Below are 144,179 nucleotides of genomic sequence, written 5' to 3' on the forward strand. Positions count from 1 at the left end.
GGGTCTCCTCTCTGCTGGGGTCTGCACAGACATCAAGGTCACCTGTCTGTGGAGGGAGCTACCCACTTCAGGTCTCCTGAGAGCTGTTCCGTCACTCAGTGAAGCTCCTCTCTGCCTTGCTCACCATCCAGTTGTCCATGTACCTCATTCTTCCTGGATACGGGACAAGAACTTGGGACCTGCTGAATGGTGGGACTGAAAGAGCTGTAACACAAACAGGGCTGAAACCCTCAGCCACCACCCTCAGCTTGCCATGTTGCAGGTGATGAGAAGGAGAGAAGAGGTGTGGCTCTTCTGGGAGCCCATACTTAGGGGCTCCTGGAGCCAGAGCTGTGACACCCTCTTTGGGGCTCTGTGGTTCCTGGTGTCTCCAAGCTTCTGGATGCCACCACATACCCTTAAGCCAGATGCATGTTCCTGTAGTGGAAGTTCTGTGCAGTACATCTGGTCCAGCCATAGCCTCTTACAGAGCCAACACCTGTGCCAGAGCTTGGAGCTGCCTGCCCTCCCGCAGCAATCGGCATGCCTGGCTGTGTGCAGTGGCCAGACCCAGAGTTCACTTGCCCACACATCCCTTGCCATTCTGTGGCTGACTCACCCTTGGCAGGTGTGGGATCCAGGCTGGTAGTGTGAGCCGAGCACAACCTGCCAGGCTGAGTGGGCAGAACGAGCCCAGCAGGTGCAGGCAGTACTCAGACAGAAGGCGCTGCCAGCCACAGAGGTTTTTGGCTGGTGAAGTGACACCCCAAGGATTCTATGACAGAAAGAGGAATGTGCAGAAACTGGAATGAACACAGAGCAGTAGCAGCTATCAACTGTGTACTCTTCCACTCTGTGAGGTTATAACTCAGACCATATATTTGTAGGTAATGCTTTACCTTTAATCAAGAAACAAAGCGTTCTTTTTAGTGGGTAACAACATTAGGTAGATGAATAATGTTGTAATTATTTAAAAACAATGGTATTGTTTCACCATTCAAAGAAATGTTAAAGGAGCTAGGTTTGAAAGTTAGTGAAACTCTGTTTTGCAGTACTATAAAATTGCAAGCCAAATTTGTGGCTTTTTAAAAATAAAGTAGACCAGGAACGTTGGCTTACGCCTGTAATCCCAGCACTTTGGGAGGCTGAGACGGGCGGATCACAAGGTCAAGAGATCAAGACCATCCTGGCCAACATGGTGAAACCCCGTCTCTACTAAAAATACAAAAAAATTAGCTTGGCGTGGTGGCATGTGCCTGTAGTCCCAGCTACTTGGGAGGCTGAGGCAGGAGAATTGCTTGAACCCGGGAGGTGGGATTGCAGTGAGCCAAGATTGTGCCACTGCACTCCAGCCTGGTGACAGAGCGAGACTCCGTCTAAAAAAAAAAAAAAAAAAGAAGTAAATCCCCAGTGCTTGGAGGCAGACCCCAAACATCTCCACTGGACATTTCACATGAGGTTAAATTTCAGATGAGTAAAACCAAAAAGCAGTGCCACATGCCCAAAGAAACAGGGGAAAGAACACAAGCCCTCCAGAGCTCTGGGGGCCTTTCCAATGAGACTGTGCTGAAGAAACATCGCTCTGACAAAGGTGAACTGTCATCCCCAGTAGAAAAAAACTAAGACATTCTAGAGACATTTTGTTCTCTCATAAAAATCATTTATTGGCACACCAGAAATGACAATTTTTTCTAGTATAGTAGTTGTATGCATCTGTAATTGCAATTCAGTGTAAACTACATGTTACAAGTCACTAGAAATCTAATTAGCAGGATGAATTTAATAAAGAACAAGAGGAACTATGAGTCTACCACGGCCCAGCCATCGAGTCTCATTGGAGAGTACATCAAATATCAAACTAGTGTTGTCCTGCAACAGTTTTTCTGTAGCCACAAGAAAAACCAAGACGCACATAAACAGGATAGCACCCATTCCATAAATTAGGTACACTTAACTAGAAAAAGATTGTAACTGATAGAAATAATCTAAATAAAGTAAGCACAAAAGTAAATAATTAGCTATTTACATATATTCCTTTTTGCCAAAATTTTGTTAGCTTTCCCATCCTATCTCTTCCCTTCTATTTGTTATTCTTGTTTTGTCATGGTGAATTTCTTGGCTCACTGAAAAATATTTAGACAACTAATGAGAACTTCTTTCTGGGTCCTACCTTTCCTAAAACTTCACGTCAAACTAACGAATTTCAAGGGTAACCTATGTAAGTTTATCTCTATATAGAAGTAAGATGCATTATTTTTCTGCTATCAGTCATAGTAATGACATACAACCCCACGTTTTTCCAAACATTATTTGGACTACTCCAGAAAATTAGGCTGTGAATGGCAGCAGAGTGGATGGATTTTTCATTCAGAACAGGCACAGATAGTCTAATGGAGACAAGCATGTTTATCCTGAGAATGTGAATGCTGTGGACTGCAACTCAAGATCCCCCATTACTGAGAATGGGTCCTTTGCCCTCTGGTCACTCTTTATTTTTTCAGCTCTCAATTTTTAAGGCGTGGTATCATAGCAGCATCAGCAAATAAGAATGCTGACATCATTTCTACCAAGAAGGGCTCTGCGATGAGTGGCAGCAGGTACCATAATTAAATAGCGCAGCTGAAAGGGCATTGAGTTGGTACATTTCTGGTGCTATGCCCAGAATGTGTGGATTTTTAGCATCATTCTAGGAAGCCTGAAAGATCTTGCCCATGAGCCTCTTTGACCCTTGCCCATTTCCCTTCTAGTACATATGACAATTTGTAATTATTTTATTTTTGCTTTTTCTCCTACTGGAATATAAGCTCTGAAGGGCAGAGACTATGCCTGTCTGTTCACCACTGTGTCCCCACAGTGTCTAGAACATAATGTTCTAGTGTCTTGAACAGTGCCTGGTCAATAGTAGGTTCTCAATTAAAAGCTTGTATTAAATAAACGAACCAAATCATTGAGTCCCCTGGTTTGCCTGTGTCTTAGAGACTTTCCAGTTTTATACAATGGCCAGGGTTTCTGGCCTATCCTAATTATAGGGCCATCCTAATGATCCTACCCTGATGTGAACCTGTGTAGCAGATATTTTTGTGCTTCAATGAGTAGTAAAACTTCTCAGTGATAGATTCACTCTCCCAAAGCTGAGCTCTGCAGAGCTAACACTACAGGAGAGGTAACAGGGCAAGAACATTTTAGGAGATAAGCTGTATGCTACAAATTCAGCTCATTCTTCCCTACCTCCCCCTATAACCTCATTGTTTGATAGAAAGCTTAAGAGAAAAAGTTAGCAGGAGAATTTTCTCCTGGCAGTGCATGTCCAGTAAGTCACCAAAAACCTGATCAGAAAAGAAAGAAAATATAACTCACCTACATAAAAAATTAAGTTAAATAAAAGCAAAATCTGGGAGTGGGAACCAAGTGACGTGGTGGACTGTCTAGGTCTTTTGTTGGTTAGAATTGTTGGACATGGAAGCAGAAGCAGGCATGACAGCAGAGGAGAGGTTGAAAGGGAAAAAGGCAGAGCTGTGGGTGTGAAGACTGTAGAGGACCAGCTTTTCTCTCCTCCTTCTCCCGCTCCTGCCAACTCTGCACCCCACCATGACTGGCTGAGCTCCTTGCTGTGGTTCTCGCAGGCGGAGGTAAGAACAGGCAGCTGGCGCCTCCACGGCACATCCTTAGGCTATTGATGCTCTGCTGGAGTAGAAGTCGGGGACTGGGAGCCCGGTGTGCAGCGTGACCTGGGGAATGAGACTGTGAGTCCTGAGACACATCATGCAACCCCTTGTCCCTTTACACAGTGCACCGTGGGTGTGTCCCTAACTCAAAAAGTGTTCTGTTTGCTTCTCTTTAAACATCTAGGCTACTGGGCATTAAAGGGAATTCAAGAAGAATCCTGCCTATGGTAAGAGGCTGCTCACCATGGCGGGCTCTCAAATCCTGGTGACATTTGATTATATGGTTCTCAGTCACCTGCCTCTTTTAAAGGATTCCGGGGAGATTGTGTTCCTTACAACTGAAGACATAGGCTTGGTTTTCAGGTAGTGGAGCCTGCTGGCCACACAACAGTGACCACTGCCAAATCCATGGATAGAGGACCGATTCGCAGACCCGTGCCTTATTACTTGTCCACTAGTTATTCCAATTAGGGCCAACATTTCTTTCTGGGGTTGCACAGATGATTGCCAGTTGTGAAAAAACATGACATTATACTATTTCACCAATTTCTGTATATCCCCAAACCTCAGTGGATAGCTATGGATAAAACTAGAACCATTTCATGCAGTTCTTGTCCCTGTCTTCTCCAGCCCAAGAGTCTTTATCAATAGATAATCAAAAGGTCCTGAAAACCCCTGAAGAGTATCTAGTATAAAATTCTTTGAAAGGGAAATGGCTAATGTGAAAATCCCTGAATGAGGTCTTTCTGAGACTCGCTGCTAGGATAATTTATGGTTTTTCTTAAAGTGTAGAGGCTGAACTCTGAAAGATTAGATTCCGGCCTTCCAGAAAACCCCATCTCCTTGCAGGAAGAGAGAAGGGCAGGGGCTGCTAGTTTGCAATCAGTGTTACTGCACATACTGAAACACAACAACGAATTTTTATAAATAGTTTCCAAGGCTGGTACTGGGTAGGGCAAAAGTCATCTGTAGTGTTGTAATTCTCAAGCCCTATCTTAAGACAATCATTTGTGGAATGAGGCTCATAGTTGCTGATTAGAGGCCCAGCTCAGGAGGGAAGTGAAACCCTAAGCCCTGACAGCCGCTGGCAGGGCACAGCTCTTCCTCCATGCATGGCTCCGGTCCCCCTCTGGCCCCAGGCCAAGGGTCTCTCCACCATTCCTTGCCCAGGCAAGGACCCTCATGCCTTAGAAACTGTGCACAGGCTATTCCCTCAGTCTGGAAGGCTCCATGCAACTCACTCCCTCACTCCTTTAAGGCTCAGCTCACCGGTAACTGCAATAAGCCCTGCCTACACTGACCATCCTATTTAAGACTGCGGCTGCCCGCCCCAACCCCAGCACTCATGAACCCTTTACCCTACCATTGGTCTTTTCTCCACTGCACTAATCACCTTCCGACACACCATCTGATTAACATTGTGATTATGCTGACTTTTTATTGTCTATCTCCTATCACTAGGATGTAAGTTCTATGAAGGCAAGAGTTTTATCTTTTTTTTTTTTTTTTCTTTTCACTGATGTATCCCAAACACTTATAACTGTGCCTGGCACATTAAAGGCATTCTATAGATATTTCCTGAATGAATAAGAAGCTGTTGTTTTATTCTATAATAAATAATAATTAACTAACTTGTAGGTAGGGACTACGTTTTCTACCCCTTAGGACCTAACAGAGCCAAACAAGAGTGCAGAGAAGATGCTCAGATTTTCTGATAAGGATACTAAAGTGTCAGTCTTACAACCTCACCTCTTCCCAGGCACTCCTGGAGCTTTAAGTCATTCCATTTGTTTTCATGCCAGTTGGTTAAAGGCTTTCATTTCTACTTAGAGGTGAAAGTAGAGCTACAGGGATGATCATTAGCCAACCATGAAGAGAATCCAGTTTCCTATGTGCTATTAACCACTCTGTGTCCAAGTATAAAGATGATTATGTTTGGCGTGGAATAATAGCAGTTGTCAAGGCTGATCCCTTTCTCTCCTCCTCTCCTTCATGTCTTGGTCTGGGCCTTACGCTGTCAGCTTCGCTCTCTCCGGTTAGACTGTACGGCCCTGGGCGGCCTTTGAACTAGCAGCCAGCAACAGCTGTTTAACCTCAGGGGCAGGGTGCTTACCTGCACGTTCCTGTTCAGGCTGACCGCAGGGAAGAACAGGCCCTCCACGTTATCAAATGCTATGGGACCTTGTTGTTCATCGTTGATAAAAAATGTCAGGTTTTTTCTATTTAAGTCGAGGAGGACCCCAATTGTGGCCCCTTTTGCGATCCCTCCCTCAGTTCTGTAGGAAAAGAAAAAAATGGGGGTTCACTTGCTTGTGGTCACTCTAGAAGCTCCCCGCTTTTGTGTGGTGAAACCAGTGTCTTGCAACCTGTTTATAATCATCACTACCCCAAAACCTTTTCCTTAATCATCCCTCGCACATAAATTTTAATACCGCAGATATACTGTATACCTGTTGGTACTGTACTGTGTGTATATCTGTGCTTTATATATAAAAAGAGTATGATTTTTTGCTCCCTCCCGCCACCATCAATTTTCACTTCCTAGGGGGAGATATCCGCCCTTGTGAGTTGCTCTGCTGTTGCTGAGCGTGAACTCATTCATTAGGGTCTTTACTACTGAGTCACAGCAGTAGAAAACCAAACATTAAAGACCAGGAAAAAGTCGTCTTTGGGCTATCAGAGCTCTGACTCTAGGAATGTTGCACACTTTGTATAAATGGTGTAAATTAAATATCATTCAATACAAAGTGACTTAATTTGAAAGTCAAAATAAAGAAGCACTTTGGTTGCACCTAAACCACATGCATGAGAAATTGGATTTGGGGCCTTATGTTATCCATTAAACAGAAAAACTCATTCCAGAAGAATAGTAATTTTTTCGCTTGTTGCATTTGAATTAAGAACTCAGAGGCTGTCTGTGAAATGACAGCGCTGAAGAAGAGGCTTCTTCTCTGTACAGTGAAATAATTATACTCTGAGATGTGGTGATTTTAAGGAACCTGCATACAAATGCCATTTTACAAAGAATTGTGTCTTATGCTTCAATTGATGGTTTCACAAAATGCCATTAAACATGGATGATCAGATTTGTCTTTCCTGTTTTTTTGAGATCTAGCAATATTGAACTTCATTCTCATCTCAGCAGAGCACAGGAATTTGTGTCATTCATTTCCTCTTGCATGCAGGATACAGACTGTACATAGTCATTAAAAGACAGGTTACAAATTGCCTCTTGTTAATTCACAGGTTTAACAATGAAAGCACAAGTGACAAGCAGTTTGCATGCAAGCAGATGTGTTTAGCATTAAGAATGTTTTTCTCTGCACAGTGTGATGGTTATGTCATTATTCACTCCTGCACTTTAAAAAGATGCTAAAAGGGAAAAAGTAAGTGTGGCATTTGGGTGATAGCACTGGGAATCTATTGACAGAGAGTTCCCCAAAATGCCAATCACTGAAGATAACCACTTATCTACATCCAGTAGGATTTGCTTTCATGGTGAAATGGTGTGTGTGTTCACTTCAAGTGACAGCGAATAATACACACTTGAGCTATAGAAACTATCCAAGGGAAAAGGAGGCTTTAGGAGTCTACAGGCTGGAGAAGGGTCAGTGATGAGCATACAGAAAAAGATAAAACAGTGGAGTCCAATTATCCTAACACTGTCTGACTTGCTTTCCCTTTGATCTGGTTGAACACTACTGTATTTTTTTTTTTTTCAGAGACACTAATGAGAATGTATCCTGGGGAAATCTTGGAGCATAAGGTGGACCAGGGTCCACATTAGAAATTTCTCTGCCTAGGAAATTTGTGAAAAATACATTTGAAGAACACAATCAAATGAGAAAGGAAATCCATTATAGTATGTGTTCAATTATAATTATCTATATTTTGGTTGTAGAAGAAAACTTCAAGGAGATTACTATATTTCCTTTCCTTAGCAAACTGGGTGCTCTGAATTAATACAGTAATAAGAGAGTTCTCTTTAAGTAAAAAGTCATTCAAATTGGCACCCATAAGCTTTAGTTTAATGAATCGTCATAAGAACAATGGCTACTATTTTCAGGTGCTTCCAATGTAAGGCATTTTCACATATTTCATTTAGTCTTCAGAAGATTCCCACATGGAAAAATTTTATTATACGAATTTGATGGATTTGGAAACTGAGGTTCAAAAAACCGAAGTAATTTGTCCAAAAGTGCTTTTCTGATAAGTTGTAGGTCTGCCTGTTTCAGCATCCTGGATTGTTTTCTTATAATGGATATCTATCGGGATTCTTAGTTTCCAGCCATGGGTGAAATACAGCAATGAAGGGATTAGGAAAGTACTCAAGTCTCTATCATCATACAAAAAGTAAACCACCAGCATGGACTCAGCTGAGGCTCATAGACTGCCTGTGCTACTTAATGTAGACCACCTGCTTGATTTCCTTAATATGGTCTATGTAATAGGTTTTTGAACTGGGGCTCTCACTCCTGATCAGAAGCCAACGTGAAGAAGGCTTGGTTTGGGGGCTGCAGGGTACCTGTTGGTGTGCGAGTTGTTGTGCATGAACCAGCTCCGGTTATTGTCCACATACATTGCCCAAGCTTTGTCGTCCTTTCCTAACATCACATCCTTCATCACGTCCATGCGAGCCACGCCAAAGGCAGGATCAGGGTGGTTGTCATAGCGATCCACCGTGAGCTCCCAGTAGTGAACGCCCTTGGAGAAGCCAGTCTTCCCTAGCACCACCCGGTCATCATAGCTACTGCAGGTCACTGTCAGGTTGTCATTGGAGAGGATGATGTCCGAGTGCGCCGAGCCAGGGTCGAAAGCAAACCAGGCCACTGGGAACAACAGAAGGGAATCAGGTTATTAAGACAGACCCAACAAGCTCAGCACCAAAACATACTCCTGGGCGGGTGAGGAGCGTTGTGTAGCGTTTTCATGCTGCCATGCAGGAAGGAGGCGTCCAGGGCCAGGGCAGACAGGGGCACGTCCTGGGAGTTGGTACTCTCTGCACCAGAAGCAGACGGAGGACACACGACCGATTCAGCAGGGGTTACCTGGCTCAGACTGCACTCCCAACCAGGTGATCCGGGAGTGAAGTGGCATCGATTTTGGAAGGTGCAAGTCCCTTCACCTGGTGACTGGCAGAACAGTGCACCAGAGACATAAAGGGAGAGGGGATGCGCTAAGATGCCTGTGTAACCCCTGAGGCGGGGAGGCTAGGAGCTAGAGTCCTAGATGGAGGAGGGATAAAACACATGGAGTGAAATCAGGAAATATCCCTTCGGCAGAAGTGCTAACATCTAGTTGCTTTGAAGTTTTCCTTGGCTCTAGTGAAAGCTCATAAGCTGCGAAGCTATAAGCAACATAAATTAATTTTCATGAGTGATTGTGACTCTATGTAGGACAGGTTGCTGTCTGCATAACTTAAAAAACACAGTTTGCGTGCTACTCCTGAAACTAATACACGTCAGAAATTTTGCTGGAGCAGTAGGTACTTTGGACATTAGGTGCAGATAGAATGATGTCTTTGTACACATTGTTACGCCCCAAGTTCTAAATGCCACCTATACATATCACACTTGAGAGATGTAATTGCTGATTTATTGAATCTGTGAGACACCTCACATGCACTTTGATCTTTGCTATTGGGTAACAGAATAAGGTTATTGCATACCTGCCAACAGCTTTTTAATGTCAACTGTTGTCATTCCAAGTGAAAGGCATGGGGGAGAGAGATAGGAAGCAAAATTGACATGGATAAGAAAACGTGTCTCTCCTGACAGACTAGTACCCCAAAAGGACTCAATTTAAAACATCACATATACTAAACAGGTGCTCTCTGACTTGTACCTTTACCCACATTTAGTGCTCATAAAGAGTGCTGTGCATTGATGTATAAGAAAACCGGGGAAAAAGTAAGCTTTGAGGCATCACATTAAAAACTACAGGCATCTTTTCCATTTTTTAAGAGTTTGAGAAACTGCTATAATAGGGTTAGAATGACAACTAGACAATTTTATTGATATAAGACAAGCTGCCGCTATTTATTTTGTGAAGGAAATTGAGCACATCAATCACGTAAGTAAAAGATAACAATTACAATAGGTATACTTGCCTAATTGAGAGTAAGGTGCAGATTGTGTCTCAAAATTGCATCCTACAAAGAGATACTACACATCAACGCTATGAAACAACAACCAGGTTGATAAAAATTACTTGTATACACTTAAAAAGCACCAGTTGAATATAGATACCAGAGGCCTGATCCATGAAAAAACAAAGCCCTTTTTATATTAGTTTACTTTGTTGGGTAAAAAACTGCCTCTCTGCATTTCTAAAATGAAAAGCACATCTTTTTACCATTTAATAAATCCTCCTCCAGTTGATCCTGAACTCTGTAGCTGAATTTTTCATCTTTCCAAGTTCAATCTTTTCCTCTAAAGTTCCCACAGTAAGAAGGCTAGCTGTTTTAAAAATGAGGAAAATGTGCTTAATTGAAATGGAGAAATCACTGGATTTTGATAAAACTCTGCTCTCACTATTCTAGGCACTTCTGACTCTGGTTATGCCAAAAGGTCTTCATTGTGACTTGAGCCCAAATTAAATATAACTAAATGTGTAATGTAATCCATTTGTTAATATATACATCTTATTATTAATAATTATTAATAATGATATGACAAATGTGTTAAAACTACCTCCTCTCCTTCTTAGGAGAGAAGATCCTTCTCACCTGAGGGAGGGGAGGTGGGATGGTAGAAGTGGGTGTGGTCTCAGAGATATATTAGAATCCCCTGTGGAACCTTTTCAACCATCTCCCTTCCCTAAGATTTGGATACCTGTACCCCATGAGAAACTACATTGGGTGGAGGAAGACTGCCTAGTCTTAAAATGTTCAAAGCTGTGTGATCTACAATTTCTAGTGGTGTCGAGGACTGATCTAGAAAATGTGGCTTTGATGAACACTGGGGGATAAAGAAAGGATCATTTAATTTATTTTTCTATTTAGTAAGGCCTTTATATGCTAATTCCTAAAACATTTGCAGGATAACGTGCTGACTTAAAAGAATTTTACAAGAATTAAAAAAGCAACTTACTATAAAAAAGGACTAATGGTTGAGTTAAAAACAAAATACAAAAATTATGATCTTATTTTTGGTTAGTTTGCTTTTCTCTGGGATGAATTCACATGGAAGAGAATCATTTCCTCCCATCTCATGGCTGATTTTTATGTTTCGTTTCTATCAATTATCACTTCAATTCCTATTCATGTGTTAGAGCATAATGAGTATGGAACACCTGGAGTTTTAAAACTGACTCTCATATTCAACTTTGGAAATAAGTTTGTAGAATCTGAATTAGGGCTTTAAAAACTTTTAAATGAATCATGCCTTGTGCAACTCTTTTTTTCAAAACAAATATTCTGAAATATTTTTACACTATTTTAAACACATTATCACACATTTAAGATTCAACAATACAACTAGAATAATGCTCTTAAATACACCCATCAAATATCCCAAAACTCACATTTCATTTTATTCTTGAGACAATATACATTACAAAGACTGTAACAATATTTCAGTACATTAGACACAAGGGAAAAGAGTTTCATAACAAAGCATGTTGGGAAGCCATAGTGCACAGAAAAACAATAAGAAACATAAAAGCACAAAGAAAAATATCATTTTAAAGAGAGCTTGAAGTCCCTGCATCCTTTTTGCACTGTCATGCTGTGGCCTTCTTCATTCCAGAATGTGGGATGAGCAAAAAGAATAAAATAAAAAACAAAAGAAACCTTTGGAAATGTGAAATGTGCATCATGTGTATCCATGATTACAATATAGTCCTGAAGAGATCAAATAGGTCTGCATCTTAGATATTTTAAGATTCTATTTGCTAGGCAGTGTTCGCTACAAAGGAACACAAGTCTAGCTTTGCTGCAATCAGCCTTAGGCTCTGTCACAACCGGCTTGGCTGTGGGAAACTTCCAGGAGGCCAGACTTTTTGATTACTCAGATCTTTGGTCATTAGGCATTAGGAGTTAAGGGTTTCTAATCCAGCCAGCAGTGATCCCACCCCGTTGCTAGGAAAACACTCAGCCAGGAGCCCCACTGTCCTAGCAGTGAGCACAGGCTTTTGCAGAAAATGCTTTCACTTTCTGCTCTTTGGATTGCCTGCTTTATAGGATGCTTTCTGCTGTTGGTGTGTTTTTACTTTTATTTTACTTTGTCAGTAAAGATCTCTTGAGTCTATGTTTAATCAGACCACTCCAGGCTGGATGCACTGATCCAGTCTCCCAGACACCGCTGGTTTCCTGGATACAGAAGGGCTGCAAACATTACTGCCACGGCCTCCACCCAGCCAGCACCTGTGCCGTGCTATGCCACTGCATGTGATGACAGAGCGGGTTATCCATGGTGGTACCAGCTTGTGCAAAAAGAGTAACTTCACTCATCACTTTCTGATGCCGTTATACATAGACCACAGCTCCATGGTTGCTCCTTGCACCACACAAACAAGAACACCACAAAGCTCCACCATCCCGATGCTCCTCATACCGGAAGCAGGCCACAGACACAGAAACTAGCTCATCCGCCTCACCACACACATGAATGGCAAGAACAAAACACGCATTTCAGAGATGCCTTCAAGGCACAGAGATCAAGGGGAAAGGTCTGAGGAGCTCAGCTCACCCGGTGCATTGAGAGACTGTAAAGAGGAATGCAAGCTCAGCTGGTGGGGTGAGGATCGGAAATCAAAGTAGGATCTCCCAGGGAAGCTGGGTTGTAGATTAAGGGTGGAGGAGAAAGGACTCATTCTACGGAGCGGCAATCTTTCCGAAGGCACTGGAAAAGGGAGGGTCTGTTCTTCTGAATCTGTGTCTAAATGTAAGATCAATGCAAACTAGAGATCAGAAGTCTGCTATGTCCCCGTGCATGGTTCCCCAAGACCTGCCTTAACAATGCATTCATACAAAGCCTCATCTTTCCCACAGGGTGCCACACTCAGGCATTTACAAAGCCAATGTGCCTGGGGGCAGGGAGGGAATTTTCGGCAGATCAGGACCCAAGACCAGAGGACACCTCCAACATCATAGGTGATTGTTGTCATTTTCTCCCAATTTTTAGTGGTAGAAAATTGGAAGGTTTCCTTTTAATTAAACAAAATATTTTTAGTGAATGTACAAAATGTAAAGGCAAATTTTACCTATTGATGACCAAGGGGATATTATTTTACCTTCAGTTGTCCTGGGAGTTACTACCTACTCAACAATGGTCTCTTAAAAGGTTTCTATTTAAGAGATGGGGATTTTTTACAAACTGTTTCCTATTCCATATTTTCCCCTTTCTCTCCTAATGTGTATTTTTCTGTTAGATGGATGAGCTGATTTTTCTACACTAGCACACTCCAGACTCTGTCTTTGAATAGGGGAGGAAATGTGGGGTGGTCTAAGGAAGACAGGGCTGGACAAGTAAGCAGGGAAGGAGCCTTACCTTTGTTTCTGAATTAGGATCAGACTCTAGGGATGTCACTTGACCATCTTTGTTTCTCTAATGATAAACAGACTGTAGGCAGTGGTGAGGTGCATTGGTGGCAAAATGTCTGTTTCTGTTCAGATGGTCAGGTTTGGCCTGAAGATCATTATTATATCAGACTAAAGACAACAATTATTTGATCCGGTTTTAGAAGGGCATGAGTTAGTTTCTCTAAATTACTAAAATTGCTCCTTTCTATTTTGTCAAACAGTAGCTGGTTCTATGCATGGTGTGGTCTAGTCAGAGATGGATCTTTCACCAATTGAAGCCTTCTTAATATTCAGTCTAATAGCAATAATTTAGGAAATACAGATGGTAGGAAGGTAATATTCTATGTCCACAATCACAAAGGAACTTTCTTCTCATTGAAATAATAATTTCGTTTTTGTGACCAGAGGGTATTTCTGTGAATGTTTTTCTGGTTTGAATCAGTTACCAGCAATTCTTTGCTGGACTTACACTTCTATCAAAATGCTACTCTGCATGTTCAAGCAAAAATAACCGGAGTGTGTATGTGTGTAGAACATGATCCTATGTGAAGAACTCAGAACGAGGGCGTTGGCAAGTTTTAATTTAATACCTCCAAGAGTCAGCCTCTGTACTCACGACACTAAAGTTAGCTTTTCAGGCTTTAGACTTATCTGTGGGGGGATGACTTTTAAAAAATAAAAGTATAAACCAGATCTCCCAGAAAAGGAATTGCTATTTATGGAGTTAAGACTTTGTGTTCCCACTAAGAATACATTTAAGTTTTCTTCTACCTACACTTCATACGGTTTGAATGACTTAATATCATGTATTATCATTTCTTTCTTCAGATATGATAAATCAAAAATTATTTGTTGTGATCATCTTAAGGGGAAATTAGCCTTTGCGTGTAATAGAAAAATTCAAAATACAACACCCAAGCGCCACAAACCAGCATGGGCTTCTTTTAAGGAGCTAAGGCATTTACAACCATATTTATGTCAATACAAGATTTTATTTATTTATTTATTTATTATGCATTATTTATTATTTTTTGAGACAGGGTCTCACTCTGTTGTCCAGGTGGGAATGCAATGCCACGATCTCAGCTCATTGCAACCTCTGCTTCCTGGATCAAGTGATTCTTCAACCTCAGCCTCCAGAGTAGCAGAGACTACAGGCGTGAGCCATCATGCCCAGCTAATTTTTCTAGTTTTTGTAGAAATGGGGTTTTGCCATGTTGTCCAGGCTGGTCTTGAACTCCTGAGTTCAAAGCGATCTGCCTGCCTCGGCCTCCCAAAGTGCTGAGATTATGGGTGTGAGCTACTGCACCCGGCCTAAAAAATTTTTTTATTAACAAGAATTTGCTTGGAAATGTATTTTTCACTAGGTGTGACAGTCAATTCATTATATTGAAAATATTTGTTGCTTTACAATTTAATGGAAAGGACATATAAAATAAGATGAATTTCAGAGTGTATTGAATTCCCAAGCAGTTATCTGAAAACCAGTGAAGAGATGTTTACTGAACGCAGACCTTGGGGAGTGTATCCAAACCCATCATAAATTGTACTCACCTTTTCTATTCTCAGCACCAAGAAGAACTTAGAGTAGGTGATGGCACCCCTTTGTAGGGTGGGGAGTGAGGGTAGCTATGGTTGTTCACAGGATTAGTAACTTGACACTAAGATAGTTATGGCTCTTCCTATCCTTCCATTTGGATCCACTGTTTACTGATGACCCAATTTTCCTTGACTCCTCTCACTCTTGAATTATGCCCTCTAATCAGGCAAGTTTATTTAACATCCATATTGTACAACCATTTCATTTTTGTTTTTGAGTTTTTTCCCCATCTATGACCTCCCATTCCCTACCAGCTGGGCTTTTACCGTATTTTCTCTAAGTAGCTCTTAACAACAACAAAAAATCCTACCTTGCAATGAGAACTTTCCAAATGAATTACAAGAGAGATACATTTTCCAACGGATCCCAGCTTGATTAAACAAGCAATTCTCCCCTCATACCCTTCCCCATGGGCGTGTAGTGCACACGCTGGGTCAGCTGCCTATAAGTCATCTATACCACTCCACATTACCTTAGATTTCAGAAGTCTTAGAGAGAAGACACTTAATATCAGAGGAGCTGCCATCAAGCTTCCCTTTGAAGTTCCCTGGGATGAGGAACTCATTGCTTCAAGCCAGCTCCCTCTAGTTGGCAGTTATTGCTTATATTGATCTAGACATACCTCTTTGGGAGCTCCACTCTCCAATTGTAGCGTTACTATCTGGGGCCACATGGAACAGATCACTAGTTCTTCAAGTATTTGAGGCCAGTCACCAATCCTCTTTAAATCTTCCCTTTTCTGGGCTAAATAGAGTCAATGTCCAACCATTTCACTATGTATGGATTCCAAATCCTTTACTCTCCTGGTCATGCCCTCTGGACATGTTCAAAGGCATGAATCAAAGACAATATGACAACATTGAGAAGAGTATTGCCACTCCCTGGTTTAGCCAAATCACACTTAACTCACATTGAATGTGCACACACCTACTTAAGTGTGTATTCTGCGTTATGCCCATGGGATGCAGGAAGAATGCACACACTACTTCCTCACCTCCCCTTCAAAACACAACTATCACAATATGGAGAAGGCTTCTCAGCCATTCATATTCTATTAGTAAAGACAAAGAGGAATGAGGTTGTCATTTTTTTTCACAATACATGATACAAAGCTGTGTTTCAGGTCACAGCTAATATGCAGGATAGTAATTATTATTAATTTTTAACTTTATAGTTCACTAGAGAAAAATGAGGCGCTCCTGAAGAGACTTTTAACATCACATCATGTTTCATCACATGCAGGGATCCCGTGTGGTTGCCGAGCTTTGCTGAGTGAAAGCAGTTCAGCAGGAAAGAGCAATGGAAAACAGTATGTCAGTGGCTGAATGTGGTGACTCTAGGCATAACTATAACTCTAGGATGGGACTGTGTTCATAATGAATACGTATCAAGACATGCTTTCCATCAACTCTGTCAATGACCATCGTTTTCCTCTTGCTCTTTCCTGGACTTCTTTCCCTTCCCCGCTAGGACTGGCTGGAGTCTGGAGTTAAGGTCTACATAAGGGCAGAGACCTCTGCTTAAAAAAAGCAATCAAGAATCAACAAAGCAGATTGGCTGGAGACCACTTGTATTATTGACTGAGAATATCTAGGTGATGTACTCCTGTTTGGCCACCATATATTTCTTTTGTGTCTTTATTTCTTTTTTAGAGACAGGGTCTCATTTGGTCACCCAGGCTAGAGCGTACTGTGTAGTGGTGATCACAGCCCACTGCAGCCTTGAACTCCTGGACCCAAGGGATCCTCCTCCCTCAGACTCCTGAGTAGCTGGAACTACAGGTGCATGCCACTACACCTGGACAATTTTAAAATTTTTTTGTAGAGACAAAGTCTTTTTATGTTGCCCAGGCTGGTCTCAAACCACTGGCCTCAGGCAGTCCTCCCACCTCAGCCTCCCTAACGTGTTGAGATTACAGGCGTGAGCCATGGCACCCAGCCCGTATATTTCTTTCATTTGTTCATTAGCCAACGCTATTGAACACCTATCATGTGCCAGACAGTGTAGTAGAATTGAGCAGTTGGGAAACATAAAGTTGGCAGGAGACTCAACCATAAGAAAAATAATAATTTAGAGAAAATCAGTGTTATATATTATTGATTGGTTTTTACACTTCTGGGGGTGGAATTTCTTGACTGACTCCAAGTACAGAGTACTAAAGATTTTTGCAGATGTTGTAGAAGATTTGAAAAGGTAGTCTTTGGGGTGTTATTTTTGGAATCTAAAGAGGAAAAGCAAATAGGTTGTGGTTGCTTATGATAGTGTATACTAATCCAGCATCCTTTGTGTCTGGGAGAAGTCTGGGTTGTCCTCTTGTCTGTAGTGAACAACTTTGTAATTTAAGCAGTCCTTGAACCCAGGTCCAATAAGATGGTTGTATTTTGGAGCACGGTAAGGCAAGACATGTCACTAAGAATTGTACAGTGTTAAAAGATGAGTTTCAACTCAATTATAAACCAGCTGTAAAGTAATTTGCTTTTGTTGGGAAGATTTTAAAAGAGACAAAGAAATGAATGAAGAATGAGGCTGTTTTTGTAAATGGTCTTATAAGCAGCCAAAGTCACAATTATGTCCAACTGGTACATAATTTATAATAAAAGGTGGTATTTTAAGCTTTCTTAAGTGTGGCATTAATTGCAATTGAGAAGTGAGAAACAAATCTGTTTTGAAAACTGTCTTTTAGAAGAATGAAACAGCCTTTGCCACCTCAAGGACAGCGGCATACTTCATCACCAGGTTCTCCATTCCAATTTAGAATACAATGGCATTATTTATAAGGAACTATCATCAGGAGAACTGAAAATTCCTGTATTTCAATTAGATACAGAGGATTCCAAAGGATTAAACTGCTTTCCAGAGTATCAGTTGCAAAGCACACTTCCCAGAACCAAAAATGGGGTTCTGAATCTAATTCAGTCCTATGGAAAAATGCAAGAAATTCCCTGGGATATCATGCATGTGTCAAAATTTAAAAGAACAAAGTATCTCTCTTTTCTGGGCTCTGAAACCTATCATTATGCCTCTCACCTTGGATTTTGTAAAATTTACCCAAATATGGTCAGGTATGATTACCTACCTTGAGAACTTTGTCCTGGAAATGCATATTCTTCTAACTATTTTTGGAGAGGCCCAGATGCTCTGGGTCAGGAAAAGCAGAGACAGAAAAACCATCTTTCAGTAGACCAGATACATTTCCTTATGTGATCCTTTATGAACCATTTTCTATTAGTGTTGAATTTTCAGTATCACAGGCATAACTTTAAGACTCATCATGACCCTTGGAGGAGGCAGGAGGTATCTAATGCTGCTTCATAGCATTTTCTGAAACAACTTTCAACAGTAATTTAGAGAGAGAAGCCACAGAGGTACTAATTGTAAAGACTTAGAGGTCCTCAGCTCTAAGTCCGTGGTTTTAGAGATGACAAAACTGAAGTTCAGAGAGGCTAAGGGACATATCCAAGTTACACCACGGCTGTGGAGAGATACAATAGAGACTCAGGTAGGATCAATTCCTGGCGGATAAAATTTTGGGGTGATGAGACTATTGCTGCTCCTTTGTAACCCAGAAATATACAAAAGGTAAAGTTTATGCCACTGGCCCCAGAGCACATTCCAGTGGTCTCAGTGGGGACCAAGGTTTGTGTAGAGGACCTAATAAACCTCAACTGTGTTAAGGATAAATCTTTTCTTCCCTAAATAGAGTGGTTAGTTTATGTAGTGGTTAGGGATTGGAAAGGCACACACATCACTGTCCTCCTTGGAACTTTGGCCAGAGGGATTAGATGGGCTGAGGTGTTGCCTGTAGTTGTTCTTCTGACAGGTTCTTTGTTGCTCACAAGGTCACAGCATTTCTGGAGGTCTCAGCACATCAGGGTGCAGTACTTATGCTGGATCAAAATCACTATTAAATATGGGCAAAGGAGCTGGGCACAGTGGCTCATGCCTGTAATCACAGCACTTTGGGAGGCCAAGGCATGAGGATCACTTGAGGCCAGGAGTTTGAGACCAGGCTGGGCAACATCGTGAGACCCTGTCTCTATGGGGAAAAAAAAAAAAAAGCCAGGTGTGGTGGTGTGCCTATAGAGCCAGTTACTTGGGAGGCTGAGGCAGGAGGATCACTTGAGCCCAGGAGGTCAAGGTTACAGTGAGCTACGATCGTGTCACTGTACTTCAGCTGGGTGACAGAGTGAGACTGTCTCTGGAAAGATAAATGAATGAATGAATAAATAAATAAATAAGTAATTGCAAAAAGATTCTGGACAGATGCATCTGAGGCCAATTTGCATTCAGACAAATGGAAGCATAATTCTTTTTTTTTTTTTTTTTTTGAGACGGAGTCTCACTCTATCCCCCTGGCTGGAGTGCAGTGGCGCGATCTCAGCTCACTGCAAGCTCCGCCTCCTGGGATCATGCCATTCTCCTGCCTCATCCTCCTGAATAGCTGGGACTACAGGCGCCCGCCACCTCGCCCGGCTAATTTTTTGTATTTTTAGTAGAGACGAGTTTTCACCGTGGTCTCAATCTCCCGACCTTGTGATCCGCCCGCCTCGGCCTCCCAAAGTGCTGGGATTACAGGCTGGAAGCATAATTCTATATTCTGTCTGCACCATTAAATCTTTTCTGGGTAGTTTCCTTTGATGCACAGAAGAAGGAGCCACCACACTGAAAGGGGCAGTGTGATGCTGAGAGTCTAATCAGGGAGAAAGACATTTTAATCTTTATGAGTAACATTGTCTAGGCCCACTTTTTAGAAAGCAATTTTTAACATGTAGTTTCAAGAATCCCAACCTATTTGTCATTAGATAAAACAATCCTGAAAAATGCTGGGTAGATGGCTTGAGAGCCAGCCTTCTTTTCTTGAATTATTGCTGACTACCTTCTCTCCACTTTCCCTCCCAGTTAGGACAGGCAGGGCTGGAAAGCTTCTGTGAATAAACGGCTCTGTCATGTCAACCCAAGCAGGGCTCTGAGTGCCAGACCTCATTTGGTAGTAACTTTCAAAGGCCTCAGAGATGTAGCTCTGATATTCCTTTTCCTTCCTGGGCAAATCTTGTCACTGCCAGCCAAGAGCATCCACTGGTACCAGTGGGCAAAGGGCCTCTCTAGGTGACCTGCTCACCTGGGATGGGAGGGAGCTGGAGGAAATTTCTGCAAAGACATGAAAATAGGCACAGGACCTGATAAAGAGCTTGGATATGATGCTAGAAATGACGGCCACTCCCACATCTTCTTAAAGCTGGAATGCTACTGTTTTCAAAAAAACTTTTTTTTTTTGAGATGGAGTTTCACTGGAGTTTCACTTTTGTTGCTCAGGCTGGAGTGGAATGGTGCGATCTTGGCTCACTGCAACTTCTGCCTCCCAGATTCAAGCGATTCTCCTGCCTCAGCCTCCCAAGTAGCTGGGATTATAGGCGCCCACCACCACAACCAGCTAATTTTGTATTTTTAGTAGAGATGGGGTTTCTCCATGTTGGTCAGGCTGGTCTCGAACTCCTCACCTCAGTAGATCCGCCCAACATGTTGCAAGTACTAAAGTCCTACTTCTAGCTGGGATTTCTGGATGAGCACTTGAGGCAGCTACCCAGTGCTGCTTCATTTTGACAAGGTGTTTTCAGTCACCTTGCAGACAGACTTTGGATAGTTTTCCCTCTCTTTCCATTTGGTTGAGTGCAAATAGCACTTTTCTAATGTTAGCATCACAGCGGACTGTGCTGAGCACTGGGGGCTTAAAGTCCTGGATCTAACATATTATTATACTTAATCTCTCAGCAGCTCAGTTTCCCATAAGTAGAGAAAGATGACGATAATAATACCTTCCTCATAAAGTATAGTACTAAGAATAATGGGCCATCTAAAAATATTCACATCTGAATCCCCAGAACCTGTGAATACGTTATTATCCATGGCAAAGGGGACACTGCAGAGGTGATTACACTAAGGATTTTGAGATGGGGGAATTATACTGGATTATCCAGGTGGGCCCAAGGTAATCACAAGGGTCCTTATCAAAGGCAGCCGGCTCATGCCTGTCATCCCAGTACTTGGGGAGGCCAACGGAGGAGGATCACTTGAGGCTAGGAGTTTGAGACCAACCTGGGCAACACAGCAAGACCCCACATCTACAAAAAATTTTAAAAATTAGCCAGACTTGGTGGCACATGCCTGTAGTCCTAACTACTCAGGAGGCTGAGATGGGAAGATCCCTTGAGCCCAGGTGTAGGAGGCTGCAGTGAGCTATGATTGTGCCACTGCACTGCAGCCTGGGTGACAGAGTGTGACCTTGTCTCAAAAAAAAAGGAAGGTAGAAAGGTCAGAAAGAGATTGGAAGATGCTACATGTCTGGCTTTATAGCCACAAAGTCTATTTAAATAGACTAAATAGATAGAATTTGTCCTACAAAGTCAGATGTCTAGCCCCTACCTAAATAGACTTTGTAGGCAGAATCTATTTAGGTAGGAAGAGGGAAACTAGAGAAAAATAAACAGAAAATGTCTCATCCTGTTCTCAACCCTGTATGATTTTTTTAAACAGGAGTACAGCTTGTCTCACACATAGCATAAACCTCAGACCTCTGAGTATTAAGATGGTCTTGTTGTATAACGTTTTCAACAGATACTCTTTTGCAGATGGTTTCGAAGACTGTGGCACAGCCATGATGGCTATTAGATGAATTAATTTAAAGATATACATGGCCAAGTTTTGGGGCTTGAGGGCCTTATTTTAAAATTTCATTAAAATTCTTAATTGCTTACAGTTATATTTCATCTTAAGTCAGTATAATTTAGTTTAGATATGCAACTGGCATTTTTTCCATGGGTGTCTTTGATACATCTCCAGGAACTTTGCTTTCAGAGAACTAACCACAGTTGAACTCATATAATAATGCATTCTCCTTTCCTTTTCTCTCTCTCTCTCTTTTTTTTTAAGATGCAGTCTCACTATGTTGCCCAGGCTAGATTCAAACTCCTGGGCTCACAGGATCCTCCCGTCTCAACCTCCCAAGTATCTGGGATTACAGGCATGAGCTATGGCACCTGACTCCTTTCCTTTTCTCTTAATAGTACGTTCTTTATAATTTCCATTGAATTTAATTTGTACTGTTTTCCTAATTCTCCTATAAAAGTTTTATCTTCCTGCTAATCCTTTTTCCCTTTTTTTTTTTCAGTGTTTATCACAATGTGTAAGAATGGAACTCTTTATATGTTTATTTCTCTAAGGCTTGTCTCTTTTTCTAGCTTGTAAACTCCAGGGCAGCAGGGATAACATCTGTTCAACACTATACCCACAGCCTGGCGCACAGTGGTCACTTATCAAGCACTGCCCAATAAATAGACAGATAAATTTGCTTTTGAAGAAAAATACCAATCAGAATTTATAGTAATGTAGACATTTGACCTCCCCTGCATAATGTTGCCTTTAGATCCATAGGTTTTGTGAAAGCTCACAGAATACAGAGTATAAATGATGAGCAATTTAAACCTCAGACTAAATCCATGTCATTACAAGTTAGACTTGTTACTGCATATGAAATTTTACCCTTCTGTGATACAGAATTTTTGTTTTGAAGTTTGAAAAGGGATTAACTCTTGCTAAGAAGAAGGTGACAGATTTTGTTACACTAGAAAGCCAGAATGCACCACCCCACCACCCCCAATACCAGCAAAGAAAAAAAAAATCTCTAAAGCAAACCTTTCTGGAAACTGTAGGAAATAAGATTAATAAAGTATAAGTGCAGTGAATGTACCAAAACTCTGTTAATAGCATTTTTCTCACTGATTTCTAAAAAGCAAACGAAAAAGAGATAATTATTTAATCCTATAGGCTTTCTCTATTGTTACAGATCGATCAAATCTTTTTTTTTTAAAATAAGCTATTCACTACATCTTTTCTTGCTTTCTAAATCTTGTCTCACTGGATGTATTAGAATGAGGGAGAAACAAATAGAACAAACCAAAGTTATGGAGAAAGTATGTGTGTGAACTTTATTTCATTATGAGAAAATTACTTCTGTGCAGTAACAGAGAATACTGATATCTATATGATGATAGGCTTTTCTTTGTATTCAGATACATACCTTATATTTGTACACAATATATAAAATTCATGGAGGAAATTAATTTCTACAGTACAGTTTCTTTGTTGGAAGAGAACTTGTTCCGTTTGTTTCATCTAGAAAATGACCCCCAGTTCTGTGACTGTGGTACCAAGGATCGCAGTTCCAATCCTGTAATTTATTAAATTAGACACCATAATCTTATGAACATTAAGATAAACTGAGGCGCTACATCCTCCTGCAGGATGAAACGAGAGACATAAGTGCTCAGGCTGTTATGCTAATAACTGACTTTTAGCAGAATAGTATGATTCCCATGATGTATTATGAATAGAAATAGTTTTCCCGTAGATCTGATAACACATATTAGCAACATTGCTACAAATTTCTCTCTGCTCTGCAGGCATGCACTTCACTCTTCAATCAAACCACCTTGTACACACATGGGAAATGAGGCCATCACCAGCAAGGGCCTTCTGCATTGCATCTAGGAAAGACTCTTGGAGGGCTTTAGCAGTTAGCATGGTATTTTGAGAAAAGAGGCAACTGCTCTCAAACTGATAGGTCCTCCCTGAGAGAAGCTGCTAAAATGATAATTCTGGGGGAAGCTGTAGCTGCCACATCACTGTACTCCAAACAGGAACAGGTCATGTGGCATTTTCCCTCAGCATATTCTTCTCTTGGAATAGCATCATTTAGACTGACAACTGCTCCCCAAAGCACTGTTTTCATGGCTAGGGGCCTTTCATCCTTGCTGTGGGATTCGAAATTGTGCTTGTTTTTAACCATGTGAAGCATTTTAGGGTGACTGGCACATGTTGAGGTTTGTGGGAAGTGGGAAAAAACACCACCATGGTTCTTTTAGCTAACATCTTGAACTTGAACAAAATCAACATAATTCGTTCTGCAGAGGGAAGTTATGGAGAATCCTGGTGAAGTGGCGGGTGACTTCTTTGATTTAAATGACACCCCAAAGTGTCAGAATGCTTTGGCACCAGCCACAAATACCTCTTTGTAGGTTTAATTTCATGTGTCTTGCTTACTCTTAACATGAAAATGTTAAAAGCCTCAGAGGTTGTATCTGGTCATCAAATTCAAGCTTCTTATCTGAGACACATTACATGTCTCTGATGACCAAAATATTTAAAGTATAGCTAAGAAGCAAAAATTCTCTAGAGATGAACTTTGTACGGTGGCTCTAGGAAGCCTAGCCAAGATTGGAGGGCCTGGCAAAGATGAAAATGGCGGGTAATGCGAAGTTGCTGGTCTCTTCCTGTTTGGTGCCACAGGAAGTCTCAATCCTGGTGCTAACGGCCTCAGTTTTGGGTATGAAACGGAGGCGGTCTAAGTGGGTAAGCCAGGAGCGGCCAACAGACTCTCTCTGAACAGCTCTAGCACCCCACACCCATTTGAAACACATTCAGTCATACAAATCCATAGCTGGAAAGAACCTAGGTCCCACCCTCAGAACAAGCGAGTACTACAGAGTAACTTAGAATAATCTGGGCAAAACTGGCACATGATGTGTATCGGTGGAGAATGGGAGCCTGCTCTAGAGCCTAGATACATTCGTCTTACACACCGGGGGCACATTCAGGCCTTCATTTTTCAGCTTCTTCAACTGCAGCTTAGTTAGAGTGTTATCAAAGGAAGCCGCCGGCCCAAGCCATTTGAACTGCCGATGTGGAATCTTTGGTTTGATCACATCCACATACCATAGGCTCTCTAAAGGCAGGAGAGGAACAGCGGCTCTGTGCAGAATGCAGAGCGAGTCATGGAAACACTGCAGGAATGTGGGCAGTGGTGGGGTTACCTCCGGGCTTGCCAGCCACTTTAGATGCCACGCAGTTCTCGCTCTGAGGGATACTGCTGAAGGGCCTTACCCTCAGACGTTTGGAGGACCAGGGTCTTGCTGTACGGGCTGACTCCTGTTTTGTTGAAGGCCTTGACCCGAGCGTTGTATGTGCTGTTGAAGTGAAGACCATCCACAGTGCACATCGTCTCCTTCCCCACATACACCTCCTGAGAGTCAGCAAAGAACAGGACAGCACTTAGCCTGCAACCTTTTGAGGGGCAAAGAAGGCAGTGTCGCTCAGTGGTTAGGAGCAAGAGCCCTGGTGTCATTCTAATCTGGATTTGAATCCTGTGAGATATTGGGCCACTTAATTTACCTTTTTAGCCTCAGTCTCCTAATCTGTAAAATGAGATAACAATATCCACCTTATGAGGTTGGTGTGAGGATTACTTAATGTTGTATATGCAGATTAGCATCATGCCTTGTATTTAGCATGGGTCAGGCAGCTAATGAGTGGTCGTTATTAGCAGCTAGGGCTTAAAAAAAATAAAACTGAGAGCTTATAGTTCAGATTACACTTATTAACTTGGCATTGATACAGTATATGACCCCTACTGAGCTCCTTATCCATAGTATGGTTTGTAAAAAACATGTTTGAAACCATGAAAACAGGAAGGTGGTCTCTGTCCTATGTTTAGAATTCCTCTGATGACTTCAGAACTGTCACAAAGATTACACTCCAAGCCACAGGGGGATAGATTTTCATCACAGTACAGAGGGAAGGCGGAGGAAACAGGGAAAGGAGGAAGAATGACATTTCAAAGGCTTAAAATAAATCCTAGCATAATGTGTCTTTAGCATAGGTTAGGCATTTGCCTCCCTCTTCAGCTGTACACACTGCAAAATTATGCTGATGTAATGAATAAAAATAATTTGCATTCAAAGCACAGCCTTAAAATGACAACTCTCTGGTAGGATACTAAGAAGACTGGGGTCTTGGATCGCCCATCAATTCATTACTCCTGCTGGAATAACAAAAATCAGAATATTATGCCCTCTTATTCAGTGCATCTCAAACTTTACGTGCATATGAATCACCTGAGGATCTTGTAAAAATGCAGTTGCTGATCCAGTAGGTGTCTGGGGTGGGGTCTGGGATTTTGCATTTTTAACAAGTTCCCAGGTGAAACCAATGCTGCTGGGGGAGAACCGCACTTTGAGTAGAGGAAAAAGTCAAGACAAAATAAGAGAATTAATTTATTTAAAGAATTGGGAAAACCAGGAGAGTTACTTTCCCAGGAGAAAAAAAAAAGATAATAAATGGCAAAGAAACGCCCTGAAAATGACACAGGAACTGAAAAGGCAAAGTCAGGAATGAGAAACTGACAAACAGACAGGATTTTACACACATACAACACGCGCTGCAAAAGACATGAAATGGAACCTGAGGCCCTTATCTTGGAGAGAAAGAAATTAGATTTTATCATGCCAATAAATCAACATATATGTAAATAAGGCTTCTCTATCAAAAGAGAGAACCTTTGTCCTTGAGAACTGTAGAAGACACAGTCCCTGCTCTCAAGTACTTAAACCTAGTGGGGATCAAAAACACATTCAGGAAAAGGGGGCCTTGAGAGGCTTTGCTCTTGAAAGCTAGTGGCCCAGGTTTGGCCATTGGTGACCAGAAGAAAGCCTCATCCTCATGGGCCTGAGGTTTTTTTAGATAGGGGTCTCCTCTTCTTCAGTGCAGGAACTGGCCTCAGTCTCCAGAAGGGCTGCTCCCTTGGGAAGCTCCAAGCATCAGAACTTCCAGGCAAGACTAGGGTGGAGAGGATGGAAAGTAAGGTGGCAGGGAAAGGATGCATGAGAATGAAACTCTGTATGAGAGAGAAGCAGACACATGCCGACAGGTGGTGGCACATGAATCATCAACCTGGAGGTACCACAGCCGTGTCTTACCAGGAGGCCATTCTGTCCTGCCTTCAGAGGGCAGCATGAGCTTCTCAATGGGGATGGGGCTCCCTTGCCTTGGGAAGGTAGCAATCTTCTGGTACCAGTTCTATCTGGTGAAAGGCCCAGAATAAAACTATAGAACTGGGGAAACCTTTGCTAGAAAGGCTTCTTAGAATAGGGAAGCTGTAACAGGAGATCATGTCAATTAAGAGGAATGCCAATCAAAGACATTAGAAGCTGTGGATTGTAGAAATAAATCTTGGACAACGGTTAATTATATTATTAGCAATAAGCAATGATGGTAATAATAATAGCTAATAATGCACGCTTGCCATGTTCTAGGCAGCACACTAAGAATTTTGTATGAATTATCTAATGGACCCTTAGCAACAAGGCATGAGATTCACGCTATTGTTATCATCCCTCTCGTTAATAAATAAGGACCTGAAGACTCAAAGGGGTGATAATTAGGCATTGTCCACATAGCTAGGGTGGAGGAGACCAACTTGAATGCAGGCAGTGTGACCCCAGTACTGCATGTCCTGTCTCTTAAGAAGGGTAGGGCAGTTTCAGAGACTGCTCCATCCACCTTCATGGTAGAGGGAGAAAGCAGGCTTCAGGTATGGCCTGTCCCCGGGAGAGACGGGGAAGCCTGAGACTCCCTGGCAGGTCCTCTGACAGATCACTGGTTTGGGTTAACAAGTACGTAGTGGGCTCTCTACTGACCCGGAACTGACCACCGTTGCCATCATCCAGCTCCAGAATGTATCCATCGGCGGGCACCGTGGACAGAGGTGGCTGTTTCCAGGACAACGTAGCGCTGTTGTTGTGGGTACAACATTCCTCCAGCTGTAGGATAGGGGTTGCTGGGACTGGAGAGGAAGCTAAACAGAAATTAGTGTAACTGGCTTCTGTTAAGCTGCAGATATTCCAGTATCTTAGAATGACAAACATCCCCCTGATAAACACGTGGTTAGAAGTAGCCAGCCTGGGGTGCACAAGGGAACTGAACAGAATCCTTCACAGAGTCCCCAGGAGTCAGACTGGCTCCTGATTTGTGGTTAGGCCATTTCCTAAGCACACAGTGGCCCTTCCCACCTTCATTGTGGCTGTTGGAGGGGAGACAGGCTGATTCACAGAACTGCTCTGTTCTCATCTCCTTGAGCACTGAAGACATTATCCCTAAAGGAAATGTTTACATGGAGGCTGGGTTTCCAGTCCAACTCACTAAAGCCCATTTAACTCATAATGTGCCTGAAGCTGTGCTAATTATTTTATCATAAAACTTATTCTGAGATTTAAACCCAAGTTAATAAACCAGAGACTGCCTATTCTGAGAAATAGCTCTGAAACCACTACATTTCCAATATTCTATCATTTTTTTTAAAACCAGTGATTCTACTCCAGGTCTTGTGCACATAAGTAGCTACAACAGTGGATTTTTGAAAATTTGGTTCCCAGTGACATCACAGTGATCTTTCCATTTCAAAACTTCCGAGGAACCTGACGTCATTATCTCAAGGTAGCTATACCTCAAAAACAGCAGTAGGTCAAGTCGACTCATTTTCAGGTATAGCACACCCACTGTGAGCCCGGCATGTGGACTAGGGGCCTGGAGCATGACGAGGAGGCTCAAGATGTCTTTGCAGCCGCGTGAGAGTCTGTCATGCTGTTACGAGTCATAACAGCCCCCTCCACATTTTATACTGTGACTCTTTTCTAGTACTTAAAACTGCAAATTAGTTGAGCCTTCAGACACACATAGAAATATTAGTTACTGAGGCCGGGCGCGGTGGCTCAAGCCTGTAATCCCAGCACTTTGGGAGGCCGAGACGGGCGGATCACGAGGTCGGGAGATCGAGACCATCCTGGCTAACACGGTGAAACCCCGTCTCTACTAAAAAAATACAAAAAACTAGCCAGGCGAGGTGGCGGGCGCCTGTAGTCCCAGCTACTCGGGAGGCTGAGGCAGGAGAATGGCGTGAACCCGGGAGGCGGAGCTTGCAGTGAGCTGAGATCAGGCCACTGCACCCCAGCCTGGGGGAAAAAACGGGACCCCGCCTCAACAAAAAAAAAAAAAAAAAAAGAAATATTAGTTACTGAATAATCCCAGTTCTTCATATATAAACTTAATATATGCACTTGGGAACCATGGTTTATTTTTATTTTATTTATTTTATTTATTTATTTATTTTGAGACAGAGTCTTGCTCTGTTGCCCAGGCTGGAGGGCAGTGGCGAGATCTCAGCTCACTGTAAGCTCTGCCTCCCGGGTTCACACCATTCTTCTGTCTCAGCCTTCTGAGTAGCTGGGACTACAGGCGCCCGCCACCATGCCTGGCTAATGTTTGTGTGTGTGTGTGTGTGTGTGTGTGTGTGTATGTGTGTGTGTGTTTTTAGTAGAGATGGGGTTTCACCGTGTTAGCCAGGATGGTCTCAATCTCCTGACCTCGTGATCCACCCACCTCAGCCTCCCAAAGTGCTGGGATTACAGGTGTGAGCCACCGCGCCTGGCCGGGAGCCATGTTTTTACTAACTGTTTAAAAAATTTTTTTCAGCACCAAAACATTGATTTATTATTGTTATTATGTTAGCACTTTAATAACAGGAGAGAACAGCTTGGACCATATCCAGGGACATTTAGATGAACAAATGTTCATCATGGAACACCTGGTATGCTGTACCAAAATTGGACTCTGTGTCTTGTGCACTGAATTAAATCTATGCCTTGTCAGTCATCCCAACCAAAACAGTGTTTAATTTTACAGCAGTTTAGAAAACAGGTTCTATGGTAGATAATCTAGAAAACAAAAGCAGCGACTGTAACATATGAAATGCAAAGGTGAAGCTGATCAATTGTCTTATACTTAAGAAAAGACTGTAGACATTACAATAAAATCATGTCTGAGCTACTAAATCAAACACAGCTAAATCAAAATTCATGCCTGTTAAAACTGCAGGCAATCGGTTTAGGAGAAGAAATCATGTTTCAAGTTTCAATGGCACAGGATTTGGGTGAAATCTCATCAAAGAGCTACAGCTACTGCAGGCTCAGAAGCCCCAGAAATCCGTATTTGGAGGAAAGGAAATAAACTCATTGTCTTGCTCACTAAATAAACTACAGGACTGGTTGGAAAGAGATGGACACAGAAGACATAACTCCTTTCAATGAGAGTATCTAAATATAAATAGGCATCACCCAGGAGTTGTAACTACAGGATTAATTTTAGGTCATTTTAATTACTAGGGACTTTCCTTTTTATTTAAAATTTGTTTCCTTTATTAAAATGCATTTTTAACATATTTACTATGGAAGAAAAATATAACAGGTTTAGGGAAACCATTCTTTAAAGGGCTTGTGGAGACATGAATGATTCCCCCCAGGGGGTATTTATTCTTAACTCTCCTTATTAGTTAGTGCCCACCATGAAACGATTCCTTATGCTCTTATTTCATTAGCTCCATATTAGTCTTTCTTTTTCCCTTTGTTCATGTTTCAGGCAAGTCTGCATTTCATCAATTACAAAAATCAAAGAATAAGATCACAGATGGTTTCAACTTAAATCATGCAAATGCTTACAACGTCTCTGATAAGAAACTCAAATGTACCTGTGTAGCCATAGGTATAATTAAAAGAATAACTGAAATACATGATATCATGTGTAATTAAAACATCAGAACTTAATTTATAAGTCCTTGGTGGATACAGTTTAAAAGACCAAAAGGATATAAAAAAGGCTAGACTCAATAATCTTCAGATCTTGATATTGTCCCAGATTTAGACAAATTAGCAAATGGACAAAAAGGCAAAGGGAGTGGAGAGGAAAAAAAACACAGAACTAACCCAGAGATATTTGCATCTGTCTAAATTTATTCCTCCATGTGCTGAGAATTAGTTTTCCCTTTTCCTTATTTACCCCCAGTGATGCTGCACATAAAAGATAAATGTGCCAAAATTACAGCCTCATTAGCAGAGACTCAGGCTGACATTCTAGAAAAATATATTTTATAGTGGGTATTATGTTATCCTATTTAACTTCATTAGGCACAAAATCAATGGTCTACTAGAAATCCAAAGTACTTTCCAATTAATCTATCTTTTATGATTCAGAAAAGGATAGCATTACAGTTTCTGCACTAAAATCTAAGGAAGAGCATTGTATTTTACTGAAACTCCTGTTATTGGGGCTTTCCTAGCTATCTTGATTTTTACACTTTCATGATCATTCTGGGGCAGCTGTTGTTCTCTCCTTAAGAATGAATTTCTCCTGACCTGATCAGGGTTCTAGCATTCATCCTTCTTTTAGCCTGTAAAATCAAGCTTTAGGCTAAAAATTCTCCTCTTAAAATACAAGGGGGCAGCTATTCTTACTAACTTCCTTGAAGAGGTCTGGCAGAAATGCGGTTCAAAATTAAATTTTCCAGCATCATCTTCTTATATCAATGTTTTCAAATGTCTTCCCTTTTTATTTCAAATTCTATCTCACATTTTGTTTATTTATTTATTTATTTTTCACGAATCCTTCAGATTGTGAACACTCACAACCATCCAGAATTCCTCTGTGAAAGTACACAGGAGTGTGGCGGGGAGAAGTGAGAAGAGAAGCTGGGCTCCCGACCTCAACAGGGAACACTAATCATCAGGGATGCTTTCAAGCACTTTACTGAATGCTAGAGAATGTGGTGAGAGGTTTACAGGTATTCACTCATTTAATTTTCACAACAATCCTAGAAAGAAGATATTGCTACTATCTTTATTGTGCAGCTGAGGAAATGGAAGCACAGTAAGGTTTTATAGCTAGTAAGTGGCAGGACTGGCATCTGAAACCAAGGAGCCTGGCTCTGGAGGCTGTATGCTTAGCATTGCATCATACTGCCCCTCTCCAGTCCAGTGTCTAGAAATAGTGTACTGGAGGAAAGCCTCCATGTCTAATTCCCAAAGTTTCTTTCTGTTTCCTATAATGTGAACAATAAAGATTCCCCAAATAAAGATTCTACCTTCACAACTATGGTGGTTGGGAATGCAATTTTACTGTGTTATCTTCTCTGAAGGCTCATTTGTAGACTGATATTCCTCTTTACGTGGCTGAACAATACAAATGGCATCTGAGAAAAGTTTAGACTTTAGAAGAACTACAAGCTGTTTCTGGAAAGCTATTATCGGTACACTGTTAAAGATAACCCTGAACGCATGTTTTGAGTCCATGCATTTCAGGCTATCAGCACGAACAGATTACCTGCAAGCGTGTGTGCTCATTCCTTCCCCGCTAACCCTCTGGCAGCTTTCCCCCTATGATTTATAGGAGACTCTATTCAGATCACACTGTCCTTGCCCATGACCTTGGTGCATACTCAGGGCTTATATTCAACTTGTGTCAATAAAAATAAATACACCCTTACGTGAGTAGAGACACTTAAAGGGATTAACAGCCAGTGGTCTATGTGCTAAAAAGGCTTGGTGAACTGTTAGGTCATTGTTTCATCCTGGTTCAGAATGAACAAACTGGCATTTCATTTCAGTACCATGACTCATGAATTTTGGGATTCTTTGTGTACTTAACCAATTTTGGGTTAATATTTATTGGGGGAGGAAGTAGGTATCTGAAATCTATTCTCAACCAAACAGTAAAGCCCTTGGCTGACTAAGAAGAGACTTAAAATTTCCTTCCTATAACCTGGAAAAGAGCTGATTATACAACCTTAGAATTAAGTGGAAAATGTTTTTAAAATTACTCTCTAATAAAAATAAAAGACAAAGCTTAATATGTTGTTTTCTATAAAAGAAAAGTCTAAAAGATCAAACGCCACTTCCAGTATTCTGGAAAGAGGGTAAGATGATTTTCTAATCAAAATAAAACCAGAAAATGTGCCATTACAATTTAGGGATATTTGAAAAAAGGTACCAAATAGATCTCCATTGCTTGAGGGTGGTGTGGAATCAGAATGGGCCAGTTAAATCCTTAGCTAACAAGAGAGTAAAACTTTAGATAGTGCATTCTTGCTGAATAGCAGCTGGTCTGAGTGTAAATATGTAAAAGCCAACTGTAAACCTACTTTCTTCGGTATCAACAACAACAATGGCAACAACAATGGCATCTATGATGAGCTTTTGAAACCAGAGATGTTTGATAAAATTCTGAGTCAAGAAGTAAACAGATATTTTAGTTATCATTTTGAGTCAGATCTTTAAATGCATACTTTAAGTGAATTTGAAAATATTTTAACTTCCTCCTGTAATCAACTTAGCACAATTGGAAAATATATATTGAATTACACATATTGTTAGTTTCACAAAGGACAGATTACTTTAACACCACTCCAAATGCTACGGTCTTTGAGGTGCAGTTTCTTGACATATTTTTTACTGACAAGTTGTGAAAGTGCAGTTTATTAAACTGACTAAGAATATCTTTAAAAAAATGAAAAGATTAACACCACAACAGGAAGAGTTGTATATATATTAACAGATATTACAGAGGCCAATAGAAGTCTGAACTCCAGCCAATCAAGTTCTATTGTGTCATGACCTTTGGCTTTTTCTTTCCATCACAAGCATCTGACAGATGAAAATTATTCAGATTCTAAAGAAGACTAGGCTCTCACTGAATTAATTAAACTCAGTGAGCACAAAGCAAAGCATATAAATTAACCAGGCAGAGTGATAATAATCAGAAGTAAATTAAATTAGACAAAGTGTTAAAAAGAAAATGAAAATGGAAGACTATAATCCAGTATTATACCAAATGGCCTGTTAGGTTAACTTCGTGAATCATTGTTCTGGTTGTTGTGTGGTTTCAGATGGATTTGTGCTGGGAGAGTGTTCTGCGTTTTGGCCCTGAGAGTACTTGGTATTCTCCGCTGTGTGTGCAGACTTGAACAGACTGGACAAACAGCCTTGTCCCTCTTACTTTTGTGTGCAGTCCTAAGTGGCCAAGTGACAGTGCTTTAGAAATGTGTTCTGTGATGCAGAGAGCATGAACTCGCAGTTCCCATACCCAGTGAAGGGCCTGTTCACTCCAGCTCAATCTTTACCATCCTGCCAACTGGCCTGGACTCCACCGTGGGCAGATGGACATGACTCAGGAGGGCAATGAATGGGGGAGGAGAGGGTTTTGACAGCTGATTAAAGCATTTCAAAGCCCTGAGGCTTTTACCCTCTAACTGCCCCCTCCTCCTGCCCCTCACCAAGGCTAATTGGGTTAGCTCATTTTTTCCTCTACCACCAAAAGTCTTTCTATTGCTCTTTTGTGACATATTTTTTCCTCCAAGTTACTTGTGACATACCTTTCAGTGATTTTTATCTCACTGAAAGAATTGAGAACAGAGAGAGGCTGATCCAGGGGGATTTATCTGGGGCTCTATATTTTATTAAGGATGGGTTTGTTTTACAGGCTACCACATTGGTATTAAAAATATTTTTTTAAACAGCAAGAAAGAATTGCTGCAACAAAAATGTAGATTTGTTAATATTAAGAGATGAATTCACTTATTCTTTGAAGAAGCTGCTCAGTGTGGCACCAGCTTTACAGCACAAACTAGAAGTTGTAGGAGCTGATTCTCTACCCATGCTCCCTGACTTTGAATCCTGGCCTTGCCACTCACTAGCTGTGTGAGCTCAGACAAGTAACCAGTCTTCCTGTGCCCCAGTTTCTTCAACTGTCTACTAGGGTTACGAGAATAAAATGAGCTATATGTAAAATACTTCGGAGAATGTCTGGTTTGGTTAGCACTCAATAAATGTTAAACATTTTTCTTACTGTAACAAAGCATACTTATTTCCAATCTATGCACTACTTCAAAAATTTATGAAGGCATCTTCCCAAGGCAACACATATTAAACCCCAAAAAAGGAGAAAGTTCAAAATAAAAGAGAGCAAAAATCCATTAAAAGGCTGAGAGACGTATACATACCAAGTACAGGAACACATTTAACTGCCTGATGTGGACCCTAAGCAGACAGCCCTAAAACTTACTGATTTATATAATCTCTCTTTGATAAAAGGATGCAGGTATATTTTTCTTAAGAAACAAAACTTTTAAAGCACTGAATGCTAAGAGTCATTTACTACGTGGATGCTTAAATCAGGAGTTGCAAAGAGCAAATCAATTTCAATTTAAAAAATCAGCAAATGACAAAACTATAGAGATGGAGAAAAGATTAGGGGTTTCCAGAGATTAGAGGTGGTGGAGGGGAGGGGTATGACTTTAGAGGTGTGACAGGAGGGAGATCTTCGTGGTGATGAAACAGTTCTGTATCCTGATGCAGTGGTGATTATATGAATCTGTACATAGGATAAGATGGTATAGAACTATACACACACACTTTTCAGTGTCAACTTCCTGGCTTCGATATTATATTATAGCTACAAGATGTAACCATCAACGGAAGCTGGGTAGAGGGTGAATAAAACTTCTTACTATTTTCGTAACTTCTTGTGTATTTCAAAACAAAAAGTTAAAAGGAAATATTTTTCAAATGGGTATTACTTACACTGCCATAAAAATGCTGTTGCATGGTTGGCTTGATTTGTTATTTTTCTTTGAAAGAGTTGTTTTCCTTAAAATATTTTCAGCCCCCACCCAAAATCTCAAAGAGATCTTGCCATATCCCTTAATCATATAATCTAATTTTAAAGTTTATATCAAATTTCCATTTTCCTTCCAGGCTTGCGTTTTTCTGCCAGTATTGGCAGGCCAACTGTGATCCTCTCAAATTCCCACTGATCCATGCTCAACCATTTGCTTACTATCTCTATCCATGTGGAAGCAGTCATTTCAATTCTGGACTCCTCTGATTTATATCAATATTTCTGGATTCCTTTCTGTACCAAGATTTTATTTATGTGTAGTGATGATCTCTTTCTCTCTCTGCCTTCCTCTTTTCATGTCAGCTGTTCTCTGGTGCTGAACACTTGAAATCTCTTAAGACTCTCAAAGAGGCAAGCATTGAGTTGATCTGAATTTATCCAGCTTGCTGAAAGGTAGGTCACACATTTATAAAGAGACATTTTCATTACATAAGTTAGGAGCCACTCCAGATTCTTGTAACATTAGCCAAAGGGGTACTGATCCTGGTTCAAGCACCAGCATCCACTAAGGATGTTGCTTTCTGACTTGGGGGATGCAAGGACATACCTTTCACCTGCACGAAGTCGAGCTGGTGGATGGATTGCAGCAGAGGGCTGTTGTCCAGACTCAAGTCAAAGTCCGTGGTCATCCTTGGAGTGAGTGTGCCTTTACCCCACTGATCCTCAGTCAGGTGCACTCTCCTTATGAGGGCGTCAGAAATCTAATCAGATAAAAAAGACCACAGCCTAAGAAATACACCACCACAGTCAAAACACAACACTGCCCCTTGGCTCTCCAGGAGCGTTACTCCCAAAATGCCTTGAGAACTCATACCCTGACTGCTTCAGTGCAGTTGGTGAGGAACACCCCATTAGGACTAGGGTGACTCATAATTTATCAAGCAAATCTGAACACTTTTGTGAGTCGGGGAGCACTATAAGAAATTAGAAGGTGTTAACTGATTTAATAGACAAATCTGAATATATGATCATGCTATTTATGATAGATTTACTAAATGCCAACAACTTTAAAGGATGATATGTTGGAAACTAGTTAATTTCTATTAGAATCAGTAGCTCAACCCTTCTAATTTAAAGTGTGGGTATCCTATCAAGACTTGGAAATGAGTTTCATAAAATAGTTTAGTGAGGGTGCAGATGGAATTTCTCACAATTTAAGCACATCATCTTCATGTGATTATCACTGTATTCTTTGGTAGAAAGCTCTTTCATTTCTTATATTCAATCTCTCTCTGTCACTCTTGGCCAGTTTAGTAGAGTGTGACTTGGAAGAGATCTACATGTTCCTTAACAAAACGTTCCTTATAATTGGGATCAAAGCTTAAGTAAAATCCAGCTTACACCATAGCATCTCACTAAAACAATTAACACTGAAGAATAAGAAATCTCTGCATTTGAGAAATCACTGACTTTCTGGCCAGTAGAAGGTGTCAAGAAGGTAGACATCTTACAAACTTAGACACTTAGACATCTGACAAAACTGTCCAAGATATATTAATGAATAAGGACCGAATTCTTGGGCAAGGCAGTAACTCCACTTCGAAAGAACTTACAGATAATTATGTTTTCATGATTAAACACAAGAATAAAAAGAAGCAAAAAAGAAAAAAAAGGCCATGCACCTCTCAAACTTGTAGTACATGGTAGCAGTGACTTCCGGGAAGTCAGTGGAGTTTATTTAGCAGGCACTTCCGTGTACACTGCAGTGTGAAGGTAGGTTCTGTTACTGAGGGACCCAGGCCCAGCCAGGGCTGTTGGAAGTCTGACTTAAGCATCCTAGACTATGTCCTATGGGACATTTAGAATCTGAAGTAGAAACTAGTTAACTCTTACCTGCAAAAAGCCACTAGGATCATTTTCCTTAATCACCTCCAAGCAGTACTCCATGAGACCTGTGGTCTGGCGCAATTTCACTGTGCAGTGAGAGATCTGATCTCGAACCACCTAGGATTAAAAAGACAATAGAGCGGTCCAAGATGGCAGAGGGTAGAAGAGAAGCAAACTGGACCATTGGAAAGCTTCTTCAAACCAGAATCCATTCCATCCTGGAATGGAACTAAATTTATGAGAATATTTTCTGGGAATGTCTGCTGTGGATAAGGACTCTGGAAGACAGATGTGATAAGATTCTCAAAGGAAATTGGTAACAGGATCCATCAGAAGGGAAGGCAGGTAGATTTTAGAACCCTAGATCTGGTGACCTTGGTGCATCAACGAACACCTTCCAAAGGTCCCCCTGCCCTGCGCTTTTCTGTGAAGCTAACTCTCCTGTGCGGTTTGCCGGGGGTCTGTGGAGGAGCTATAGCTCCCCAAGATGTGGCTGCAGCTGTGCTTGGTGACACTGTCCACCTTCAGTGCCCTCTACGTTACTTTTAAAGAGCAGACATCACCATCTGAACCCAATTCCTTTCCCTTCCTGCCCCTCCATGCAGCCAATTGTTCTGCATCTTTTTCCCTGCGTGGTTGGTGGGGGGACCTGGAGGGCCAAGGTGGAGCTTGGGAGAGAGAATGAGCTAATGACAAGCTGGAGAAAGAAGACGGATGCATAATTAAGTTTTAAGAATAACCCACTGAAACCACTGCCTCTTTCGGAGAGCAATTGTAAAGGCTGCTCATTTGCCAAGCTGAGTCTGCTTTAACCTAAATAGGCATCTCTCTGAGCAAGCGGTTTTTGCTTCTAAGAAGCTGTCTGTGCTTAGTGATGAATGCATGACATTCCTTGAAAAGTTTTCTTCTTCAGAGGCATTTGTCATATGTGTCCGCTGCTCAGTAACCCAAATCTTGAATGCCTATATGGTTTTTTTTTATTTCCAAAGATGGGGTCCTGCCATGTCGCTCAAGCTGGTCTTGAATTCCTGGGCTCAAGCAATCCTCCTACCTTAGCCTCCAAGTAGCTGGGACTACACTGCACCTATCTTTGAATGGTTTTCGAAGTGTAAAATTGAAGAAGGGTTTTCCAGGAGCCATAATTACTCACATCCTCAATATTTATACTACTTTGCAAAAGCCTAAAAATATCTAGTATTTTGGATTGTATGGATAATAGCCAAAAGAGAATCTAATAATAATTATTTAAAAATGTTTTGTTCCTTCTTTTCATTTTTGGTTATAAATTTATTTTCCATTAAAGATTATTTCATCCACTTTCCAAAACAAACAGGAAATAGATGAGAAAAAGCAAATACTCTTATCATTCTAATGTAAAATTTTAAAGTACTTTGACATTTCTTTTTAGTTTTTCTCTGGAACCAGACTTATCGTTGCAGTCATTGTATATGACAATTTTACCTTCCCTTTCCCCCAATTTAATACTGTATCACAGGCATTTTTCATGTTGCCACCATCAATGGTTACCAAAATATCCCATTGAATGGGTAATCTTAATTTGCTTAATCATTCCTGTTCTCTTATTATTGGACATTTAATTTCTATCTAATATTTTGACAACTCATTCATTCATTATTTCTGATTTTTTTTGTTCCTAATGTTTTACTGTGGCAAAATATACACAGCATGACATTTTCCATTGTAACCATTTTCAAGTATGTAATTCTGTGGCATTAAGTACTTTCACGCTATTGTGGAACTATCACCACCATCCATCTCCAGAACTTTTTCATCTTCCCAAATTGAAACTCTGAACCCGTTAAACAACATCCCCATTTCCCCTTCCTCCCAGCCCCTGGCAACCACCATTCTACTTCCTTTCTCTATGAATTTCACTATGCTAAGAACCCCTTACATAAGTGCAATCATATAATATTTGTCCTTTTGTGACTGGCTTATTTCACTTAGCATAATGTCTTTGAGATTCAACCATGTTGTAGCATGTGTCAAAATTTTCATCTTAAGAGCAAATAACACTTCGATGTATGTATACCATATTTTCTTTATCCATTCACCCATTGATGAATACTTTTGGCTACTGTGAATAAAGTTATTATAAACACGAGTGTACAAATATCTTTTTAAATCTCTGCTTTCACTTCTTTGCGGTATTATACCCCGAGGTGGAGTTGCTGGATTGTGTGGTAATGCTACGTTTAAGTTTTTGAAGAATCACCGTACCATTTTCCATGGCAGCTGTACCATTTTAGATTCTCACAGCAATGCACAAGGATTTCAATTTCTCCACATCCTCACCCACACTTATTATTTTCTGATTTTTAAAAAATACAAGCCATCGTGAATGTGTAAAGTGGTATCTCATTGTGGTTTCAATTTGCATTTCCCTAATGACTGGTGATGCTGAGCATCTTTTCATATATTTATTGCCCATTTGTGTAGCCTCACTGCTAATCAGGTCTTTGTACATTTTTAAAATTGGGTGTTGTTGTTGTTGAGTTGTAGGAGTTCTTTATATATTCTGGATATCAATCTCTTATCAGATATATGATTTTCAAATATTTCTTACTGTTGCGTGGGTTGCCTTTTCACTGCTTGTGTCCTATGAGACATAAATATTTCCAACTTACTTATATTTTGTTTCCTTTGCTTTTGGTGTCATATCTGAGAAATCATTGCCAATTCCAGTGTCCCAAAGGTTTCCCCCTGTGTTTTCTCCCAAGAGTTTATAGTTTTAGGTTTTGTATTTAGTTCTTTGATCTATTATGAGGTAATTTTTGGATATGGAGTTAAGTGTCTAACTTCATTTTTTTTTTTTTTTTTGGCATGTGGATATCCAATTTTCCCCACACCACTGATTAAAAACACTGCCTTTTTCCCATTGGCACCCTAGTGAAAAATTATCTGAGCCAGTATGTAAGAGTTTATTTCTGGATTCTATTCTATTACAGTGGGTCTATATATGTGTCTTTAGCCAGCATCCACTATTTTGATCATTGCAGCTTTATAATAAGTTTTGAAGTTAGGAAATGTAAGAACTTCAAATTTGTCCTTCTTTTTCAAGATTGTTTTGGCTATTTACATTGCCCAATTTTCTGATAGATGATTTATTACTGCTTTTTAACTTTTAATAATAATTAAAAAGGAAAATAAAATGTAGGATTTAAAAATCTCTTTATTGCCACTGGTGAAAGGAATCGACTTTGATGGAAAGATTATTTTTGTGAGTTTTGGGGGGATCAAATTTAAAATTCACTAGTTGATTTATTTTCTTCTGACATCCAGTATGCCTGACAACCACCACCACCATGGTCTGGGCTCAATAAATACAAATTATTTTATTTTTTTATTCAGAAAATAACAGGAAGATTAAGCTTCCATTTCTTGGGGAGGAAAACCCCACAAGTAAAACACTTAAAAATTAAAGAGAGGTGACCTACAGCTAATATGCTATTCCCCTCTGCCATATGAGGCTGAACTAACTTGTTTCCAGGATGACATTTTTATATTTTGGTAGCCAGTGTATTGGTGCTACTAGGTAGCAGACACCTCCACAGCCATCATTTCATTATCCAAATGATATCTGCCCTTGACTACTGCCCTGGAAGTCTGAATAACAAGGACAGATCGAATCTGAGCACTATAACCCAGAGTCAGTCTGCTTTTGAGATAAAATAGACTGAATGGTGGTGTTTCCTTTCCAGAGAATTCAGTTCAATGATGTATCAATGTACTGAAATAAATACATTACTCAGTCCTTATAAAATTCCATGTTTGCTTCTATAAATTTCCTTATCAAGTATGGTTTATTGAGTGCTGAAGGAGCTATCTGAGTGTTGGGGCTCTCTGCTGACTCTTAAGAAGCTTAATTGTTGCACTGCCAAAGAGCCGGGTTTCAGCAGGGGTTTGCCCTTGGCTCCGGCATTCTATGACTCAAGCTCCTTGGAAGGACTCAATATTCTTGAGTTCCTGGCTCTCAACCCCTCACTCTTGCTACAGTTGATTTTGGTCCACCTTTTTACATTTTAATCAACCATTCACAATGATCACAATAGCCTGTGATAAAATCACTGCTAAAAATTGAACTATGGGGTTCCCAAAGAAGCATTTTGGGTGCCCTGTAATTAACTTAGAGTTCCTGAATTAATTTAGCAAGATTTCCCACATTATAGAAATCAGCCGGATTATCTTAAATCAGATCTTTTAAGAGTATAAATACTTTCTCTCTAGCTGTCTTTATCAACTCTCTTACTTGCTACCTTCTTCAACCTGCGTTATTCATGCCACATTTTGTGATCATTTATTTCTACACTGAGTTTTTCATAGAAAATGATTCCTGGAAGCCAGGCCACCTCACTGTTGTCTTTGAATGACACATTTCTGTGCTTTGACTCTGACGTGCCAGCGAACCCCTTGGCATCATGTGTGCAACGGGCTGGATTCAAGAGGTCCTTTTCGCAGGGACAGAGCAAGTTGCAGAAATGACACAAATAGGGCCTGGGAGAACAGTTTTCCTGTTTTCATCTGCACTAAAGCCTAAACCAGCTCCCACAGGACAGTGAATTAATCTGTAGTCCACAGTTTCAGAGAAGGCTTTTAAAATTTTATCAGCAGAGCCACCATCTGTTCTAGATGGCAAATGCCTATTGATCATTTGAACAGTTTTATTTTGTTAAGTGGCAAATTTATAAGGTCATTTCTTGGGTCAGGATATGACACTGATACTTATTTGTTAAAGGAGAGTCTGAAGGACAGTTGTGTCCCTTTGAATTCTTGACATTGTCAGTAGCACAGAGCAACCCAGGAGAGAGTATACAACAAGTTTTGTCCTGCCTGTCCACAATTACATTTCCATCACTAACAGACCAATCTCCTTCCTCCAGGCAGTTCATACGACACAACCAGAAGCAAGACCTGAGGTTAATTAAGGGGAATTTCATTCTTAACCCAACCATGACCTTCCTCCACCTCCATTTACCTCTCCATTTTACATGTGGTTCTTTTAACATTTTTCTTTATTTATCCTTTTTAAATAAATGCTTTTTTCTTTCTTTTCTTTTCTTTCTTTTTTTCTTTTCTTTCTTTCTTTCTTTTTTTTTTTTTTTTTTTTGAGATAGGGTCTCACTCTGTCACCCAGGCTGGAGTGCAGTGGCACACTCACAGTTTACCACAGCCTCAACCTCCTGGGCTCAAGTGATCCTCCCACCTCAGTCTCCCTAGTAGCTGGGACTACAGGCACATGCCATCACACCTGGCTAATGTGTATATTTTTGGTAGATATGGGGTTTTGCCATGTCATCCAGGCTGCTCTTGGGCTCAAGTGATCCTCTTGCCTTGGCCCCCCAAAGTGTTGGGATTACAGGCGTGAGCCACCGCACCTGGCCAATGCTTTTTCCTATAGTACTCTCTCTCATCATAGGCTTTGTTGGGATATCACTAATGAACTACAGCCTAAGTAAACACTAACATTCTTTCTCTATTTCAAAAAGTTCTTTCTTAAATATAAGCTGTGCCTTCCCATTATAGTTTAAAACAATTTCCCCTAAGCATAAGGTAATCTTTTAATCCTTTTCGTTTAAGGTCCAGTACAGTTGTGTTCTCAGTATCTGTGGGGGATTGATTCCACGATTCCCTGAGGATGCCAAAATCCACAGATGCTCAAGTCCCTGATATAAAATGGCATAGTATGGGCACATAACCTATGCACATCCTTCTATACACTTTAAATCATCTCTAGATTATTTGTAATACCTAATACAATGTAAATAGGTATTATGTTGTATTGTTTAGGGCAGGGGTCCCCAACCCCCGGGCCATGGACTGGCACTGGTCTGTGGCCTGTTAGGAACTGGGCTGCACAGCAGAAGGTGAGTGGCAGGCCACCTCCTTTCAAATCAGCAGCGGCATTAGATTCTCATAGGAGCAGGAACCCTACTGTGAACTGTGCATGCAAGGGATCTAGGTTGCCCGCTCCTTATGAGAATCTAATGCCTGATGATCTGAGGTGAAACAGTTTCATCCCCAAACCATTCCCCCCACCCCCCACCCCCCTGCAGCTCTCTCTCTATTAATAATAACATCATATTATTAATAACATTAATTATGTTAATTAACACAATATTAATTGTATTATTACTAATAACATAACATTAATGATACTATGACATTTTATATCAGGGACTTGAGTATCTGTGGATTTTGGCATCTGCAGGGAATTGTGGAATCAATCCCCCACAGATACTAAGGAGACAATTGTACTCCATGGAAGACAATTGTCTTCCATGAAACTGGTCCCTAGTGCTGAAGAGGTTGGGAACCACTGGTTTAAGGAATAATAAGGAAAAGTCTGTACATGTTCAAGAGAAACTTTTGTTGTCAAATATTTTCAATCCATTGTTGGTTGAATTCATGGATGCAAAACTCATGGATATGGAGGGCTGACTGTACTTTTAAGATGCAAGCTTGAAGAGTTTGTTCTCCATGGGTCCTTTTGATCAGGAGGGAGTTTCTATGCGTCCTGTCGTGTCCTAAAGCATGATGACCAACTGATGCTTTGAATTAACTGTGTGAATTAAAGGTGAAGTGCTTTGGCTGTTAGATCTTTCCGGTAAAATAAAGAATTCTCCTGTTTTTTTCCCAAGAGTAGAACATTATCTACCATATCATTGTCACATTCACTAAAACTTACAGCATTTAACTTAAGAAAGAGCATCTTAAATTTCTCACATGCCACCACTCTCCCCCATAGTTTAAGGCAAATATTTTCCCCATTCTCTGGATACCACCTTCTATACTAATGTTATTAATTTACCCACACTGGCAACTCATCATTTCAAAGGCAAGTCTGAGGCTTTGAGTTTTTAATCAAGAAAAGGATCATTTAGGCCTTTAAATAAAACACACACCTGTTTTTAGGAAGTCTTGAGGTTTTTAACAGTAAAGCTGTGAAATTTCTGTTCTAGAAGTGTGAATATCACCAATGCTTTATCAATAAACATGGAGTGAAATATGCAAAGCATGCTCTTAATGTATAGAATACTGTATCCCCGTACAGAGAAGTTAACGAAAGAAGAAATGCAAGACATTGGGAGAGAGAAGCATATTGGGCAGTCCCAACCACACAGGAGAACATTTACCACTGAAGGCGGGTTGCAATAAGAGTGAAGCAGTATGATGTGTTGTAGGATGTGAAGTGTAGCAAAGTATAGTGGATTACTCCATCCTCCTCAAAGTATGAGTTAGGTGCCTTCTGGAGGTAAGAGGTGTCACCCGTATCTGGGTTGAGGCAAAGAGTACTAAGGAAGTTCTGAGACTGACTTTGATTGGCATTGCCAAAGTGAGTAGGGAGCTGTTCAGGGGTGTGACCCCTAACTAAGAGGAACTCCAGCTGTGTGTGGAGCTTCCTCGTGATTCCATGGGTAGCCTGGGAACCCTATCCCATACAGTCTCTCTTGTGATTTTTGCTCCTACATGGTGGGAAGCAGAAGACTGCAAAATAATGCCAAATGAAACTCTGAAAGGAATTCATCATTCATGATGGGCTTGTAATCAATCATAATCGTGGTTAAATAATTAGAATTGGTTTCTACAGACTTCTGCTGAGGGCAACAGAAGGCTTCAAGTTGTTCCAGTGTGCCTAATTTTTCCAAATGTCTTCATTGTAATGGAATAACTGAGTTATTTGCCATTAGTTTTACAGGGATTGAGGTGGTTCTTGGCTTGAATTAGTTGCTTTTTCTTTCTAGTAATGACTGTAGCCAGTCAAATGGTATATATTTTTAATTTTTTTGTGAGCTGGAATTGTCTTCCTTCCTTCCTTTCTTTCTCCCTCTCTCTTTCCCTCCCTCCCTTTTTTCTTTCCCTCTTTCTTTCCTTCCTCCCTCCCCCTTTCCTTGCTTTCCTTTCCTTTCTTTTCCTTTCTTTTCCTTTCCCTTCCCTCCCTCCCTCCCTCCCTTCCTTCCTCTCTCTCTCTTTCTTTCTTTTCTTTCTTTCTTTCCTCTCTCTCATCTGAATCAAAGGATGATTTGCCTGTTATAAAACAATGACAAAATAGCTGCAGTAAGCAGTTCATATGCCAATAATATCCATAATGTAAATTTGTGTTCTTAATATGCAATATAATTAATTTTTGGCAAACATAATGGGATCATAACAGGCAATACATGATAAATAATAACAAAGATAAAGGTGAAAATAATGATAATTATTCTAACAAAATGCAAAGGTTACACTAGGCCTCAAAATCAAGCATTCTACAGGTAACTACAATTGGCATACGGAGGTCCTCAGTAAATATTAATATGAAGACTGTGTAACACGGTAAGCTTTATCATCAGCCCTCAGCATCCTTGCTGAATAATTTTGTTGGTATGTTAAATTTACCAACCACACATGGTAACTGAAAACTAGAATTTTTCCCCAGAATCATTTGGAATAACTGTAACATTTTTTTTTAAGATCTTTCAGGATCTTAGTGTTCAAAGGTAATCAAGAAAATACATATCGCCTCTTACTATTCAATGTGTGAATTCATTCTAAAATATTAGAGAGCACACATTTAAGACAATTTCAGAGTTACGTCAAATTGTGAATGTTACATAAACAAAAATAATTTCTAGATATGTCTTTGGGCTTATCAAGAGAAAGTGGCATATGTAAAGTTTCTGAAGAAAGCATAGATCTCATTAATGGCACAATTTAGTTTAAGTGTTGTCATAAATCCCCTGGGAGGAGCACAGATAGGAAATTTAAGGCTTTCTTCAGCTACAGCAGACCTGGGAAGGATGTTAACACAATGGACAGACCAAGACAAAACACCCGGGGGTCCAGTGTGCTCTGCTGACTGTTGGAATATTGCCCAAGTAGCTCCAAATAAGAGTTAGTAATATTTTTCTTGGAAGCTCAAAAACACTTCTTCCCTCAGTAGCTTTCTGACATTCACATTAGTTCACTACATTTGGAAAACAGATATTTGGTTCCCAGCATTTTATCAAACCACAGAGTAGGATTAACTATAATTTACATTTCAAACTGTTTTCCTCAAACATGTCCACATCTGCATATGTCTCAGAAGCTGTTTTGTTTTTGTTAGCTCACCAAACCTTGTGAACTATTTTATACAATGATCAATTACGAATTCATGCCACTAAAGAATCTCCCAGGTTCATGGATAATAACACCAGTGTATGGGCTAATTCTAGACTATGGACTATGGTATCATAGAAAACAAGCCCCTGGAAACTTTTCTTCAGTGTGTTGAACGAAACCATATTTCCAGTCATTCTCTCTCGATCACAACATAATAGTTAATGCACATTAAAAATCGTGCTAAGTGCTTTGCAATACCCTGTGAGGTACCACTTCTAGCCTTATTTTACAGACAGATGAAATAAATTTTTGAGTCAAAGACTTGCTCAAGGTGAGAAACCTAGTAAGTGAGAAAGTGTGTCCTCTCACCCCAGCCTCTATGACACAGAACATGGGCTCTTTACCACTCAGTTCCATCTTACTTCAGAACCAGAACTATTAAATCTGTTCAAGCAATCAGTGCTTTCAGAGAGGGACATGAGTAGATTATAAAGACTGTGTAAATACACACTCACTTTCCAGCATCCTTAGTTTTTTGGATTGCTCTAGGAGAGAGATGCCAGAAAAATACACACACAATTCCTCTCTTTGTCAGCAAAAAGCAGGCCCTCAGAGAACTCAGCCAAAGGGAAGCGGAAGAACATAAGATTACCCCTGCAGGACAGTGAGTGATGGGTTAGCCAACAAAGATAGAAAGAAGTACTGTGCTTGGCAAGTGATGTCTATAAAAGGCCAGTCTTTTCTCACAAACCTGAGTAGCAACAGAAGTGACAAGAAAGGGAAAAGGCAGGGGGAGAGAAGGAGAGCGAGCAAGCCGTGGAGGCCTGTATCAGTGGTCATGACGGTGTGAGTGGCACTGGTGGCTGTTTTTGGAAGCAATGACAGATATAATCAGCTGAAAACAGCAGAGAAACAAATCACTCGTGACAGAAGACAGAACAGCTTTGCTGCTGTGGGGGATAGCCAGCCACCTGTCTCTGGTTTCTGCAGTCCTTTGAGGTCTGGGCAGGAAACTCCAGCCTGGGCAGGGTGGAATGAGGGCAGGCAGCTGCCTCTGCTCAGCAGCCCCCAAATGCATCCGCATGCCCTGCCGGGGCAGCCCAGCCAGTACAGATGGACCATCAGAGGAGGGAAGAGGACATAGTCACGCGATGTGGCATCCCAGGGATGCGTGAAAGCCATTCCTGGGCAATGACATCTGCAGCTACAGCACAGTCCTTAACTGATTTTCTCACAGTCCTGTTCTGCAGAGGCAGCATGGAGCAGGAGGGCAAAGGGGGCTTCTCATGCCTTCTGCCATTCTTTGATAGGGATAAATGATGCATTCTCAATCGTCAAAAAATTCCCCCTTCCCTCCAGATTGCTGCCTTTATGTCTCTCCCATATAGAAAAACTGGAGTTGCCCTACCATCACCATGGGACTGTCGCAAACTGTTCACCATATTCTTTTAAAAAGTGCCGGGAAGTGTTTTCAATGTTTCAAAAAAGACATTTCCATTAAGAAAAAAGTTAAAATGTTACGGCTAGGTACTTAAATAGTTGGTCCACTATTTAGTGGGGCAAACTGTTCAGTTTCATTTCCCAAAGACATTTGTGGTTTTATTTTATACAGTTCTATGTGATTCAAATGATATTTTGAGGGCTGCTATAACAATAAAAGTTCGGGTTTCTGAAGGGTGCTCAAATTGAAGGGCTACAGTGACAGTTTTTTAGCCATGTTAGGCCAGGTGCTGGATACAGAAAACATCCATTGGTCCTCAGGCCTAACCGGATGGACCAAGACCACAGTGCACATGTGCTAATCACCCTCTTCTTCCCTGACAGCTTTGCCGATTCCTGCAGGTAGGAATGTAAGTGGTCATTCACACACACTTCCTATAATTTGGACTGCTCAGGTGCCAGCTCTTGTCACTCTGTGACCATTTTAGCTGCAAGTAATTTTGCCCTGTCACAACTTCTGTGACATTGGGCACCTCTCTGTGACCATTTTAGCTGCAAGTAATTTTGCCCTGTCACAACTTCTGTGACATTGGGCACCTCTCTCCTGGAAGCCCACTCTCTACCTGTGTTGGGGTCAGCTGTGTGTATAACTTATCTCTTCCATTGAACTGTAAACTCCATAAGGGCAGGACTCCTTCTGAGCCACCTTCATTTCCCTCCCTCCTCCTGCTCCCCTGCCCAGCACTATGAGCATATGGTCAGACCTCATTTCCTCCTTCATCCTAAGCCATGCCAACACTGCACACTACATACCCACCACCCGCCAGTAGCCACTCTGAGGCCTGCTGGCCACATGTGTGGGCCTCAGCTGATTGTCTACTGCTGGACCCCTTCTGGTTTGCTCTTCTCATCCACTCATCCTTCCTCCCACATCTTGTTGCCCTGCACCAATGGGGTGATAGATGGAATATCAGATGTCTCCTAGAGGACCAGTCCTGCCAATAGGGTCCCATTCTTATAGCCAATTGATTCTACCGTGTCATGACAAAATTCTGTGCGGCTTCCAACTGTAAAGTTCACTTGAGAAGTTAAGACAAATCATGTTGATTTTCTAGAAAGTACAGATTCTATTTCTCAATTCAAAAGTACATTTTTGCCTCTGTACGGTCACTCTATCTAAAATTTCCACCCCCATCCCCAGTACTCACTATCCTCTTATTCTACTTTTAAAATTTTTCTTAGCACTTTTTTACTAATGTACTCCACATTTTACTTACTTATTGCTATGGTTTGAATATATCCTCCAAAACCCATGTTGAAATTTAATTGCCATTATAAAAGTATTAAGAGGTAGAGCCTTTAAGGAGTGATTAGGACATGAGGCCCCTGCCTTCATGAATGGATGAATGCTATTATCTTGGGGGAGGGTTAATTATCATGGGAGTGGGCTCCCACTTAAAGGCTGAAGTTTGGCCCTTATTCTCTTGTTTCCCATGCTCACCTGTCCTTCTGCCTTATGCCATGGGATGATGCAGCATGAAGGTCCTCACCAGAAGCCAACACCATGCTTTTGGACTTCCCAGCCTCCAGAACCAAGAGCTAAATATAATTCAATTATTTATAATCACCCAGTCTGTGGGATTCTGTTATACCAACATAAAATGGAGGAAGACACTTATTTATTATTTATCCCTCCTGATAGAATGTAAGTTGCATAGAGGCAAGAATTTTGATTTATTATTCCTATGTCCACAGCAGTTCCTGGCTGAGAAAAGTCACTCAACAAACATTATTTGGGTAAATGAAGGAGTAGGTAGTGAATGAAGGGATGTGTCTGCTCCTTTCTGGCCAGACCACTGGCTACCCAAGGCTGTGGGCATCCTCTTCTCCTGTCCATGGGAAGGAATTCTCCCAGCCTGTCCATCATGCCTCCCGGGAGCCTGGCTTGTTGGCTTTATGCTCTTCCCATGATGCAGTACTCACCTTCAGCTTGTGCTCATGCTCCTTGTTGACGCGGGCCAGCAGCTGGGCTTTTCTTCTGTTGAGGGCATCGATGAGGGCATCGCATTGGGCCACCAGACAGGCTTCAAACTCCACACTGTTCTCCTGTGTAATAGAGCACATTTCTCAACTGCAAGGTGCTGGGTGCCTCAGGCTGCCAGAGAAAACAGAGCTCCCCCATCCTGCTGAAGGGAATGAAAAGGAACTCTGTCCACAATGCACATTTGGTAATTTTTAAAAAAATAACTGGATAAACTTTATTCTACACTGGTCATGTTTTGCTTTAAATTTAGATTAAAAGGATAAATATTTATTGCTTAAATTTATCAAAAGGAAATCATCTCCACAATTTGAATTATATTAAGTAAAACAAAGCTTTAGTTTACAGAGTTGTGTATGAATGCTTTTGAAGGCCACATATGTCCAGCTACGTATGGTGGAAGCTGGCATTCAAAAAGGCAATGAGGAGGGAGTGGGGCATTGCTGAGGTATGAGAAATCATTAAATTCAAAGGAATAAAGAAGAAAAAGGATGGCACTGGTCTTCAATGTTAACAATAATCCAATGAGAACAGAAGTTTATAAGATACAAGAATAATGGATACAAGTACTTGCCCCTTTCATTAAGGAAAGCAAATAGTAGGCAGACAAAAACAATCAATGTGTGTAACAGGGATCACCCTGCCATAAAAATCAGATATGACCCAACACCTTGCAGGGGAAAGGCAACTTCATGCTAAATGAATTATAGCTTCCCTTTGATGTTTAAATTAAATGCTGGATATAACATTTTTATTTGATTTAAATCTGTACATGCCATAAACATTTATTTTAAGCAATTCTTTCAATGAGTTATACTCTGTTATTAAGGATAAGCCTTTCAATGAGTAACATATGCAATTGTGATTCTTAAACCATAATCTGAAAAAAAAGTAATTTACAGTAAATGAAAGCTAAATACTCACATATACATTAGTAGTACTTAAAAAGCACCACCCAGTTGAGGAAACTGTAAACTTTTGGGGGCTGGCAAGGAAGGCACAATTTTAATTTATTTAAGGCACAAATTTTAATTTATTACCAAAGTCATAAAGAACTGTGTCTCTTTATGTAATAATCAACTGGTAGGCATTTAGTAATTGTTTTCAAATGCAAGGTCTTTGTATAAGGAATGTGTTAGTAATTGCTTGAGCAATGCTAAATTTTGGCTTTCAAGGCAATTGCTTTTGAACTCTCAGAGAAGGCCCTTGGAAAACATCATTTAAGAGCTCTCTGTGCCACATGAAGGGTAATATTGTAGGGTGGGGTGAGGGCAAACCTTCCCCTTGTAAGCTCTGTCACTGATTTAGAGCAGAAAGAAAGCTTTGCTCTGATGAAGAGGCCCGGGCAGAAGCAAGCCTGGGGCTGCACATTTTATGCCAGCAGAGTAAAGAAAGAACTGATTGATAAACTCTATTGCTTTGGAAAACAGAAGGAAGTATACAAAACTGCTAGGCTGTTAGGGAATCAAAAGTTTAACATGGGCATGTGTGCCAAAAAAAAGGCAAAGAAATTAGTGTGTAACTCTTTGAAAGGGTGGCTTACATTTAAAAATCCATTTCTGCCTTGACATGGTTAAATATGAGCTTAGTCAACTTACTGGAGGCCAAGTTATTTCTGTGAGACAAACCTCAAAACATAAAAATGCTAAACAGTACACAGGGTCATTATTTTAGTGTTTCATACAGTCTATGGTTTTTCTCCTTCAGCTATAGTGGAGAATTTATGAGCTCTTAAATGCTGGTTGAACTGCTGGTCATTGTGTCTAGATAAAGCAATCTGAAATTGGAGTTGCCAGGGGATCGTGGTTGAAAAATATTTAAATGTCTAAGCAGAGGAGAAGCATTATTGTGTGTCAGGGAAGAAGAAAAGAAGAAAGAAAGGCAGAAAGGAAGGAAGAAAAAAAGAGGAAGAAGGAACAAGGGAGGAATGAAAAAGAAAACAAAGGAAGGCAGGAAGGAAATAAAGGAAGGAAGAAAAAAAGAGAAAACCGTGACCTGTTACCATTAAATGATACAATTATTACAAGGTGTTTTGGAAACCTACAGGGCTTTACCAACTCAGCAATAAGGATCCTGAATTTACAAAGAAACAGGCCTCTTTCTGAATATTCAGTAGTAGAGAATTAGGACCTCAGTGTGGAAGACAGGAACCAGTTGGAAAATCAGGCTGTGTTTCCGGCTTGTTGGCAAAAAGCAACTACCTTAAGAAGGGGTATCTTTGAAGCTGATCTCTGTGTGTGTTTGTATGTAAAGAACAACAACAACAACAAAGTAGGAATTTTCCCACAACACATAAAAGTCAAAGAGGAGAAGGAAACTCTCCCGCCACACTGTTACGTATTAACCCACGGGTTTCCTTGTGTCCCAGGTAACACCCGTACCTGGATCTGCTGGACCATGTTGCGGAGTTGTACCAGAAACTCCTTGGCTTCTTTGGCCCTGTCTGACAGTCCGTTCAGCGCCTGGGAGAGCTGGCTCTGCAAAGACAAAGAAGGAAGCCATGAAGCTATAATCACAGGAAGCAGCAACAAGGCCACACAGGTGTTTTCAGTGAGACTCAAAACTGGAGAGTCATCAACCTCCTCAGATTCCTCTTGTCTGAGGTTAGACCTTTTTGCTGGCATTTGTACGGGTAGATTCTGGTGTCCAAACTCGCTGGGCTCCTGAGTAGTTTCTCCTTGGAAGCAGTGAACACTTCTGGCCACAGCAGTCAAAGGCCCTCACCAGCCAATATCAACCTAGAATTTCTTCATCTCCTTCACTGATTAACTAAGCAATCATTTATTGAATACATATTATTTGCTAAGGACTAAAAAAGCAAAACAAAATAGTGAGTCAGATGATCTAATTCTTATCAACGTTACTTAGCACCAAGGGCTGTTGGTCTGGGATTAAGGCAGAAAGAATGAAGAGAGTCAATAACAGGATGAAGGAAGGGGTAGGTATTGGTGTGATCCTCTGTGACCACTTAAATATAATCACAAATTCAAAGGGCAGGACGACATTCCACTCCCGCCTCATCTATGTCCTCTTCCTTCTCCCAAGTACAGCCCTGCTGCCCTAGCACATTTGTGTCCTTTCCACACTAGCCTCCTACACCAAGGCTTACTCTCTTTCTTTCTTCCCACACCACCCCATCCATATGAGGAGGCAGTTCTGCTGGGTTGGCAAGGTGTCCAGGTAGGTACTTGCTCTTCCAGCCTCCTCGTCTGCTGGGGTGGCCGTGGTACACAATCCTGATGGACGAGACCTCAGTGGAAGTCTACTGGGGACTGAAGGGGTCTGGGAAAGCTTTTGTGTTTCTGCTGATACGGAACCACTGTGATTGATGCAGCCTCTCCCCTGTGGTTCCTGACTTTAGGATGGATGTGATGTCTTCTGGCTCACATGAGGAGAAGGCCAATAGGGTATGGGTGGAGGGATGGGAGGGGAAGGAGCCGGGTTCTGACAGCATCTTTGAGCAGCTGAGCCAGCACCTGAAACCTTCACCACTAGCTTTCTTGTTATGCGAGAACAATTAACTCCTATTTAAGTCACTGTTCTGGAGTTTTCTATTGCTAGCAGGAATTTATATCAAGTATCACTGTACTTGATACAAATTTCTTCCCCTCCTAGCAGTCTGGGTCTACCCTTCCGTACCTCAGGTACAGAGACAGACTCCCTTTCCTGCACTGCCTTCTTTGCAAACTAAAGCCTATTCTCCTTGCCAACACAATGATTCATCTACCCTTTCGTTTCTGTAAAAGGACAGAACCTTAAAATTATATCTCTTGGTGCTGTGAATGCTTTTCTCTTATATTTGTCTTTTAAATACAAAGTTGGACACTGACTGTCTAAAAATATGCACACCAAATGCTTGGTTGAGGCAATGTAGGATGGTAGAAAGAACATAGGCTTTGAAAGGTTGCAGATTCTTGCTCTATCCCCTACTAAGTGTGACCTTGAGAAAGTTACCTTTGTCTGAATTACTCCAATGGAAAAGATGGAAAGAATAGTAATACTTTGTAGTTGGGTTATGGTAAGGGTTGAATGCATTAATCAATGTGAAAGCTCCTGCTAGTTAAAGGGATAATTCTGAATTCAGAAATGCCGCCAGTTACTGGCTGTTCAACCCTTTATACATAGTTTTACCTCATCCATAAAATGAGAGGAAGAGTACTATTCTTGGGTTTTGTGGGCATTGCATAAGATACTATATCTAAAGCCCAGAACCCTACTACCCTACTGGTGCACAGTGCATGATGCTTGCTGATTGTTAACTCTTTTTTTTTTTTTTTTTTTTTTTTGAGACAGAGTCTCACTCTCTCACCCAGGCTGAAGTGCAATTGTGCGATCTTGGCTCACTGCAATCTCTGCCTCCCGGGTTCAAGCAATTCTCCTGCCTCAGCCTCCTGAATAGCTGGGATTACAGCAGTGCACCACCACACCGAGTGAATTTTTGTATTTTTAGTAGAGATGGAGTTTCTCCATGTCGGCCAGGCTGGTCTCGAACTCCTGACCTCAAGTGATCCGCCTATCTCGACCTCCCAAAGTGCTGGGATTACAGGTGTGAACCACCGCGCCTGACCAGCTGTTAACTCTTATTTGCTTTCTTCATTCTTGCTCACACAAACACCTGCTGACTGGGGGGATTCGCAGGACAGATTCCTGGAACATGGTCTGTTGGAGAACATTTTTGATCACCTGTACTTGGCTCTGTGTATTCAGGCTCCAAGAGGCAAGACCAACACAACTAAGATAAAGCTCAAAGTGAGCCTACAGCTGCAAAATTCTTTATGATTGGGTCTCAGCTACAACACTATTTGGAGTAAAAGTATCTCCTCAATAACTATTAATATTTCCAGGAGCCCAAGGGCTAAAAGAGGGAAAATGGGTCTCATTTGGAAGAGCAGGCAATAACATGAGATACATATTTTAAAGAAAGAAATTTTTTTCATTGTTACTTTAGAACTCATATCTTTTTTTTTCCTGAATGAGTAAAAGTTTGCTGGACTACCATAGTTTTCTTCCTCTTTTTATTATAACCTATGTTTAGTAACCACACTTAGATGTTTCAGTACAGAAGCAAAATTGACTTGGTTACACAGAAGCAAGGCTGCCTGGCATCTTGTATTCCAACCTTGCAATTAATTGTGTCTGTATAAGTCAGACTTGATACCCATAAAGATTTTTTGACCAGGTGCTGCTGTATACTTAGAAATACAATTATTCCTAGTAGTAGACAAAGAGTTCTGGTCCCATTTAGTCCCAGGATTTTATATGACAAAGCAATAAGTGAACTGCAAAAATCAATTTATTTCCAATTTCCTCTTTGTGTTTATGTTCAGTCCCAAGAATGCCTTCTACCTGGCTGTTGATTATTCTGGTATTTGATAAACAATTGCATTATAAGATAAAGATCTAGAAATCATTCTCTTAAGCTTTGTCCACTTGTAGAAACTGAGGAGACAACGAAAAATCCTGGAAGACTATCAGTAGAAAGTACTCTTATTGCAAGGATTTATATGCACATTGTTTTTATAGGATGGTGTTTTGATCACATTTATAAGCTCCATCTGATGTAGAAGAACATTATTATTGACTGATTTTGTCTCCCAGATGCATTTAAATTCCTACTCTGTGCTAACAAAGATGTTCTGTATTCAGGACCACAGAGCAGCGCTGGAAATTTATGACCAGAACAATGAAGATGCAAATATGTAGTACGTGTTTTCATCACGGCATCTTTGGCGGTACAAGCAGTCATTTAAGGGAGAAAGGTACAGTTCTAAAGCTGTTTATAATGCCTAAGCAGTGACATTCAGATGTCTTGGATATTCATTTTCTAGGTACTGAAAAGGTGTCACGATCTGCAGGTGAGTGAGAGGAGAAAAATGACGCAGCTGAAGCCCTGATCTCGTCAAGTTGTTCTCGGCTGGGAGCATGCTGAGGATCACCGAGGTCTCCCAGAAAGATGACAAGTTGTTCAAGCCTGAAGGAGAGAAACAAAGAACTCTGCCTCCTCCTTCCCTCCTTGTGTGGCTTTCACTCTCAGCTTCCACCCTGACCCTGGCTCCCCTTGCCTACCCAGGAGGGAGAGATCAGGCATTTACCCTGGGAGAGACTGTGGAGGACGTTTCAGGACCTACTTCTCACTCTCAGCAAATGGGTAATGCAATTCAATCCATCCCACCCAACGCCTCACTTGCCCAAGCTGCTGAGCATGCTGTAAACACTCTTCACCTGGCCTTTTCCCCTCAATTACCACGAATATTGGATAGAGATAAACTGGGACAAATGAAAAGAAGCTTTCTGGCTGTCTGGGATCTGAAGTTACAGGCTCAGGATGGGTCAAAAAGGGTCACTCGAAGAGTTGGTACAAAACAGATGAGGCGGCAAACAAGCACGGGCAGCTTGATGGCCCAGAAAATGACCCAGCTGCCTCCCTGGGCGTCGGGCACCTTCTGGTGCTGTATCACAGTGCATGCCATTCAGGCACCGCAACACCGCTGGGCCCAGGAGCCAAAGCCCACTCCCGCTCCTTCCCAGGTTCAAAGGTAAACACAACACTCACGAAAACAGCGACCATTGATGTAGTGGGACTTTGAGGGAAGGCTGCCCAGGAGAATAACAGTTTTTCTAATGAAATATTGATCTCTGAGTCACATTACTCAGTGATTACTCATTGCCGGTTACTCAGTACATTACTGACATGGCACAATTAAAAAGTGTAAGAAAGAAATTCTAATAATTCTAATACATTGGTCATTTCTTATGAGCCAGGAACTCTGATGAGTGCTTTCAGTGCAATCCCAATAACCTCCCTGCCATTTTGCAGAGGTGCCAAGAGGATACCACTGAGTGAAGGTTTCACCATTCACTTACAGAACAGCTGGAACACAAACCCTCATGTGATGGCAAACTCATGCTCTTTGCTCCAGCCTTCCAAAAAAAAGAGAATTCTCTCACCCTCACAGGCCAAAACAATTGTTTAATTGTTTAATCCATGGTGAGAGCATGTACAACCAGAGAAGGTGAGTGGATGACTATGATTGATTATGAGGGGGTCTGATTATGCTTAGCAGCCAGATAGTATGTACATTACAGCATGACTAGTTAACCTATGAAACATTCAACTTTTTTCCTGCATGAAGTTTTCTGGTGAATTTGAAAAAGTCCCCTGACTGAGAGAGGAGTCTCACGGAGAAGGGAAAAAGCTTTGAATTCAGGTCCACTGCCAACTTTTTCAACTACTGGCCTAAGATCTTGGGCAGAAATTGGGTGAAGTGGGAATGAAGTAAAGGAAGGAGACCTCACAGAGTGACTGGTACTTGGGGAACCATCAAGCTGAGCTACCCAAGGGGCCTGATTCCCCTTCTAGGAAAAATTTCTATTCCTTCTGCCTGCACCTTTAGTGCCTGCAAGAATGGATCCCTTCTCTGCTTTCTCTGGTGCTGGAAGATCCTGGATATATCCCAACCCCAGTTCACTACAGTCAGATGGACAGGAGTCCTCCAAGACCAGCTGGTCTGGAGATGTCAACTTACCTCTAAGCCCAGCAAAGAGCTGGGGCAGTGAACAGGCTATGATTTGCAAAAGAGTAGCTGGGCCTGGGAATGGAAGCACACAGTATAGGGACAAAGGGTGTGTGTGTGTATGAGTGTGCATATGCATGTGAGTGTGTGAAAGTCTATGTATATGTGGGTAAGAATGTGAGTTTATGAGTGTATAAGTGTGTAAGAATGTGTATGCGTATATATGTGATTGTATGTGAGATACGCCATCAGTGGAGTATGGTGAGGCTCTTGGCTTTGGGCAAGGCTGGTATCAGAGGAATCTTATAGGTAGGGATTTGCTCCATTAAACTGCTGCTTATTGTTAATTGGTTGTAAGATAGATTCAAGGCTGGCCGCGGTGGCTCATGCTTGTAATCCCAGCACTTTGGGAGGCAGAGACAAGCGGATCATTTGAGACCAGGGGTCCAAGATCAGCCTGGCCAACATGGTGAAACTTTGTCTCTACTAAAAATACAAAAAATTATCCAGGCATGGTGGCGGGCGCCTGTAATTCCAGCTACTCAGTAGGCCTAGGCTTGAGACTCACTTGAACCCGAGAGGTGGAAGTTGCAGTGAGCTGAGATTGCACCATTGCACTCCAGCCTGGGCAACAAGAATGAAACTGCTTCAAAAAAAAGAAAGGAAGGAAGGAAGGAAGGAAGATTCTATCCTTGACCAAGTTATAGCCAGGGTCCTCTGGGCCCTCTTCTCACTTAGGCCTCAACCTTGGCCTATAAAGACTTGAAGAAACACTGACACAGTTTCTAACAGATCAAGGCTGAATTCCTAAGATGAACGCAGCCTCCCTTAAAGTACCTGCCTGAAAAAATCCAAGGCTGCCAAAAGAATTTGATGTTGTTCCATTGAACACCTGAAGAAAGGGACTCTATCTGCCAGTCTCCGTGAGGGGGTAGGGGTCTAACTTCAATAAGCAGACGTTAGCAAACCCAGATGGATTTCATACAGACCAATTTTTTCCTTCCTCATTTTTGGAATTTTTTCAATTCTGTGACTCTGAGCCCCTGCCCAATCCCTTTCCTATTCCCTCATTCCTCTGGTAAAGTGCCCAGTTACCTCTGTACAAATCGAAGTTGAGTTCAGTTCATGATGTACTCTTTTCCCTGTTGCAACAATATACTGATTAAAATCTGTCCTTTTTATGCATTAAAATCTGTCCTTACCACTTTAACTAGTGTCCAACTAGTTAGTGACAGTTGCTACCCCTGCCTCTGACCCAGGGAGAGCAGGGCAATCTCTGGGCAATGAGCTGACCCTTCAGCAGGCAAAAGTTACCTTGAAGGACAAGTGAGGGAGCACATCACTAAGGATGCAAATGTTGATAGATTACACTAGGAATTGCTCTTGGCCACAGGGAACTAACTGCCTTACTCAAAGCTACGTCCCCTTCTGGGGATGTCCCATGGTAAGTGAATGGCTGGGGCCCCCTTGCTTCAATTTTGGGACAACCCTGAAGAACCATCCCAGATCTAGAACTTCTAGTTGGATTGGTTGAGGTCATTGCAGGTTAGCTTCAGCCTCAGTTCAATCCTGGCTTCCTCACTTCCAGGTGAATCTACCAAGAGCACTCAACAACTAACCATCTCTCAAGAGTCTGTGTCCAGGGAACCCAATCTAAAATATTAAGTTTCAGTTTCCTCGTCTGCAACATGGGGATAATAACAGAACCTACATCATAGGACTACCATGAGGATTACATGAAATCACGTATATAAAGTTCTACACAATGTCTAGCATATTGTTAAAATTCAATAAGTAGTACAGGTTGAATATCCCTGTTTTGAAAATCCAAAATCTGAAATATTTCAATGAACTTTTCCTTTGAGCATCTTGTCAGCACTCAAAAAGTTGGGAATTTTGGAGCACTTCAGATTTTAGATTTTTGGATTAGTGATCCTCCACTGGTAAGTAAAATGTAAATATACCAGCATCTGCAAAACTCAAAGTCTGAAACACTACTGGTCCTAATCATTTTGGATAAGAGATACTCAACCAATGTTACTTTTATTTATTTATTTTTGAGATGGAGTCTTGCTCTCTTGCCCAGGCTGGAGTGCAGTGGTATGATCTCAGCTCACTGCAACTTCCGCCTCCCAGGTTCAAGAGATTCTCCTGCCTCAGCCTCTTGAGAAGCTGGGACTACAGGTGTGCACCACCGCACCGAGCTAATTTTTGTATTTTTAGTAGAGACGAGGTTTCACCATATTGGTCATGCTGGTCTTGAACTCCTGACCTTGTGATCTGCCTGCCTCGGCCTCCCAAAGGGCTGGGATAACAGGTGTGAGCCACTGTACCTGGCCCAATGATATTTTTGTAGTAAGAATAAAGTTAAAATATACATACATAAATCAGTAAAACACTCTTGTCATACCACGTCTTGACTTAGGGTTTGGTCAACTACAATTATTCAAACAGTGAGGTAGACTGTAGTATTGTTCAGAACAATTTGCTCTGGCTCCATTTTGTCACATGACTTGCAGTGCCTCCTGCAGATGGAGCATGTGTCCCTACCCCCTTGTCATCCTTGGCCATATGGCTTGCTTTTTAGCCTAAAGAGGCACTGTGATTTTCTGCTAGCTCTTTTGCTCTTCCTCTTTGTCACAAGAATCAGTGGTGTGCTGATAAACCAGCTCTCAAAAAACAAAAATCAAAACACATTTTTATTTGTAGAAATCATCTATTTTAGAATATTATAGATCCAGCAGATAAATAATAAACAAGAATACAGGTTATCTGGATAATCCAATTAACAAGTTCAGTTGTATTTATATGAATGTGTTCCAAAGGTTTATATTATGCATATTCTCTTTATATTATATATAGAAGAGAATATACCCCTTGAATGTTTACCAAAAGCTATCATATACATGTATCTGTCCACAAAATAAGTATAAATGCTAAAGAATAGAGATTCTGTGAACTAGATGCTCTGACCATAATCTATTAAAACTGGTAATCCATGACTTTTCACTTCCTCTTCAACAGGCCACCTGAATTTTCTGAATTGTTTTCCAGTTTTTGCTTCTAAGGCTTCTTGGTGGTAAAGCCCACCTTGATTACAAACAGTCATCAACAGCGAGAAAATCCACATTTGTTTAACACACACTTAGATAGCACTCTATGTGCCAGGACCACTTCTAAGTGCTTCACAAATAAACCCTGTGAGAATTTAGGCCTTAATTAGGAAAAAAGCAGTAAGAAGTTTTTGAAAAAGGGTCCCTTCTCCCCCACATACTGATAACTTTAAGAGGTAAAATTTTAAACATGAGATTCCATTCTTTGCTTATCAGATTACAAAAACAAAACACAAATGAAAATATTTAGAGTGACACACAGGAAAGAAGTACTCTCATCACTTTCAGCAGGAGTGTGCATTGGATTGACCACTCAGAGGGGCATTTTGGGAGTAGGATTTTTAAAAATCCTCTATTTTGAAAGTTTAATGCAGTTTCACCTCGGGAAACAGGAATAATCAAGAATGTTTTCAAATCTTTGCTACATGAATTTCATTTCAACTCTTTGCAACAAGAAGGAAACAAATTATTCTAAAATAGGAGATTAATTAAATAAATTATAGAGACCTATACAGTGACTTACACTACAGTTTAGCAGTTAATAGCATGAATTCTGGCCCCAAACTATCTAGGTCTAAATCTCTGCTGTGTTTCTTAACAGATTCGTGACTTTGGACCACTTAACTTTCCTTTCCTTAACTTCCCTTGTCCTATTCTATCACCTATAAAAATTTTGAATAATAATAGTGCCCATCTTGCTGGATTGTATATGTATAAAGCCTGGCAGGCCGTCCTGGCACATAGTGTTATCTGAGTATTATATAGCTATTGAAAGGGGGTAGTAACGTATTTAGTCATATGGGAAAATATTTATAACACATTAAGTGAAAAGAACAGATTTCAAGATAGCAATAGATATATGACATGACTCAAATTTTGTTGCCATATGTTATATAGAGACATGCATTATCTCCATATAAATGTACAAGATATTTCAAAGGATACACATTAAGGGTTAATTATCAAGGCTATTCGTAGTGTATCTCTGGTGAAATTGAGGGCTTTTTTTCTTCTTTTTAAAGTTCTTTTGATTTTCTGATTTTTCTGAAATGAGAATGTTCTGCTTGTGAAATAAAGAATAAAAAGTCATTTCTTAAATAAAAAAGTCTTAATGACTATACAGATCTAAGTGGAAACTTGAGGGGTGAATAAGTCTATCCTTTCTTAACACTAATATTTGAGTCTTTGAAAGAGTGCAGTCAAATCATTTTTACATGAAAAATATCTGATTTTTCACTTTAGTACACACATTTCTAATAGCATGTTTTAAATTATTTAGTGAAAAAACACTACTTGTAGAACTGAAATTTTCTATCTAGAGAATTGAGAATAATTGGATCTCAAAACTGTTTTTCTTATCTTAAAACTGTTCCCTGGTAGTTTCAGATAAAGGAGAAAGCTATACCACCTGGAAGAACATGGTGGCCCAGAGTGGACGTGAAGGCAGCCAGAGAGATGTGTAGAGAAAACAGCTTTCTGGAAAAAGGACTCCTAGAGTGCTGGTTAGGGCTCCTCGAAAAGAGAGGGTAGCATGTGCAAAAAGGAGATCTATTCTGTAGTCCATCTCTGGAATGTAAAATCCAATATTTACACAAAGGCTTAGCCCAAGGAAGGCATATTTTTGATCCTCAGTTGTAAATTCTTGGTAACTGCCTAACAACGCACATATAATGGTTTAGAATACCCACAGGAAAGCATGCTCTCTGACACAGCCTTGCACAGAGTGGTAGTGACTTCACAGCCTGTACCTCTGCCACTGTATTAAAGTTTCATGCCTTCAATCACAATTGCTTGCAAGAATCTATGGCTTCCAGCACTCCAGGTAAAAGCCAGAGACTTCGCAAATCAATTTTCCCCCAATAAATGATGAATATTGTGTGAGGCAACAGTTCCTTTTTGCCATGCCCTAAGGCAAAAAGTGGCTCTTCCATCTCATTGCAGTAAAAACCTGCCATGTTGATGAGCCAGCCCACAGCACAAAAGAGCCAACATCTCTTCCATGTTAGCAATGTCATGTTGGTAGCGTAAAATCAACTATGCATTTACACCAGAGACATTGGCAAACATTACAAATAAAAATTTGTTTTTGCTTTTTTTGAGAGCCGGTTTGTCAGCACACCACTGTATATACTTCATGCTTGTCTGACCCACCTTATTTTGTTATTGTCCGTTTTGTTTTGTTTTAGGCTTTTAGCAGCTTGAAGCCATAGATTTTAGTTTCTGTCTCTAGTAATAAGTGGAAAAGGGGAATGGGAAAAGGGGCTTTACTGGCCCAACCAGAAACGGAAACTAAGAACCCATGCCAGTATTCCCTTCCTTGGACACCCCTAAATCATCTCTGGATTACTTATAATGCCTAATACAATGTAAGTACTATGTAAATAATTGCTATACTATACTATTTAGGGAATAATGACAAAGAAAAAAGTCTTGACATGATCAGTACAGGCTCAATTATTTTTTTCTCAAGTATTTTCAATCCAGTGTTGGTTGAATCTGTTTATGCAGAACCGATGCATACAGAGGGCTGACTGTGTATCCTCTCTCCCACTCTCTGGTATAACTGCCCATCATTTATTTTAAAACTAGATTTGTTTTTAACTTAATCTGACAGTTTTTTCCCTTATCACAGGGAAATTTGGACTATCTACATTTATTGTGTTAACTGACGTACTTGGCTTTATTCCATCCACATTGTATATATTCCTAGTTGTAATAAATCATTTTTTTCTTTTTACCTTTTACAGATTTATCATATTTCCTTTAATAACTTAATCCCAAATCACCAGTTAATTCGGATATTTTGCTATGCTTCTCCATTTTGCAAACTGTTACCTTACTGTCTTTCATCCCATGTAAACTAAGATTTGTCCATGATTAAGTCAAAATTAAATAACTTTGATTCCCCATCACCTCACTACATTCCTCAAAATGCTTTACTTACTATTTACTATCTCTTGGAAATTAAGAAGCACCATTCTAAATAACTCTGAGATTAAATAGGAAATTAAATTTATAAATTATCTAGATATTAATACAGACAGCCACTTTATAAAAATATATTGCTTTTTAATATGATTGTGTAGGTCAGCTAGGAAACCCAAGCACTCTTTGTAACATGGTTCCCACTAGGAATACTACTCTTAGATGGAACTTGGGAAAACAGGAAAAACTATTTCCCTTTTCCTTATCCTGCATGCATGACCTAAACCCTTGATAAAACAAAAACAAAAACAAAAACAGAAAACCTCCCAACCTCTCATACACTTTAAAAGTTAGCTCACAATGGTGATCAGATCAGAAAAGAAAGAGGGGGCTTTTTTTGCACTTAAGTGCATACATCCAGGATGGCTCTGGTGGACTGTTGTGAAGTTCTGAATGTCCAATAATTTTAGGGTGTCTTTATTCCAGTATTAAGTTAGAAATTTCATTTGGAAATTATTAATTAATAATGAAATTTCTAACTTATTACTGGAACAAAGACACAGAGTCTCTTTGGCTCTTTAAAAAAATTTTTTTCCAAGAACATAAAAGCAACTCCTGTATCTAAGATTAAAGTCACAAATTGCCTTTAAACTTTACTGGAAGGTGAATACAACCAGCAGCGTTACCATCTATTCCTTAGCCTGCAGGATGCCTCGGGAGGGTAAAAGCCGTACTTGTTACACGTACACCATTCAGCAGCATTAGTACATGTTCACTTCAAGGGAGCACCTGTGGGTCAGCAGCATCACTGAGAGTCAGGCTCAGCCAATGGAATCAGGGTGACGGGGTTCAATCACCTGCATGTGAATTCTGCTTCTTGATGCTGTAGACAAAATAATGGTCCTCTACAATGTCCATGCCCGAATCCCCAGAACTGGTGATTTTGTAGATGTGATTAAAGTTACAGACCTTGAGATGGAGAGATTATCCTGGATTATCTAGGTGAGCCCAATTTAATGACATGAGTCCTTAAAAGCAGAGGAACTTTCCTGACTGTGGTCCAAGGGAGATGTGATGACAGAAGAAGGATCAGAGAGAAGCCACACTGCTGGTTTTGAAAACGGAGGAAGGAAATGGATTTTCCTTTAAAGCATCCGGAAAGGAACTCAGCTCTGTTTGTTGGACTTCTGATCTATAGGAGTGTAAAATCTATGTTGTTTTAAGTTGCTAAGTTTTTGGTACTGTTTCATGGCAGCAATAGAAACCTAACACACCTGAGAAGGCAGTCGGTTAAGAGCTGAATGCTTACCACCTTTGGCGGTGGTCGGATTGCTTCACTTGATATTTTGTAAACCTGTTCTGTATATGCATCTCCTGGTCTCCTTTTGAGTTAGAGAGAGGAAAGCCTTAGAGGAAAGGCAAAATGACCACAAAGAATAAAAAGAATCTGGTCCACTGCAACAATGTGAACACATTTCAAGGTTAAGAAACAAGAATGGGGTAGTCTTTTCATCCACATGTGAAGTATGTAAAGCATCTGACCACCTGATAAACTAGGAATTCTGTGAGACTGAGCTGGTTCAACAGCCCTTCCTGCCAATCACCAAGAGTGAAGCTTCTCTATCAGTCTGCAATAAACTACCAAGTTTTAATAACGTCTTAAAAGTAGGGACAGGGAGGAGATTTTAAGTTCCTTCAGAGAAAGTGGCTATTGTTCAGTTCAGAAGCCAAAAGTGATGTATGTTTTGGATACTAAAGTGGTTCATTCCAGCTTAACTGTTCGGATCATCAGTTAATGTCTTCCCTGAAATATCAGCTTATTTAAACTTTTACTTACATTAGAAAAAGCTACAGTTTTCTCAAAGGCAAGGGGTCATTAGAAATGACTAGGAAATGTTAATCATGAGATCTGAATTTAGAAGGCCTTACCAGGCCTTTACAACACTGATGCAAAGATTGGCATAGCTTCTTAAAAACAAAGGGGGCACAAGTGAGAGACCACTACCCAGTAGTGGACTGACGATTTGGAGTGCTGGTGAGGACATGGAACGTCTGGAGCCTCACATGTTGCTAGTGAGAGAGTTAAAATGGTAAAACCAATTGGGAAAACTGGCTCTTCCCAATAAAGTTAAACATATCCCAACTCTATATGATAGCATATGTCCACAAAAGACTTGCATACAATGTTCATAATAGTTTTATTTATAATAGCCCCGAGCTGAAAGCAGCTCAGATGTCTACCAACAGTAACATGCATAAATAAACCGTGTGTATTCATGCAATTCAATACTGCTCAGCAACAAAAAAGTGGAAGCTAATGATACACGCAAACCGTGAATGTTTTTAAAAACACTGTGTTGAGCAAAAGAAGCCACACAGCCAAATAGTACGTGCTGTATTTAAATGAGGTTCAAGGACAGTTTCATGGCGATGGAAGTCAGGAAAGTGGTGACCTTTGGAGGCAGCAGGTTGACTGGCAAGTGTCATGAGGGGATTCTCTGAGGTATGGAATGGCCTATCTCTTGATCTGAGTGGTGGTTACATGAATAATTTTTTTTACATTTATGTAACTGTAAACCTCAGAATTGTGTATTTTATTATAAATTATATTTTAAAATAAACTTTTAAATATATAACAGGATCAAGTATATGAGGATAAAGTCTCTTTATTAAGACCTCCACTGTGTAAGAAAAAGTAAATATTTCCTCGGATGGTTTTATATTTTCAGCTGGACCTCTGAATTTAAACAGATATCCACAAAATCCTCAAGCCACTTATAACTGACCAATAGAAATAGTTGACTGAATTTTTTAAATATTTGATACTGGGACGCCTCACTCAGAGGCTATTACTGCATTTGCTGAAGACTCTACCATCTCTCATGCCCCTCTCCTCTGGTTATGTTGTCAGCTTTTCTTCTATTGCCTGTACCCGGCAGCACCCGACATCTAGTCCCATGATAACTGCTCACTCTGGTCTGTGTGCCCTCCCACAATAACACAATTTTATCTATGCCTACTTTGAGAAGTGGCAGTTCCTCAGAGGGAGTAGGAGTGACTGGAGCCCTGAAGTGAGGGATTGGACAACATGTACCCTCTGCTCATACTTTCACCCGCTCTGAGAAGTGTCCTGCTTTTTAGAAAGGTTCAAATGCCATAAGGCTTGTAGTACACATCTCCCCTTTCTAGTCAACTCACGATGCTGTAAGTTTTTAAGAACTTGTGAGTAGATGTGTGTGGTTTCTTTACTTTGATTAAGAGTTTGAGAAGCGTGTAATCCTTTCATATTAATGATGAACCACAGAGTCCTTCTCTGATAGTACTAACGTTACATTTACAAAGCCTGAATTTAAATGACCCTTAACTCTTCTGCTTACTACCACTGCTTCAATTATTCTGAAAATAAAATACAATCTTATTCTAATATCTGATCATTTTCACTGGCAAAAGAGAAACTCTCTGAGAGATCTCAAATAGCTTCTATAATAGATTTAGGTTTTTTCATACCTAGTGTTGAAAGGCTTATTATGATTCAGTATTTATAGGTCAATTTCCTTCCACTACAAAATTAGTAATGACTGTCAATATTATTCAGAAAAAAGAATTTAAGCCACATCTGATTTCTTTTCACCCTTTCCCTCAGCATCATTGTCAATCCATTTCCACACAGTGAATTGCAGCTCCAGCCTAGTGAAAATAGGAATGGTTTCCATGACAACAGTTTTCTCTCTGCTAGTTAGAATCTAAGATTTGACTCCCATGAAAATAAATCTCACCATGAGAATTAGTTGATTTTGTAAACGACAAAATAACTGTGAAATCATTTCCAAAGAAAAGGCTGTGATAAGCTTGCACACGCAAGGGCAGGTTACACAAGGTGATTGCTGAAGCTGCCGCTAACATCACACACCCAGAACAAAGTGCAGGGAAATGCCTGCTTTGAGCTGCAGCCCACTCTGCTCCTCACCCAAGTGTGAGCCCACAACCTGGCCCTCTTATGAATGTCAACGATGTTTCAATCCCAGGTGTAGAGAATAGGTTTTAAAGCATCTCATAGCAAATGACAAGGATTAACCCCCAACTGCCTTTTGTCTGATTTCCAGCGACATTAGTTCCTTGAAAAGATGAGAGTCCCAGAGCAGTTCTTAAGGCAGCCAGTATGGGAATTTAATTTCTCATTATTTATTTCTCTGTTAAGATTAGGTGCTGCTATTGTACAATAACACTTGTTTCTCTTTACTATTATTTCTTCTTCTTAGTAATCTGTCTTATTTTATTGCTTAAAAATACATAGAACCATTTTGTCTTAAAAAATTTTAAAGCCTAATATGATGTTAAGTCTTTCAAATAATGTTTAATAAATATGTTTTCCCAATAACATTTATATAAAGAATAATGCCTACTTGTAAGAAAAAATTGCTATCAATCTAGTGGTATAAAATTAATAAACTGAATTCCATGTAACCTTGTATCCCCGAATCCATTAAGCCAGGGTTTTCTTCTGAACAATGTGGCTCACTGCCGGAGCAGGAAGCTCTGTCGGAGTGAGGTGGCGTCCTCAGCACAGGTCTGAGAGGGGGATGAGTGCACAGTTTTCAATAAGGATGTGAATATTCAAGACCATGATGCAGGCCCTCTGCAAAATGCAAACTTGATAGCTAAATCAACTCCCTCACTCCAGCATGATGATGCATTATGCTAAGTGAGCTGGTTTTTCAAAGCCATTGCAAGTATGTGACAGAAATCACTCAAGACCCAGCCTGTCATTGTCCCTACCCAGCAGAAGATAGTTATGGTGAAATCTGGTAAAGCCTGCATCTCCGTTTTGGGCGCTTCCCTTGTCCCCTTAGCCTATCCTCTGGTGCCAGTCTCCTCTTCCTTCCTCCTTGCAAAGCTTAGGAAGGATCTGAAACCTGTCACTTAAGAATGATTGGCCAAATATTCCATTCTCCTTCCAGGGAAATTCATTCACATTAAAATTTTAGCTAAACCAAAGATTTCCATTTTAAATCTTTTATTTCTAGTTGTAAAGTGAAATACTTTGTCTGTAGTTAAAGAAGTAATTTTCCTTAATGCTGAGAAGAGTGGGAACAGTTTTGGTCAGGAAAGGGGACCTTAAAATGACATTAATTTTATACTGATGGTTACAAAGGTAAACCCGATATTATCTTTTTAAGATGAAGTCTCTCTTTTCCCATCCCTTACATTGAACATCTTCCTTGGGGGAAGAGCATTCCTCTAAGGTCACTGGAGGCTTTGTCCTATTTGCAGGTAGGGGTGGAGGAACTGGTGTCCCTTCTTCATGAGCTTTGCCCAGGACCCCAAGACTAACCTACTCTGGTACAGACCTGCCTCCTGGCAGTTCCTCTTATTGCAGATCCATTCTCAGCCTTCTCTGGGTAAACACAACCTCCCCTGCCTCCTTTAATCTTCGTTGTACTCTGTTCTAGGAATATAGGTATATAAATATATACATATACATACATGTCTCTATATATCTATTCCTGGCATAAAATGTTATCCAAGCTGGTGGTTAATAATGTTCATAGCATAACTTGCTTATAAGAGGTCCTAAAATGTATACATGATATATCTTATAGTGTTTCTTCCTCTGAATTTCTAAGAATGGTGTTACTGGAGTGCTTCAGTTTTGTGACAATCGTCTTCCCAAATGTCTTATACTTAGAATATCACCTTTTCCTCATTTCTGTTATATAGTTTGAATGACAGAACCCAGATATGCTAATGGCCAATTAACTGGAGTTACGTATAAAAAGAGGAGAGGAGGAAGGAAAAATGGGAAAGGAAAGAAAGCCCAGAGTGTATAGACTTTATGGCCTTGTGAGCAGAGGGTCACTGAGACATGGAGCTGGAGGAAGGAGTTTCCAAAGGGGGTTGGCAGGGAATAGTGGGAACAATGGAGGGAAGAGAAAGGTCAAGAGATACATAGAGGATGGAGAACAAATTGGAATCAAGTATTAGGCAGCTGGGGTAGTGCTGAAATGCCTGTTGGCCCCATAAACACACTTGAGCAGTTCTATCTAAGGCCTGTCTGTGGCCCAGAAAGCTAATTAGTGTGTCCTCACCTAGGGCCAACTCTGAGGGACTAGGGAAGAGTGATGCCACAGAAGTTTACATATAATTTGAACAGGAAATCAAATATTAGGATTCATGACCTAGAGTACTTTTATCCCTTTTTATGGGATATGCACAAAGTTAACAGAACTGTGCAGCTCACTAATTATATGAATACTTTTTAGTTCTCTAGCAGCAGAATGAAACTGAGAAGAGGTGGTAGCTGAGATATGTGTCAATGTAGGAATTTTCCAGAATTTCCTTTCCAAAGGCATAGGGCAGTGTTCTAACTTTGGTCCTGTTTGGTTTAACATTTTTATTTTAATGCAGTATAGAAAGCTTAAAGCTCAAGAGGCCAAATACATGTGCATATATTTAAATTACTATTATAATATTAAATCTGGTCATATTGATTCTTACTGAATCAATGCATATATTTAAGTTAAATGACATATTTAGGATCCAAAGAGATTCTCGTAGATTGCAGCAATGGTCTAAATTGAATCAGCTTACATGTTCTGTCCTTGAGGAAATTAAATTAAAAAAATTTTTAATTTGTTTTTAATTTTTAAAAAAATTAAAAAATTTTTAATCTTTAAAAAATTTAAAAATCTGCACAACATGTGATTTTACAGAAACATGTAAGAAGATTTAGTGATTTCAGACAGCAGATTCAACAGGGGTCCACAGAATGATATGGATGCAGAAAAAAATGAGGTTGCACTGATGAAGGAAATATCTTTTGGAAGGGTCAACAACCCAAATTGTTCCAGGGGCTACCAACTGCCTTCTAAATATCCAGGAAGAAAGGCGTCTCTTCTTCCATCCTAACCCATCCTATATTATTCCAAGCAGTAATGTACCTGGCTAAAAATAATTTCTGAACCTCCTCTGCAGCTAGGATTAGCCACTGAGATGTAGCTGATGTTTTTGAGAGGGGTTTCTGAGAAAGTTCTTTAAAGGAAACTTACTCAGATGGGTGGTGTTGGTGCCATTTTGCCCTTTCCCCCATTTTGTTCTTTCTACTGTCTGGGTCATGGCCTTAACGACTGGAACTCAAGCAGCCATTTTGAACCATGAGGCAACTCAGAGAGTGGAAACTTCAGGCCAAGGATGGCGGACCAGAAAGAAGTAACCTAAGTCCTGAATGACAGTGCAGCCACTGTATGCTGACTGCCTTTCTTTGTATTTATATTATGTGAATGAAGAATAAATCTTGATTTTAAGCCAACCTTGTTTTGTTATATGGCTAAACCTAATCTAACTTGTACGAGAGGCCAGTAAAAAAATGAGTGACATGGGCTAGATAAATAACTGTCACTACCACCACTCCCTAGCATCTCCACTAAGTGAGAGTTTCTGTTGGCAGTCATTTTTGTTTTGTTTTTTTCTTTTAAGAAAGAACAATCCAGGCTATCCTAACATTAGCCTAATATTATAGCTGTAGTATATAGGGTTGGTGAGGACGGTGTTGAACTGGAAAGTTTATTTGTCTAAGAGGGCAGTTGGTTCTCAACTTCTGTTGATTGTCATGTGAAAATATGGAAAAAAATTTAAATACTGCATAGTCTGACATTGTTGGGAGCTATTCAAGACTCATCTGTGGGCTTGCTTCAGCCTGCAAGCCACCAGCAGCTCAGCTGGTGAGACTCCTTCCCCTGTGAGCATCATGTCTGGTCCTGGTGATCCTCCTCTGAGAGGAACTGAGAGATATGGGACAGAGTGAGATATCAGAGTCATCTCTAAATATTTGAAGAACACAAAATTTATCTTGTGTGTCCCTGTGAGGGTGGCACTCAGACACATAAAACAATCTTTTTTATGACAAGACAGATTTCATTTTAGTGTAAAATAGAACTTTCACCTTTTAGAGCTACCAGAATGGGCTGCCTGAAGAGGGGCTGAGTCACCTGACCCTGGAGGTTAGGGACAGGATGTCAAGTTTCAGCTGGAGCATTGTAGAGGGCATTTAAGACCTCGCCGGTGTGGGTTACCTGGAAGGTCCTTTCCAACTGGATGTCCTATGATTCAAGGAACAATGTAGCAAAAATCCACATTGGTAAAGAGTAAATGTGAGGTTATTATCATTATTGTTGCATTGTTTGCTTTGTCTTTAATACCTTCATTAAAAGTGAAAGGGCAGATCTAGTAATTTGGATGTTTGTCAGAAAAAGGAAATTCAATGGCCCTGATCAGATTCTTCTGCGAGCTTGTTTCTAACAAATAGGTCCATTATTTGTAATAAATAATTTTTTTTCATTCACCTTTCTTTGGTCATTAAAGGCAGACCCCAATTCAAGTGCCAAGAAGCAACAGTATGCGCAAGGAGGCATGTTCATGGATTGTTTGTAATGGTGAAGAAAATCCACTTCAATTCCATCAACAGAAAAAAAAAAAGATAATAAATTGGAGAATACCCAAACAGCAGTTACAACAAATGAACCAGTGCAACACACAATGACATAATGTATAATACTTGAAAATATAAAGTTCATTGGAAAAAAAAGCAAATTGCAATATGATAGAGAGGTAAAAATGCAGGCTTTGGAATGACCACATTTTAGAAATGGAGGACAGTTTAGTAGTAGCCAGGGATTAGGGATAGGGAAGGTGGTGATGGGGTGGGGGCTGGACCAGGTTGGGTGGGCTAGAGAGAAGTAGGTGTGGTTACCATAGGGAAATACAAGGGATACTTATGGGGCTGGGCCTAGTTATTACCTTGACTGTGTGGTGGCTACACAAACTTATACAGGTGATAGAATTGTTTTGAACTCTCTCTCAACACACACGTGCAAATGGGTACCAGGAAAATTGGGAAATGGGAATAAAATCAGCGTACTTTATCACTGTCAGTATCCGGCAATACTATCATACTGTACTATGGTTTTGCAAAACACTACCACTGGGAGAAACTGGGAAAAGTGTCGAAGGGATTTCTGTACATTAATTCTCACAATGGCATATGAATCTACAGTCATCTGAATTCGAAAAGAAAGAAACACCACTTCAAACGTGAAAAGCCTGGAAAATATTCTTGGTCTTCCATTCTATAACAGAGAATTTAAAAAATTTCATTCTCACAGAAGAACAAGGTGAATTTCATTAATAAAATGACTTTAAAAGTCAAGAATAAAGAATGCAGACTTTGGAACCAGACTCCTGAAACTAAATTCTGGCTTTCCCATGTATTACCCGTGAAACCTTGGGCAAATTAAAAACTCTAAACCTTCGTTTCCTTCTTAGTAAAATGGAATAACATTAGAAGCCACATTATGGGCCGGGCGCGGTGGCTCAAGCCTATAATCCCAGCACTTTGGGAGGCCGAGACGGGCGGATCACGAGTTCAGGAGATCGAGACCATCCTGGCTAACACGGTGAAACCCCGTCTCTACTAAAATACAAAAAAAATTAGCCGGGCGAGGTGGCGGGCGCCTGTACTCCCAGCTACTGGGGAGGCTGAGGCAGGAGAATGGCGTGAACCCGGGAGGCGGGGCTTGCAGTGAGCTGAGATCCGGCCACTGCACTCCAGCCTGGGCAACAGAGCCAGACTCCGTCTCAAAAAAAAAAAAAAGAAGCCACATTATGGAGTTGTGAGGATTAATTTGCTCAATATATGTACGATGTTTTCAACAGCGCTTGGCACATCTTAAATGCCAGGAAAACCGTTGGCTCTTATTATACGAACATTATAAAGTTTGAAACAGGTGATACTAGAATATGGAAACATGTATATACAGTAAGACTATAAAGAAATGCATAGGATTGATAAATATAAACTCAAGATAGAGTCACCTCTGAGGATTGGGACGGGGAGTGTCATTTGTCTGCATAGTGTATTGTTTCTCAAGTCCTGTGATAGTATGTGCCTCTGCTTGAGCTGGTGTTGGCACTTGTGTTTACCCTGAAGGTCCTATGTGGCTTTAAATTTCTGGGCCTTTTCACATTCAGTCTCTTTTTTCCTAGAATTCCCTTTCCCTGTCTTCCCAGCAACTCCAATGTCATCTTTCAAGTCCTAGCTCAAGCATTACCTCCTCTGAAACTCTGCCCCTGACTTGCCCCGCCCCAGGTAAGACAGTCAGTTATCATGCTGACAGCATCTTCATCCACCTGGGCCACAGCATTCATCCCACCATGGCTGTTTCCCACTGGAGCTCCTTGAGGACAAGGACAGGTGTGTTGACCCATAGGTGACTTTTGAGGACTGAACACAGAGCTTAGAAAACCATTCGGTGCAGGACTGTAGGACTGATTTGTTCCCAGAGATATTATAAAGTTAGAAACCAAGAGAGGACACTCTGCAGCAAGTTATTTGACTTACCTCTGATGTAAATGTTCATGATGCACCTAACACTTGCAAGGCAGTGATCCAGACTCTGCAGTACAAAGATAAGTAGGATAAGGGCACATATTCAAGGGAGGTTTGGTCTAGTGCAGGAAAGAAATGCATATAACAATTTGTATCAAGTAAAAAAAAAAATGGCCAATGAAGAAGTGCCCACCCAATGCTATGGGTAATGCATCTTAGAAAACAAGAACAAAGCTTTCAATTGGGGGAACACACAGCTTTTTAACACAAATTTATACCTCATTCACATTAAAAGAACAATCCATTTTTAGTATATATATTCTCATATAGTTTATATTTTTAGAAATCTCCTTAGCAGTGAGCTGAGATCGCACCATTGCACTCTAGCCTGGGCGACACTGTGAGACCCTGTCTCAAAAAAAACAAAAGAAGAAAAAAAAAGAAAAAAAAATTCCCCTTACCAAATCTGTTAAGTGCATAGTGAATGCCCTCATTTAGGTACCTAAAAGTAATGTTTTGTCTCTAATTAATAGCTTGCTCCAAGGTGCCATTTCTTAAATTTTACTCATGCAAGACTGTTCTTAATGTTAGAACAATGAATATACAGCTACACCAAGTTAAACCCCCACTGTCTGAAAGTGCAGAGGTTTTCAAGGTTAAACAGTTTCCTAGAAGCTTCGGGAAAACTCAGTGCCTAGGCAATCTCTGCCTTGTGAATGTCTATCTGTATAGCTTTAGAGGCTGTACTGATACCATGCAGCTCTGTTCCTGAGACCAGTCCTGACAGTTCTCAGCTTACAGATCCTGTGGATAGGAGTCACATTCACTGTGATGGTCTAAGAAAAGACAGTGAGCATGGTATCAGGACGCTGAATGAGTGTTTCTTTATGCTTTCTTCCTGATGGAGCACAGTTAAGAAAGTTCATGCGTTTGTCTGCCTGTCCATCCATCAAATCCTGAATGTGTCCTAGTGAAAGTCATTGGTTAGTTACTAGGGACATAAAGGCCAATACGACCCAGACTCTGCCCTCAAGAAGCTGGGGATCCAGAAGAGGCGACAGGCACATAAACAAATAAAAGAGCTACTGTGCTTTGATAGGTGTGTGTCTAGGGTGCTGTGTAATCAATGAAAGGAAGCACCTGGTTCTACTTTAGGTGAGGTGGTTTAACAAAACATCCCATCTCAGCCTTATCATTTACATGAACATAGTTTAGTGTAAGCATCATTGTGGGCTTTTCTTGTTCTTTTTGAGAAGGAGTCTTGCTCAGTCACCCAGGATGGAGTGCAGAAGCGTGATCCCGGTTCACTGCAGCCTCTGTCTCCCAGGTTTAAGTGATTATCTTGCCTCAGTCTCCCGAGTAGCTGGGACTATAGGCGTGCACCACCACACCTGGCTAATTTTTTTTTGTACGTTTAGTAGAGATGGGGTTTCGCCATGTTGACCAGGCTGGTCTTAGTTTGTTTTGCAGATTGAAAAGATTATACTAGGTCTCACTGTGACTTGCAGTACTGTGAATGCTTCTTAGCAGTTAGGGTCTGTGCGTGGTGTGGAGTCTTGCCCTACCTAATCCTTTCAGGCACATCTATTACAGGGCTGCCACAATTGCTCAGCACAATTTGGGAATGGCCTTCAGAAAGAGTTACCATCCATTTGTTTGTTCATTCCTTCATTCAACAAATATATGTATGTGTAAGTATAATAGTATATAATATAGGCCGGGCACGGTGGCTCATGCCTGTAATCCCAGCACTTTAGAAGGCTGAGAGGGGTGAATCACAGGGTCAAGAGTTCAAGACCAGCCTGGCCAAAATGGTGAAACCCTGTCTCTATTAAAACTTCAAAAATTAGCCAGGTATGATGGTGGGAGCCTGTAATCCCAGCTACTTGGGAGGCTGAGGCAGAGAATTGTTTGAACCTGGGAGGCGGAGGTTGTAGTGAGCTGAGATTGCACCACTGTACTCCAGCTTGGGTGACAGCACAAGACTCTGTCTCAAAAAAAAAAGTGTATATAATTATATATTGTACATATATATTGTATATATAATACATAGTATATATAGTTAAATATAATTATATAATTATTTATAATAATCTGGGCAGAGGAAATGACTCTGGTATGTGTAAAAGGTGACAAAAAATGTGTGGCTGGGGGGTTGGGTGCATTAAGAGTGGAAAGAAGGGAATTCACAGTGACAAGCTAAATCGCATAGGGATTTGTAGGCAAGAAATTTTGGAAGTAAATATGCAGAGCCATGAGACAGTCTTTAGTTGGGGATTGATATTGATCTGATTTACTAGTTACATATAAAGAGTTATTGGATGACTACATGGCCATAGGACACCCTTCTTACAGAAGACTGTATTTTCTAAAGATGGCCATACCTATGTATTTATCCCTTTCCAAATGTGCCTGATATGGTTTGGCTGTGTCCTCACCCAAATCTCATCTTGGATTGTAGTTCCCACAATTCTCATGTGTTGTTGGAGGGACCCGGTGGGAGATAATTGAATCATGGAAGCAGTTTTCCCCATACTGTTCTCATGATAGTGAATAAGTCTCACGAGATCTGATGGTTTTATAAGGGGAAACCCCTCTTGCTTGGTTCTCATTCTCTCTTTGCCTGCCACCATGTAAGACATGCCTTTCACCTTCCACCATGATTGTGAGGCCTCCTCAACCACGTGGAACTCTGAGTCCATTAAACCCCTTTTTCTTTATAAAATTACCCAGTCTTGTGTATGTCTTTATCAGCAGCATGACAACAGACTAATACAATGTCTTTAAAAATGTGACCCTCCAACAGGAGAGGGTCTATGTTCCCTCTCCTTGAAACTGGGCAGGGGCTTGGGACTGTCCCAACCAAAAGAATATGACAGATATGATCCTATGTGCCTTCTGAAGCCAGGTCATACATAACAAGAATACAGCTTCTGGCTGGCTTCTTTTCCCTCACTCTCAGTTTTTCCCTCCATCTCCGCTCCACCCCTCTTCCTTTCCCTCTCCTTTTCTCCCTTCCATTTTTTTCTCCTTGGATGCTCCCCATTGGATCTCAGCCAGCACCAACCACCTTGCCAGCCACATTAGTGAGCCACCTTGGAAAGGGATTCTACAACCCTACTCAAGCCTTCAGATAACTATAGTGGTGACTGATATCTGAATGCAACCTCACGGGGGACTCTGACAGAACCACCAAGCCAAGCCAAGCTGCTGCTGATTCCTGAGCACAGAAACTGTGAGAGATAATGAGTTGTTTTTAGTTATTAAGTGTCTGAGATCTAGATTTCAGGAAGGCTTTGTAGCTCAGGATAAGGATCTTAGATTTAATTCTAAGCATGATGAAAAGTCATTGGAGAATTTTAGTAAGGAATTCATATGTTCTGGTTCACCAGTTACAAAAAAAAATATCATACTCAGATAACTATAGGAAACCTTCGTTGTTCCTGAAAATTTCATATATATTTTGTCATTGCAAGAAAGGAAGGGAACAGTGAGGGGGGAGGGGGGAGGAGAGAAAGAGAGCTCAAAAGACACAGATTGAAAAGAGAGCAAGGAAGGAAGAGATGAGACAAAGAAGCAGGAGCAGTTATTCTTCATTCCCTCTCTCTTTGGCCTGCCCAAGGACCTGCCTAAGAGAAGAGACGAGACGAGACGAGATGAGACGAGACAAGACGAGACGAGACGAGAAGAGAAGAGAAGAGACGAGAAGAGAGATAAGAAAGGAATAGTCAAACCATCCAGACTTAGTGTCTTTTATATGACAGGCACAATGATTCAGCTACTAGATTCCATTAATATCATTATCTGACTTAACATTAAATTAATTCTCTCAATATGTATTTTTCCAAAATCATTAATATGGGAAAAAAGACCTATAAAGAAATGTTGTAAAGCAAACTACTAACTTCCTATCACTTGAAGGGACTCCTTAAAAATAACAAAAGAGTCAACGTCTGTGAACACAATAAGAAATTACTTTATAGTTAGTAACACCTCTTCAGAAACCTTTTTACCTCCTATTGTATGTCTGCAGGAATTCCTCTTCTGCTGGGAATTAAATTTGATTATCAACAACCCCAGCCATTGAGTTATTTATTTTTGGCTATTGTTGCTATTAGCATCATTTAATTTATGTTTAACCCCTACGGATTTGATGCTAAGTGGGAAGGACACAGCGATCCTGATTGCCTGAAGCAGCACAGTCTGCCTGACATTTCATCTTTTCAGTGATATGAGCCCCTGATTTAAAGTAGGAATTCTGATGCAGGCAGAGGTGGCCAAGATTCTATAACATTCAGTTTAGCTGCTGGCACTCTGCATGCAGACCTCATGACTTACAGAGATTCCTTGTTAGCCCCCTCTTTTTGACTCCAGATATAGACGTCATTGCCTATAAACCACTAGTTGTTGAGAGTTAAGAGTCCAGCAGGTCTCCTCAATTTACTGGTGCACTCCCCATACCTCATTGCTGGCACTGATGGAGAAAATTTCCCGTTAGGCCAAGCACGGTGGGAGGCTGTGGTGGGCAGATCACTTGAGCTCAGGAGTTTGAGACCAGCCTGGGCAACATGGTGAAACCCTATCTCTACAAAAACATACAAGGAAAACAGCCAGGTGTGGTGGTGGCCACCTGTAGTCTCAGCTACTCCAGAGGCTGAGGTGGGAAGATCATTTGAGTCCAGGAGGTGGAGATTACAGTGAGCTGAGATTGCACCACCACATTCCAGCCTGGGCAACAGAGAAAGAGACCCTGTCTCAAAAAAAAAAAAAAAAAAAAAAAAGACAAAGAAAACTTGTCATTTTACTATCTGCAGAATAAAAACAAAAGAAAAACTCAAAAAGAATCTTAAAAAATGTCTTACACAGAGCACTTTTATTTCATATTTATGAAATGCTTTATTAATGATAATAAAATGAGTTTTATTTTAGGTCCTCTCACAGTATTTATCAAATCTTAAGAGTTCTAAGATCAATCAGTGCACGCTTGTGATAGGAGATGCTTCAACTCAAATGCAGAACAGTTCATTCAATACTAAGTTTGTATCAGTTTATAGTTCACACTCTGAGAATGTCTCAGACATACAAGCTCAACTATAAAACTGATCAGAACAGGTATTCTTATGGATGGTAAGAATTACAAATTATTGCCCAAAAGTAAAGACTAATTGACCATAAAATGAAAAGGAAATATATTATGGGTAAGAGTGAATCTACAATGGTTTTGCTGTCTTAAAATCACTAATAAAGCATATTATCAGTTTAATCAGCTATCCTCTCTAAAGATAGATGAGTGGCCAACATTAACTTTTAAAATTGATTATCCTAAAACTTAGTAACTGAAGTCCAGAGGCTATCACAGAATTAATCTTTCTCTAGAAATCATTTTGACATCATTAAAAAGTTTAAAAAATATTTTAGAGACAAGATGTCACCAGGTGGGCCTGGAGCTCCTGGGCTCAAACCATCCTCCCACCTCAGTCTCCCCAGTAGCTCAGACTATAGGTGTATAGCACCACACCCAGTCACTGACATCATTTGACAGCATGATTTATGACTCATACAGAGGAGAAATAATTGAATCCTATTTATACTCATTTTGTTGTTGTTATTATTGTCCAGGCTGGAGTACAGTGGCTCCATTTTGGTTCACTGCAATCTCTGCTTCTTGGGCTCAAGCCATACTCCCACCTCAGCCTCCCAAGTAGCTGGGACTACAGGCATGTGCCACCATGCCCAGCTATTTTTTGTAGTTTTTGGTTAAAGGTGGGGTGTCATTATGTTGCCTAGGCTAGTCTTGAACTCCTGGGCTCAAGCAATCCGCCTGTCTCAGCCTGCCAAAGTGCTAAGATTGCAGGCATGAGCCATTGCAGCCGGCCAATACCCTTTTGTTTTGTTTTGTTTTGTTTTTTTTAAGAAGGAGTCTCGCTCTGTAGCCAAGTTGGAGTGCAGTGGCGCGACCCACTGCAAGCTCCGCCTCCCGGGTTCAAACTATTCTCCTGCCTCAGTCTGCCGAGTAGCTGGGACTACAGGCACATGCCACTACGCCCAGCTAATTTTTGTATTTTTGGTAGAGATGGGTCTTGACCTCGTGATCCACCCGCCTCAGCCTCCCAAAGTGCTGGGATTACAGGCGTGAGCCACTGTGTCTGGCCTCTTTTTTTGAGATGGAGTCTTGCCCTGTTGCCCAGGGTGGAATGCAGTGGTGCTATCTCGGATCACTGCAACCTCTGCTTCCCAGGTTCAAGTGATTCTCCTGCCTCAGCCTCCCGAGTAGCTGGGACTACAGGCGCACGCCACCATGCCCAGCTAATTTTTGCATTTTTAGTAGAGACAGGTTTCATCATGATGGCCAGTATGGTCTTGATCTTGACCTTGTGATCTGTCCGCCTCGGCCTCCCAAAGTGCTGGGATTACAGGCTTAAGCCATTAACATTCTGCTGCTGGCACTATGCATGCAGACCTCATGACTTACACAGATTCCTTGTTAGCCCCCTCTTTTTGACTCCAGATATAGACGTCATTGCCCATAAACCCCGTCCTCATACTCATTTTTATATTCATTTGGTTTATTACTTTGAAGTTATGATACTGTTATTTCATTAAATCTAAAAGTCATCAACTGTAAGACACACCATTATTTTATATTCCAATAAGAAATAAAAGCATGACCAATTGAAGCATGAAACAGTGTTTTCTTATCACATTGATTACAAGAAATATCCTTGTATTCCACATTGATTGCAAAGATTATAAAATGTGTGTGGTAGGTAGAATAATGGCACCCCAAACATCATGTGCACATCCTAATCCCTGGAACCCATAAACAGGTTACATGGCAAAAGAGAATTAAGGTTGCAAATGGAATTAAGGTAGCTAAGCAGTAAATAGGGAGACTATCACAATGTAAGCCTTGTGAAGTGGTAGAGGGAGGCAGAAGAGAGTCAGGAGGAGATGCAACTATGGAAGAATGGTCAGAGAGAAACAAGTTTGCTGGCTTTGAGGATGGAGGAAGAGGCTATGAGCCAAGAAATGTGGGTGCCTCCTAAAAGGTGGAAAAGGCAGGAAAATGGATTGTCTCCTAGAGCATTCACCTCTACTGACACCTCGATTTTAGCCCAGTAAGACCCATGTCAGACTTCTAGCCTACAGAATTGTAAAACAGGATAAATTTGTGTTTGTTCAAGCTACCAAGTTTCTGTGATTTGTTATGACAGGCATAAGGAAACGAATACAATGTACATTTTAGAACCCACGAATACAATATAACTTGCACAAATTTGAAGTTGCAATATTTGTGTTTTACTAGATATATAAATTCATAACCTGTATTAAGCTATTATTCATATAAATGTTTTAGACAATCTTGAAAAATGTAATAATGCAATCCTCTGCCATAGAAGACAACCTTCATTGGAATGTATAAATTCCGATAAGTACGTCCAAAAACTAACCTCACTACTCAACACTCCACCCATGTCTCTGATGTTTAGTTCACTTCTATTTATTACAGATGTACAAAAGCAAACCTCTATAATGATACAAAAATTATGTATATGGATTAATAATCTTTGATAAGAAATTAGAATGATAAGAAATTCAAATATTCTAAAACTTTCAAAGGCTCTGTAACCAGACCAGAAATTAGTCTATAATCAGAAATTCTTTATCCTGCAAGATAATGAAAAATATTAATTGGTATTTATTTGTTTTTCGAATTAAAAAAATAAATTCATTGTGTTAGCCTTGGGTCCAACCCACTAGACTGTAAGTCTATACAAACACATAGTTTGCAACTATACTACTAAATACAAAGGTGAATTTCTAAAAACAAACAAACGAAAAAAGCAAATTCATCATGAAATAATCCCCAGTGGCAGATATGCTATACTCTAGATCCCAGATCTCATAATCTCAAATATAAAACCTGACATTCAACAAATGAGTCCAACATTTTCTAGGCCGTTTGGAAATGTCACTTCACATGTGCACAGTGAGCTATCCGTCAGAGGGCACCCACTCTGAATACAAAATGAATGAACAAGGCAGGCGATTTGCATCAACAGCTCAGCAAATCATCTAAGAAAGCTATTCTTTCGCTATTCTTAGGCCATTATCCTTACTCCCAGTTTCACAATTCCAGGATCATAATTGCAACTGGCCCAAGATCTTGATTTTTCTAACAGTTTTTCTTATATATTTGTTTTCTCTATCATTGCCATCTTGTCACACAAATACAATTTGCTGGAACCTTTCCCTTATCTTCCCTCAAATCAAAGGTCACTGTTTCCAGCTTCTGGAATCACGAGGCAGATATTTATTAAGGCAAAATAGAGATTTCAGGCAATATCTTGTACCTGTTAATATTCATCTAATTTGGTTTAGCTTCTGCCCATCAGAAAAAAGATTGAATAAATGAACCCATCTCCCATTCATTAACAAAATCATACTGGAGCCTTCTTTTTAAAGCATTCATTTGGGTAGCCAGCATAGGGCCTCAGACATATTATATCTGCATGGCCACAGATGCTGTATTCTCAGTTCTCCAATTCTTATTTTCATCACCCTAAATCCCCACAATCTTTTGGTAGACATTGCTGCTCACCATTTCAGTGAGAAGCAGATTATCTGAGTGGCTATTGAAGCAAATGACTGAGCTAATGAATTGTTCTATTACTGCTATTAGCCTGATTATTATGAGTGCTGCTTTTTACAGAATTAAAATGTTGCTTTTGTCTTCTAAAATAATCCAAATTACCAAAGTAATTTACAGATATTTCCTTAATTTTCTTCAAGAAGGTTATAATGGAAGTAATATTATGTCCTCTTGTACATAAAAGGATTTGTTTTCTGGAAGTCACCATAATTAGTATTATTAAAACTTGAGTTTCCTATCTTTTATAGTATATTATATCTGCTAAAATAAAAGACACTAAATTGAAAATACTTTTTTTTCATTCAGCAATTTTCTAAAAATTTTTAATCTTTAAAATCTGCTTGCCAACTATTTATGGTCTACCCAAAATATGAAATACATGGGCAAAAATATTACTGTACCTTATAAATTTCAGAAGCTATGAAAATCACGTTTTATTTTCTTCTCTATTTTTGTGGTAAAAATTAAAATCATGGCCTTTTAATCTGAATGTATTCCTCTTTCTCTAGTAATGTAGCCTATTGACTAGAAAAGTAGGTCAAGCTTATAAAATCTGTATGTTTTGATGTTTGAGATGAAAACATTCAATAAGAAACAGGAGGTAAGTGGAAAAGATGTCTACAGAACCAAGTCTATACACAAGTTTATCCACTAAAGATCAATTAAAGACAATTTATTGAAAGGATAGACTTTTGGGCTCTTATTCCAAGTCACTTTACTGTGATTTTAAATTAAATTCTAACAAACATCATTATTTAGCTTCTAAGTCTTCAACTATTGAAAATAGTACTTCTATAAACAGATTATAGTAAGAACAACAACTGACAGCCTATCAGTAAAGAGATTGAAAAACAAATGAAAAATTAAAAGTCCATGGTAATCTAGCAGCCTAGGCCAGCATTAGTCAATCTCCCAGAGTAGTCCTGAGAGCCGCCCTGCATTACAGGATGGCACAATCGTGGAACTCAGAGCCAAAACCAAAGTTCATTCCAGACATGATCCCTTATTATCCAAACATCCTTGAGCTAGTTACTCAGGTGATGTGAGGCTCACATCTACAGAATACAAAGAGGTATTTCTGCCTTGCATACTCTAACGACATTCTTGGTTGGGAAGCCTAAATGAGATCTAGTAGATATTAGCTAGGTTACTGATTAAGCTACTTGAGAATTGTCTTCACCCAGAATAAAGACTGCATTTCTTAGCTCCTCTTCAGCTGGGTGTGGCCCTGAAACTGACTTCTGGCCATTGAGATATGGAGTGGGGAGTGGTACACGCATCCTCCAGGCCATACCCTCCCATCACCTGTTCCCACTGTGGTAGTGAGAAGGCCACTGGGGTGGTACATTGGAGAGCCACTCTGGGCCAGAGGATGGCCCCAAGACCACAGGTGCCTAGACCTCCAAGGATGGCTTCAACAGAACAGATATACTCAGCTGTCTTTTATGTGAAAGAAAGAAATTTCTATTATGTTTAAGCCCCTTCAATTCAGCTGCATATGGTGTGACTCACTCTATCACACTAATTCAAAATGACAAACGCTCTGAAGATTATGGATGGGATTTGTTATGAGCTTTTGGAAGAATAAGAAAAATATTACTGATTCTTAAACTTAATGAGTTATATTCTTAGCTCTCCACATACAAGCAAGAATTCTCATGTAATATTTTGCATTTTTCTTCAGGGACTATAGAAGGAAAGAAGGGTTGCAGAATCTTGGGTTGCCTACACAGTTTCTCTAAGTTCTCTAGGGCAAGTTAGGGAATAAACCTGTAAAGGAAGAGCTAATGAAAAGGAGGCTTAGTCTGCCAGGCCTACGACCAACCCCAATACCAGCACAAGCTTCCCTGCTTTGCCCACCTCCACAACGGTCCTGGGAAATCAGTTCTTTCCTCCAAGGAGGGAAACAGTGAAACACAGATCAGAAAACAGAGGAAGGGCAGAGATTTTTCATTCCCCCAAACAGCACTTCGATAACTTGCCCTCATGTTACTATGGTTACCACATGACTTCTGAATTAGTTTCTACAGAAACAGCAATTGTGGAAGCAGATAGGCCAGCATTTACCCAGGTGCCTTCATTAATAATAGGAAATGCACGCCATCCGTTAAAATATATAGATGATACGGTAGTCTATTCTTTCAACATTTACTTTTTTTTTCTATTTGTTCACCAATTTTCAAATTGGAAGCATAGCATTGGGAGCACAATGAAGAGAATGAAAAAAAAAAAAATCTGCTTGACCGGGCACAGTGGCTCACGCCTGTAATCCCAGCACTTTGGGAGGCCGAGGCAGGTGAATCACGAGGTCAGGAGTTCAAGACCAGCCTGACCAATAGGGTGAAACCCCATCTCTACTAAAAGTACAAAAATTAGCCGGGCGTGTGGCGCACACCTGTAGTCCCAGCTACTCGGGAGGTTGAGGCAGGAAAATTGCTTGAACCTGGGAGGCAGACGTTGCAGTAAGCCAAGATCGTGCCACTGCACTCCAGCCTGGGCGACAGAGCAAGACTCTGTCTCAAAAAACAAACAAACAAACAAAAAACAAAACAAAACAAAACAAAACAAAAAACCCTAAAACAAAACAAAACAAAAACCTGCTCTATTTTCTACTAGGAATATCTGACCATCAGTGAAACTTCTTTAGAATACTGGCTACTACCAAGGCCCTAAAACCAGGTTCCAAATAATGCATTAAGTGGAAAATGTGATGCAAATTGTTTTTTAAAAAAGTGTTTTATCCTAATTTTAAGGTTCTTGTAGGTCATTCATTCCAAAAGTAGATTCCACAAAACTGGGAGTCACAGATGAATCACCTCTTACCTGGAACACTTCAGAATTTATAATGGGCTTTCTAGTTTCCTGGTGTTTCTTTCCACAAACTGTAGTTGGCTTCTAGGATAATATTTCAGAAACAGCATTTTCATCATATTATTTACCTGGTGAGAATCTAAATATCCTTATTTTGTAATTGGTCACTTCTTACCACCTTAGCCTAGCTGTCAAAGTCTTACATCAGCCTATCTTCCTATGACCATTTAGCTAACCCTTTACTCCCTCAGTATTCCTTAGGGCAGCATCCTAACATTCTCTCTGTATGTCATAATTTTCTTATATTTATACGACACAGTATGTATTTTGTGTCAGCTGCTGTCACTCCACATAATGTATTTGAGACTCATTCTTATTTATTCTCTTATAAAAGCAGATTCATTCTAATATGATTACATATACCATGAGAGCATTTGTATTGCTGAATAGTATTCCATTAACTTTACAAAAAATTATCAGTTTTCCAAAAATCATTTTATTCTCCCACTAGCAATGGTAGAAAATTCTAGTTACTTCACATCCTTTCTAACATTTGCTACTGTGAGTCTTTTTCATTTTAATAAGTTATATAAAATGGCATCATATTATGGGTCTAATTTGCATTTACTTGATAAGCAATGATGCTGAGTACATGTTCATGTCCTTAATGGCATTCCTACATTTTTTGTGAAGTGCCTGCTCAAGTGTTTTATCATTTTAAAAAATTGGACTGTTGGCTGGGAGTGGTGGCTCATGTCTGTAATCCCAGCACTTTGGGAGGCCGCCGCAGGTGGATCACCTGAGGTCAGGAGTTTGAGACCAGCCTGGCCAACCTAGTGAAACCCTGTCTCTACTAAAAGCATAAAATTAGCTGGGCGTGGTGGCAGGCACCTGTCATTCCAGTTACTCGGGAAGCTGAGGCAGGAGAATCACTTGAACCCACGAGGCGGAGGTTGCAGTGAGCAGAGATCGCACCATTGCATTGCAGCCTGGGCGACAGAGCGAGACTCTGTTCCAAAAAAAAAAAATGGATTGTTGGCTTTCTATTATAAGAATGTACATATTGATTTTAAGTCCTTTGATACATGTAAAATGTTTTCTTAGTCTGTATCTTGATGCTTTTTAAGCTGTAATTTCTTTTTTGTGTGTGTGGTTAGCACCTTTTGTGTCCTGTAAGAAATTTTTGCTCATTCCAAACAGAAAATACATTCCCCTATATTTTCTTCTAGGAGCTCAATGGTTGTAGCTTATACTTTTAGGCCTATGATCCAATAAAAATTAATGTTTGTATATAAATTGATACAGTGGTTGAGGTTCTTTTGTTTTTTATTATGTATTTATTTATTTTTACAAACACAATCCAGTTGTTTTAGCAACATTTATCCTACTCAGGGTTCTGTAAGCTTTTTGGATCTGTGAGTTGAAGTAACTCTTCATCTTTGGAAAATTCCCAGGCATCATATCTTCAAATATTTCTTCTGTCTTATGCCCCCTTCCCCACTATTACGGGACTCCAGTGATATGTATGTTAGGCCATATGATATTATCCCACACACGTCAGACCCTCTATTCTGTTTGTCTTCACTTTTCTTTCCTCTTACTGTTTCAGATTATTTCTGAAGTGCTTTAGATTATTTCTTCTTCAAGTTCATTGATTCTTTCTGCTGCTATGTCCAGTCTGATATTAAGCCCAATAAATAAAGTCTTTATTTATGATATTGTGCTTTTCATTTCTAGTAATTACATTGGTTCTTTTTATGGCTCCTCTCTCTGCTGAAATCACTCAACTGTTTATGCATGTTATCCAACTTTTCTACAAAGTCCTTTAATATGCTTACTATATTTATTTTGAAATCCCTGTCTGATAATACCAACATCTGGGCCATCTTTGGGCATGCTGTGCAGAGTGCTTTGGTCTTGATGAGGTGGTCCAATTTTTCTCGAAATTTTGTATGTCTCACAACTTTTTACTGTATACCAGAACTTGCACCATAAAGAACAATAGAAGTGCCAGTTTCACTCATGGTGGAGTAGCCTTTATTGAAATTACCCTCATATAAGTATCAATTATAAACCCTGGGGAATATATGTAGATATTTGAAAACTATTTGAAGGCATTGGAGAGCAACCCAAATCAGGCATAAATGGAAGAAATGATATGTAGATCTACATTTATAGGGATTTTTTTGGGAGGAGGGATATCAAGGATAGCCAGGAAAACCTGAAGATTTATTGGCCAGTGGTGAGGGAAGGCAGAATTTTAGCTGCAAGACGGGCTGGAAATTGAGAGGGGAATCCTTCAAATCTCTATTTAAATTCCACCTGAAATGTCTGGCTAATCCCTGAACTGTGGATGCATGGGAGAGACTCCAAGGAGCTCAGCAGAAAGAAACAGCTGTTAACAGTAAAATAAATAAGCAGAGATATCTGCATCTGCCCAGTGAAGAGAAGTTAGAGTTTGAGTCCCATCAGTATGAATTACTTTATAGATACCTTGGAATTTCCAAAATTCACCCTAACAAAGTAGAACACTAAGCCACCATGAGATATGTGGAGAAACAGAAAATTAAATCCATAGTTTCAAAGAAAAAAGGAAGAAAAATCAAGCAAGAGAAACACCCTGAGATGAGCCAGATGTTGGAATTAGCAGGGAAAGGCTTCAAAACAGCTATGATAAAGATGTTCAATGACTTAAAGGAAAAAATGATCATCATGTATGAACAGATGGGGAATTTCAGTGAAGAAATGAAAGCTATAAAAAAGGCATCAAATGGAGGTACTAGAACAGAAAAGTATATCTACAATAAACATCAATTTAATGGGCTTAACAATATACTGGAGTAGGCAGAATAAAAAATTCTGAAGGCATCAAAAATAATTATTCAAACTGAAGAGAAAAAAAGTTTAAAAATGAACAGAGATCCAGTGGCCTGCAAAAAATAATAAATCAGCCTAATATACATTTAATTAGAGTAGAACAAAGAAGGGAAAGCAAGAATCATGCAGAAAAAAATATTTGAAGAGATTGTAGTAAAAATGCTCCCAAATTTGGTTAAAAATCATAAATCCAAGAAGTTCACTGAACTCCAAGCAGAATCAAATTTTCAAAAAACAGCAGAACTACACACACATGATAGTCAGTCCTAAAAACTAAAGATAAAGATAATATTATGAAATTAGTCACAAAAAGACACATATACAGGGGAGTGACACTATAAGTAACAGCTGACTTCTCACCAAAAACAAAGAAGGAAAGTTGGTAATGGAATCAAATTTTTAAAATATTAAAATAAAAATAAAACTCAGAATTTTACATCCAAAAAAAATCCTTCAAAAATTAAGGGAAAAGAAATACATTTTTAGATAAACAGAAGCTAAGACAATTTGTTTCCAGGAGACTTATACTACAGGAAATGTTAACAGGAGTATTTTTAGGGTCAAGTGGATTGAAACAAGATTGCAACTTGAAACCACAGAAAGGAATAAAGACCATCTGAAATGGGCATAAATATATGTGTGTGTGTGTGTGTGTGTGTGTGTGTGTGTGTAATATATAAAAGATTGTATACTTTCCCTCCTTAATTTATTTAAAAGGCATATGATTATTAAAGGCAAAAATTATAGCACTATATTATGGAACTAATAACATATGAAGATTTAATATATATGATAATAACAGCACAAAGTTAAAGGTGGGAGAAAGAACTGAATGGTTGCAAGGTTCTGATATTTGATGTGAATGTTAGCTGTAGGCAGACTGTGATCAATTAAGAACATATAATAGACTGTGTATCTTGACTATGATCGATTAAGAACATATAATCTCTAGGGCAGCTAGAATAAATACTGTAATATGTAAAATACTGTAATACATAAAAGTTGTAACTAAAAACTCAATAGATAAATTATAATTAAATAGTAAAAATTACAAACAAGCAATAAGCAGGTGGAATAAATGGAAAAATGGCAGACTTAAATCCAACCTTAGCAATAATTATATTAAATTCAAAAGTCTAACTACCCCAATTAAAAGGTAAAGACTAGCAGACTGAATAAATAAGTACCAACTAAAATTACCTATAAAAAGTGTATTTTAAATATAAAGAATCAAAAGTTAAAAGTAAAGGGAAGAAAAAGGAAAGGATATAATGATATAATAAAGACTAGAAATCAATGAAGTTGAGAACAACAGAGAAATATTTCAAAGTTGGTAGTAGGTTTTCTGAAAAATACTAATCAAGAAACAAAAAGAAAATACACAAACTGCTAACAAGAATGGAAGAGAGGATATCACCCACACAAAAATCCTATAGATATTAGAAGGATAATAATATTATTAATAGCTTTATTACAATGAAATCAATAACAGCCTAGATTTCAGAAAGGCCAAATTCTTGCAATATAATGAACCAAATGGAGACAAGAAGCAATACAACATCTGAATATCTGATATCTATTAAAATATTGAAATCATTATAAAAAGGCTTCTCATAAATAAAGTTTAAGGCACAGATGATTTTACTGGTGAACTCTGACTGGTCCCTCACATTGGGCCACTGCAGCAGGCTTTATGATCCAGCCAGCTGGGTTTACAGTCCTTTGAAACCTAGGGTATCAAGAAGTTAAGAAATTCTTCTCAATAATATTAACAATATAAAAAATAGCTCAACATTTTGTGGGCTAGTTTCCCCAGAGCTTTGTGTTACAGTAGGATCCATAAATTTAATCCATAGGATTATGTATATGAATCCTTATGTGTATATGTACATGTGGGCACGTGCATATTGCTTCAATATGTGTGAAATGTTCTAGGAAAATGAAATCAGCCTCTTTAAGAAGTCAATTTTGAAATGGTTGAATGTCAACAATGGTGGAAAAACTGGTGTTGACTACATTTTACTGGCTGCTTGGTAATTTCAGTTGCTCTTTAGAGAGAAGGCTTTGGTAAAACCAATAGTCCTGAAAACCCTCCTTGATGGATAATGGATGCTTAAGAGGTTCCAGAAAGTGCAGTGTATGGGGCAGTCACAATATGTCATCTTCCAGCCAAAATCTAGCTACACAGAACACAAAGTCAAGGTTCATTTCTGAAAAGGGACAGGGAAAAATAAAGACAAACCCTGAGCTAAGTGGCAGAAGTAAGGACATGCATTTCTACCTTCCTTTGACAAGTGTAGACAGTCTAACTGCTGAGTTGAGATGAAGGCTAGATTTAAGCTGATGAGGGCTTTTAACACCAAAGCTGCTGTAGAGACCTGGAGCTGGGATTCACTTCATGAGCATCAGATTTTAAGACAGCATTCAAATAAGTGGCTGCTATATTGTTCTGGCACGGAAAACAGTTTGATTAAATAGCAATCATTTCGCATTAGCTTGGCTCCTTTAAGCTGCTATGCCTTTCAGAGTAACACATAAGGCCCATTTGAAGGGGTGCTTTGACATTTATAAGTGAGTTTACACAACCGAAATGATCCAAAGAGTTTGTTAAAGTGAAGGGTAAAGAATTTTGAATCTTTCCTGATTTTTCTGAGACATTATCCCCAGCATCAAACATAGGGCCTGTGCCATCAACTTCTCTGTCACTTATTGATTCTTTTCATTGGCATGCAAGCAGGCTTGAGCATCTCTTCCTTTTAGAAGGAAGGCAGGCAGGAAGGAAGGGAGGGAGGGAGGGAGCAGAGGGGAGGGGGAGGGGGACAATTTTCCTTTTCACCATATCTCTTCCAGTTACTGCTCCATTTCTCTGTTCTTGATGGCAAAACACCTTTAAAGGCCTGACTAAACTTAGTCTCTGTGTTTCATTGTTCATTCTCTCTTCAACCAATTTCCATCAGACTTTTCATTCCTGTTGCTTCACTGAACCACTCTTGGAAAGGTTCTCATTCATTTTCAACTTGGCAAACCCAAAGGTCAGTGCTTTGTCTTTGTCTCATACAACTTCCCAGCAGTCCTTTGCACAGAGAACATTCTGCTCTTCTTCAAACTCCTTCACTAGGTTCTGGAACACCACATTCCTGATTTTCCATCCTGTGTCACTGGCTGTTGCTTCTCAGTACCTTCACTGGTTCCTCACTTGGCCCAACCTCTACACTCTTTCCAACATGCTCTTATCCCATGGCTTCAAATCATGTATATGAATTGTTAAAAGACAAAATTACAAATCTAGTTTAAAGGTCTTAACTGGCTTTTAGTCACGATTCTGGAATTGAACAGCTCTCCAAACCAGAGCACGTTCAAAGCACTTCAGTCTGCTGCGTGGTCAGACAGCATTTATGGATAGAAAATGGAAATGAGGTGCAGAAAACGGAAGTGAGGTATAGAGATAGCTCCACTGGTTGCAGCTTGGCATTTGCCTTATTTGAACACAGTTTGAACAGGTGGCCGCCTGCGATTGACTGAAGCTCTGCTGTTGTGATTGGCTGAGACTTAGCTATTTATTACAAAAGTATACTCTTAAATTAGGCTTTCAGTTAGTTTACATACTAAATTAGGCTGCAGTTCCTTACATAAGGACTCATGTATGGAGGCGTCCACCGGCCAAATTTAGTTTAATTTAACAGGACTGATGACTTCCAAATTTATCACCCACATCTGACTTCTTCCTTGAGCTGTAGACCAGGGCATTAGATTTTGTACTCTCCATCTTCACCTGTATGTCTATGAGCACCTCAAATTTAACTTGGACAAAAAGGAACTCTTAATATTTCCTCCCTCACCATGTTAAGCCAGTTCCCTTCCCAATATTCTTCATCTTAATACATAGTGCTAAGCCCGTTTCTGAGGCTCCCTCGTAGTAGTCATCCTTGATTTCTCTCTTTTGTACCGTAAGTTTCTTCCAAATATAAGAGTTTCTTACCATCTCCACTTCTAAAATCCTAGTCCTAGCCACTATCACCTCTCTCCTGGACCACTGCAACAGCCTACTAACTTCTACATTCTGTTATTGCCCTGACAGCCAGAGTACTCTTTTAAAAATGCAAATCAGATGACATCATTCTCTTGCTTAAGACACTCCCATGGCCTCCTACTACAACTAAAATAACATTCAAACCCTTTGCCAGGATGTACGTAATTAGACCCCCATCTACCTCTCTGGCCTTATCTCTTATCACATCTCCTACCTCCTACTTTGCTGTAGCCCACTGGGCTTCTTTCATTCCTGCCTAAGGATCTTTGCATGTGCTATTTCATCCGTCCGGCTGGCCCTTCCTGCAGATCTTCACATAGGGCTGTCCCTTCTCATCACCATTTAGGCTCAGTTCAGTGTTCCTTCTCAGAGAGGCTTCCCCTGACCACCTGAGACAAAGCAACCTCCTTACCACCTCCTTCCAATCACTCTCCGTTCCATTTTACCATTTACTTTTCCTCACAGCAGCAGCCCTTACCTGAAAATCTTCTGTTTATTTTATTTTGTGTTATGTCTATTTCTTCCAACATAATTAAGCCCCAAGACAGCAGAGAAAGTCTTGTGTATTGTATGCCAAATTCCTAAAAATTACCGACACATGGCAGGCATTCAATTGACACTTGCTGAATACATGAATTAAAGTTTTCAAACTTTAATGTGCATCAAAATCACCTAGAGAGCTTGTTAAAACACAGGTTGCTGGACCCCAAACCCAGAATTTCTGATTCATAGGTCTGGAGTGGCTCCCAAGTCTTTGTATTTTTAACAAGTTCCCAGGTGATGGTCTGCAGACCACATCTTGAGAACCACTGAACTAGTATTTATTAATTGCCAAGTATCTTCTTAACACTATGCCAGGACCATGGGGACGAAAAAGAAGTAAACACCTGTGTCTGGCCCCCAGTAAGCTCACATTCAAAGCAGAAAAATAAATAGTATATGTATATGGTGTGCACCAAAAACAAAAATAAAAACAAAAACAAAAAACAAACCCAAATCAATATATGTGAAGTGTCAAGTAGACAGCACAGATGATAAGATCTGTAAGATCTCACAAGGGGAAGATACAATAAGAATAAATATCACACGACATTTATTAAGAGCTGCCTGAGTGCCTGCAATGTGCCAAGTACTTTATGTGGAAAACATCAGTTAATTCTCACCATAACCTTGTAGATGTTATTTTTATCCCCATTTTGCATATGACAAAAATGGGGCTCAGAAAGGCTAAGGAACTTCTTAGGAATTTTAATATCAGTGTGCATATCTTGGAGCCTAAACTCTTGGCCAGACACTGTTTTGCCACTATGGGTGGGTTATGAGTTGAGAAGAATAAGGATGGAAAGTTGGGTAGAATTAGAAGAGGAGAGGTGATGAGACCAGCGCATGTTGCAGAACCAAGGTTTAAACCAGGCACCTGGCATTCTAGAGCACCTGTTTGTTCTACTGCCATGATATCTCTTCCGATAAGCTCCTGCATGAACTGTTGGATGCTTAGCAATGATTTGTTACGTGAAGCATTAATTAACATTTTTGAAAGAGAGTCGGGATGGTATGAGGTTAACAACATGATTTTTTTAAAGTGTCTTGAAATATCATTTGGCAATGATTGGTCTGATAGAATATAGAAGAGGGAGATGAGTGTGGGGTGCCAATTAGGAGATTATTTCAATAGTATAGGTGAGAGGACATAGGGGACTATGGTAAGGCTTTTAATAAGAATAAAGGAAGAACTGAATGTGAGAACTGATGGATTCTAGAAATGGAATCGGTCTGAGAGAGTTGGGCTTTCTTCCAAGTGCGTGAATCGACCTTTCTTAGATCAATTCCATTTCCAGAGCCCATGCAGCAGTCTCCAGCAGTCCCAGGAACAGAGAAAGATGAGTCATAAAGTGCCCTTAAGTGGTTCGTCTGTGTTAATCTAGACCACTAGTTCTCAACTGGAGGTGATTTTCCTCCTAGAGGACATTGACAATGTCTACAGGCATTTTTAGTTGTCACAACTCAGAGGTGAGTGGTGTGGTGGAGGGATGGATACACAGTTATCTAGAGGCCAGGGATACAGTTCAACATCCTACAATGCATAGGGTGGCCCCCTAGAACAAAGAATTGCCCATCCCCAAATGTCAACAGTGCTGAGATTGAGAAACCCTGCTGTAGGCCGCACTGAGAAACTGCAAACCCGAGGCCCTCAGGACAAGCCAGGCACAGTGAAGGCATGTGTTTGATTTGTTTCATGGCATTGTTGGTGTTTTTAATTTAAAGCAACACTTAAAATCAGGAGAGGTCATATTGGAATGATCCAAATGTCAGTTTTCTCTTGGAAGATCTGCCAATCCTATGCCTATACTGGACCAAGGCTACACTGGACTATAACTGACCCCATATTCCTTGGTTTGCCAGTCTATGCCATTTGCTGCCCAATTACCGAGAGCAATCTTCAGCTGCCATTTATCTTTGTTCTTATCTTTCCCAAGGTAGGAAAATACAGTCAATCTCTATTATTTGTGTATTCTGTATTTGCAAATTTGCAAACTTGCTAAAATTTATTTCTAATTTCCAAATCAATACTCACCGCACTTTCATGGTCATTCACAGAATGGCAAAAAATGAGTTGTCCAATACATACCTTCATAGCTGAAGTTGATTAGGGTGATGCTCCTTGTTTCAGCTCTAATTCAATAAACAAGCCTACTTTTCATGGTATATTCGGTGTCATATTTTTGCATTTTGGTGCTTTTTGGTGGTGCATTTGCTGCTTAAATGGCCCCAAACACAATCCTTAAATGCTGTCTAGCATTACTAAGTGCAAGAAGGCTGCAATGCTTGTGGAGAAAATACATGCATTAGATAAACATTGTTCAAGCATGAGTTATAGTGCTGATGGCTGTGAGTTCAATGGTAATGAATGAAGAATATATATTAAATAAGGTATCTTTAAACAGAAACACAGATAAAACAAGTTTATGCATTGATTGGTTGACAAAAATTTTGTGACCAGAGGCTCACAGGAAGCTAACCCTCTATTTCCCCTAGAAGCAATATTCAGTATTCATTAATTCAGTGTTCTTGGTGACTTAATAGAACATAACTACAGGTTGAGTATGCATTATCTAAAATGCTTGGGACTGGCTGGAAGTGTTTCAGATTTCTTTTTTTCTTTTTTACCTGGATTTTGGAATATTTGCATTATACTGGTTCAGCATCTCTAATCCGAAAATCTGAACTCTGAAATGCTTCAATGAGCATTATCTCTGAGTGTCATATTGGTGCTCAAAAAGTTCCAGATTTTGTAGCATTTTGGATTAAGAATACTCACCCTGTACTGGGAATAACAAAGATTGACTAAATGTCTTTTACGGAAGTGGATAAACCAAAGACAGACTGAGGGCCACATGTTATTAGAAAAATGGCACTGTGTATTTGTTTCAGAAGGTAAAAACTATTCCTGTTATTCCTGTGGACCAAATACGCACACCTTACTTGTATCATCTCGCCCCTGTAGGCATTTGACTCACATTCCTAAACGTTTTCTTTCTTTCTTTCTCTCTCTGTCTCTCTCTCTCTCTCTCTCTCTCTCCCTGTCTCTCTCTCTCTCTCTCCCTGTGTGTCTCTCTCTCTCTCCCTGTCTCTCTCTCTCTCTCCCTCTCCCCGCCCCACCCCACTTTCTTTCTTTTTTGGTGGAGATGGGAAGCATGCAGAACCAGACAAAACAATGAGTCAGAGATTCATCAGACCAGGGACTACCATATAAGACAATGTAAATGACCCTGGAAAAAGGAATACATTTACATTTCGGGGTTTTGGTGGACTGATGGGGAAGACAAAATAAGAATCCTGTCACCTAAGAAAGCGGAGGCGGCCAGGCATCCCAGCACTTTGGGAGGCCAAGGTGGGAGGATCACCTGAGGTCAGGAGTTCAAAACCAGCCTGGAAAACATGGCAAAACCCTATCGCTACTAAAAATAGAAAATTAGCCAGACATGGTGGCATATGCCTGTAATACCAGTTACTCAGGAGGCTGAGGCAGGAGAATTGCTTGAACCCGGGAGGCGGAGGCTGCAGTGAGCCGAGACCATGTCATTGCATTCCAGCCTGGGCAACAAGAGTGAAACTCCATCTCAAAAAAATAAATAAATAAATAAAAGACAAGAAAAGAAAAGAAAGTGGAAACAAATCGATTTCATTTGAAATGCCAACTCTGATACCTAGGTACCAGTTGCTCAGTTTGCTGTGATAAACATTCTGAGCTGCAGCTGGGTACAGCGGTTTACCCCTGTAATCCCACCACTTTGGGAGGCCAAGGTGGTAGGATCACTTGAGCTCAGGAGTTCAGGGCCAGCCTGGGCAACATGGCGAGACTTTGTCTCTACTAAAATAAAAAAAAAAAAGATTTTAGCCAGGCGTGGTGGTGTTTGCCTGTAGCCCCAGCTACTCAGGAGGCTGAGGTGGGAGGATTGCTTGAGAGCGGGAGGTCAAGGCTGCAGTGAGCTGCGGTCACACCACTGCACTCCAGCCTGGGTGACAGAGCGAGCCTCGTCTCAATAAATAAATAAATAAATAAATAAATAAATAAATAAATAATTTTTTAAAAAGAATTCTGAGCTGTATTTAGGTCACACCTGGAGTCAGTGGGAAAAGTGCCATGACTGACAGTGCTGTTTGCCATGGGCCCAGAAGAGAGGGGTGGTAAGGTGCTATATACATTTGCCAATCCCGGACTCAGCAGCGTGAGGGAGCAGCATGAAGGGGCGGCACAAGGGAAGTAAAAGGAAGGGAAGGGAAATTTTCCTTCCTTCCCAGTGTTTTCTGGGCTGCCCATGCTGTGGGCAGTGAAAAGGCACACGTGGCAGGACTGGGCCACCTGGGCTTCAGGGAAATCTGTCAGAGCCTTCAGGAGGTTTCAGGAATAGCCTCAGTTCTTTCTGGAACATTCCAGGAAATTTATTACTTTTTTTTCCATAGGGAGACTTAAGTCTGTCTCCTGAAATAGTAGTCTTAATACTTTATGTTATTATTTTATTACATTTAAAAAAAAACACTGAAGGAAGGGAAAGCAATTATTCTTCTGTGAAAATCCAGCCATCCAATGAGAGTTCCTAAACCTCTGAAATGTGAACTGTCCTTTAAAGTAGTCTACTTTCTTGCATAGAATCAGTTACGGATTAACAGACTGCATCCAGGTATCTAAATATGAATTTTTAAAGTAAGACAGCTTACACAATACATAGGGGGAATTCAATTTTAGTGGATAAGGTTTTTAAAAAGAGACTTACCAATAAAAAACAAGGTTTTTCTATTGAGAAAATGGAAAGGAAAAAGAATAATCACTCCTCAAAACTTTCTAAAATTCATATTTAATATGAAATCACAATTACTTTCTTGAGGTTATTGAGTTTCAATTTATTACTTTTTTTTTTACTTAGAGACTATTTGAATAGCTCTTACTTTCATTTAAGAAAGAATTGTTCTCTTTTGAAAATCTATTTGCATTTGTACTGTTTGCACTTAAGAACCTCTCTCCCTAAATTGCTTTATAATATTTCTAAATGAAGTTCTGAAATATGCACAATATCTGATAACAATTTGATAGAGAGCAATGTACGGTGTAGGAGACGATTTGCACTGAGAAAAAAATTACAAGGGAAAACAGAAGTGATAAACTGTTCCTGATTAGTACCTCTGGCTCTCAAGACAAAACTACAAGGAAAAGGCAGCTTATTTCAGAATTAAGGTTGGTTTTTTTTTGTTTTGTTTTGTTTTGTTTGTTTTTTTGTATTTGTGGATAAAGAAGAAATTTAAAAGACAATGAGTTTAAAAGGGCAGTCAACTCAATGGAAAAGCGGGTAAATGACTTAGCAGACACCACACCAAAGATGATATTCAAATGACCAGAAAATATAAACACATGCTTAATACCATTAGTTATCACAACACTGTGATACCACTGTACGCCCGCCAGGATAGGTAAAATGAAAAGGCAAATAATAGCAAGTGCTGGTGAGAATGAGGAGTACTACTGGGAGAGATGTACCACGGCACCACCATCATCTGCTAACTTTTGCAGCATATACTAACAGAGCATTTGTGTACCCGAGCATCCATTGATTGCCCTCTTAAGGATACAACCAACAGAAATGTTTATATTTATGTACCAAAAGACAGGTGCTATAATGTTTATAGCTGCACTACTCTTAGTAGCTCAAACGTGGAAACTATCAAAAGGCTCACCAATGACAGAATGGATAAATTGTGAAATTCATAAAAATGGAATATTATACAACAGTCAGAATGATCTAAAGCTATATGTAACAATATGAGTGAATCCAAAAAACATATCTTTGAGCAAGAGAAGACATGCATAAAAGTGCATACTGTATGATGACATTTATATGAAATAGAAACACAGGCAAAGTTACCATGCTGCTAGAAGGTTATCCTTGGCAGGGGTGTGGTGTGGGTGCTGTGGACTGGAAGGGAGCATGCAGGGGGCTTCTGGAGGCTGATGATATTCTGATATTCTGTTTTTCTGATTTATTGCTAATTACACAGGTGTGGTCAGTTTGTAGAAACTCACTGAAATGTACATTCATGATTTCTTCACTAAAAATTTCTGTAACATATATTTTCTTGTTGTTTTTTGCAGCTGCAGGCTTACATCATTTTAGAAATAATTTTAGAAAACTTGGAATTTGGCAGTTCCTCCCATCGGATATAAAGCCAAAGAACTGACAACATGCATTGGTACGCTGGGACTGGCTTGTACTGACATCCAGACTTCAAGGTCAGCAACCTCAGGTAGGTAGCCTGAAGTCAGCCATGGAGAATGCTACAAATCAGAGCTTTCCATGTTTGCCAGCACACCACTGAATAGCAAGAGAGACAAAAACAAAACAACCACTGAACAATAGTAATGATCATAACAACGAAACCAAACATCTGCATTTAAAACTCTAATAGTCGGGTGCGGTGGCTCACATCTGTCATCCCAGCACTTTGGGAGGCTGAGGCAGGAGGATCACTTGAGCCCAGGAGTTCAAGACCAGCCTGGGCAACATAGCAAGACTCTATCTCTACAAAAAAAAAAAAAAAAAGTAATATAAAAAAATTCAAATTCAAATAATAATAACAGTATGTAAATAATGCTATGTAAAAATCTAACAATTGCTTGAAATGGAAGAATTTGGCATCTAAAATGAATAATACTTTCTTCCCCCAAGAAGTTTAGCACCAAACTGGCTCTTGCCCTGAGATAAGGAATTTCAGACCAGGCTGACAAACCAACTTAGTCCTCAAAATCCTTCTCTTGCAGAATGAGAAGGCACAAGCATATTTACCCATATTCGCCCATTTTGTTTTCACCTTTCATCTCCCTCAATCAAATCTTATTTCTTATTTTAGGAAGTAAATAGTCCAAAATGGCCTTTTAATTACTCCTTGACCCTTCCACCCCACCCTGCCCTTTTCTTTCCCAGCAAGGAAATGACAATGAATGTGGCCTATAGACGAGGGTGATTACAGACTCACCAGTGGGCTGTTCCACCCAGGATGGGGAGGCAGAGCTCAAAGCTGGTCAGTGTGTGTTCTCCTCTCTCCACTTAGCTGTCATTCCGCCCTGTGCTTTTCTGCCTCCCTCTTTCAAGGGGCCAACAGGGCTGTGGAGCCCCCAGGGCACTTCCAAGGCCCAGGTAAAATAAGGGGAATGAAAGATGCTGCAGCTGCATGGTTCATCTCCTTTTGATCTCACAATGTTCAAGCCCCAGCTGAGAAGCTTGAAAGAGGAGGGAATTTAAAGTGTCTCTTCACAAAGGCACAAGCAACAGGCATCGGACATTTTTATCTAAAGAGACTCTTGTCAGGAACTGAGTCAGAGAAACATCAGTAAGTTTAGATCCTAATTAAATTTGCCGCTAACTGGGACCTTAGCTCTCACATGTAATCCTGCATTCTTATTTTATACACGAGAAGTTGGAGGTGCAGAGGAGTTAAGTGGGTCGCCCAAGGAGGTAGGCACAGGATCCAAACAGAGGCCTCAAACTCTGCATCTCCAAGTTTGTCTACCCTTTTTGGCCACTGCTATTTTAGGTTCCTTGATGGAGCCCCACCCCCACTCCTACTTCACGTTAATGTTTCTGAAATTGGGATGTACTTTACAATTATTTCATGTAATTCTTTTTCTTGTTTATTGCTTTTTCTTAAAAAAGGTTTTAAAGCCTGTTAGTAACTCGTTGATGTACTGGAATCCAGGCAATGTGGATTTGCAACATGTATGTACATTTGAAAATTATATACCAAAGTTTTTTTAATTAAAAATATCTCTAGGACATTTAAAATCCAATCTAGTTTACACAAAGTTTTCAGGAACTCATACCCACTGAGGGCTGCATTTCGGAAGCACTGCTGTGCAGCTTGCTGCTTGTCCACCATTTTTTCCCTATTTTTCCTGCTCTCCTTGAAGTTACGGTCTGAATTCTTTGCAGACTCCCAGAGGGGAGAGTCAGAAGGCCTTGAAATAAAATGGAATTAAAAGTGGCAGTGGGGATGCCTGAGCTACTTTACTTCTCAAAACTTCCCAAGGCAGGGAATGGGTCTGATCGATCTGAATTTCTCATTGCTCTTGGCCACCTTCTGACTAACCCAGCTTCTGCCTTTGTTTGGTATAAAACCCACTGAATGCAAAAAATCTGTTGTGGGTTCTCTGTGTCAGAGAACACAGGAATTCAACAAATGTTTCACTAAATACATTTTTATTTATTATTTAAAATTTTTTTTCCACTGCTGTATTCCCAATACCTACAAGAGTACTGGAGCACCAATACAAATGACTAAATGACCTTTGAATAATAAAAGCTATTGTTATTAAATACCTGTGAATGCTGGGCAACTTTTCAAAGACAATCTCATTGATTCTGCTCTATAACTATAGGAGGTGGTGTGTTGCCTATTTCACAGATGAGGAAACCGAGGTACAGACGGGATAAATAACTGACCAAAGACACACTCAAGGGGAAGAAGTTGAGGTTTTCAGGCTCCAAAGCCTGGGTTCTTTCTCAGAATGTACTGGTCCCCCTTTTCCAAAGACTAATAGGTCCTCAAGTTGAGGGGTGACTCTAAGGGACTGTCAACTCCTTGCTAGAGATTTTGTTCTCAGACTTCCTTTCCTCCATTCCTTCATCTTTGCCTGCTCCGTGAAAGGCACTGTGTCTTTGGCTGCTTGACTTTCGCTCGTTCCCAGGGGAGGGACCTACATGTGAGGGGAAGCAGCCATAAGCATTTCAGCTACTCTCTCCATGCTTCAGGTACCCCTTCTATCTGTATAGATACAGAATCATAGTAAAAACTTGGGTTTACTACAAAAGACTTCTTCACACATTCATTCTGCCATCCAGTCCTCATCACCACCCTGGGTCTAGTCAGAAATTGCTAGTACCATTTAACATGTGCCAAAAACTCACATTAATTAGGAGGTTATTCTGGCCAGGCTCTGTGTTAAGGGCTTTGTGTCTATCATTCCTCTCATCCTTGCAAAAATCCTTGATGGATGGTCTGATTATCTCAATTTTCCAGATGAGAAAATTAAAGCACAGAGAGGTCAAGCAACTAACCCAAGTTCACAGCTTACCATCGTCCGTCCCCCTACGAGATACAGGTCCCTATTCCTAAGCCCTCAATTGTGTTGCCTGAATAGCAGTAGACCCCAGAACAGAATCTAGTTTTCCTGACCCTATACCAATAAACTGCCCAATGCCATTTGGGCAGTCCCCACTACGGTTTTTTTAGGAGATGGCCTCTTCAGATGCACTCTAGTCCTTTGGCTTCAACTCTCATTTTAGCGCACGCTATAAATAGCTTAATAGAGACTGGTTAAGCCCTCTCTGCCATGCTCATTCTATTTCCTGTTCCTCCTATTTTATTGTCTGTTAACTTGAATTTCTGCTGTGCATCTTGAATTCTCCTAACTTATGTACAGTGTCAAAATGCTTGTCATCCTTTGCAGTCAGCCAACAAGCACTGATTTGGCTACAGTGTAATGGCACATATATTCGACTGCTTTTAGGAGCTGGGAGGATGCAGCCTCATGTTTCCCACAGGTGACACAGTGGCCAAGATAGGGTGTTTTAAGGTTTGAGGTAAGGTGATCATGAGCTGTCAAACTTTAGTCCTGGTCCTCAGTCTCACCTCCAATTCTTTTTTTTTTTTTTTTTTTTTTTTTGAGACAGAGGCTTGCTCTGTTGCCGAGGGTGGAGTGCAGTGTCGCAATCTTGGCTCACTGCAACCTCTGCCTCCTGGGTTCAAGCAATTCTCCTGCCTCAGCCTCCTCGAGTAGCTGGGATTACAGGTGCACACCACCATGCCCGGCTAATTTTTGTATATTTAGTAGAGACAGGGTTTCGCCATGTTGACTATCCTGGTCTCAAACTCCTGTCCTCATGTGATCTGCCTGCCTCGGCCTTCCAAAGTGCTGGGATTACAGGCATGAGTCACCACTCCCAGCTGTCCTAAACCAATTCCAATGAGTCTCCCTGTTAAATCAACATTCCTGGTGGAAAAGACACTGATATGAAATCACATCTCACAGCATAGTTCAAACAGGAAGTCTTTCAGCAACAGCTGTTCCATACTTTGGTTTCAATACCTTATAAAAACCAGTTTGTCTCAGAGGCATCATGGAATTACAATAGTCACACACCATTATCTGTGTAACGATTATCCATTCTTCTTTCTGGGAATATAAAAGCATTTTGGATATGCAATCATACTAGAAATCTCCCTCACTGTGTGAACGTCCCAATTGAGCAACCAAGTAAACCTGAAGCTCTGTGCTGCTGAACAGCTCATGGTCTTATCAATGGTCTTATCAGATGAGCCAGTGGTCTAATCACCAGTATCCTGAACTTGAATCAGCAACAGTAAGGGCCTCACTCAGCCTATGTCAGGCCTTGAGATAGTTACAGTGAGGATGGAACTCTAAACACGGATCTTCTAAATTCGTTAACATGGCTGGGAAGATAAAAGAACAGTAGGACAGGAAGGAATGTAGTGGGTATATTGTGCCACTGATAAATATGATTTAATACCTAAAGAAAATTATGAGATATGAACAAATACTAAATGAAATTAATTTTCAAATCCAATATTTATACAAATTTTACAGAAATCTTTTCAGATATACTAATTAAATAATTTCTCCAAAAACACTCTTGGATTCACAATAGCCAAGATATGGAAACAACCTAAGTGTACACCAACAGACAAACAGATAAACAAAATATGGTATGTATATATGTATAAATACATATATACACAATGGAATGCCATTCAGCCCTAAAAAAGAAGAAGATCCTGCCACTTGCCACAACGTGGCTTATGCTAAGTAAATGAGGAAATTATGCTATGTGAAGTAAGCCAGACACAGACAGAAAAATATTGTATGATATTTACTGTACAACATACAATGATATTATATGATATTTTAAAGTATTACTTATGTGGAATCTAAAAAAGCCTAATATACAGAGATAGAGAATAAAATAGTGGTTACCACAGTGGGGAGAAAATGAGGGAGATGTAGGTCTGATAATTCAAAGGAGGAGATATATAGGATAAACAGGCCTAGAGATCGAATGTATAACATGAGGACTGTAGTTAATAATATTGTATTGTATTAGGGATTTTTGTTAAAGAAGTAGATTTTAATTGCTCTTGTCACACACAAAAAAGTAACTATGTGAGATGATAGATATGTTAGTCTGCTTTACTATAGTAACCATTTTTCTATCTGTATCCCATAACATCATGTTGTAAACCTCAAATATGGACAATACAATTTATTTTAAAGTAAAACAAAATAAAAATGGTCGTTTAATTTTTGATGGCACTTTCACAATAATCTTTTGTACATATAGTTTCAGAAAACTTAATAATAGGCACTAATCCAAAAGCCATCATAACATGCAAATTAAATAATGTGAATGGAAAATTGATGACTTTGTTCTCAAAAAAGGGAATAGACGACTGTAGAGAGTGAAACTGTAATAATAATTGAACTATTTGGCTCCACTCAGAAGAGAATAATTAGCCAATCTTTGGCTAGTCTCCAAATTGAATAATAATCTGTGACCTACTAATTCACTCCTTCCCTGTTTTACAGATGGAATTTATAAATTATTCTTTACTTCCTGCCCTCAGTGTAAGTAGAACTTCCAGGTTCTACTAAGTATCTGACCTATTTCATTTCCATGTTGGCTATATGTCAATGGATTCTGTGTTTACATAGAGTTTAATCATTTTATGGCATGTTTCAAAAGAAAAGAATTATGTGAGTGCATTTTTTATATAGCCCAGATGTGTATGTTGTAATCTTATTTTAACATTACAGGTTATTGGGCAAGTGCATTACAATAATCTATTGTTAGGATCAGTGCCAGCCCTAAAGCTGCTACACATGAGGTATAATTCAAGGAACCGTCAGCACTGGGATCTTCACTGGGAAAGACGCCAGGGCTGGGCAAGTCAATGTCAGGCTGGAGTAAAGGGTGCACACACCAGGTGGGCTAGGTAGAGAGACTTCCTCAGTTTGTGGTCAACGACTTAGAGCTAGATGAAAAGACTGTACACAAGGGTCAGAACAAGCCATAGAGATGACCAGGAGGGAAGTCACATACCTTGGAACCAAAGCCGTGCTTGCAGACAGGAAGGCAGAAACTAGAAGATACACAGGAGACTATGGAGGGAGAAGGAAGGAGTGGAGAGTGGTAGTGGTAAGATGCCAAAAAAGCTAGCAAGTAGTGCAAATGAATGGGGAGGGGAGAATTTTGCCTCATCCCAGAAACTTCTTTTGTGCTTTTTGCTAGGGCAGGAGCCAACCAGACAGCCAATCCAAGGGGACAGTCATACTGCTATGTGTTTTCTGTGTGAGAGGCACAGCAAAACCTAACATCAACAATTTTTTTTTTCTTTTCTAGACTCATGTGGGAACTTCTATCAACAGATTGATCTTTGGGGCAAAGGTAATGTCTATTGAAAGCCAATGTTAAAAAAGAGAATATATTACTTATAATAAGGGAAAATTCATGTAATAGTATAGACATATATAATGTCCCCTTAAAGAGAGAAAACAAAGTCAATGTAAACTTTGATAGTTGTAATGTGGAATATAGTAAAAAATGTGATTATGCATATCTGAGGGCATGGAAGAGTCCCCAAAAGGGAGAATAGGTGTTTCAATTGCGCTTCATTGAACACACACACACACACACACACACACACACATAGACACACATGTACACACACAGAGAAACAACTAAAAAATCGGTCTTTGGATGTTCAGAATTCTTAATGTAAATAATAATAAAAAAAGATTTTTCGGCAATATGTACTGTGTCATTTGGGTGATTTAATGCTCTGGGATTTTTCTAACTTTGAAGAAGGTTGAGTAAATGATATTCAAGATCCAGTGTCCCAGTTCTATCCATTTGTAACTCTCAAATTTAGGGGAAGAACTCACCTTTTTGACACCTGGAAGTGACTTTTTGGAATACTGCCATGGTAACCCTTAGTAACAAGAGTCATAGACCACAAGAACCTGAGGTATTTATGATATTATACTGAGGTAGACTCCATTTCCAAAGCCAGGAGAAGTGGAAGTTGGGTAAGGAGGATGAGGAACAGCTGCTATATCCAGGGACCCTGATAAAGAAATGATTTCCTCCTCCTGCTTTTGGACTTTTCCATGTTTCCTGTTTGTTAAAGCCAATCCAGATGGACTTTATCCAAGTTCTGTCTCAGAATTGGCTTATTTTGAGATATGATGCAAATAATTTGCAGTAGGTCCTCATAGGCCAGTCTTGATAAGATTTCCTCCCACGCAGGTCTATGTCTGCTTTTTCTCTCCTGTGAGTGTCTGAGAATTGAGAGGCTCACACCTATGTCTCTTCCATTTCAAAAGTGAATAAGTATGCAGCATAAAGAACTCTCATAACTCAACAATAAAAGAAAGACAACCCAATTAAATGACAGCAAAGACTTTAAATAGACATTTCTGTTAAAAAAGACATAAAATAGTCAATAAGCACATGAAAAGATTCTCAACATCACTAGTCATTAGAGAAATGCAAATCAAAACCACAAGACTTCACCTCATATCCACTAGAATGGCTATAATAAAAAGGACAGACAATTACAAGTGTTACTGAGGATGTGGAGAAACTGGAACACTCACACACTGCTGGTGGGATGTAAGATGGTACAGCTTCTTTGGAAAACAGCTGGACAGGTCCTCAAATTTTTAAACATGAAGTTAGCGTATAATTCAACAATTCCACTCCTAGGTATGTACTTCAGTGACTCCAATTCTCTGACACCAGTAGGCATCCTACAATTCAATCCTATTCTGACACAAACTACCAGAGTTAGACTCCACAGCTTTAAAGGATCAGTCCCACAGGATTGCCCTCACTTCGGATTCCAGTTGCAAGTCCTGGGTCCCCACGCTACCTGAACTTCTTTCTGACTTGACTGCAACCTTGGATCGTCCCCTTCTCAGGTTTGATAATTCACTACAATGACTCACAGAACTCAGGAGAACACTTTGCTTATATTTACTGGTTCATCACAGAGGATACAACTCAGGAACAGCCAAACGGTAGAGATCCATAGAGTAAGGTACTGGGGGAAGGGTTGCGCTTCCACACCCTCTCTGTGTGCCACTCTCCCAGCACCTCCACGTGTTGTCTAACCTGGAAACTTTCCAAATCTTGTTGTTAAAGAGTTTTTATAGAACTCAATCTCCAGCCACCCTCCCTGCCCTAGGGGTCAGAGGTCAATGGGTGGTGCTGAAAGTTCCCACCCCTAGAGCTCATATTTGGTCTTTCCGGTGACCAAAAGATTCTCAACATCATTAGTCATTAGAGAAATGCGAGAGTTCACATTTGGACTTCCTGGTGACCAGCCCCCATCCTGAAGTGACCTGGGGGCCCACCCTGATCACCTCTGGTCAAAAGACACTTCTAACTCAGGAAATCCCAAGGGTTTTAGGAGCTCTGAGCCAGGAACCAAGGACAAAGACCAAACATATTTTTTACTATATCACAATACTCAAGGTAATTGAAAACGTGACCATGCAAAAACTTGTATGTGAATGTTCATAGTAGCATTATTAATAATAGCCAAAAAGTGGAAGTAACCCAAATGTCCATCAACTGATGAATGGATAAACAAAATGTGCTATATCCAATACAATAGGATACTATTATAGGATAATTAGTCATAAAAAAGAATGATGTACTGAGGCATGCTACAAGGTGGATGAACTTTAAAAACATTATGTGAAGTAAAAGAAGCCAGATGCAAAAGGCCACATATTTTATGATTTCATTTATATGAAATACCCTGATTACACAAATCCACAGAGTCAGAAAGTACACTAGTGGTTGCCAGGAGTTGTGGGGGTTGAGTGGTGACTTAATAGTTGAGGTTTCTTTTTGGGATGATAAAAATATTCTGGAATTAGATTCTGTACTGGTTGTACAACTCTGTGAATGAATCTAATAAAAACTATTGAATTACACACTTTAAAAAGGTAAATTTTATGGTATGTGAGTTACATCTCCAGGAAAAAAAAAAGTGACATGTAGTCCCCATATAAGAGCAAGCAACCTCAACTTTGTCAGGAGGAGTGTGACCAACCTATATGTAGCATCTCTTCTGTGCAGTAATGGTGGGTATAGTGGTTAAGACACAGAATATGGAGTCTGCCTCTTTAAGGGGAAAGCTTGGTCTTGGCACTTGGGAACTGTGACTTTGGGTTTCTTAGTTTCTTAGTCTCAGTTTCCTCATCTGTAAAATGAGAATAGTAATGGTTCTTGCCTCATAGAGTTGTGGGAATTCCCTCCCTTATCACATAGAAATTACTTAGATTAGTGCCTAGACCACTGCGTACTTGAAATATAACAGATTCCTACATCTTGCTTCCTTTGATAGACTAGAACTTGATACTTTTCTTCATGAAGTGAATCTTTGTCTAGTTTTCTAATACCTAGGTTTTGAAATACGTATGGGGTTTATGTAGTTTATTTGAAATCCTTAGTTTTTAAAATTAATTAATTAATTAATTAATCTAGAGACAGGGTCTCACTTTGTCACTCAGGCTGCAGTGCATTGGTGTAATCATGGCTCACTGTAATCTCGAACTCCTGGGCTCAAGTGATCCTCCTGCCTCAGGAGGATCCTCAGTAGCTGGGACTACAGGCATGCGCCACCATGCCCAGCTAATTAAAAAAATTTTTTTTTACGGACCAGGTCTCAGTATGTTGCCCAGGCTGGTCTCAAACTTCTTCTGCCTCGGCCTCCCAAAGCACTGCGATTACAGGCATGAGGTACCATGCCCAGCCGAGACCTCTAGTTTTAAAATACTTTGCAGCAACATTCTTCACATGTCTGTGGAGTTCAGATGCTTGCATTCATTGATTCCTAGTCAAAAAGTAGGAGAAGGAAATCTTTGAGTTACAAAATGGGGAGAGATGATGAATTCAGATCTGGGCATCCTGAATGTGAGGGAGTTGAGAAAAATATCCAAATGGAGATGCCAGCAAGCTTTAGGGTTCAATGCAAAATGTTTTATTAATGGCTATGACTTCAATAACAAAAAATGTGAACTTCTGACATTTTGAAATACATTTTAACCAAAATAGTATTTAGTGTGGTACAGTGGACTTGAGAGTTAAACAGGGCCTAGGTTCAAGCCCTGCCTTTGTCAAGCTATATGATTCTAGGCCATCAATCAACCCCTTGAAAATAATAATAGCAATCTCAAAATGTTGTGTTCATATCACATCAAATAATGAATGGCAAGTAAACAAGAATTGAGGATATTCTAAATGCTAGAAGCATTCATTTTCTTTTTAGCTTGATAGTATTTAAAAATATATGTGAAATATTTATGTACTGATTTGACAATTAATACCAACACTTTTAGTAAGAGTCTTTATATCTAAATAGCAAGAGCTTACTATCAATTCAAACTTTTCCACACTTTTTAAAATATGTAGTGACCAGAGCAACCAGAAATCCATGTCCTAGTTCAGGTGTAAATATGCCATTTTTGAATCCTCGCTTATTGAGCTTGGTGAGGCCAGTCTGGAAATTCAGGGTTCACACAAGTTTCTATATTCCATATTTCTTGATCCTTAAAGTAAAAAGTGGATAAAATTCCATTTAATACTGAATAATGTTTTAGTTCCATCCATGATAGATTCACTTCCATAATGGCAGAAGGCAACCGGATGACACAAGGTAGCGTGTAAACATCATTCAGCTTCATACTGCATTGATTATGTGCTGAAAGCTGTTTATCATATTTCCTTGCTAAGTCTTGGCTAGATGACTGGTGGTCAATAAAATCAATAATAACTGTTTGTTAAAAGCACCATAGATTTATCTATGCCATGTTAGACTTACTAGATTGGATGAATGTCCAGTTTTACATATGATTTTATGTGACTAATGCTCTTGGGATAACATTATTCTAAGATAATGGGACAGCATAAGTGACACCATTTTATTAGTTTTATGAATTGATGTGCTTCATGATTGCATAAATATCAGCAGTGCTAGGTAATGGACTATACATATCTGTAGTAAAATAAGCTGTTGAGTATTTGCACTGATGAAAAGAAACTAAAGTACAGACAATCAAAAGAGGTAGACTATGTCATAGAGTCATATGGCTTTGGATGAGTTGGGCTTACAGTTGAGCCTGTGTATATTTGACCATCCAAGAATTTGCTCCCTACAAAATCACAAAGCCTGTTATAAAGACCTGCTCTAGACAGAAAGTGCTTAATTCCCCATATTGCCATTTACTCCTCTCTGCAAACTGCTGTGTTCAGAGACTAATAATGCCTTAGACTGACAGAGAGTGCAGGCCAGAACAGTGTATTCTCTCAGGCTCTCCTGGATCATGGGAGTGAGTGACGAATATTTGGTGCCACACAGTTACTTTTTAAAGTGCAGGCTGCAAGCAAAGTAAGAGTAAGAGGAGAGGAGCAAAAACCTCAATAAAGCTGAACTGATGCTACCCGGCTAGAAAGTCAGCGTCGCATGAATAAATCAGCGGTGGATGAGAATTAACCATCTACGTGTACTCCTGACAGAAGGTGGCTATTCCCGCACCAAAGAACAATGTTTTTCCAAAGCCAGCTCTTTAAAAGGAACAGTTTCTTCTTTGATCAGAACTGTTAGTATAAAACACACAGTTCTGCTTCTGTGCAAGGCTTATGAAAAACAATTTTATTTGGCAGTGTTTAAATCCATTCTTAAACAATATCCTCTTCTAGTTCACATATTCCTTTTTATACTTACGGTGAAAGCTTCATCAGCTTTCTATTCTGAACTGGAATACACATATTTTCTCTTAATCACATAGGCGAAAGGTACAAGAAAAAACTGAAAATAAACAGATACTTGCTTACAGATTTAAACTGTGTTTTATTTTTGTGTTTTCAAAAATGGACTTATAAATGTTTAGATCTGTAGAAATAAAGATACTTAATGCCTATGGACTTTTATTTTGAAAATCTACATATTAGTTTATGGGTTTTTTGGTCATAATTATTAATATCTACTTATTCGTTTGTGGTTTTTTATGTCTGTAAATGTTGAGATGCATTATTTTGTTAGAAGAAGGACAATGCTCCATGGCTAAGCTGGTAGAATCTTACTGCCTACTTGTTACTTAGTTCTGACAGACAGGCAGGATGAACCCCCTACAAGGTAATTAGGCCTGTACCTCCGGTGATCTGGTCTGTGGAATATTCAACATACTTGTCACCTCTTTCCTTCTGCACCAGAATTTCTTTTCTAAATTTATTTTGTCACAAGGAATCTTAGGAGAAAAATGACTCAATTTCTCAGTAATTTTCATACACGAGAACTGAAGGAGTCCAGCTATCTGTTATGTCATTGAAGTTTTTGTAAGTTCATAAAACTGTGCTTTATAGGTATACTTCCTGGGCTTATCAGAAAGTGAACAGAACAGCAGTTAAACATGTGAGCTGTAGAGTCAGACAGCCAGGATTCAAACCCTGACCCTGCCAATTACAATGGGTGTGACTTCATAATCTTCCTGTGTCCCAGTTTTCTCACAGGAAGATGTGTGGATTATGAAGACTAAATGAGGAAATGCTGTAAAAATCTTAGAGCAGTGCCTGGCATGTAGTAAAGTACATTTTAGCAAAAAGTATAAAATACATTTTATACATTTTAGCAAAAAGTATAAAATATAGGTTTTCAAATTTAATGATTACTGTCAGGCTAATTTGAGAAATTTGAAATACCGGGTTATATTGCTAGTTATTAGTCTTCCTCTACTGATTATCTTCTTCATTGAACCAACCTTTATCTAACTTCTACTAAGTACAGAAACAGAGTAAAAGAAGATAGATAAGAAACAGTCTATGGCATTGCGTTATTAGGGCTCAGTGGAAGATTTCTCACAGGAGCAGTTATAATACAGTGGCAGGATGCTCAGGGTTAGAGCACAGCTATGGGCACTATGGAGGAGGCTGAGGAGAACAGGTGATAGGGCTGGGAAGAGAATCTGGGACCAAACTGTGAAGAGGAAGGGGATTGAGATGAACAGATCTGTTTTGGATAATCAGGTACAAACAGGAATTGAAACCATGGAGTGGATGAGTTTCTTGAGACAGGCGTGTTGAGGATTGGCGGGGTGGGGGAGTAAATGATGTTTATTTATTCATGACTAGACACTCAAAAAAAGTTTTATTGCTTTTTCAGCTTAAACTGAATCAGCCAAAATGAAGAAAACTCCCTCTCTACAGTTATTTAATAAAAGAGTGTCTGCAATTAAACACAGCTGGGGTGGGGGGAGGTGGCGGGCATTGCTGGTGCAGGTGTAATTCTGGTGGGTGGGGTAGCAGCATCAGATTCCCCATTGGCAGGCTGGTCTGGTCAGCTGTGGAAGCTGACTCATCTCAACTGGGTGTGGCCAGGTTAGTTGGTCTGGTGATCTGAAGGTCTGGTCTAAGAAACTGGGGGAGGGCAAGCCTAGTGGACAGGAAGGGAGGGGCTCTATGGAGAAGGTCAGAGGGTGTCAAGGAGAAGGTAGCTAAGCGGCCAGATGGGACTGTGACTTGACCCATAGCCAACATGCTGCACTTTAGGCCTGGATAGTTTAAAAAGAAGGCAAAACCAGGGCCAAACAAAAGTGAAATGATGTCATGATGATTTCCCTGACACAGATGCAGTTAGAAAAAAAGAAAATCTGCTGTTAAATATATTTTGCTCGGGTTTTCTTGGGTAATCTCACTTGGAGTTAGTTCTCAGTTTAGGATAGGGGCCCAGTTTAGGGTTGTGAGAACAGCACAGGGGAATGATTTTGGCTTTGAGATGTCCTTTGGGCTGAATTAGATATGCTGCTTAACAAAACCTAGATGGTCTCTGATAGTGTAGGTACACTGTGGTGGCCATTCTATAGATAACTCTTGTTCTAAGGTTAAAATTGACCCCAAATGTCAATATAAAAATATTAGCAAAACCTGGAATGTATTAAACAAGCATTTACCTTCATAAGTTGTTAAGCTATGTTGTCCCCAGAGCAATATTAAAGTTTTAAGCTTTTAATATTGTCTTTTTCTGCTTATCAAAAGTATCTTTAAAACAATCTATTTTTATCTACCACAGATTAATGAAAAACTCAATTAGACCAGTCATTTGGTATCGTGTATACAAGACCTAAACGCAGTCTAAAGTAGAATGAAGTGATTTTTTTATTATATTACATTAATATTCCTCATGCCTAAAATCATTTTTTGTTATTTACAATAAAAAGGGGGACAACATGTATTCCAGTCCATACATATAAATACTACAAAACTTATGTTAATTATCCCTTTGACTTTCAATGTTTAAAAAATAAAATAAATTTAACTTTTAACATTTGCTTTAAGAATTAAAGCAAGATTTAAGATGTGAGGATAGGTTTGCTGCAGACATAGTTTTAGGTATTCTAATCTACATAGACAAGAAATGAATAACAATTACTTACTAACTTATTCACTAATAACTGCCTGAACTAGTGTTCTCCAAACTTGTGTGGCACTCTAAGGGAGTTTCCAAAGTTGGACAAATTTGGAAAAATGCTACATTGAATCAAGTGGCTTTGTTTGCTGCAGGATGTATATATATAGGTGTATTGATACAATGTACAATGTGAACTACCAGCAGCCTATTCAGAATGGAGAATCTCAAACTTATTTAACTATGGAAAATTTGTGGAAGCAGAGTTTGAGAAATGCTGACCTAGAGTATAGATAAAACAAAAAGAATCGTGGAGTGCTCATATATATCTTCAGAAGTTTCCTTGCCTTTGAAAACAAACAAATCAATTATTGGCAGAAGTTCGATTTCAGAACCTTCTGGTCTGGCCTAATGTTCTTAAAAGTGTCATCACTACATACATGGAGTAATTTCAAGTTGGTTAAAAAAAAATTCTCTTCGGCCTCTTTGTGAACAACCTCACAATAAAAATGGCTGAAGAAAACAACCAAACGGCTAATAAAAGCTACCCAGTGATGAATGGGTAGATAGCATTGAATATGATATGATTTCTGCTTCATTAAATCAAAAACTGCCCCTCTATTTGTATTTATGGCATCAGAATGCAGCCTTCTAAGCAAAATATTCTAAAGACAATATCTAGGATGAATAAAAATTAGAATCTTCAAATAAAGTATTTACATGTGTTAATTCATATGCTTTTATAAGTCAGGACTTCTTGGTTGCAAGTGGCAGGAAACCAACACAAACAAGCTAAAGCAAAAAAAAAAAAAAAAAAAAGACTCTCAGTGGACACTAACATGAATAAGTAAGAAATTAGATGCTGTTATAATTAACTGAGATTCGAAGATTTGTTACTGGAGCATAGTCCAACCTGACTGATACAGAGAGTGAACTTAGTTTCTAGCTTTATAGTTCCATTCTCCTTGTGAGTTGATTTTATTTCAGTTCCCATGAAATCCTCTGAGATCACCTAAGTGGGTTTCTGATCCTTTCAATGAATAATCCCTGATAAAACTGATAAACAAATGATATTTATTTATAACTATTTGGTTTCTTAAACATTTATCTTGTAATAGGTTCTTCTATCCTTCTCTATGCCAAAGTTAAGTTGTATGCATATATACACTTTGAAAAGTCCATCAACTTGTTTAGGTGAGGAAAGTGCAATGTATTATACTGATGGTAAGGACAAATGTTCCCTGTACATTATTCTCATTACACAAGAACAGATGGCTGTGATAATTGTCTCTTACTTTATGCAAACTGTGATTTGACCTGAAATTCCAATTAATAGCATCTTTTCATGGCATATACAGGAGAAACAATTTCTGCTACTTTAAACTGGTAACAATATCTTTATTGGAGAATATGAAAAAAACTAAGCCTTAACAGCTATTCTAGCTTTCTTATAGAGAAACAGAATACTTTTGTTTAATATATAAATCTGTGTATAGTATTCTTATTTCTCGAGCTTAATTCAACTGAATATTCTCTCTGGACCCATGAGGAAGAGGCTCACTCTTTTAGGCCACCTTTCAGAGCGGCTTTGGACTGTACCCTATGCTCTGAAAGGATCCAGAAAAGCACCCCAAGTTGGGGGATGAGATTTTTACGCAGTAATTGTTGACTGGTGAGACACTGACTTCTGTTTTACGTGAATAGTTTATGGTTGTGTTGAACTGAAATAGTAAATTATAAACATTTAAATTACCTTATCAAAATCCTTTCACAAATATAGTTTTAACTCCCTTACATCTTTGTAGGTGGGAAGTACGGACAGGTGATGATACTTGCAAGAAGTTTCCTGCAAGTAAGTGGCAGCATCGGTTCTCAAATCTGGATCTCCTGTTATCTAGTTATTTCCATTATGCCTGGGTACAAAAAGGAGTAACTGTCTTCTCTGTAACATTTTCCTTAATATCTGTAAAAATGTTTACATGGCACACAGAATGTTCTAATTGTACAAAAGAAATGTAAAAACATGAACATATGCTGCCTGTTACATTTACCACAGGAATATATAGACTATACTGTGTTTACTGCTGACATAGAGTTAACTGAATATCATTTTAGTGGCATTATATAACACATTTTGCTACATAAATCTTTAATGAGATGCCACCATAAAGCTAAGCAGATATTTTTTTCCAGAATATTTTGGAATTGAAGACATATTAACTGACAGTTTATTTTAAAATACTATTTAAATTGCACATTTTCATTTATAAAAACAAAGGTAAGAGAAAAATAACATCTGAGACAAGATTAAGAATGAATAGTGTTTAGAATGGAAAGGAAAAGAAAATCTTTGCTCAGTAGCATGAACACAAAAGGATCATTACAATTATATTACTGATTCAGTGACTTCTTTTTTTTTATTTTGAGACAGTCTCACTCTGTCACCTAGGCTAGAGAGCAGTGGTGAGATCTCGTCTCACTGCAACCTCTGCCTCCCAGGTTCAAGCAATTCTCCTGCCTCAGCCACCCAGGTAGCTAGGACTACAGGCATGCGCCACCACGCCCAGTTAATTTTTGTATTTTCAGTAGAGATGGGGTCTCAACATGCTGGCCAGGCTGGTCTTAAACTCCTGGCCTCAAGAGATCTGTCTGCCTCAGCCTCCCAAAGTGCTGGGATTACAGGCGTGATCCACTGCAGCCAGCCCTGATTCACTGACTACTGAAACACCAGGAATTCAAGGATAATACCAGGATTTACGTAGGTGAACTCCTTAAAATCACAAAGTAATAGTAGTGGTTTCAATTGTCCATTTTAAAGTATCTACAAAATCACTTTTTTGGTGTTATAATTCTTTTAATGAGTTAAGTTGAATAAAGGAATATAGCAAGTACTGATACTAAATAAAAACTGCTACCAAATATTTGACTTATAAGACCAGTATTATTATTATTATTCATGTGTTATTATTTTTCATGGATTTTTGAAGGCCACAAATATCTGAAAAACATTTTAATCTGGCCAGTTGAAAACTAGTGAATTTCAACCAGATGTTTTTAATACCACTTTAAAAATAAACTTCAGCCATTTTACTGTATCTTGAGTGTGTAAGATGATGATTTACGCCTGTGGGAAATACTTCTCTGCAGGACTTCTTTATCAGTAGAAATGACTAATATGATAGAATATGAATGAAAACTTTTCAGGTCTAGTAATAACCTGTGTTGATAACTAACTGCCCAACTTTGGGCAGTTAGTATAATTCTTTGCTGTCCTATTAGTATAGTTAGTATAATTCTTTGCTGTCCTATTCTTGCAGGGCATAGAAATTCTGAACCGTGAGTTTTTGTGGAGATAGAAGTACCATTAACTAAAACATAAACTATATGAGAAAACTGGCTGCTAACACATTAACTTCCTTATTAAGTAAATAAGGTGGAGGAGTAATGTTTGTTGTTCATCTAACAGATGACAAGTGAATGTTAAAATATGTCATCCTTCTGTCTTATTTTTTTCTTGGCAGTTTAGTAATCCTCATATTGACTGAACAAAAATTATGCGTACTTACTGTTTTGGAAAGAATGTGCAAAAGATCAGAGAATAAATGGTCTTCTAGCCTACTTACGTCATGTCTCAAGGGTTTTAACATTCTTTTTCGGTAGGTAGATATGTAAATTTCAACTTAGGCAGCACCAGTGTCTGTCTACTCATAATTTCTATTGCCAATAAAACAAATGATTTAACATTTCAAATTGACAAGGGGCTTGACAGAGATTTAAAGGTTTCTTTTGGTCTTAATAGATCAAGGATAGGCTCATCATAAAAAAATAATAATGTTGTGGTTTACCCATCCTAATTAGCTTGTGACTCTAAATTCTTTTTCCAGAGTGATTAGTTTTTTAGTTCCAAGGATACTTTGTAGGGCAATTTAACAGGGACTATAATTAGCAGTTTAAAAGTGAAATCAAAATATGAATAAAAAACTGGCTGCGAACTCAAGTTTTGAAAACTTTCAAAATTAAATGTCATTTTCAAAAATTTAAATTCAACTGTTCTGAAAACAGTGGTGTGTGCCCAGTTAGGCTTTAATTTGTGCTAAATGAAATCTCCATCAGTACTAATATGATTTAATAGGTTATATGTGAGAATAGAATGACTGTAAACATGGATCACATTCAACTGGGTTAAGGAGTTGAGAAAACTTTCACTGATTGCTGAAAATTAATGACTTTTTTCCTTGCTGTAAACAAAATATCAATGTTCCAGCCTTAACTCCAGGGTTGGCCACTTGCAAAAGCTACCCTTTCTAGTCTCTAAGGTATTCTGGGAGACTGAGTGAGGCCACAGATGAGGCCTGGGCACCATCTTCACTACTCTATCTCATCCTTGGGTATGCAACTCAGTGATGTAAAGAAAAGCTCCTTCCAATCATCCTGAATCCCTGCCCTGCACTCCACAGCCCCAACTAAATGGGTCATCTAAAAAAATGAAAAGCAAATTCATACACATCTCTTCAAGAGTGGTTCCCTTCCTTCTAAGCAGTGTGGGCATATTATAAGAATCTTCCTCATGAGGCTTATTTCGTTTATGCCTGTGTGTGTACAGGAAGCAATAGATAAATACAAAAATAACATAATTAAAATATATAGCATGCCACACAAGGATAAATACTACTGAGGAAACCAAAGCTGAGAGGGAACTAGCGGGTGTCTGGGTGGGTGGCGCTGTAAAGATGATACCTGAGCAAAGAGCTGAAGGATGCAAGTAAGTGACTCATTCGGATGTCAGGTAACTGGGGAAGAGAGCTTCAGGCTGAATGAACACTAAATGCAAGGGCCCTGGGGTGGGGAGGTGCCTGGCGTCACTTGAGGAACAGCAAGAAGCAGTGTGGCTACAGCAGAGGGAGTAAGTGGGAGGCAATGAGGTCGAGGGGGCCAAAATGGAAAAGAGGTCATGTAGGTCCTCATAGACCATTCCAAGGACAGGCTGAGAAGCGTAGGAACAATTGGAGAGTTTTGAGCAGAGGAGTGGCACGACCTAACATGTTGCTAAAGCCTCTTAGTGTCTAGCCATGTGGAAATATCATCAAAAGAGACTGGAAAGATAAATCTGGTAACAGGTGTCCCAAAGTTTGCACATATTTGCACATATAACTACTGAGAGGAAAGAGGTTGAATTCTGGAGAAGTGGGTGTGTGTGTAGTTGGGAGGAGGAGGTTTCCCTAGGAGATGCACCTTGGCTTCCAGGCCGCGACTTCGCAAATTCCGGTCCTGACACTCTAGTCCCAGGTCCCAACTCCAGAAGGGTTCCGGACCAAGTCTGCACGTCGCGTTGCCATGGCGACCGCTGGCTGCCCTCTCCCGTCTGTCTTTTGAGCACGTGGCACCAGGACCCCGCGTTCTCTCCAGCTCCAGAGCCAGGTCTGGCCCACAGCCGGGCTCATTAGTATTCCGCCCGCGGCGTCTCCCCTACCCTCCGCCGTGCCTCACCAGGTCTGCCTATCCATCAGCGACAGACTCCCGACGTCCGCACGACCTCACCGCCCCCACTCCAGTCCCTCCCCGGGGGTTCGCAGCCCGCCCTGCCCTCGAGCGTGCCTAGCGACCCCGTGCACTGGCGCGGCTCTACCCAGCTACGCAGTGCTTTCCAACACACTGGCCGCGGCCACTGGCTACAGACCAGCCGTGGAGAGGGGGCGTCCTGCGTCCCGCTCGCAGGCAGCGCGCCCCGAGAGACCCGCTCTAAGGCATCCCCGCAACAACTCTGTGGGGGCATTCAAGTCCCCCGTGCGCCGGTTAAGATTTCCCCCGTGCCTCCTGCAATGCACCAGACCGGGGAGGTAAACATCGAAGGCACCTGCATTGCGCCCCCACTGGGATGCGCTGTGCGCAAGAGACGGGGACCGTCTGCTGCAAAATCGGATGATGGAAGACGCAGGGAGTTAGGAGTGGGTTTTTCTCAGGACTCACCTTATGTAGTTTCCACATGGCCCCCAGAGCCTTGACTTCGTGGCTGGAGTGTTTGCCCTCCTCCAAGCACTGGTAGCACACGGGCATCTTGCACTGCACGCAGTACATGCTGTGGTTCTCCAGCTCGTGGTCTGTGCAGGTGGAGACCTTGCGCGGGCTCAGCCTCCGGCTCACACGACCCTGGGCCGGGGGCACCAGGCGGTGCTTGGCTAGGGGCCCCCGGGGCGGGTGGCAGCGCAGGCGGCACGGATCGCAGTAGAAGACATCGCACTGTTCGCACATGACGGTGGCCTCCTTGGGCGCCTTCTCACAGAGCTGGCACTTGAGGGCCGCAGCTTTGCTCTGCTGGTAGCGGTCAATTACCCCTTCCAGTACGCGATTCTTGGGGAAGCCGCGGAGCCCCCGGTCATCCAGGATGAGGCTGCGGTGACACTGGGGGCAGGTGATACAGGAGTTGCGGGGCACCGGGGCCAGTGCCGGTGACAGGTGGGTGGCCGGTGGCGGCATAGCCGGGGGAAACACGCGGACGCCGTTGGGGGACTTCTGGCACGGGGTAGTGGGGGCGCTGGCGAACCCCCCGTAGGAGCCATAGCCGCTGTCCGCCTCGCTGTATAGGCTCATCTTGTCCAGGTCGAGATAGTCATAGTCGGAGACCCCGGAGCCCGAGGCCCGACGACTCTGGGGGGACTCAGACTCCGGGGTCTGCACCAGGATGTTGCGGGCGCACGCCTGGCACAAATTGTGAGAGCAGGGCAGGATGATAGGCTCCCGATAGAAGGAGCCGCACACCGGGCATTTCAACTCCTCTTCCATCTCCTCCATGGGGACCGGTCTGGGAGGAGGCAGCGACGGCTGCAGCGGGTGCCTGAGCTGGCTAAGTGGTCGACGGGCCCGTCTTGTCCAGCACCCTGGCCAGCGGCGGCGGCGGCGGTGGTGGCGGCGCCTTCCCGCGCAGTGCTGGCGAGGACACCCGGAGAGGCGCTAGCTCTGTGAGTCGCTGCAGCAGAGCCGCCGCGCCGCGCGCCAGCCCGGACCGCCCCCTCCTGCCCTCCTAGTCCCGCCCCGGCCCATGAGCCGCGGCCCATTGGGCGGCGGGCACGAGATCGAAGCTCTCATTGGCCACGAGACCCGTCCGTCTCCTCGTCTCCGCAGGCCGCAGGGGGTTCGGTAGAGTCTGAATATAGGGGAGTCTTCGCTCGCGGTTGCATGATCTCTGGAGGGGGCCGGCGTGCGGAGGCTAGGGGGACCGGGAAGGAGGAATTAGGCGGGATGACTCATCCTCGCTCCGCTTCCTTCCGACCTCCGGTGCAGTCTCCCAGGAGCTGAGGGCGTGAGAAACCCCTCCCCGCAGCGAGTGGGCTGGCGGAGGGGGCTGGGGCTTCTCGCCAGCGTTTGCGTTTGGCTCCCAGCTCTGAGCTCCGCGCCCACCTACCGCGGGCGCATGCTGCGCAACACGGAGGACGCCCCTTCTCTTCCGCTGCTGGCAGCCTTCGCAGGCGCCTCACCCGGGCCTAGGCTTCTGCACGGCAGTGGGGCTTTTCTCCCTCTCAGTAAATCCGCTGACTCCGTGCCCTGGAGCTCCCCCATCCCGGGAGTCTGACGGCGCTGGTGCAAGCCCTGGCGACACTCTTGGCTTCTTTCATCCTGCGTCCCTCGTTTCCTAAAGAGCATGTATAAAGTCGATTTCCTAGTGTCGCCATAAGATTCAGCTGGATAACCGATGGAAATGGTCAGCATTAGTCAGAATCTATGACCCCTTCGTTTCATGCTTTAAATTATACCTCGGCCCAGAGGCCTCAGTGACATGGTGTGAACGTGCTTCCTTCCACGGATCTCTCTTCCTCCTCCCGGCCTCCCAAAGCACCTGGCTGAGCTTTCACGAGGCCCGCAAGGCCTTTGGTTCTATTGAGGCAAGAATAGTTTGTCTATTTCTGAGTGCCCGTAGTTTAGTAAAGCTCTGTAAATGAATCACTGTGTGGCTGCGGAGTCTCAGTGTTTGACTCCAAACAGCATTATTCAACCCCACGTGCCCTGAGCATCTGCCATAGCTTACAGCATGGTGTGCCTTTCTGTTTCCTCCAATGAGGGGCGTGGTGAGGCGGTGGTTCTAGTGTTAGTCCCTGTAAAAGGAGGGAGGGAGGGAGGAAGGAAGAGAGGGGAAAAAGGAAAGGCGGAAGGAAGGGAAGAAAGGGAGGGAGGAAGAAGAAAAGGAAAGGAAAATCTTTGAGTCAAGTGACATTCTGAGGTAGTAACATTTGAAATAGTACATAGCTGGCTTTTGCTGAGTGATTCATGAAGTAAAGGACAAAAATTCTTTGCAAGTTCTAGAAATGTTCCAATTTTCCACCTTCCAGACGAGATAACTTCATTATATGCAGCTATGTTGATAATTTAAAAGTACTTTATTGTCCAGAAAAAAAAAAAGGACATTTTATAACACTCCCCTTGTAGAAATTGTCCCATAAACTAGGTTATCTTTTCAACATCTTTAGCTGCAATGAGAACAGTAGGATCATTGTGTGGGGGAATAAAGTCCCCATTGTTATTTAAAGCCATGTTAATCATACATGTGATATGATTTATTTTTAAGCTGGCTTTCAACTAGTGGAGACCAGAGCATCCAAAGGTATATGTACTCTGTTTACAGACACAGATAAAATTTCTTCAGGTATGGTTGGGACATTAGCTGCACTTATAGGATACACTTAATTTATAGGTCCCAAGATAAATTACTTATACTTAATTTAATATAGTATAATTTAATTGAATTGTAATGAAAGTTAATTATTGAGAAAATATTAGAAAGGAGTGTCCTTTTATGGCTTTTGTATGCATTTGACCACAAATCACAATACCCTGGACCAGCAAGGTGAGCAGCTGTTACACTTCGTATGAGTTTGAACTCTGCTTATGATAGTATATCATCTAAGAGATCTTATTAGCAGAAAGTTTATGCTTAGTTCAAAGTAAAGGAGAATCTTAGAGGATGTCTCATGGTGTAATGCAGTGTTGGGTTCACAAAAAGAACAACATAGATTTATAATATAGTCAATATAGTAAGAGTTGGTCTATTATGAAGTCGCTTGAGATGATTTTATTAGATCTGTTTGGTTAGGAATTAGCTAAATCAGTCAATCTTAGGAGAGCTCTTAAAATGACTCATTTGTTGAGAGTTCACCCTGTTCCAAACAGGGGGTTTATTTATTCGTATACATTACTTGGTTAAATCCCAAGTAATTACAAGAAGAGGTAGGCACAATTATTCCCATTTTACAGATAAATAAATTATAAGAAGAGGTAGGCACAATTATTCCCATTTTACAGATAAATAAACTGAGGATACACAAAGACACTTAAGTACTCAAGGTCAAATATGGTGAGGCTGGGATTGGAACCCAGGCACATATAAGTTTGTTCCTTTGTTCATTCATTCATTCGTTCAACAAGTGCTGAGTTCTACTCTCTTCAAGCTCTGAATGTGATAAGTACACAAAATGCTCTTTGTTAACTTCTATGATAGTCTGCTTACATTCCCTGAAAGTTTACTTTTTTTCCTCTTTTTTTTTTTCCGTTGAGATTGGAGTCTTGCTCTGTTCGCCAGGCTGGAGTGCAGTGGCACAATCTCGGCCCACTGCAACCTCCATCTCCCAGGTTTAAGCGTTTCTCGTGCCTCAGCCTCCCGAGTAGCTGGGACTACAGGTGTGCACCACCATGCCTGACTAATTTTTGTATTTTTTTTTTAGTAGAGACAGGGTTTCACTATGTTGGCCAGGCTGGTCTCAAACTCCTGACCTCAAATGATCCACCTGTCTCAGCTTCCTGAAGTGCTGAGATTACAGGTGTGAGGAACCACGCCCGGCCAAAAGTTTACCATTTTTCTTGAATTCATTTCTTTAAAATATTTTTGAAGGCCTTTGAAGATTTTACCCTCATGTTGCACTATTTGGCCATAATGTGCTTTATAGCATCCCAATGACTTGTTTAAAGGGGAATAAAAATTGAAATGTAATTGATAATATTATAGAAATATTATACCATTGAGGTAATATCTTCTGTCTTCCAGCTGGTGATGAGTCCATGCCCTGAAGCACAAGGATTGATAACCCTGTAATTTCATCATTCCTGGGATGACTGCAGATGTTCTCTTTTGTGTAAAGTGCCTAATTATCCTCTGAAACTTCCTATTCACCCAAATTATGTTCTTTAGCAATGAGAGCAATTACATTTAAAATGCAGTAACAGCTTTTGCATTTTTTAAAACAGATAAATGTTTTTCTTTTTTTGATAAATGTTTTTCAATGAAAAATTGAGTTGCTTTCCTATTTGCTTTTGACTACAATACTTGATTATTAACAAAACAGTCTCTGTGAGTCTAAAGAATGAACTCAGAGAAGAAAGGTTTTTCTTTCCACATTCTGTCCTAGAGCAGTCTAGCCTTAGTTGTGGGCGGGGGGGAGGGGGGTGGTAAATCAGGGGAAAGGAGCTGATCTTAGGCTCTAACATTTTAAGATTATCTGACATGTATGTACACATATTTTATTAACATATTTGAATAAGGGTCTTGCTGCATGTGGTTTGTAAAAGTGCATCACTTGAAAAGTGATAAATGTGATGTTTCTATTCTCAATAGAAATTCTGAAGAAACTTCTTTTTATGTAATAATTTACCCCATTTAGTCCACTAATATTAAATTTTATACTTGTAATTTTGTACTATTCTTTAATAACATATATTTATTTATTGTTGATATTCTTTGGTAATTTTAATTATGTGATTATTATAGTGAATTATGAGCTTTTTCCCATTTAGTACTACTGGAAGATGGCCATATTCAAATTCTGTAGTATTTCTTATTGTAAGTAATATATTACTGATGCTTTGGGAAGGGTAGACTGAAGAATCGGAGAAAATGAAGATTTAATGAATTCTATATGGAGGTAAGAGAGCTGGAGGATAAATCCAGAAGACCTAACTTGTGAATAACAGGAATCTCAGAATGAGGAAATAACACAGGTAGAGGAAAAAATCATAGTTGGAAAACATTTCCCTGAACCAAAAAAAGATATAAAATTACAGATTGAAAGGATTTTAGAATTATGATGACACTCATGAAGAAAGACCCCATTATATACAGACACAATTCTTAACTCAGAAGGAAAAAAAAAAAAAAGATCATTTTATAAGCTCCCAGACAGAAAGAACAGCTTAATTGTAAAGGAAAAAGAATCAGATTGGCATTGGACTTCTTTCTACAACCTTACAGGTGAAAATAATGTGAAACAAATTCTACAGCCTACTAAAAGTAAAAGAAGTCACCCTGTCATAGTCCATTTTTGTTGCTATAACAGAATACCACAGACTGGATAATTTATAAGGAACAGAAATATATTGGTTCATGGTTCTGGAGGCTGGGAAGGCCCAGATCAAGACAGTGGCATCTGGTGAGGGCCTTCTTGTTGCATCATCCCATGGTGGAAGGGCAGAGAGAGGGCAAGATAAGAGGGCAAGAGGGGGCTGAACTTGTCCTTTTATAAGAAACCCACTCCCGCGATAAGAAACCTGTTCCCATGGTAATGGCATTAACCTGCCCATGTGGGTGGTGCCCCTGTGACCTGAACACTTCTTAAAGGCCCCAACCCCTGACACCTTCTCACTGGGGATCAAGTTTCTAACACATAAACTTCGGGGGACACAGTCAAACCATAGCACAGCTTCAATATTTTATAGCCTGCCAAAAGATCATTTGCTTGTCTGGTCAAAGAAGAATATTTGCAAGAATTTAAAGAATAGAGCACTCTCACATTCCATCTGAGAAAAATACTTGAGAAGACTTTTAAATAACAAATAAATCTTAACAGAGTCCTCAGAATGGGTTAGGAGTGAGTGAGTGGTGACCTGAAAGCATCCTAAGGACCTGATTCTGGGGAGAAAGAAGAAATGAGAAAGGAAAGGTGGGGAATAAAATGTTTCTGTTGGAGGGATTACTTGGTATCCTTTTTTCTCACATAATATTAAAACATTACATGTATTATGAGGCGTGGGAAAGGAATATAACTATTTATTCCATGGAAAGTAAAATAGAACTTGCAAATTAACACACATTGGGAAAATATTCTGTGAAACTCTACGACAGTTTTTAAAACCTAAAGGAAAGGGATACTTTCTGGCAAAATTATATTAATTGAATTAATGCCTCAAAGTAGAAAGATTGAATAGACCAACCTCCATAAAAGGGATGTGAAAGATAATTTCAGATTTATCATTAAAAAGGAGAGGATGGTTGCACTGATGAGTTCTAGTTAATTTTTTTAAAACAAGCAACTTTAATGGTATTGAAATAATCAAAACTAAAGAAAAATATGTACTATTTCCCAGTCTACTTGATGAAGTCATCATAACTTTAATAACAAAACATGATCATATAGTTAATAGAGAACACAATAAATCAAAAACTATGGCCCAAAAACTAAGTGTTAGATGTAAAAGTGCTAAATAGGATGTTGGCAAATAAATTTCAGATTTGTATAAAAAGATTAACAAACTATGACCAAGTAGGGCTTTTCCTAGGACTGCAAATATAGTTGAGTGTCAGGAAAACTATCAACAGAATTTATTACATGAAAAATTAAAGGGGAAGAATTTCCTCTTTTGGCCATATGGGAGTAATCTTCCTTCCATCAATGACTAAAAAGCAGGAATAACTATAAGAAACAACCATTGTCAGACACTGGCAGGACGTGTAGGACTTTAATTCCTTGGAGAAGGCAACACAGAGATGAGCCCTACCTTCAGCCAGGATTTCTACCAGATGACAATTTCCAGACTTTGGAACACAGAAGAGGAACCCAAATGAAGCTCACCAGTCTGCCCTAGTTGAAGAGACAGAGAATTTTGGGAAGGCCAAGAGAACTAGAATTTGCAGAGAGTGAAGAGATAGAGTTTCAGATATCTGTGTGAGGGTTTGCTTGGACTTTTGACTGAACACAATATGTGCATGTATAGGGTGAACCTCCACCAGATTGGACAGTAACAACTTCTGAGGAAAGAGCACTTATTGGAATTGTAATACAAACAATTCTAAGAGTACACACAGAACCAGGAATTATTCATATTCCCTTCAGCCAGAATGAAGATAACTCATTGAATGTACAAAACTCAACTGTATCTCTATGTACTAACCATGCACATTGAGCAGTTGATATTAAAAACTGTACCATTTACATTAAGAAAATCAACTCCACAAAATATGTGCAAGATCGCGGCACTGAAAACTATAAAACATTCCAGAGATAAATTAAAGATGACCTCAATAAGTGAAAAGATATACTATATTCAAAAAATGAAAAGATACATATAAATGGAAAGATACACACCTGAGCCCCTGTGGGGTCCCCACCCCAGCAGTGTGAATCTTCTCCCAAGGGGACCCTGAGGTAGGGGCATGCAACATTCCTAGACCGGGGAGTCCCACACGTGCCCCAGAGACAGCTGTAGCAAACAAGCTGCCCTCCCCATTCCTGACAGCTTGGGCCTCAAGGGTGGCCAGGGGCAGATTTAGCTGTCACAATTCCTGTCAGTCCATGGCAGCTCCACACTGGAAGCAAAACAGATGGAGGTGAAAGTGGAATGTGAGAGGGGCTGCAGCTCCCTCCTTCCTCTTCATGTGGGATGGAGGCAGGGGGGTCAGCCCTCCTCCTTGCCTCTTACCCACACAGGCCCCCTACTTCTCCTTCAATAAGCAGAAAAATATGCTATATTCAATAAATGGAAATATATACTTAGACTGAATATGGCTAAAATGGTAATTTCCTCCAAATTGATCTATAGATTCAATAGGCTTCCAGTAAAAATTTCAGAAGGTTTGTTTTTTGGTGGAAATTGATAAATTGATTCTAAAATGTACATGAATATGCAAAGAAGCTAGAACAGCTAAAACTATTTTGAAAAAAAGATAATACTTGAAAGAGTCATACTAACTGATTTTAAAACTTATTTTGAAGCTGTAATAATTAAGGTATTGTGTTAATGACTTAAGGATTGACATATAGATCAATGAAAAAGAATAGAATCCAGAGATAGACTCACATATCTATAATCAATTAATTGTACCTAAAGATTCTAAATAAGCTGTATGGAAACATCTATTGAAGTAAAAAATATACCCACTTTTCAACTCACCAATTCCATTGCTAGAAAACTACATTATAAAAAAATCAATATGTAAGAAGACTTGTAGAAAGATGTTTATGTTGTCCCCAAACTAGAAAAAAAATCAACTTCCACTGATAGTGTCATGGTTGAATAGATTATATTGCATCCATGCCATGGACTATGATAAATCCATTAAAAATAATGAATTCATTAGCATTTGATTTAGAGGGATTTTCATCAAATATTGTTATTGGTAAAAATAAGATACATAGGAGGGTATATAAGATAATTTCACTTTTGTTAGGCTGACAGTGCCCCTCCTTAAAGCACCTGTATGTACATATGTTTACATATGATTATATGAAGATGTAGAAACTTATTAAAGCATGCTCACCAGGTTGTAAACCATGGTTACTTGGAAACATCAGGGGGTAAATTATAGGTGGAGATGGAGGGGTAGAGTATAAGCCATTTAAAAGGTGCCAGTTTTACTTCCCCAGCATATGGGATATTTTACTTATGTAAACTAACTTTATGAGTGACTACGTGTTTCTCTCTCTCTCTCTCTCTCTCACACACACACACGTCTATTTTAAAAGAAAAACACCTAGATTTATATATACTGTAATATATGGTTATTCTAATACCTTATCAAATGAAAAAGACCAAGTTGCAGGCTAATGTGTGTATTATGATTCTCTTTTGTTAAGAAGCCACCAACCAACCCATCTACCCCTAGACACAAATATATTACTTGAATTTACACGTATGAACAAGGAGAAAGAGGGTGTCACAATACTTTGTTGTTAGCACTGCTATGGAGTTAGGGTTGGGAATGCAGCGAAAAGGGAGATGATTGGCTTTCTACATGATTGTACATTGTTTTATAACAAGTGTATGTGATTAATGTGTTGTAAGTTGAAAAACATCTAATATATAATTTTTTAATAGATTTTCAAATTAATTTCTGAAGGACCGTGAGCACTTCTACTTTGGGATTCCCATTCTTCTATCTAATCTTCATGGTTACACACTGGAATTCTGAAGCCCCTCTTATGTTTCTAATCTTTTATTTTGGAATTCTATTTTATGTGTGCTATTATAGTGTTAATCTGATTCGTATCATTTGCTCTGTCCTTCTTAGAAATCATAGCTACTTTCTCCTTAAGCCTCCCAATACAGTCCCATGCCATTGTTCCCTGTATTGTTCTCTGGATCTGTCTTCCTGGTGAATTTCTCTACATTCTGTAAGTTTTAAAATATTTTTCCCTGCCTTTAAGATGAAGATAATTTGCCAGAAAAATAAATTTTTTTGGTAGAATCTCTTTTCTTTAGGTGGTTAGTAAATGTTTCCCCAGGCTCTTCTGTAATGTTTAAGTCTTAAAGTCAGAAGTCATTCACACCACAATTTCTTTTAAATTTAATGGTTACTGCTTTGGGTAATGCTCTGGAAGACTCTGAGTATAGGAATTCTACTCTTAGGATTTTGAAATTGGGAAATTGAAAGACTAAGTATGTTAGTTGGAGGGCTAGGCAAAAAGGTAATGAGGTACTAGAAGCCAAATTAGCCAATGTGGTTATATGGAAGCTAGTTTCAAGGTGTGGTAGAATTAGTAGTGCTTAGCAGTATCTTGGTGTCTTTTCCTTCCTGGACATGTGGGAGACTATACATCCTCACTCTTTGTTATTAGGCAAGACCTTGTGACCAGTTCTGGCCAAAGACATGTGTGCCGAAATGATAAGTGTTACTTTTAAACCAAATCAGAAAATAGTTCCTACACAATGTTATGGAGAATGTACTGAGATTTTGTTTCACCACAAGATCAAAGCTGCTTGGACAGCTGAATCTCCACATGGAAAGCAGTCATCAGAATCATTGAGTCACTGCTTGGAGAACAACAGAGGAGAAATTAACTTTGGTTGTGAAGGTATGAGGGATCAGTATTGCTCTAATATGGCATAGCCTAACCTGACTAAAACAGTAGTAAAGAGATGAGGACTAAGTTCTGATTTTTTATCTCACCCAAATTCCTATCTAAGGAGTCTGGGGAATCATGCCCTACAAACCATAAATTCTCATCAGATGAGTTTTATTTAGCCCTGTATATCGTGACTCACTTTCCAATCTGACTCTGGCATAACAAGGATGAAAATAAAAATGTTTTACCCAAGCTATATTTCCTTGCCATACCATGAAATTGCCCTGCAAAGTCCCTTGTGGGAAAAATCCACATTCCATAGTGAATCTCCTTTCCCCTTTGTTTTCCTTCTTTCCTTTCCAGATCCAGGAGATAATCAACTAAGAGCCACGCACCCTTTTAAGTCTGATAAGAAACATTTTACAACCTGCTTTCTCTGAAGTCTGCTATCTGAGAGCTTCCTCTGCACAATAAAACTTGGTCTCCACAATCCTTTATGGAACATAACCTGAACATTTCCTTTCTATTGATCCCAGGTCTTTAGATAAACTCAATCAGTTGTCAACCAGAAAACGTTTAAATTTACCTATAGCCTGGAAGCACCCTGCTTTGAGTTGTCCTGCCTTTCTGAATCAAACCAACGTGTTTCTTAAATGTATTTGATTGATGTCTCATGCCTTCCTAAAATGTATAAAACCAAGCTGCGCCCTGACCACCTTGGGCACATGTTCTCAGGACGTCCTGAGAGCTGTGTCACGGGCCATTGTCACTCATATTTGGCTCAGAATAAATCTCTTCAAATATTTTACAGAGTTTGACTCTTTTTGTCAACAGAGATGCATGGAAGAAATAGGCAGAGACAAGTCATGAGTGTGTCCCTTGTAGAAGACACGGTAGCTACATTGCTTCTTAATGGTTTATTAGTTTCAATTCCCATCAGACCTGGCATTACCTTGGTTTCTGTAGTTGTATGCCCATGAATCTATTAGTATCTTTACAATAACCTTAACTTTTCTTGGTTAGCTTAAGTTTGCCTTTTTTCCTTGCAATCAAAACACCCAAATCAAATTACTTAGCTAGTCATATTTTAACCACTTAACATATTCAGATCTCCATTGTGCCAGATGCTATTGGTACCTTGTCCAGATTTCCTTAGCATGTACTTCTTCACACTGAAGGCCACTTAATGCAAAATCCTATGAGTCTTGGAGGGATTTTCCTAGCTAAGAGAGCAAGCTCAGCCCACACACCGGTCAAGTCAGAAGATCCAGGGAGTTAATCCTGTTGGAAGTAGCCCAACTGTATTAGGCCATTCTTGTACTGCTATAAAGAAATACCTGAGACTAGGTAATATATAAAGAGAAGGGGTTTAATTGGCTTATGGTTTTGCAGGCTCTATAAGCATAGTGTCAGCATCTGCTTTGCTTCCAAGGAGGCATCAGGGAGCTTTCACTCACGGTGGAAGGTGAAATGCAGCAGGCACATCATGTGGCCAGAGCTGGAGTAAGAGAGAGGGAATGGGGAGGTGCCATACACTTTTAAACAACCAGATCTCACATGAATTCACTTATCACCAAGAAGATGGTGCTAAGCCATTCAGGAGAAAGCTGCTCCCATGATCCAGTCACCTCCCACCAGGCCCTCCAATACTGGGGATTACAATTCAACATGTAACATCCAAACTATATCACAAACCAATTATACTGGATAGGTGATGGTTTGAGTGGATAAATACCTAGATTCTTTGTCTCTTGAGTGAGATATTTTTGAGATATGTTCCACATTGTCTCCCAGAACAATGAACTCATGTCTGCCATGAACTCAAAGTGGCTTGCCCCAAGTGCCATTAGTTGCCCATAGTGGCTTGAAAACTCACTCTTTATTAGCCACTTTCTCATTTTTTTGTACTTCGCTTCCTTAATGGTCTTATTTAGGATTATCCTCAAATGAAATCTTTACACTTTAATTCATGTCTCAGGGTATACTTCTTGGAGAAATCCAAACGAATAAACTATTGATTGTGTGCATAAATAGGCCATGAAGAGAAGCTTCATCTCATGGAGCTGTCATTTCTTTATCTATTTTTCGTGATGTTCTATACAGTCTTCCTTTTGTATTAGTTATTTTGCTTTCATGATGATACCACCACTATGCTTTGATTATATTTTTCAGAGTGCCAATTTATTCCATTTTCTTCTGATCTGATAGAAGCCTAAATGGTCATTTGTAATTTGGTACTCTGCATTCTACTCACTCTGATATATACATTTCTGTGCTTCTTTTGACTAATTTTGTTTACATCTGTCTTGGCCTCAGGGATCTGTGCTTTAGAGATCATTATAGGATGGAGTCAAGGATTGTGCCTATCAGAGTCCATTAGTCAGGCTTTACCCTTGGCATGAATGAAGACACAAATTAATACATAATTCATACATTTATGGTTGGTCTATAAAAATTTAGTTATCATCAACAACAAACTCTTGGAATGAGTAGTTGATTATGGTAACATTGCAGGATACAAGGTTAATATACAAAAGTCAATTGCTTTCCCATGCACTGGCAATGAACAACTGAACAACTGGAGGTTGAAATTAAAAACACCACCATTTACATTAGCAGCAAAAAAAGAAAGAAAGAAAAAGAAAACAAGGAGAAGGAGGAGAAGGAAGAAGAAGAAAGAAGAAAGAAAAAAGGAAGAAGATGAAGGAGTAGGAGAGGGAGAAGGAGAAGGAGGAAAAAAAGAAAAGGAAGGAAGGAAGGAAAAAGAAAAGAGAAAAGAAAAGAAGGAGAAAGAAGAGGAGGACAAGAAGGAGGAGGAAGAGGTGGCCGCCACAGGTGTGGTGGTACACACCTGTAGTCCCAGCACTTTGGAAGGCTGAAGTGGGCAGATCACTTGAATCCAGAAGTTCAAGACTAGCCTGGGCAACATGGCGAAACCCTGTCTCTACAAAAATACAAAAAGTTAGCTAGATGTGGTGGTGTGTAGTCCCAGCTACTCGGGAGGCAAAGGTGGGAGGTTGCCTTGAGCCCAGGAGGCAGAGGTTGTAATGAGCTGAGATTGCGCCACTGCATTCCAGCCTGGGTGACAGAGTGAAACCCTGTCTTACAAAAAAAAAAAAAAAAAAAAAAAAAAAAAAAAAAAAAAAAAAAAAAAAGAAAGAAAGGAAAAAGGAAGACGAGGAAGGAGGAGGAGGAGAAATACTTATGTATGAATCTAACAAGATATACATAAGATCTACATGAGGAAAACCAAAAACCTTTGATGAAAGTAGTCAAAAATATTGAACTAAATGGAGAAATGTTCCATGTTCATGGATAGGATGACTCAATAGCATTAAGATATTTGTTCTTTCCAACTTGATCTATAGATTCAATGCAATCACGACCAAAATCCCAGCAAGTTGTTTTGTGGATATCAACAAATGGACTCTAAAGTTTATATGGATAGTCAACACAGAATAGTCAACAAAATGTTGAAGAACTGACAAAGTTGGAGAACTGACACTACCGACTTTAAGACCTACTACCAAGCTACAGTAATCAAGACCATGTAGTATTGGCAATGAATAGACAAGTCAATCAATGGAAAAGAATAGAGAGTCTAAAAATAGACCCACACAAATAGAATCAACAGATTTTTTACAAAGAAGCAAAGTCAGTTCAATGAAGAAAAGACAGTCTTTTCAGTAACTGATGATGGAACAGCTAGATATTCGATGCAAAAAAAAAAAAAAAAATGAATACAGACAGATTTTACACCTTTCACAAGAGTTAACTCAAAATGGATCATAGATCTAAATACAAAATGCAGAACTCTAAAATTTCTAGAGGACAATATAGGAGAAAATCTTGGTGACCTTAGCTTTGGTGATGAGTTTTTACATATAACACCAAAAGCATGACCCATGAAGAAACATTGATAAGCAGGACTTCATTAAAATTAAAAACTTCTGCTTTTTGAAAGACACTGTTATGAGAATGAAAAGACAAACCACAGACTGAGAGGAAATATTTGTAAAACTCATATCCAATAAAGGACTTATATCCAAAAATACAGAAGGGACTCTAAAAAATTAGAAAAAAAATAAAAATGGGCAAAAGATCTTAATGGAAATACCATAAAAAATAAATTATATATTTTCATATGCTTAGCAATATATGTCATTAAGAAACTGCAAATTAAAACAACAGTGAGGTACCACTACACACCTATTAGAATGGTTAAAATCCCAAACATTGACAACTCCAATTGCTGGTCTAGCAATTATGCTCCTTGATATTTACTCAAATGAGCTGAAAACCTACATCCACAGAAAAAGCTGCACATAAATTGTTCTTGTCCATTTTGGGCTGCTGTAATCAAATACCATAAACTGGGTAGCTTATAAATAAGAAAAATTCATTTCTCACAGTTCTTGAAGCTGGGAAGTCAAAGTCCAAGATCAGGGTGCCAGTCTATTTGGTGACCGGTGAGAGTCTGCTTTCTCGCTGACAACATGTTCTAGCTGTGTTCTCACATGGTAGAAGGGGTAAACAAAATCTCTAGGGGGTCTCTCTCTTTTTTTTTTTTTTTTGAGACAGAGTTTTGCTCTTGTTGCCTAGGCTGGAGTGCAGTGGCATGATCTCGGCTCACTGCAACCTCCACCTCCCGGGTTCAAGCCATTCTCCTGCCTCAGGCTCCTGAGTAGTTGGGATTACAGGCACCTGTCACCATGCCCGAGACAGGGTTTTGCCATGTTGGGCAGGCTGGTCTTGAACTCCTGACCTCAGGTGATCCACCCACCTCGGCCTCCCAAAGTGCTGAGATTACAGGCGTGAGCCACTGAGCCCGGCCTTAGCTTTTCCTTTTATGAGTTGTATGAGGCCCTGGGTAACTTGCCTTGCCTCCCTAGGCCTCAATTTATCCTTCTATAAGATGGGGATAAACATGGTTTCATTTTCTTGGATTTGTTAGGAAAAGCTGGGATTAATGCATATAAAGTTTGTCTAGCTAGAGTCTTGTCAATATTGTAAATCTTGTTTCAAAAATCCAACTCTTAGTTTTGTTGATTTTTGTATTGTTTTTCTATTCTCTATATTGTTTATATATGTTCTAATATTTATTATTTCTTTCCTTCTAACTTTGGGTTTCATTTGCTCTTCTTTTTCTAGTTCTTTGAGATGTAATGTTAGGCTTTTGATTTGAGCTCATTTTTCTTTTTTAATGTAGGATTTTTCTACTATTAATTTTCCTCTAGTACAGCTTTGTTGCATCCAGTAAGTTTTGGCATGTTGTGTTTTTAGCTTCATTTGTCTAAAATTATTTTCTAATTTTCTTTGTGATTTATTATTTGACTCACTGGTTGTTCAAGAGTGTGTTGTTGAATTTCAAGTTATTTGTGAAATTTTCAGTTTTCCTTTTGCTATTATTTCTAGTTTGATGAAACTAGATACGGTAGTTGGAAAAGATACTTGGTATCATTTCAGTCTTCCAAATTAAGATTTCTTTTGTGATTTAACACATTATTTCTCCTGGGAAATGTTCTGTATGTGCTTAAAAAGAATGAGTATGCTGCTGCTGTTGTGTGCATAATTCTGTATATCCATTAGGTCTATTTGGTCTATAATGTTAAATCCACTATTTTCTAACTGATATTCTTTCTGGATGTTCTATTCATCATTGATAGTGGAGTTATTGAAGTCCCCTACTATTACTGTATTGCTATTTGTCCCTTCAGAACTCCCAGTGTTTGCATTATGTATTTTGGTGCTCTAATGCTGTGAGAACTGACCTTTTTATCCTTATAAAAGTATTTCTTTGTTTATTGTGAGTTTGTGAATAAATATTGTCAATAAATATTTCTTTGTATATTGTGACTTTTTGACTTAAAGTCTATTTTGTGTCATATAAGGATAGCCAGCCTGTTTTTTTTGGTTTATGACTTGCATTGAATATATTTTTCCTTCCATTCACTATTAGCCTATGTGTGACCTTAAGTCTAAAATGGGTCTCGTGTAGGTAATGTATAGTTGAGTCTTGATTTATATTCATTTAGCCACTCTATGTCTTTTGATTGAGGAGTTTAATACATTTACATTTCAAGTAATTATTGATAGGGAAGAACATACTATTGCTATTTTGTTATGCTTTGCTGAGTTGTAATTATTTTCTCCTTTTCCTTTCTTGCTGTTTTCTTTTTTGTCATTGATTGTTTTGTAGTGATATATTTTAATTTCTTTTTCTTTTGTGTATCTTCTATAGGTATTTTCTTTGTGGTTACTATAGGCTTACATAAAACATCTTATATTCTTTTTTCTTTTTACTCTTGTAATTCAGTAATTTCAAATAACCTATCTTTACAGATAATTTCTTCTGCCTGAAGAAACCTGCCGTTGGACCGGTGTAGTGATTTTTTTCAACTTAGTTATTGTACTTTTCAGCTCCAAAATTTGTTTCATTCATTCTCTCTCTCTCTCTCTCTCTCAAAGTTTATACCTCTTTGTTGATATTTTCATTTTGTTCATACGTTGTTTACCTGATTTCATTCAATTGTGTTCTATTTAATATGGCTATTTTGAATTCTTTGTCACATAATTTACAGATCTCTACTTCCCTATGGTCAGTTTCTGGAGATTAATTTAGTTCCTTTATTTGGGCCATGTTTCCCTGTTTCTTCATAAGCTTGTGGTTTTTTTTGTTTTGTTTTGTTTTTTTCAAGACAGAGTCTTGCTCTATCACCCAGGCTGGAGTGCTATGGCATGATCTCGGCTCACTGCACCCTCTACCTCCCAGGTTCAAGTAATTCTCCTGCCTCAGCCTCCCAAGTAACTGGGATTACAGGCACCTGCCACCACGCCTGGCTAATTCTTGTATTTTTAGTAGAGATAGGGTTTCATCATATTGGCCAAGCTGGGTCTCAAACTCTTGACCTCAAGTGCTCTGCCCACTTCAGCCTCCCAAAGTGCTGGGATTACAGGTGTGAGCCACTATGCCTGGCTACTTGTGATTTTTTTTTTTTTTTTTCTTGCGACTTGGGAGTTTAAAAAACCAGCTACTTCTCTTTACCTTTTTTGAGTACCTTCAAGAGAAGGGGGAGATTGTCACCAATCAGCCTGGATCAGAATTCTGAGGGGCTCTCTCTCAATCTTTTTCTGGAGATGTGTCTTCTCTAGCCTTGTGCATGTAATTTCCCAGTTACAGAGGTTTATGAATTTCTTTTTCAGGAGCTTGTAATCTCTTGCTATCTCTGGTGCCTGTCTGTTGTACTGAAGGTTATTGGTGCTGCAACAAGTTGCTAAGCTCTCCTTTGCTCTCTGTAGCTTTCAGGTATCCAAAGTATGCTATTTCTTTCACCACTCTGAGCTAGGTGAGACAGAAACCAGTCCCTCAGGCAGCCCCCACACCCTCTGCAAGATGGAAAATTAGATGCACATTCCACACTTCTCTTTCAAGCCAAGAACTGAGCATCATCTCCTGATAGCACTGAGCTGTGCTGGTTTCTGACTGTGGTGCTGCAGATTCTCTCATGTTCCAGCAAAGGAAGCCACTTTTATTCTCTGAGTTCTATTTTATTCTCTGAGCTCCTAGGTATCTAGAGTATGCAGGTTTCATCAGGACTAAGTTAGGCAAGAAAGAAACCAGTCCCTTGACCAGCTTCTGAAAAGCTGGAACATTGTATGCATGTTCCACTCCCATATTCTCTTCTCTCCTGAGGAGAAACACAAATTGGACACTTTCTCCCAACTGTGCTGGGCTATGTCAAATTGGGTGAGGGGTAATTGCAGGTAGAAGGCAATGGCTTACCTTCATTTCAATGCAGCTGTTCTCAGCTTTGTGCTCACCTGGGGTACTCTGACTTCTTAAACACTTCTTGGAGTTCCTGTAAAGACATTTTGGACTGTACATTCTTGTTAAGTCTCTCAACAAGGGTGTTACAACTGGAGCCTCCTACTCCACCATCTTGCTGATATCACCCTTCTTTTTTTTTTTTTTTTTTCTGAGACAGAGTCTCACTCTGTCGCCCAGGCTGGAGTGCAGTGGCGCAATCTGGGCTCACTACAACCTCCGCCTCCCGGATTCAAGCTATTCTCCTGCCTCAGCCTCCCGAGTAGCTAGAACTATAGGCGCTCGCCACCACGCCCAGCTAATTTTTGTATTTTTAGTAGAGACAGGGTTTCACCATATTGGCCAGGCTGGTCTCGAACTCCTGACCTTGTGATCCACCCACCTTGGCCTCCCAAAGTGCTGGGATTACAGACATGAGCCACTGTACCCGGCCCACCCTTCCATTTTCAAATAGAATTCAGTTTATTGTATTTCTAGCATGTATAATATAATTTCCCATTTTAAACTTTAAAAACATTTTTGGACATCACAGGATATATAACAAGAGTGCCTGTGTTCATTCAGGACTGTATAATATATAGAAAATATGCCTATTCATTATCTAACCTGTTACAATGTGGGAGGTAATCAATGCAGGCATCTTAGTTTTACAGGTGCAAAAATCTTATGACTTCTCTAAGGTTACATAGTAACAAGCAGAGCCAGGTCCAAACCAGGACTTTTGACATGTAGTCCAGTTCTCTTTCTACTACATTAAGCTAGCAGAAAAGGAAGAATACATTTTTTTTTTTTTTTTTTTTTAAGACGGAGTCTCACTCTGTCGCCAGGCTGGAGTGCAGTGGTGTGATCTCGGCTTACTGCAACCTCTGCCTCCCAGGTTCAGGCGATCCTCGTGCCTCAGTCTCCCGAGTAGGTGGGACTACAGGCGCCTGCCACCATGCCTGGCTAATTTTTTGTATTTTTAGTAGAGACAAGGTTTCACCATGTTAGCCAGGCTGGTCTCAGTCTCCTGACCTCGTGATTCGCTTGCCTAGGCCTCCCAAAGTGCTGAGATTACAGACATGAGCCACCGTGCCTGGCCTAAAATTATTATTTTTTAATGGTTAAAAAAAAATGTTCATGAGAGAAAGAATAAGGTAAGAGAATTTGTAAATATCTTGGACTTGAATATAAAGATTTATTATTTGCAAGTCCTGTACCTTTTGGGTCTTAAGTTTCCAAGTCTTAAGAGTACCTAGATGGTTCCTGAGGTCCCTTGAAGCTTTGTCAATCTCTGACTTTAGTACACACCTTGTATTTTTGGGAATAAGAGGAAGAGGAGAAGGAGGAAAATGAAGGAATGAAGAAGGAGGAAGAGGACAAGGAAGAAGAGGAGAAAGAGAATCTGCTCTGTAGTCTCCAAGGAAAAAATGTTCAGATTATTTTTCCTCCAGCCTGATGAGAATGAGGATGGGCTCTGGGGTCCACCTAGTGCTTGAAACATCTTGGGTATATTCTTGCACAGATGAATGGTCAAATTTACTTGCTAAGTGACATCTAAATAGGATAAAATAGAGTTCAAGCTCATTCAGGAGAGGAAAATTGCTAAAATATGGCTATAGTATTACTAGCCATTTTATTATTACTTTCTGTTCTTTTTTTTTTTTTTTTTTTTGAGACGGAGTCTCGCTCTGTAGCCCAGGCTAGAGTGCAGTGGCCGGATCTCAGCTCACTGCAAGCTCCGCCTCCCGGGTTCACGCCATTCTCCGGCCTCAGCCTCCCGAGTAGCTGGGACTACAGGCGCCCGCCACCTCGCCCGGCTAGTTTTTTGTATTTCTTAGTAGAGACGGGGTTTCACCATGTTAGCCAGGATGGTCTCGATCTCCTGACCTCGTGATCCACCCGTCTCGGCCTCCCAAAGTGCTGGGATTACAGGCTTGAGCCACCGCGCCCGGCCTACTTTCTGTTCTTTGCTATAAATTTGTATTCAATTTGTCAAGCAGTGAATATCTATTTATGGTTAAAAATAAAACCCAAGTTTAATGTAATAAAATATTAGCTTGATAATGCAAGCAGATATGAAAAACATTAAAATACTTTTGGTATGGTACCTAATTTTTCACTAACACTTATGTATTAGATCTCATTTGGTCCTCACTATGCTGGCAGTAAGTGACATTAAAGAAATGGAGGCTCTGACAAGTTACATAGTGTGTTCAGGGTCGTGCAGACAACAGTGGAGGAGCCAAATCAAATTTGTAAGATAATTTTTATTCTCATATTTTTTAGAAGTGGCATTCTACTATGTAACATTTTTTCAGCTTCAGCAATATGTATAGGTAGTTATATAGTAAAATGAAATGCCAAATTTTATGAGATGGCTAATATTTACTGTTCCATATTTCTCTTCCATGATGCCACTAATAAACATTATACTAGAATGCCTTTATGTAGATTTTTGGATAGTTTCATTTCATTGCTGGTTTTGGAACTCCTAGCTTTTAAAATTTTACTAACCTTCTAATTTTACTTCTGATGAGAACCTGAATGAGAATGATCATTTTTCTTGCCCCAAATCCACAATTTAAATCTCTTTGAGTTGCTGACAGTCATCTCTTAATTAATTCACTGCTGAATTATTTTACACCACCTCACAAATTTGGCTGTACATTTGGTTCTTAACTGTGACCCTCAATTCTCCTTGAATAACTCCTTGCACAGTATAGGTAATAAATAATTATTTATGGGTCAAACTAACATCCTCTTTTATATTCTTACAGATTCAAATTAACTGCAACATGGGGCTTTTATGCAAGTTTCTTTGTGGTTTTGAAAATAGCTGGTTCTCTAAAAGAGCAGTTCAAAACACCCAGGTAAAGATAATTATGGCCTTAATTTTTTAAAATAACACAATTCAATTTAAAAATATTTATTGCTCACTTTTTGATTGTGAGATACATAATGAAGTCACCCTGCCCTGTCAGAATTGCTTTATTAGAGAGTGTAAGACAAGCCATTTATGATCAGAGTATAAGACCACGAGTGCCAGGAAAGGGGTCCAGAGTGTGGCAGGAGTCAGAAGAGGGAAAGCAGCACATGTGGAGGAGGTTCACAGTCTTCATGGGTAGGATTCAAAACAAGGAGCTGGGGAAGGGAAAATTGTCTAGTAGGGCAAGCAGTAAGCAGAGAAACTGCAGCCTGGGGCATTTGACCATGTAATGTAGTAAAGGGGCATCAGCCCTGAGTTATTATTTTGGTTGTATATGGCATGAGATCATAGGGATGGTAGAAGGAGCTGGACTTCAGGGCAGAAACATGTCTGAGTTTTAGCATCCTCTGACAGACTTGGAGTAACTCCTTGCTAACTAGTGAAAATTTGATATTCTCCAGGATCTAAAGAGGGAAAAGGGGCTGGATGCAGTGGCTCACACCTGTACTTTCAGCACTTTGGGAGGCCAAGGCAGGAGGATCACCTGAGGCCAGGAGCTCAAGATCATCCTGGAAAACATAGGGAGACTCCATCTCTACAAAGAATAATAATAATAATAAAATTGTCCAAGTATAGATGGCACATGCTTGTGGTCCTAGCTACTTGGGAGGCTGAGGCAAGAGGATCACCTGAGCTCAGGAGGTGGGGCTACAGTGAACTGTGATCACACCACTGCACTCCAGCCTGGGTGACAGAGTAAGATCCTGTCTCAAACAAAACCAACCACAAAAAAAAAACAAAAAAAAAAACAAAAAAAAAAAAACAAAAAAAAAAAACGCAAACAAAAAAAGCCACTACGAAAACAACAACAAATATAAACAGGAAAAAATGATCTTTAACAGTATGCTTTTTAATAACTAAAATAATATACATTCATTGTTTAAAAAGACAAAACAATTTAGAATCAAGAACTAAAGTATTTTCACTTTTTTGGTACTATTCTCTTTTGGTGAAAAGGGCAGCTGAGGCGGGGCCAGATAGCATCTATTCAGGTTACTCAAATATTGCAGTCTTCTTTGTTTGAGATCCTCCATTCCAGTTACCAGATGTAGTGAAAAAAGCATGAATACTGAGATCTGGTAGATCTGGATGTAAATCCACTAACTAGCCACATGAACATAGGTATAAATTTCATGAGGATTTTGTTTCATTTGCTACTATATTCCCAGTAACTAGAACAGTGCCAGCAACTTACTATCCTCAGATAAGGATTACACTTAACTACATATTTCAATAATTCCTTTTTTGTTTTTATGAGTATTGTGTTAGTCTGTTTGCATTGCTATAAAGGAATCTCTGAGACTGGGTTATTCATAAAGAAAAGAGGTTTACTTTGGCTTATTCTTCTGCAGGCTGTACAAGAAGCGTGGCACCAGCACCTGCTCCTGGTGAGGGCCTCAGGAAGCTTCCAGCCATGGCAGAAGGCAAAGGGGGAGCAGAGACATCACGTGGTGACAGTGGGAGCAAGAGAGGCATGAGGAGGAGCAAGAGACAGGGGAGGAGGAGCCAGGCTCCTTTAACAACCATCTCTCACATGAACTAGTAGAGTGAGAACTAATTATCATAGGGAGTGCACCAAGACATTCGTGAGGAATCCACTCCCATGACCCAAACACATCCCACCAGGCTCCACCTCCAGCATTGGGGATCACATTTCAGCATGAGATTTGGAAGAGACAAGTATCCAAACCATAACAACTATATATTTGGCTTTTAAAAAATATATGATTTAGTATCTGTAGAGCTAAGAACATGATGTTTGCACAACATGGCTTGGGAAAACAAACCAATATTCGCTTTGACGCTTTTTTTTTTTTTTTTTTTTTTTGAGACAGAGTCCTGCTCTGTCACCCAGGCTGGAGTGCAGTGGTGTGATCTTGGCTCACTGCAACCTCTGCCTCCTGAGTTAAAGCAATTCTCCTGCCTCAGCCTCCCAAGTAGCTGGGATTACAGGCTTGCACCACCACGCCTGGCTAATTTTTGTATTTTTAGTAGAGACGGGGTTTCACCATGTTGGTCAGGCTGGTCTCAAACTCCTGACCTCATGATCCGTCTGCCTTGGCCTCCCAAAGTGCTGGGATTACAGACATCAGCCACCGCACCCGGCCAGCTTTGATGCTTTTTGCTAGCTCAGCTGAAGCCTGCCCTGTGTGAAATGGAGACAGGGCATGGAATGAATGGTGGGATGATGCAGTGACGTGCTTCTTGGTGTTTCTCTGGGAACACTAATGGGTTCACCTGTTTTCAATGACTTGACCAACAAATTCAGTTTACAGAGTGAAAACAGAATAGTTGAACAGGACCTTGTCCATAGATATAGCTCAAGTTATAAATCTAAGTCATACAAAGGCTAGCTTCCTTTATTCAAGATAGGTAAATTTCCTATACTGGTAATTCCATAGAATTTTATAAAAATTCAATCCAGGCCAGCATGGTTGCTCATGCCTGTAATCCTAGTGCTTTCAGAGGCTGAGAAGGGAGGATTACCTGAGGCCAGGAATTTGAGACCAGTGTGGGCAACATAGTGAGAGGTTTTCTCTACAAAAGAAAGAAGAAGAAGAAGAAAGAAGAAGAAGAAGGAGAAGGAGAAGGAGAAGGAGAAGGAGAAGGAGAAGGAGAGGAAGAGTAGTAGTAGGAGGAGGAGTAGGAGGAGGAGGAGGAGGGGGAGGAGGAGGAGAAGGAGGAGAGGGAGGGGGAGGAGAAGGAGGAGAGGGAGAGGGAGGGGGAGGAGGAGGGGAGAAGGGGAGGAGGGGAGGGGGAGGGGGAAGGGGAGGGAAAGAAAAGAAAAGAAAAGAAAAATTATCTGGGTATGGTGGTATATACCTGTAATCCTACCTACTTGGGAGGCTGAAACTGCACAATCACTTGAGCCCAAGAGTTTGAGGTTGCAGTAAGCTATGATCATGCCACTACATGCCAGCCTAAGACACAGAGTGACACCCTGAATATTAAAAAATTCCATCCAACAAAATGTGTGCCAAGAACTATGCTAGATGCTAGGGATACGAAGGTGAATAAGAAATTTCATTTCAGAAATTTCATCGTTTTTAGATTCAGAATAGGATTTGCAAGTGACAAAGAAGATAGTGTACCACCTCGTGCGTGTCACTTGGCTTTTAAGACTAGCTTAGATATGACATGCAAAGTGGTACTCTTAGGCTCATAACTAAATAGGCTTCTAAGTAGTAGAGGTTGGCTCAAACTCAAAAAAAAAAACAAAAAAAAACAAAACCAAAAAAAACTCCACTAGAAATGCCATTTGACTCAGCAATCCCATTACTGGGTATATACCCAAAAGATTATAAATCATTCTACAATGAAGACACATGCACATGTATGTTTTATGTTTATTGCAGCACTACTTACAATAGCAAAGACTTGGAACCAACCCAAATGCCCATCAATGATAGACTGGATAAAGAAAGTGTGACACATATACACCATGGAATACTATGCAGCCATAAAAATGAATGAGTTCATGTCCTTTGCAGGGACATGGATGAAGCTGGAAGCCATCATTCTCAGCAAACTAACACAGGAACAGAAAACCAAACACCACACGTTCTCACTCATAAGTTGGAGTTGAACAGTGAGAACACATGGACACAGGAAGGGGAACACCACACACCGAGGCTTGTCAGGGAATGGAGGGCAAAGGGAGGGAGAGCATTAGGACAAATACCTAATGCATGCGGGGCTTAAAATCTAGGTGATGGGTTGATAGGTGCAGCAGACCACCATGGCACATATATACCTATGTAAGAAACCTGCACATTCTGCACATGTATCTCGCAACTTAAAGTAAAATTTAAAAACAAAAACAAAAACGAAAACAAAATTGGCAATGACCAATAAAAACATTTCCTCTTTGAATAAATAAATAAATAAAATCGCCAACCCCTGTCATATCTTAGATAGCCAGTATAACCTCTGACCCTCGAGAAAGAGAAAAGTCCTGCCTCATGGTCATTGCAAGGCCCACCTCCATTCCCATTCAGAGATGATTGGCAGGAGTGTGTCCTTTCTTCTCGCCAGAGATTGACAGGGGAAACATCCATTCCTTTTAGGAGTGAGTCCACATCAGTCAGAGCTTTTAGACAGTCCAGATAGTTGATGGTACCTTTCCTAAAGTCTGGCTTATTCAGTTTTACAATACTTTTCAAAGACAGTACAGACTGGGGCTAAACTTAGTTTAAAATTTTCTTCTGCTTAAAAGGCCAGACAAAGACCCAATACATTATGGAACAGAACACTGAACATCTCAACTGGAAATTTGTGCATTGTTGTTAACAATGACCAGGTACAGTTTTCCACCAAACAATAGGTGAGAATTTCTTCAGTCGGGTGATTTTCACTAAACAAAAGAAAGCTGATTTATTGATATTACCACGGCTAAGGACAAAATCCTTTCCCTTTTAAATGACACTTACCTCCATGCAAG

At 40.0% G+C, this 144,179-nt stretch overlaps 1 protein-coding gene and 1 long non-coding RNA gene across 4 annotated transcripts; one reads left to right on the forward strand and one right to left on the reverse strand.

Moving 5' to 3' along the window:
- Positions 1-1,622: 1,622 nt before the first annotated feature.
- Positions 1,623-120,823, reverse strand: TRIM9 (tripartite motif containing 9). 3 transcript variants are annotated; one of them, XM_025392434.1, is made up of 12 exons: positions 118,876-120,816; positions 51,950-52,045; positions 49,511-49,633; positions 36,989-37,099; positions 35,703-35,856; positions 27,295-27,440; positions 24,704-24,842; positions 12,335-12,523; positions 9,754-9,795; positions 9,313-9,336; positions 8,170-8,473; positions 5,159-5,920 (listed from the first exon to the last, which is right to left on the reverse strand). In XM_025392434.1, exons 1-12 carry the CDS (start codon positions 119,695-119,697, stop codon positions 5,662-5,664), a joined length of 2,409 nt encoding a protein of 802 aa, XP_025248219.1. In that variant the 5' UTR covers positions 119,698-120,816; the 3' UTR covers positions 5,159-5,661. The 3 variants fall into 3 exon arrangements, with proteins under 3 accessions (XP_025248221.1, XP_025248220.1, XP_025248219.1); XM_025392436.1 differs by lacking the exons at positions 9,313-9,336; positions 9,754-9,795; positions 12,335-12,523 and adding exons at positions 1,623-3,707; positions 34,979-34,984 and having other exon boundaries at positions 5,758-5,920; XM_025392435.1 differs by lacking the exons at positions 9,313-9,336; positions 9,754-9,795; positions 12,335-12,523 and adding an exon at positions 1,623-3,707 and having other exon boundaries at positions 5,758-5,920; positions 27,295-27,452; positions 118,876-120,823.
- Positions 114,713-115,998, forward strand: LOC112629013. The gene is made up of 2 exons (XR_003120516.1): positions 114,713-114,760; positions 115,340-115,998. It is a non-coding gene; the product is annotated as an uncharacterized LOC112629013 (long non-coding RNA).
- Positions 120,824-144,179: the final 23,356 nt, after the last annotated feature.

This window comes from Theropithecus gelada, chromosome 7b (assembly GCF_003255815.1).
Source record: "Theropithecus gelada isolate Dixy chromosome 7b, Tgel_1.0, whole genome shotgun sequence".
Classification (NCBI taxonomy): domain Eukaryota; kingdom Metazoa; phylum Chordata; class Mammalia; order Primates; family Cercopithecidae; genus Theropithecus; species Theropithecus gelada.

What these genes read in the sequence shown, in the direction of transcription:
- TRIM9 (XM_025392434.1), bottom strand. Translation starts at nt 119,697, where the DNA reads ATGGAGGAGATGGAAGAGGAGTTGAAATGCCCGGTGTGCGGCTCCTTC. An exon ending in CCATGTGGAAACTACATAAG is followed by an intron (nt 52,046 to 118,875) that starts GTGAGTCCTGAG and finishes TTGTCTTTGCAG; the next exon opens with AGCCAGCTCTCCCAGGCGCT. An exon ending in AACAACTCGCACACCAACAG is followed by an intron (nt 5,921 to 8,169) that starts GTACCCTGCAGC and finishes CTTTTCCTACAG; the next exon opens with AACTGAGGGAGGGATCGCAA.